We start from the raw sequence: 144,179 nt of genomic DNA, 5'->3' as shown, positions 1-144,179 counted from the left end.
TGAAATATCAATCACATGCCCATCCCCAGAAATATCCATCAGATGTCTATCCCCTGAAATATCCATCAGACGTCCATCCCCTGAAATAGCCACCAGACGTCCATCCCCTCAAATATCCATCAGATGTCTATTACCTGAAATATCCATCACATGTGAATTCCCTGAAATATCCATCACATGTCAATTCCCTGAAACATCCATCACATGTCAATTCCCTGAAATATCCAACCATCAGATATGCCGTGTTCATAACTCCCCACGTATATGAGCTATACTGACAGCGTCCCCTTGGCTGGTCTAGAAGATACATCAATACCTATATGCACAGGTTTAACGGTACCTTCTACCACTATTTGGGTTCATGGTTTCATGCATTCGCCCAATTTCTTCTATTAGAAATACAAAAGTCGCTACTTACTAGGTGAGGTGAGGTGAACATATGTTTAACGTCGCGTCCATGATTATTGCAATTTTATAGGGACGTGCATGCACGTGTGTGTGTGTGTGGCTGCTTGTACTAGTCCGGATTGATGCCGATTTATAGTGCTAGCCCACTGAGATACCATGCCGCAGTTTAACATGAATACCCCACTCAGACACAGTATACTGACTGCGAGCCGACCAGTCCTTGTTTTAGCCCCTTAATGCCGAGCGCCAGACAGGGTAACAACAAGTACCATCTTTAAACGTCTTTTGGTATGACGCGGCCGGGGATCGAACCCCGGACCTTCCTCTCTCCGGGCGGACGCTCTACCACTAGACCACGGAGGCGGTCCGATACTTACTAAGGGACAAGAATACAATCATAGTCCCAAAATTCATTTGTATCGGAAATATGACAACGAATACGCCTGAGAAATTCCTGGACGGGCATTTCGATGTAAAAGTGTGCGGTTACACGTTACTTGATGTAACTGTATTCCTGACTCGGAGGCTCGGGTCAGTATGATTCACATCTCAAAGCATGTTCGAAATGTGACAGGCGGGGGATATACGCACAAATATACAAGCCACTGTCATTGTTCCGGGGAATGCGCGTATGTAAGCCCATGGACTGATAACAGTTTTTTTCACCTTTTAGGACCGAATATTTCATCCAAAATTAAGCCCTTGGCTTAAATACGAAAAGTGTCAAACATACCCAAAGACTCCATGTTATTTGTATTTCAGTGAGTCAACTGTTTTCAAATACAAAAGTACAAATATAAACAACTTAAACACCAAAGCATCATGAAATAATATTGAGGAGAGCAATGTTCTAAATAAGTATGGAAGGCTCTCACAGCCTGTGACATTTCATAAGTGAACGTACAACTATGGATGAATAACTTCTAGTTTATTGCATATACATCTATAGCGACGTTTCCATGTAGATACTTACACCGCTGTCAAGCTGGAGTGGCTATAACAACCAAGTGATCAGAGGTATATATGAATGACATATATTTGTTTCTTGATAAAAACGTAAATAAATCGCCTTTTTAAGACCATGAACTATAATCACATCCAGACAATATATGGATTCGTCATAATTCCTGTATGTTTTTCTTGTCACTCACTTTTTGCAAGGGAGTTAACTGGTGTGGTAAATGTTTAGGCGGAGTGTGTTAACCAGTTTAACTATTACATTGCGCAAACGCCTTCAGCACTAACATCGACACAAACTGACACTGACAGACCGGCTTCGCGTATACCTTCGGTAGTTGTGTATACGATTATGTGTCACAACAACATGTATTCATACCATTTCAAATATCTTTGTTCATATAAATTGAAAATCGTTATATTTCCAAATGCTAAATAAGGTAAACAGATCCTTTGAATATGCCATTGGGTCGGTGACAAGTTTGTTTGATACAGATTTTCAGTTCATGATTTGGAAGCGACAATGAAAGCTCAAGAAAAAGAATCTGATGTTCTGTGAATTTTGTTCACGTTGGTACAGATATGAAACTAACAGTCAAACACTTTGTGGAGACCGCTCTTCGAAGTGTGTGAAACATACAGTAAAATTTCCCCTATGCTTCTAACCCGTGATAGCTCAGTTGGTAGAGCGGAGGACTGTAGAGGCAAGAAGCTGTTATCCTTAGGTCGGTGGTTCAAATCCGCCTCGCGGGAACTTTTTGTCGTTTTTTTTCATGGAGTTTGTGGCATGTGCTATTCGTTTTTCTACATAATTTAATGTCAATGAAATCTGCTGTTAAACATGCATTTACAAACCGTAATTATTCGTATGTCTTTTAGATCTATTGAGTAAACCAATATATCTTGCACACTCAGTTACGTTGTCGTCTCATGTATGCATGCCACGGTCCAATTGTGCTCATCATTTTACCTCATTTTTCATATGGATGTATATCAAGATTTGAAAGAAAAGGGAATTCTTGCTTCATTCAAGTGAGAACTTGATGCACAACGGCGAAGGACTTTGTTCTCCAAAATCTCCCATTTGCTTCACAGTGATTGGCTAATAATAAAGCCATATCGCCCAACTGATGTGGTTATGCCTGACAAACATTACTACAAGAATAACAAGAGTTTGCCACTAACGTGGCTATATCCCCCGCCCCTGTTGCAGAATTTATGACATAATTAAATCTAAACAAACCCTAACCTTTTTTAACCGAGGTGGAACTTGTCATGGAAATTGTAAAAAAAAGAAGAGTTTGGAACTTAAGTCCATCTTGCTGCCATGGAAACGTAAAAAAAATAAAAATTTCTAAAATTTCTAAATAGCAAAAGGCACCAGTTCAGCATGTACCTGACAAACCTGCAAAGTTTGATGAAAAAATATTGAACAGTTTATGAGTTATGCTCCGGAAACGAACCCTACTCTCACAGAACCTAAGTCCATCTTGTTGCCATGGAAATGTAAAAAATAAAAATTTCTATAATTCCTAAATAGCAAAAGGCACCAGTTCAGTATGTGCCTAGTAGACATGAAAAGTTTTGTAAGAAAGTATTTAATGGTTTTTGAGTTACGCTCCGGAAACGAACAGCACCCTTATAGAACCTTAGTCCAACTTGTTGCCATGGAAACGTTTAAAATAAAAATTTATAAAACTCCTAAATAGCAAAAGGCACAAGTTCAGTATGTGTCTGGTAAACATGCAAAGTTTTGTAAGAAAGTATTTAATGGTTTTTGAGTTACGCTCCGGAAACGAACAGCACCCTTATAGAACCTTAGTCCAACTTGTTGCCATGGAAACGTTTAAAATAAAAATTTATAAAACTCCTAAATAGCAAAAGGCACAAGTTCAGTATGTGTCTGGTAAACATGCAAAGTTTTGTAAGAAATTATTCAACGGTTTCTGAGTTATGCTCCGGAAACGATTTCGGGACGCATACACGCACGCACACACGGACGGAACCCATTTCTATATCCCCCGCCAACTTCGTTGGGGCGGAGGATAATAACATCTTCCTGACCATCTCTATGAAACTTTAAGACCAATATGACTAGAAGAGAATCACCTACATTCGTGAGATGGAACTGCGACATGAACAAGAACTTCACAAGCACTGCATGGCACGTAGGTTATTATTTACCAAAAAATGGGATTTTTGCTCAGAAGCAAAAGTTTCCATAGAATTAAGAAATACATTGGTTAGATTATTTCAGAAAGAATGGCATATGTATCAGATCGGCAGTCATTTTCAGCAACAATGGTCACGTGTAGTTTGTAGTGTGTATAAAAATGTACTTTACTATCAATATAAGTTTTCCTAGTGCAAACATTGCAATAAACTGATACTCTTTTTATGACATTCCAGATTTTCTTACCGTCATAACTGACATAATATTGGACATAATATTAATGTTGGTTGGTTGGTTTGTTGTTTAACGCCGCACTCAGCAATATTCCAGCAATATGACAGCGGTCTGTAAATAATCGAGTCTGGACCAGACAATCCAGTGATTGATATCATGAGCATCAATCCACGCATTTGGGATCGATGACATGCATCAACCAAGTCAGCGAGCCTGACCACACGATCCCGTATTTGCCTTTTACGACAAGCATAGTCACCTTTTACGGCAAGCATGGCATAATATTAATGTGATTCATGCAATGATTCATATTCCAAACATGGTTATCTTGTTATATCTGCATCGTGAATGAAGTCATGTACTGTAGGTATGCCGGGGTTTTAACAAGACTTAGTGCTGGATGTAATAGGCACCAGGTGGTCACAATGGTAGGTAACTGTTAACAGTGCCTGGATGGGTGATCAGGTGATCAGAATGGTGGTTAACTGTTAACAGTTCCTGGATGGGTGATCAGAATGGTGGTTAACTGTTAACAGTGCCTGGATGGGTGATCAGAATGGTGGTTAACTGTTAACAGTGCCTGGATGGGTGATCAGAATGGTGGTTAACTGTGAACAGTGCCTGGGTGGGTGATCAGGTGATCAGAATGGTGGTAAACTGTTAACAGTGCCTGGATGGATGATCAGAATGGTGGTTAACTGTGAACAGTGCCTGGATGGGTGATCAGGTGGTCAGAATGGTGGTTAACTGTTAACAGTGCCTGGATGGGTGATCAGAATGGTGGTTAACTGTGAACAGTGCCTGGATGGTTGATCAGAATGGTGGTTAACTGTGAACAGTGCCTGGATGGGTGATCAGGTGGTCAGAATGGTGGTTAACTGTTAACAGTGCCTCCTTGGGTGATCGGGTGGTCACAGTGGTGGTTAACTGTGAACAGTGCCTCATGACAACCTCAAAAAGGACGTTATTGGTTGTTAATTTAAAATATGAATGTGTTCAACTTCAGTCTATTTGAATGCTGATTGGCTTGTCGCCATCTTGTACAAACGCGTCCAAGTGGGATGGCCAGCCTGTATGGACATGACATCTGCTTGTCACCTCATAACTGACCCATTCATATTTTGAGTTACCATGCCACAACATCTGGTGGTAATAAGACAGATCAGAGTATTTCACAGAAAATAACTCTGTCCTTCTGAACCAGTAATGATACATTCATTACATGTGTACACCCCTCAATCTTTGTTCTGTACACGCCGATTCAACTTAAAATACTGTGACACATATAACTCATAATTTGACAAATTTCATAATGACTTTTGAAAGTTTTGTTATGCAGACCCTGTTGGTAAAAAAATACCTTTTCCTTAGTACAGCTTTCCATCTAACCAACATGGCGGGAGGCCACTGTTAATGTGCTTCTCACATTCTGGTGAACTGGAGAAGTGACCCCACTTGTCTTTCGCCCTGCAACATACTGTACTGAGTTGTGTCCCTTAGCTGCCAGGACCTGCTTGTCTGAGCCCCAAATTCACTCTAATAAGGATCTTCTATGTTGGATTTCCAAAACTAACATTCTACATCCACCAAAGTAGTAAGTCACCAAGACAAGAAAACAAATATATGAGATATATGCCATTTACTTTAAGATAACATTTTATAGCGCTGTGCCCTGCAAGTATATAAGTAAAAATGTCTCCAAAATCATTGTCATAGGAATTTCTAACAAGAGTTTGCCACTAATGTGAGTGGCTATATCCCCCGCCCCTGTTGCAGAATTTATGACATAATTAAATCTAAACAAACCCTGACCTTTTTAAACCGAGGTGGAACTTGTCATGGAAATTGTAAAAAAAAAGAAGAGTTTGGAACCTAAGTCCATCTTGTTGCCATGGAAACGTAAAAAATAGAAATTTCTGAAACTTCTTAATAGCAAAAGGCACCAGTTCAGCATGTACCTGACAGACCTGCAAAGTTTGATGAAAAAATATTGAACGGTTTATGAGTTATGCTGCGGAAACGAACCCTACCCTCACAGAACCTAAGTCCATCTTGTTGCCATGGAAACGTAAAAAATAAAAATTTCTAAAATTTCTTAATAGCAAAAGGCACCAGTTCAGCATGTACCTGACAAACCTGCAAAGTTTGATGAAAAAATATTAAATGGTTTATGAGTTATGCTCCAGAAACGAACCCTACCCTCACAGAACCTAAGTCCATCTTGTTGCCATGGAAACGTAAAAAATAGAAATTTCTAAATAGCAAAAGGCACCAGTTCAGCATGTACTTACAGACCTGCAAAGTTTCATGGAAAAATATTGAACAGTTTCTGGGTTATGCTCCGGAAACGAAATGTGATGGACGGAGCTAGTTTCTATATCCCCCTCCAACTTTGATGGGCGGGGGATAATAAGTAGATAAACATGTTCTTAGATTTACAAGTGCTATTTACAAGAGTATCATCACCTTGAAATTTCATTTAGAACACCCAACATAAGAAGAAGATTCCAAACTTCAAATTCCCTGTATTCAATAATCAAAAAGCTGAAATCATGTTTTTCAACATTTAAACACATCCAAGTTATCCGAAATGTTTGGTCATCCACTTTCTACATGAAATGTTAAAGTGATGAGACATCCATGTCACACTGGAATACAATGCTGTCATGATGCAGTGGAAGATGTCATATGGTTCTTGACAACTGAACTCGTATAATTTTCAGAATGTGGAGAAAAACATCAACTAGTATATCAAAGTTGTTCTGATAAGTATTGACCAAATTTTATACATAATTCAAATATCTATTTTGAAAGCCAACTGTCATGTTTCCTAAAATTTAGGACTGTTAAAAAAACACTTCAGAAAAGTATACATATGACTGAAAAGAACAATTCTGAAATCAAAAGATTTTTAAGCCAATACCAGATCACAGCACACATGCTGATATATTTTACAGGAACAAGAATATGGTCAGTTCTCAGTACATTACCTTACATTTCACTTTGAGTGAGTCTAAATAATTTAGGGAACTATAGAAGAAGAAGAAGAAGAAGAAGAAGAAGAAAGTTACTTGCCAAAGAAGACACCCTATGTGCTTCAGTTTGGGGCAGGACCAAAGCCCTAGAATCTCTCAAGCGGCTGAACACTAACTACACTCTGAGACCAATAAACATCATTACAAACATCATCTCAGTCGGTGAATGTCTCCAAGAAATATAACAATGCAGCATTTTTGATGATTGTTCTTTATTGACAAGAAGTTGCTTCATTTATGTTACAGAGATTTTCCTTTGATCAACAACCAGAGCCTTTGCTTTCAGTTCCGATGGCATCCTTGACACCTTCAATTGCCAGACAAAACAGTTAACTTCCTGGTCACTGTTCACACATATCCGGGGAAACAACATTTTGATAAATCATCATGAGTGTATGTGTTGACACAGCATTGGAGAGAAACGTGATCTTGATGCCGAATCTTAAAGAATCAGCTTCAGTAAAACAAGAACTATCCCACATTGTGTTGTTTTTGCTTCCATTAAATATGTCTTCACTATTTTAAAATATGCATAAATAAACAAAACATATTATAAAAACAGCACTTACAAAGCAATGTTCAAGACATAAATACTAACAAGTCTATGTGAATTTAGTTCTTCCACTGCCAAATTTCAAGCTTGATGTCTGTATAGTAAAATCTATTCCACAGTTTTTAAGCTTGCAAACACGACAAATATGTTCCTTAACATTTAGTGATTGACTACATGAATGCAAAATATTATTTTACATCATTCAACATTTAGGACACAAGAATATGAAATTCTTCTGTCGAAAACAATGAAATAAGAGGTTGAAGTTATTTTGTGAATTGACTACAGAGGGATGGGATGAAAAGCTTTGAGGACATACACTGACAATGAAATGAATTTTGTTGTACACAAATAAATTGCTGAGAGAAATCAAACTGTGTATGATACATCCTAACAAGTTTAGTGTTAACTAGACAAACTGTACAATGCCACTGCCACCGCCTCAATGACCAGCAGAACAGTTAGTCAGTTAGTCCGTGGGTATGTCTGTCAAGTTTAGCTGTACAAGTCATCGTCATCCTCCTGCTGAAAGTTGCCCCCATCCTGACCACCTTGACTCGGGCCTTGACTGGGGCCTGTCTGACCTGGGAATCTGAAATAACAAATATCTCACTGGTAAGATTCAGTACACATGACAAATGTCATCAATCAAAGACCAAGAATGGAAGTAATGTTTAAAACTAAAGATGAGGCCATAACAAATTAATGATATGATTTTCCTCCCAGTCTGCTACACATCATATTGTTCTAGTACCTACGGATGACAAATATTGCTACATGATGATATACACCACATAAATAGTCACACTGAATTCATGTTTCATGTGAATCACATCAGCTGATAATCAATACATCAAGAGACACCCTGAACATTTTTTTTAAAAATAATAAATAAAAAAATCAACTGCTTCCCAGCATTTTGAAACATTTAGATCATTAGTTTATTGTGTCCCTAAGAAGGTCTTTAGATTCAAACTTCCAGGATTCAATACTGAACACTGGTGAGTGAATGTGATTTTCTATCGTAAATGTTAAAAAAAAAAAGCCTTTTTCAGACTAGCAGGGCGAGACACAGTCATTGATCCCTTACACTGCTTAGTCGGAGTACTGATCTGGAAGGATTAGCACTTGTCTCTCACATTGGCTGAAATGTCTTATGGTTGGGTTTACTGAATAAAGAATTCAACAGAACTCATGGTTTCTTTCCCTGACCATTGGTCAATAGCGTAATAACCCACACAGGACAATGAGTCAATGACACGCATTCCATCCCATCCATCGAAACATTAATAATTCTTAAACGATCCACATTTTTGTCATGCTAAATCAAACCTAGGGCAGCAGGTTACAAGAACTGCTATCGCTAACATTCACATGTTATCAGTAGCGTGGCACCACATTTGAACTAGCTTCATGCAACGGCTGCCTCAACTGCTCCGAACACAAGAACTTTTAGTGTTGTTTTAAAATAACATGACCTAAAGATGACACTAGATTTCAATCCATTGAAGTATATGACCCTAACTCAAATGTTCATGCATATCAGTATCAAGGTTATCACAAAGTTAACACATGGTTTATTTACTCCAAAGAATCAAGCATTTTGTCTTGTGTTGGATAAATTATAGAAAGATACTGCTATGAATAAATGTTAAAACATTAAAAAAATTCATGAATTGCTCTACCTTCACTCAAGACTTTGGATTTATAAAAATCAACAAATCACTTTACCACACCCGACACGTACATGTTTTAAAACAATTAAAACTACTTTCCAACTGTTTGACCACACACATCTGACATGGAACACAACAGACAATAGGACATCTCCATACAACTGATGATGTAATTGGTAATACACTTCCACATTTCAACTCCATTACAAACATGCATTTTGTAGCAGGAAAAACTTTCAGGAGCGCAGCTGAAGCAACTTTGTTAGAACGTGTCAGTATTTATGAGCAAGACCAGAGCTTGTTAATTACAGATAATTCTCATATTATTCTTGGCATGTCTCATCCTCATTAGAGAAAAGTCGCCCAGTCGTTGCACCATGTACGGATAATTTCAATACCAAAGACTACATGAGCCAAAACAAAAGCATTCTCAATACAACTTTTTTCAGACTCTCTCATCTCCATGAAAGCCACCTATCTATGTCGGTAAGCTTCCCTGCCTGTTGTCATTGCTTTATCAATGAGCTTTGCTATGTGAACAATGTCTAGTAGTAGGGAGAGGTATAAAAGTGACAGAGAGACTGCCACAGTGATGGTCTCCCATCTGTCAGCTATCACCAGTGTGAAAATTGAAATGTGCAGCAGGAATGACATAATAATGTCAGACCGCAATAAGATGCCTCTCCACTGAAATGCTGGCACAAATCACAAGTCTGTGGGTGGTGAGCCGCTTGCTTGCTGGAGGTTACCCCACAGTTAAACACTGCTGCATTACAAACAAACTCTGCCTTTCAGCTTTTTGACACAAGCAAGAGAATAGCAGGCAGATGCCCCCCATCTCAACTAGTTCACCACAAGGAAACAACACTGCATTGTTTCTGGGTATTAAATGTCGTTGTGTTTTCCCGATTCTACATGAAAAGGAGGGACAGAACAGCTTACTTTGATGGTTAGAGGAAAATATGCATCCCAAACGACAAAAACTAATAGAAAAAAAATTGTTTTTTAAGATCACAAACTCTTGTATTGAATGATTGAGATGTATGGCGTAGCTAGATTGGGTCCCACATGTTGGTTTCAGCAGCTTCCTGGCATCTTCATTGTATTTATTTGCTCCTTTTCGAGAAATCTGGCGGAAGTTTATCTCTACAGACAAAGGAAGGAGGGAAGCAGTCGGGGCGGGATGTGGCAGGGAATCGGGTGGCCGGTAACAACAAGTGTATCCTTCGCAGTCAAACTGTTTACAACCCACAATCATGTACCTCTCAAACGTTTGGTTTTGGGCATATGGTTGGAGAAAATGCTGGCTATCAAAGCTCATGTTCTCCTGTGGATCAAAACAAAAGGACTGGTCGACAATAAACATGGCCAGGTGTAGAGTGGCACCCAGTCATTCCCTTCTCCAAACGTAGACTACAGCAATATACAGTCTGTGGTAGGCAAGGAGCCGCATACCTACCACACACACCATGTGAAGTCAGCCAATTGACCCAGCCCTTCAGTGCATTCCATAAACACAGACACATTCTGCACTTGTTATTGCAGTATCTTTAATTCATTAACAATACCCAACACACATCTTCAAAATACTGTAACCCCCAGATAGAAAGCTATCTGAACAAGAGATCAGTCTGTACAGCAACTATTTCATATTTACGTAGCATCTTTTCTACTTGTAATAATTTATCTGCCGGGCAGAGATAAGACTTTGAGACAAAAAGTCTGAAGACAATCATGGCACTGCAGTTTATGTCCGGATCAGGACCACATACCAAAATTCAGTCGTGTTTCACTTGCCTAATATTTGTGTTATGAAGGACTTCAAAGCCGAGTGAAATAAACAAGTGATGTATGAAAATGACAAGTTCAACTCCCCTCATAACAAGCATCAATCTACTCCGGGACATGTCCACATCACAGACAGAGGCAATCACTTGCACTCTGTGAAACACTTCTTCCACATTCATAGTGCTGCTCACCAAGATTTACACAGAGCAGAAGAAAAACGGAAATATGTACGCTCTGTGATGGTGGCGACAAGAGTGTAACTTGACACCTGGGGAGAGAAAGAAGGTGGCGTGTGTTTGTATGAAATGTACAAGGCACATAGTCACAGCTATGTACATGCTCCCAGGCTCTCTTTGATGTTGATACAATGCATCTTGATAGGTGGGGTGGTGATGGACATCTGTTTACAAGATGACATTCACCTGTTCCCTCTACAAATGGTCTACATCTCTCCTGATATCTGCGAGATGTTCTCAAGTCTGGGCTTAAACAGAACTCAAAGGTTTTCGAAGCTACTTACAGATGTAACTGATTTGACAATGATGAAAAAATATTTTCCTTTTAATGAGTCCGTTTTTGGTTGCTGTTTATGAATGGTATCACTTCTATTTACTAGGCTGTATTTCAATTACATAAACTGAAGTCAAGTATCGCTTCTCCAATTACAGATTCAAAGGTAGCGACAAACCAATCTGATTATGAAGACTAAAAATATCATAATTTACAACATATAACCATCCATCCATCATTTGTAGCATAAACACTTGGCATTCATTATTGAACTTGTTTATTGAGGCCATTAGTTGGTTATGTTTAGAGCAGTGTTTGAAAATAACTGCTAGAGTATTTCAAATCTGGAGACCCCTAAAGAGTTGGTCTTGAGTGTTATACTAAACCTTGGAAACTGTAGAGGAAGACTGAAAGTTAATCCTGAATTTAACCAAAGAATCAAATAAACTGAGGGCGGAAAATTATGAAACAGTCCTAATGTTAAACCATGACAAAAACAAAATACTTCACCCCCAAACAGGTACCCGAGACACCACAATTTTATTTTTCCTTGAAAGCGAAATCATTACAGGACACCTAGAATTATCTTCACACATTGCAACCATATGAGGAATCAAACTCAGGTCTTTGGCGAGAAGGCCACTTTAACCACCAAGCAACACCTTAACGCACTGCTCCTACTGCGTAAACAGTGAGCCCGAACGAGTTGTGTTCAACACATTTCTGTTATATCAAGGTGTGTGAAGTTAATGTGGTAGGCTACCTAGGTCCAAAGGGAGGCAAGTCTTAGATGTTTATCACTCTGGTGAAATCCTAGAGCATCGGTATGGAACTGACAAGCCAAAAATCATCACCAAGGACGCTAGTTTAAACAGAGAGCCATGGAGCCTGAGGCAGCAGTGCCAACAGAGCCCTAGAAATGAATACAGAGACTTCAAAAAACACAATTGCATCTTTGTCTAAAGGTGTCAAACATGCAATCAGTGGACGAGTGCATGCTTCCATTGAGAACTCCAATGTAAACTCCATGTGTAGATTAGTCGAGACAGACCAGCAGGTGGAGCCTATTCCTGTCAAGCTATTTTCTGGCAAGGTGTATATTTCCAATTACTGATGAAAAGCTAGCCTATGTAAAGCAGCCAAACTAACCTGGGACCTGGCTGGAGGGTGCCAGTAACACTGATCACACTCCAGGCCTAACACAGTCAGCACAAGATTTACATGTAGAAGTAGCACCATAAATTTACTGTTTTATCAAGTGTTTTAACTGACAAAGACTTAGAAACAACTGTCAATGCACAAGGGCCTATTAAATGCAGCCGACACTGAACCTGTTTACCTAAGATAACTTATACAATACAATAAAGAAACAGATAATTAGTGCTAGGTATTACTGATTAGGCAAATCAAGGTTTCTACAGATATGAAACACCTAAAATTTGAGACCTTTTCAAGGCTGTCAATTGTTATTTGCAAGGCTTTTTTAGCCCTCGTTTGTTAATATTTTTTCTTAAAATCCAGTATAGAATATGTTAGTAGTACTAAAGGACCTAATGAACATCACAAATTTTCCAACCAGATTTATTTTCACAACTAACAAATAAAATTAATTGGCTGTCATGAATTTTAATACTTTTATTGACAAGGTCATGTCAATTAGTAAAAATTGAAGGCTTATCAAGCTATTTTGGAGATTTTAAAGGCTTATGAAGGTAGACACTTAACAATCAAGGTATTTCAAGAGGGATGTTTAGAATTCAAGGTCTTTCAAAGACTGTATGAACCTTGATAATACATAATTAGACTTTATCATTTACAGAACACCACCATTTGATTGTCCCCAAGTACCTACATAGGAGATAATCACTTCATGTGTTCCCTTGTTTCTTTACTTGATGAAATACACCACACACAGTCCTACCAAACATTCATGCTTCATGTGATTCAGCTGTTGACAATTAATGTTCACAGATGTCTTGAACAGTTTGCTTAAAGTAATAATAATGTAGAATCAAAATGTCTTTAGCATCACATTTTTGAAACATTTGCATGAAAATCTAACTGATTTACTGTGACCTCCCAATACACATTAGTAGTATTTATCACATCCTTGTCCAGATTATTAAGCATCCAACCACTCTCATAATCATATGGCATACAGATCCTTACTTGTTTGTAGCTATGTCAACAGGTAGGTTAAAACAAAATATAAAAATTATTCTATCATTAATTAAAATAATAAGAACAAAATTAAGCTGTCCTCAACATACACAAGATAACACTGACCATTTTGTTCACATTGTAGCATACTGTCTTGAATTAACAAAGACCTAGAAACATTTGCATGAAAATCTAACTGATTTACTGTGACCTCCCAATACACAGAAGTAGTATTTATCATATCCTTGTCCAGATTATTCAGCATCCAACCACTCTCATAATCATATGGCATACAGATCCTTACTTGTTTTTAGCTATGTCAACAGGTAGGTTAAAACAAAATATAAAAATTATTCTATCATTAATTAAAATAATAAGAACAAAATTAAGCTGTCCTCAACATACACAAGATAACACTGACCATTTTGTTCACATTGTAGCATACTGTCTTGAATTAACAAAGACCTAGAAATATAATGTCTTTCCCTTACTATAGTCAATACCACATATGTTGTTTTCATTTGAACATAAATCTGTTACAATGGTGAGACATATTACTGAAAGGAGACTAAAAATATAAAGAAGTTAATAGTCAAAGAGATATGACTTATGTTGCTAAAACTATCACAAAAGAGTCCCTTTTTATTTTCTCCCTAAGTGTCTATGGATTGTGGGAAATGGAACCTGTTGCCTTTTTATAGGAGTTCAGGAAAGATCTTGAGGTGTTACATTTAATCAAATATCAGTTATGATATACCTTATACACAAATTTGATTTTAATAAGGTATATAGGTGCATTTTTTGAAGCAATTCAAATCCCTCAAGCCATGAAAATGTCTTGACTAAATAAGATACATTCTGTTAGACACAAACCATAAAGCTATAACCATTCAATGGCTAACATCTCAATTTGAATGTCAACGACTTGTCACATTTATAGATTCATATAATTAACTTTGATATTTGTATTAAGGAGATAAACATTGTGTGTCATTTTCTGAAGTACTCTCTCTCTCTACCAAACTCTCCCAGCTGTGAGGGATGATGTCACTCTGGAATGCTATGACCATGATGACATCACCCTTGAATGTTAAGGTGTCATGACACAATGGATGACATCACATGCTAACTGAACTCGCCTGATTGGTAGAATAAAGTCATTCTGATAAATATTTATGAAACTCAATATTTAATAAAAGTGGTATCCATTTCACGAACACAAAGGCATGAAAGACTGAATCCAATCGCATATAACATTTATCAACCAATCCAGTTGCAGCACAGACTCCCATTCTCTACATTTACACTAATAAACAAATTCCATTCCTCTTTCTTTTCAAGTAGAAAATCAAACAACTCAAAAAGGTACAGTATATTTGAATGCATCATCATTCCATACCACACATGTCCAAACAACAACTCATGTCCAAACAACAACTCTGAGCTCTGGGGCTAAATTAATTCAATCACCCTTCCAAAACCAGTTATCTGTAGTCATCTGTAGTGTATGTAAATAATCTTAATCTTATCTTGTATTAATGGAAGTTTATTTTCAAAAAATTATCTTCTAACATTTCTGCAACACAAATTACTTTATGGAACCTGGTCAAAGGGAGACAACTCTGTAAGTGACATGCCTGCATGACCAATGTACTCCTGACAAGACGTTGCTGCAATACAGGGAGTGAGTGAGTGAGTGAGAATGGTTTAACGCCGCCTTTAGCAACATTACAGCAATATCACGGTGGGGGACACCAGAAATGGGCTACAATACAGGGAATACTAAGTAGCTATCACTGACTTTCAAATTGAAATTTATTGCGATAAGCACCACAAAATATTGCATGCATTCTTTCATCCATAATTCATTATGAACCTGAATTAAAAAACCCTTTTCCTGCATATTATTGAAAATATGCATGATTTTGAAAAACGAAACATATCGGTATTTTCCAAAAGTATTGTGATATGTATTCATTATTATTTCATATCGTGGTATTCTGGTAATATAGCTCTTTTTGCCAGCAAGATATATATTACGTCCTTTTCCTAAGGTTCATGGAAAGTGGGTTAGAAACCTTAAATTATTGACAAAAGTTTGGTGGGTGAGTTTGGTTTAATGCCACCTCTAACAGTATTCCAGTTATACAAGGTGTGTCAGCTTAATGTGGGAGGAAAGCCCAAAGTGTTGCAGGTCTCAGAAGTTTTCAACTTTGGTGAAACTGACGAGCGCATAGTGTTGACAAACCTAGAAACATAAACTAGGTTGAACCAGGATTCAAACCCATGACCATTCAGTGTTAGAAATTGGCACTAGTCCTATAGTCCTTGCCAAACTGCCCAATGGTAAAGGTATCATAAGGACTAGTAGAAATTTGCCCTTTTTAAGGGTTTTGCTTATCATCATAAGGACAAGTGGATGAAAACTGTTAGCTTCTAACCCTGCCATTGATTTCTGGCATGCCAAAGAGATGCAGTTTTGTACAGTGAAATGCAGTGCATAAGAAGACTGGGACATCTGTGCTCTCACAGGATTAATATCTGCTCCTGACTGTGATAAAGTGTGTATCCAATCTGGAATGTTAACACACATCACAATACTTTATTGTTATACGATACTTTATGATGTATGTTTAAATATGGGATGTATACTTTTATCTGTTGATCAGTATACTTTCATCTGTTGATCAGTATACTAGGTACTTGACTTGAGGTAAGGGGCTTTCATTTGAGTGAAATGCTTGTTATGTAATTGAATGTCCAGTTTGTGATCTGATTGATTCAAGTGAGTAGCTTTTGTGTTTCAGTGAAAGTAGGTAGCTTGTCGGCAAAACATTTCAAAACACTTGTGATTATTGTAGAAGGGCAGTGGCGTTTGTAACTTGAAGTGACACAGCCTGGATTGTTGCCTCTTCCTGTTTTATCTAAAATGAGGACCCCATTACCTGTTTGTGAATTTGCACCCATGTCGGGGCTGAGAGAACAGAGATCATGTTGATGCTCGGTTAACAATGTACCACTGTGAAATAACAATGTCCGATGATTATGACTTTGCATATTAATACTACCATAATGCTTTGCCGATAGTATTGCTAGTGTGCCCTTACTTGTTATATTATATCTAACTGCAGTTAGATTGTTGTGTAATCCATTTTAACTGTGCAGCATTAGAAATTGGCACTAGTCCTATAGTCCTTTTTAAGGGTTTTGCTATATGTTATCATTATAAGGACTAGTGGGCTAAAAAGGGTTAGTTTCTCTCGCTGTTGTGTGAGTGGTATTGAGGTTTAAACCCTTTGCTATCACTCATAACATCAGGCACCTTTCATTTTCCTGTAAGACTTAAGATGTTGTTTCAAAGGCAAACATGGCAACGAAAAAGGGAAATGGCACACTTCATGGGTGTGTGCATATTTGTACATTATACTCCCAAACAACAGTAGTGAACAGAGCAAGAAACAGTGCATGCAGTGAAGATGCAGCTCATGGTCAAGTCATTCCCTATGACCACTCAGGTTGATGTTGCAGAACACCCCGAAGTGATACAGGTCCAAGGTTTACCACAAGCATGTTTATAGTGCTGACAAACTGGTGTGGGAATCGAACCAAAGATTAACGGGTCATGTACAACAAATTGCAGCCATTGGTTATGAAATACAAGAGGCTCATCTCTTCCTGTTTGGATCTTGTCAGTCTAATGTTGTTCCCAGGGCGCTTCAAATTCATTATTATGAAGGGGCACCAAAATATTTCAACAAATCTGAAGATGTGAAGATGTAAAGTTGTCTCACCTGAAACCACCTCCAAATCCCCGACTCTGTTGCAATGTTTGTGCGAACATTTCATATTTCCTGATGTCATTGTCACTGACTGATCTCCTGGCAAACTTCATGGACTCTTCAAAGTGAGCTCTTGTGATCTCTGGCACTGGGTCAAACTCCTCAACCTCCTGCAAGGACATATCACAATCAGAAGTAAGAAACATAGGTAGGGAACAAGGAAGTCATTAATAGCTCAAATTAATGAGATTCGACAGGAAATTCAAATTCAAATCTGTCAAAACCCTCACAAAATATTATCACACAGGATATGTCCACACACATACACAACACCAACACCCAAACCACAAACACAGACACACAAAAATGATACATACATCATATTTAAATTGAAATAATTGCAGTACATCATTTATGGAGTGACAGGTGTAACTAAACTGCATAATAAACATATTTAGAGATTTGATGTGACATTAGTACTGTGGCACATATAATTGGAAAGCATAGTCACAGGTACATCCTCGATTTTGAAAAAAATGGATACTAAAATGGTAACAGTCAATATGACCGAATGTTGTTTCACTATGAGTACTAGAGTTCTCTCAGCAGCGTTGTGATCATAACCTACCATATCAGCCTCTGGGTTTGCTGCCCTCTGTCTCTCCATCCTGATCTCAGCCTGGATCGAGTCTCGGATGGCCAGCTTACACGCTCGCTGGCAGATTTCTGTCAAGTCAGCACCACTGAAGCCATGGGTCACCTTAGCTAGGTAATCCAATTCAACATCCTGAACAATGGAAATGTTTTGCTGTTAATATTATGACAAGCAAATGACAGTCAGCATTGGACGACCTATGTGTTGAATTGTGATGGTTTACAAGGGAGACAACTCTCACCCAAATAATTGCATACACTGATTACAAATGTCTGATAATACATGCTTAGGCTTATTCACCAACATCTTAATCAAAGACATTATAACATTCTGCTTTAACTGCTTCGTACAGATTATACTCAGTACTCAATAGGGTGAGACGATATATCAAACTATTGTAACTGTTTGCCAGACGTCAGTACTGTACCGATAGGAATATAAATATACCAAAGTATCGTTGATAGTATGCATTACAATCGATAGTCTCAATAGTTGCAATTTAACTTTCCCTGGATCTGAGTGGCAACAGGGAGAAAAATGTCGGCCTTTGAAATTGTCAGCAATACTTTATTACAATTATCAAAACCTTTGTACCATGCAATAGTGTGGGCTACAATACACACGCAATAGTGAAAATAACCCCAATAGCCAGCACCAGTACTCAACATACAAACAATATATTGTCAATGTGACCTTCCATTAATGACGTCATACATTGCTATGTTACAGAACAAGGTCACAGTGCCAGGAAACTACTCCTATTTGCATTTGCTGCAAACAATCTGGAAAATGTCATTAAATGGGACGTTTTGACTATGAAGAGGATTCAGATAGGCGATAGATTGAGTCAAACTGTCATAAGGACACTACAAGTAGTACAGTGCTTAAATAATCATACCAGCAGACAACTAAAATAGAAACTAGGAAACACAAACCTTTGACACTGGTGATTTTCTGAGATTTGCCTTGAGGATTGAAATCCTTGACTTGTCGTCTGGGAGAGGAATGTAGATGAGCTGATCAAGACGGCCAGGTCGAAGAATGGCAGGATCTATGATGTCAGGTCTGTAGGCAACAGTAAATGGTTATTCTTTTGTCAAATCTGTTATGACCATTTTGAAAATAAAACAAAGAGGTAATTGTGTTTGTATCATTAATGCATAAGACTACATTCACCCTTTAAGGTTAAAATATGCATGCTATCAGTATAAACATGTGAGTGAATTTCTTAATGCTTCAACAGCAATCATGCATCTATCAACAGAAACATTTCATCACTGTCAACTTGTCAAAGTCAAATCTCTCAAAAATAAGAAACTCAACAGTTTAACAAATTGTTTCTTTTCCTCTATTTAATGACCAGCAAGACAACAAAACTGTCTGACTGGAGGTAAGGTAGAGGGGTAGGTTCAGAGATATCCAAACTTTATCTGCACAAGTTGAGTCAACTTTACAGAAGCGTTTCATTATCACTCAGTGATTCACACATCTTACACTTGTGGTCTTTCATCTTCCTGAGGCAAGGGAGTTAACTGACTCTAAAAAGTCCAGTTTCCACCCTTGCTGAAATGGGCTGGAATTGTAGAGTTATATTTTGGCTTGACTAATGAGACTTTGCATAGTCCAATAAAAATCTCATACCAAAATCGACATTCGGTTTATAAACAACATGGCGAGTGCCATGCAGATTTCTGTCGACTGTGGGATTTGCAGAGCATGTGTACTGTCAAGTGGTGGTCGACAGATGTTTTCCATATCTTTTCACGTTTTCAATCAAAGTGCTCAAGTGACTTGATGTACTTCGCGAGGTAGGTCCCATCTTATTAAAATAAAGATCTTGAGTATCTATTAGATCATCTTGTCTGGGCACCATCATTTTGTTTCAAGCAAATGCAAGTGATAAGAGAGATGGACTCTGATTGGTCAATGGGAGGGACATAAAAGGGACATAACTCGTAATTGCCACTGGTTGCATTATGATTGGGCCATGAAATTCCAGCCTAGTTTGGCAAGGGTGGAAACTGGACTTTTACAGTCAGTAAACTCCCTTGCCTGAGGAAGATGGTCTTTTGGCATTAGCAAACATTCACCACAAATAATTGATTGTATTTATTTGTATTTACATATTGACATATTTTGTATTGTGATAAATAGTTAATTGAATTACAAATGGACTTAAGATATGACTCACCTGTTTGTTGCTCCAATGATGAAGACATTTTTTTTTGCACTCATACCATCCATTTCTGTCAGGAGCTGGTTGATAACTCTGTCGGCAGCACCACCTGGGTTACACACACAGTTAGAGTTAGAGCGACTGTCAAATAAGACTATTATGACCAAAAGGGGCAGGGGTACGAGATGATCCTGAAATAGTCTAACCATCATACAATAATGTTCATTACAAAGCCACTGTAAATCCAACCTCATACACAACTATTTTTGCACTCAGTACCTTCAGGACAAACAACCCATGGGTCAGAAGCTATATTACTTACCTCCATCACCAACATTGCCACCTCGAGCCTTGGCTATGGAATCCAACTCATCGAAGAACAGTACACAGGGAGCTGCAGATCTTGCCTACAATATACAACAGACCTTGAGTAAGTTTGGTGTCAATGCCACTTTGAACGGCATTTCAGTCAGATGACGGCATGTCAGCTTGATGTCGGAGAAAAGCCCCAAGTGATGCAGTTATTAAACGTATACCACTTTGTGAAACCCACAGCCATGGGGTGCAGCCAACAAATCTAAAAACATAATCAGCATGAATTTGAGATTCGAACCCATAGTTTCCAGCAAGCCTGAGGGACACAATTATGCACAGATATTTGTTCGTCGGCCAACCGTGACTCCAAGTAGATCATTACGAGTGAATACTTTAATGTTAAAAGGGAGTCAGTGAATGTTGTTTAACAACAGGAATCATCAACACAATCATCAACACATATCACAGAGTAAACATTGATAATTATCAATAATAAAATTGATTTTTTGAAGTTTTCTTATTACAAATAGAATCAATCATGTAAAGATTAGTCATAAAGTCTTAAAACTTATGTGGCTTTTTTTAGGGCAATATGAAACTGACCTTGTCGAAGATGTCTCTGACATTTGCTTCTGACTCTCCAAACCACATAGTGAGCAGCTCAGGTCCCTTGATGGAGATGAAATTGGCTTGACATTCATTGGCGATAGCCTTGGCCAACAGTGTCTTACCACATCCAGGAGGGCCATAGAACAGAACACCCTTGGACGGGGTCATGCCAAACTTGAGGAACTTCTCCGGATGCTCAACAGGGTACTGCAAGTATCAGTCAAATAAAGATGCCTTGTACTTTCAGATACAGAAAATAAAGAGATTTTCAGGGACAGCAAATACAAGAGTACATGTCATAAACACAAGACATTTATATTTTTGCTGCCAGTCTTGTTAGTTGAATATTCTCTCCATACTGGATGAAAACACACTTTAGTGCAAATGTCAGGGCCAATTTTCAGCATCTTTAAATAATATTTCAGTAATATCACACTATGCTAGTGTAATGTGGGAGGAAAGGTCTCAGTGACGCAGGTTGCCGATGTTTACCACTTTGTCGAAATCCATGGGAATGGATATGGTTCAAATAAAGCAAGGATCATAAATGAAACAAATCTGGGATTCAAACCCTGGTTGTTCGGTCCTGGGAGAGCTAAGGAACACAACTCTGTACCTAGAGGCTACCCACCTGTACAAGTTCCTGAAGCTCTCTCTTCACACTCTCCAGACCTCCAATGTCTTCCCAACTGACGTTTGGCACCTCCACTGATGTCTCTCTGAGGGCACTTGGGTTGCTCTTGCTCAAAGCCCACTGGAACAACAAAGTAATGTAGATGTAAATACCACACAAAGGTCGTCTACATTTAACCAAGATGTACTTCACACTACATAACTTCTGAATCTCCTGATTCTGATGGGGACACTAAAAATGCAGTCTGATTTGATCCAACAAAACCACTGGCCCTAATAATCTTGTATTCTTAATATTGTTATGGAGTTTCTCTGTATGTATATAGAATACAAGAACATAATTTTCCTAAATTCACTTATTGGACATATGTCCCTGTGTATTTTCACTGACAATTAACAAATCATTTTATTTTCCTTTCCCAAAACATGGATCTTTCCAACATGAATTCAGGCTCACTGATGAACCTGAAGAACAGACATCCCAACATCATACCCTGAAGTTCTCCATGGTGACTGCAAGGGAATCGAGGACCTCAGCATCAATTGTTTCATCCTCCAGATCAATGAGGTCCATCTTCTCTCGGATTTGCTGAAGGGCAGCCTCGGAACACAGGGCAGCCAGATCAGCTCCAACATGGCCGTGAGTCTCCTGGGCTATCTGATAAATACAGTGGACATGTCAGCACTAAACTCTTAACATTAGGTAATAATTTGTACATAAGTAATCAATCAAATACATGAGAGAGATGGCTTAATTTGTGATATTACATAAGTGTGATTTAGATTTAATAAAAATTATATACACACACAAAGTGTGAAACAATAAAAGCAAAATAAACACAAAGCTTACCATAGTAACTGTACACTTGTCAAAGCCAAATCTAACAGTAAGACACTCAATGGTTTAACAAATTGTTTCTTGTCCTATATCTTTCGGCCAGCAAGACCACATAACATCAAACAGGAGGTAAGGCAGAGGAGTGAGAAAAAACCCATTTTGATTGTTTACTGAAGCAGAACTCTGGAACAGCTGAGGATATGTTCATGTTATTTACCTGTTCAAGATCCACATCGTCTCCAAGCTTCATGTTCTTTGTGTGGATTCTCAAAATCTCAAGACGTCCGGTGGCATCTGGGATTCCAATGTCAACTTCACGATCAAAACGACCTAAAACACAAACATCACATTTTTCAGCAATAATGAAACATATCAGAATAAAACAGTAGTAAAATATCAGTTTCCACTGCATGGTTGTTGTTGAGGTGCACCACTTACCAAATCTTCTAAGAGCAGGATCAATGCTGTTGGGCCTGTTTGTTGCTGCCATGACGATGACATGAGATCGCTGTTTCAGACCATCCATCAATGTCAACAGCTGGGACACAATACGTCTCTCTACCTCACCGTGTGTCTGAATTGAATTGTCAGAAGTTGTCACATCATGTCAATGCTTGGTAGATGAACAAAATACTGGAATAATAATTACAAATACAAGACAAAAAGTGAGCAGGGCTCACAAACCCCCCCCCCCCCCCCCCAACTTTGACTCCTAACATATTTCTAAGTTTAAAATTAGAAAAAGAAATATTTTTCAGAAAATCCCCTATTCAAAAACTTTGCACTGCACATCTCCTTTTGTAATATGGCGATGTTGAAGTTGTTGATTGATATGAAGTGTTTGAAGTTTGAGTTGACAACAGGTATTTCCAATGCCAATATAACAATTATCAAGGGAGACAACTCAAATAATCTTGTAGCAGACCTTGCCATAGCATACTGAGTGAGCATTGTAATACAACATCGATGACCATTCTTTGTCAGTGTTCGTAACTAAGTGGGTCCTAACGTCCTTGAGGTTTGCTCCTTTGGTGGGTGAATCTAGGGACCCCCAAATATTTAACTTTGGACATTGGGGCAATGACAAGGACGACTTGATGTGCATTGTGAGTACTGTTTTGTCAATTTATTGGCATTATGAGGACCCAATTACAGGTGTCTTTAGAAGAGATCTAGATATATGATGTTCTATTTACCTCAAATAAAGAAAACAACAGCAAAACCATACAAACTGTACACAAGACATACCTATAAAAGCCTTCATCATTTTGAACATTAGCAGAATGCCTCCCTTATTACACACATGTATAAAAGACAACCTATGCCAAAACTTACCTTTTCTCTCTTTGGGGCAATGGCGTCAAGTTCATCAATGAAGATTATGGCTGGAGAATTTTTTTCAGCTTCTTCAAAAGCTTTCCTCAAGTTACTTTCAGACTCACCAGCCAGCTTACTCATGATTTCAGGGCCTGTTTAACACAAAACATGAAGAATAGTGTCAAGCATTTGTCAGATGTCAACAAAGATACAAAAGTAATTTGGGGCAAGAATCTGATGACAGAACTTACACAAATTTTAGCAAAACATTATTACCATTAGGTCTATCAGTATCAATGAATGTTTGATATCCTAATATTTAAATATCTTTGATATTTTAATAAATTAACATGCCTCACGGTATCCTTGATTTCTTGACACTTAATTATTATCAGGATCATTTATGAGATTTGATTTATTCAACAAGGTCAACTGACTACATATTGATGTCAAATCACTCACCATTTATGAGGAAAAAGAAGGCTCCTGTTTCATTAGCAACAGCTCTGGCAATGAGTGTTTTACCAGTTCCTGGAGGTCCATACAACAGAATACCTCTGGGTGGCTGCAGATTATAGTGATAATGATCATAAAGCAATGTATACAACATAGTCAAAAATCAGTAATCAGGGTCAAGCTACATTAACTTCATTCCCTGATTCCCTAAGGGGAGCATTCATTATCTTCTTTCATACCACAATCTCAAACTGTGTAATTCAAATAGTCAGCTTGATAAAAACACAGTTACCAAAAGAATGATGCAGGAAATACCACAACCTCAGACAACAGAAAACAACTCTAATCCTTCTGGTGTAGATATTTAACAAGAGTCATCAGGAGATGACATATCCCCCCTCCCCCCTCATCATAGCCCGCTTTTAGTTCAATGCCATTAAGTTCAGTGAAGAAAAAATATTGCTGTTCAGTTTATTTCAATATCAGAGTGAGTGAGTGAGTATGGTTTAACGCCGCTTTTAGCAATATTCCAGCAATATCACGGCGGGGGACACCAGAAATGGGCTTCACACTTCAATATCAGAAGCCACAAAGAGCACCTGTTCACCACTAGAATGATCTGTTTAGCAAGTTTCATCAAGAAATATTCAACAGTTTTGGGGTTCTGCTCAGGGATAGAGCACTAACCCTCATTTTCAGTATAAGTCCAACTTGTCCTCATGAAATAATTATTTTTAAAAAATCCCAAATTATCAAAAGGCACCAGTTCACCACTTAAAAAGTTTCAATAATTGACTTTGTCTTCAAATGACTGTTAATACATCTTCAAGAGTCCCACCTTGTTACACTACAATTCAAGTTTGACCAGAAGGCCTGACAACTCTAACACTCAAGCTGAAATGCAAAACTGTCTGTGATGTTGACAAGTCTGTGAACGTACCTTGACACCAATAGCTTTGAAGAGTTGTGGGTGCCTGAGTGGGAGTTCAACCATCTCCTTGATCTGAGCCAGCTGTTTGCGACAACCTCCAATGTCATCATACCCAACTTCATGGAGAGCCTCTTCCTCTTCCTGCAACATCATCAGCAAATATCAAGAGAATGTAGTCATAGCTTACAAAATGGATTCAGATAGACAATGACATCAAATAATAACCAGTATTTGGGACCCCTATAATCCTTACTATGTGGCATTAGCTTCTGAAAAGGGACTCCTTGAATTACACGCTTCACTGCAAACACTAATAACTGTGACAAGGAGTTCAACAATCACTGACAACAATTCTTCAGTAACAACCTGATATTACTGCATGTCAGCTCAACGTGAAAGTCCTGAGTGATGCCAGCCCAGAAACATTCACCACAGTAACTCCGGTAAGCCCACGAGAATAATGGGCATATTTATAATGACAAACAACGAAATCACAGAGAAAATCAGATATGGGTCATTCTTAAAAAAAAGTCAGAATTCTTGTGAATTCGGTGCTACAAAGTAACAAATAAAGTAAATGTTTATCTGGATATCATATATATAATATAATATGAGTTTAACTTGTAAATAAGGAAAATAGTATCATAAAAAGGGCCAAAACATTGTGCATATGAGTGGCAAGTTGTGAGAAGAAACATCAGTTTCAAAATTTCACCCCACTAAAAATATATCATATATAAAATTGCTGACAAATTGGAATTGAATATCAATTCAATGTTCATTTCTTCTTGTCAAAACTGTTACCATACTAAAACTGTTTATCTGAGCCCTCCCTTTGTACCCATGATCTCTATCGTTCATGTAGCATGCAGATGATACCGTTTGTACTCTCAAAATGTGACCCTTACGTTACCCCCATTTTGACACTATTTATTTTTTTGGAACAGCTTTTATTCATTCATAATGAAGGTCATGATGCACCCTTTATCAGACCATGTGCTCCCAACAAACCGAGAAGAGGGACCTTAGTCATAACTGATTGGACAAAGTTGTTTAAAAATGATTCCACTTTTAAACGTAAAGTCACCTGATGTTGGTTTATTGTTTTGTTTATTTCATGTATTTTTGTTTCCATTTTCACTGTGACAAAGACATCATTTCAAATAAACTTTATTCCTAGTTTGTTTTCATTTTGCTTTGAAGAAGTAACATCAGGGATTTCTCCAGGAGGAACAGGGACATTAAGGTTTTTCAAACAAGACTGCTGGAACTATCATTACTTGACTTGCCTTACTTGAAGATACATACTTTAATGTAGTACTTGTAGTACCAAAGGTGTAGTATCAAGTGCACTTAATTCCTAAGTCATCATGGTTATTTGCATGTTCCTTTGAAACAGTGCCATGGGGTACTTGAGGTACTTCCCAAGCAGTGAAAATATATGTAACAGCATGGACATCAAGATTTTAAAACACTATTTCATTACATCAGCATTTCATCACATATACCAATGTTTGTCTTAGCAACAGGAATGACATTCTAATTATGGTTGGTTGGTTTGTTGTTTGACGCAGCACTCGACAATATTCCAGCTACATGATGACCTATATAGATCTGTATACGGTATTTCGCTGTGTATAAGGCAAGTTTTTCGTACCTAAAATGAGGGGGTTAAGAAGGGGGGTCGTCTTATACACGGAGTCGAAGATCTCAAATTTTTTTCCACTGGCGATATCAACCGGCATCCGATAGCCAGCCCAGCATTTGACAATAAAACTTTGCATTTTGTCCTAAATAACTGTTCCAATAACTATTTCCATACATAAACATGATTTGTATCTCTTTTCCTTGAATAAAGTTTAATAATTTCTGCAAATAAAGTTGAAATGACCCTCGCCTCGATGCAGATTGTCAAACCAGCTGACACGGTAAAACAATCAACATCCGTGAGTAGAGAGCCGGAAGTACTGGTAAGCATTTGCATATTGCACATGTGACCTAACATATGATAACGGGTGAAGCTGAAATCAATTCCCGCTGTTTTTACAGTTGTATTATAACTGTTGGAGACAGTGTGAATAAGTGATTGTGGAATAAACACGCTGAATGTGAAGCAAATATAAGCCTAGTTAGTTACAACATAGTTAATTGGCGATTAAAGTACTCACCATTGTCTCTTATACGTTATTACTTCATAAATGAATTTTATTTTACGGGCAATCATTTTGTCGTACCGTGTAAACACAAAATGGCAACATGTGATGGAGTTACACACACGACCAATCATCGTAGAAAAAACAATGCAAGATAAACATATTTTTATTGCATATATAAGGTTTGTGTGCACACTTGTGATGTGCTTCATTCCAGGTCGCCTTCTACACAGGGAAAAGGATTTTGGGTTGATTTTGAAGGCGTGTACAAGGGGGGTCGTCTTATACGTGGGGGTCGCCTTATACACAGCGATATACGGTACATACATATTAGGACTGTTACGATTCACTCGCATATTCGGTGAATCGAACCATATCCATTCATGAATTGAATTTGTTATTCGTGGCCACTAGAATTGAATATTTATGAATATTTATGAATATGCAAGCATATGCATTTACATAAAAAAAATACCCATAAGAACATATTTTATGCATAGATTTCTTCAAAAGACAACACTCTTATACTATTTAATTTGACAGTATTGTGGTCACTGGTCACCTGGATAAATGCAGCATATAAATGAATAATATATTTAATAATATATTAAAAATTAACAAACCATGTCAAATGATTTACGTTGTTCTTGCCTCACTGAACATGCTGAATATGACAAATGATACATCAACTGATGACTTGTTATTGTATTCGTGAATTAATATTCGTATTTGTTACCCTATATTCATGATACGAATCGTATTCGCCTTGTGTATTCGTTGCAGCCCTAATACATATATATGGTCCAAGATTAGTAATGGATTACAGGAAATGATGTCAGACAATTGATCCCTTAGGAAGGAAAAGGGCACAACTATCAACTTATCTTAAATTTGGCAGGCTTGTATTATTCCAACTAACTTTCAGTGTGTTAGGGCACCCAACTGCCACACCCTCAAATCAACATATTCATCACTCATGACAAAATCCAAACAAAGAGTGTCCTACCTCTCTTTTGACGGGCTCTCCTTCACAGTGGATGACTGTGTCTGGAGCTACAATACAGTAGGGGGATGGGTCTGTCTCAATCACTTTGAACTCAACGGCTCTCATACCGCCTCGGACAAGGAAGATGTCCCCCTTCTTGATGGGCCTGTATGCTTCCAGGAAATAAGGCTTCAGATAAACCTCAAATAGGTTTCTGAAACAAGATGGGACAAGTGTTATAAGATTCAATGGTGATTTAATTACAAAATCTCTTTGGATAAGAAACTTCAAATGCAATCACCAACAATGTCTAGAAAATATTTCAGATAAATAACTTTTCGACTCACTCAATGTGTTCAAAATGTTCAACAAAGATACTGTAGGTTATTTACAGAATAACATGCACAGCTGCTGGGTCGTTGATGGTTTGTCTTATGTCATGTATATTTTAATCAATGGTTCCTATATCAATATCACATATAGATCATAAAGCTGATTCCAAATGTTAAGGAGGGAAAAAGCCAACTCAGAAACACAAGACTTTGAGACCTGATGAGAAACCTAGGATAATTTATTAATAGTAACACTGATGCCTAAGACTTACCCTGTAAGACCTTCTACTGTGTCATCGATGGGTAGAACATGAATACGTTTTCCGTATTTCACATCTGGACATGCTTGGATACTGAATATCAAAGCAAATTATGCAATTATCATGATCACAACAGGTTGAAACTAAAGGCTAAAATAACAATTCATATTGGTCAATATATTTGTGTGTATATATTTGTATTTTAGCTTTTTGTAACAATTTTCTATTTTAGCGTTTGTTTCTGTTGAATAATATTCAACAGAGGTATGTTGGCATTTCAGGATGGCAATATATTTTGTTGTCCAACAAATAGTTTTTATCCCAACATTCAATGTCCAGCCCTCTAGTGACCAATCACATCCCAAGCTATCGTACATTCTATGTCCAAATCAATCACATCCCAAACTATCCTGTGATTGGCCAAATTCAAACTCTACCCTCTTGCACTGACTCCATATTGGAGGACCTATTCTTCTCCAGATCTTCATGGGTCGTCGCTTTAAGTATTGACATATTATGTACATATTATGCATAAGTATTTATTCCTGCTCTTTCTTGTGCAGAACATATATCATGAGCAGTGACGGTTGAAATGTTTCACGTTTCACACCCTTGTGCCACACATAGGGTATGTGTGCATTGTATATAATTTTATTATCTATAATACATGTAGAAGTACATCACATGTGTAACTATTTTATCCAATATGTGTTATAAGCCATTTAGTCATATCTGATAGTATTTATTTGTAAGCAATGTAACAGAAATTATCTACACTGAAACGTCGTTCCAAAATGTAATAAAGAAGTTGTTCATCCATGTATCTTATCCTTACTTAGAAATTGATGCATTGCTTTGATGATGATATGATATGTATTATGTTTTAATGTGCATATCCTATATTATCTATTGTTTATTATTACAGGGTGTCTATCTTGCTCATTTTACAAATAAACAGGAGCCTCACACCCTGTAGCCGTCTTTGGTGTCATCTGTGAATATGTTATGGATAATGCCACAGAAAACCTGGTTACGTTATGACTACACTGTCTCCATCACCAATAAACTGAAAGCCTTGACAGCTGATGGACCTGATCACAGGTGAATGTAAAATTAATTTTCTGAACCAGTGTTTGCTGATCACTCACCTGACAACATCACCAAGCCTCACTCTCAGGTTGTTCCTGACACATCTGTTGATTCTGATCTTGTCATCTCCTACAGTATCATCTGACAGAACAATACACACAGTTTCTCTCCTCCGTTTACCCTTCAAGAGCACTGTGTCACCTCGAAACAACTGTAATTCATCCATCTTTTTCTGGAAACAAAACAACAAAACATATACAGTGATATACTGTAAATCTTGATATTATCGCGAGCGTGAATCAAATGCAAAAAATGCAAGTGATCTTGGCTCGCATTATTAAACATCGCATTTATGTCAACAATAAGACATTTTGGATAGCAGAAATACCAACTTAGACATACACTGAAAACAAACAACTATGTATTCCAGATCACTGTTTATTGAGCAGCACTTGTAACAAGTATTATAAACAATATCATTCAAACACTTATTACATCCTGTGAATTGTCACTGCTGGTCAAGACAAGCCTTCTACTCACTCACGTCATCACTGATCACACCTGCAAGTCCAGACAGACGTCACCCAACACGGTTCCTTTGCTCTTTGCGACTGCATCAAAGGCCGACACAAGCCAGCGCTCACGTATTGTTTTAGTTGAAGTACTCTACTCAGTGCTAATAAGCGGTGCTATTTGGTGTGTATTTGGATTAGTGTAAGGTTGGATTAAGGTGAGGATTCTCCTGTAAACCTGACAGAGGACATTTTGTTTAGATATAAATCCACTGATGCTTGAAAGGAGGGGGTGTCGCATTCATATTGAGTCACATTTTTGGCTAGGGGCCAGTGGTCGCATTCTTTTGGAGACGCATTAATTTCACGTTTTACAGTAGTTGCAAGCAACAATACTGGCTCCATGCTACACTGAAATATATTAGCGGATCCTGGTTTACATTCATGAAAGTCCATTCACAATAGGGCTTGGAGGATACACCAACTGAGATCAGATACTTATCACCATACCTTGCTCACAATCCGATATGTATCACGATACTTGCATGTGTTTTTTATGTGTGGAGTGAAAGCCATTTTTTTCATAGACAGGATGGACAAATACCAGGCACACTAAGGATGGCGCAATGGATGAAAATATTTACATTTTCACTAGTAATTGGTGTTTGGTGTTGCTAAATGAATACATTTAATGTAAGAATTCATCCTCTTTACTTAGTGTGTGATTGTGATAGACACATGTATCGAAAAGTAAAAAATCCCGATCTATCGATGTATCACAATTTGTCACTTTACTTCTACTGACAGAGCTCCAGATAAGCTTTTGGTGTTGTGGGTATTTTACCCATGCATTTTAAAATCATTGGGTATCTGTAATTCTATCTGCGTATTCAAATTTCTGTTACCCACTAGTTTTTACACGTGGGTATTTAAGTTAAATATTTAAAAACACTATTCATCTAGTCCCTGCAAACTGGTGTCGTGTGGGTTCGAGAGCATTATAGGACTCAAAAATACCACGATACTTCCACATGAAAGTGTGATGGCAAATGATCATGATGTGACTGTCATCGTGGAGTTTGGCAAGGTTGACGGAATGCCCGTTTATAATTTCAAAATAAGTTTTGCTAATCGAATACGCAGGGTTACTTCACAATATTTTGATGATACGCACAAATTTTATTTTTGTAGCGTATCTGTAATGTTCGTTGCGTATTTGATATGCTTGGATTATATTTTACTGCGTATTTCTGCATTTCTGATGTGTATTTCACACAGATACGCAGCTTATCTGGAGCTCTGTACTGAGAACTTAAACAATGAAACCGAGTTCTTAATGGTTCGAGGTGATTACCATTAAGGTATTTTCCCCTGTTATGAGGACAGATATGTGCACTACTGTATGTGATTGTAATATTGTCTTTATTAACTACTAATTCGACCCATTCAGCACCCGGGGCGCTTAGAAAAAGACAGAAGGGGTGGGCGCTTATTGGGACCAATTCAGAGTAAAATTGGCGTAAATTCATCAGTAAGCCATACCGTATTTCCTTGAGAATAGTGCGCACTTTTCCAAAAAAAACACAGCTGTGTAGAAGGGAGTGCGCATTATACACGAATTAATGAGTTTTGATGTTTTTTCCCCCATGGAAAGACCTTACTGTGAGCACGTAACACCGGAAATACCATGTCAACAAATCCATACTGAAGTCGCAAATTATTCATGTATTACACTGTCTGGCTATAAAAAGTGTTCTTTGTATATCTGGACTTTTGTTTGTAACTTATTTCATTAATTTTATTCAAAATTCCTTTTAATATTGTTTTAATTAATTTCGGGCGAATCGTGTGTGAAGTGATCGGAAGATCGCACAACTCACCGTTATTAACAGCAACCACGGTCAGATTACCGCTATTGACGCCTTGAAACGAACTTTAGTTGACAGAGAATGGATACATATATCATAAATGCCATACTTTGATTCGTTAAAAGTCATATTTGTTTTTTTTGGACGATTCTATGTCGACATGCCATACTTTGATTTGTTAAAAGTCATATTTGTTTTTGTTGGACGATTCTATGTCGCCACGTAATTTTCGCAATCACGCGATCACGTGCACAGGAGCATTGACGGTGACTGGTCAGACTGGTTCCATGTAAAAAATAATACCAGGCAATAGCGATCAGCTGCTTCGCTTAGTGTTATTATTATTTTAATATGTTTAGTAAAAGCTGCATCTAAATTAACAAGATATTAGAATATATTATTCCTGATAAAAAAAAGTTACGAGAAAAGATACAACTTTTTCCGATCCTTGCATTTAAAATCCTGTGAAGTTATTGGGGGAGGGGAGCTTAATGGGTCGAATATGGTATGTGATATTTCACTGGTACGTTTTGACTGCGAAAAATTGTCTATTTTGGTGCTAGTTCAGTTTGGCATTATTAAAGGAGGTAACTTTATTTGCCCCCTTGGCAATTGGAGCACGTATTACCTGCCACTACAGCCGCCAGTATCAACAGCTATAGCCGAGAACACTGCCTACCTTCAGAAAGCCTAAACACTTTGGTCATGTACTAGTTTATTAAATCAGTATACCTCTACCAAAGCTCACGGCTAGCATCAACAGAAAGACATCAAATTGGGGTTAATTGTAAATTTATGAGGTGCTTCTTTTAGTGTCTTTACTGCATAAATTTGATATACAACTGAAATCAAATATAACCGCCAAGCAGCCTTACTATTAACATGCACCAAAGAACAAAAAATGTGAGACGTTTATATAGAATGAATTCAATGTTTTCTGTGCAGATCCTTTGAAGAAACAAGTTTAAAAGTAAGTTTCTGAAAACATTATAGTGTCATCCAATTCCTTTTTCTTACTGTAAAGTGAAATTTTCAAAACGTGTTAGATCACAGGTTGGAGTATGTAGGAATTTAGGAAATCTCACATGGGGTTTGTGGTTGCACTTCAGTAACGATTTGCATATGTAAATACAAAAAATTGGCAAATCTGATAGTGATCTTCTGAGGAACAATAAGTTAAATATGTTTTAGATGTTGTTATGCATGAATTATTTTTTTTTTTCTCTCCATAGTCTCCGAAGCTATGTGGCTACATTTAAGACGTGATAACCTACAATCATAGTCTTCATACACACAAGGAATTTGGTTTAAATCAGACCAGTGGTAGCCGAGTTACAGGTGTTTGAAAAACAGTGTATTTGAGATCCAGAAGCACTGCACAAATCACCGAAAACAGAGCCAAGAACACTTTTTTACACTAGGTTGATGGCTTAAACACAGCTGAGGTCGTGGGATCATGTAATGATAAGTTAGTCAGGGAGAAGAAAGAGTTCGCTCTTCAACAGGCTGTAGTTCCATTGTCCATTGCTCTACAGTCAAAGGATGAGTGTTCTTAGTTCAGGTATCTGATGCATTGCTGTAACAGTTCCAGGAGTACATTTTGGCAGCCAAATAACGGGAGAAAAGTGCAAAAATGCATGACCAAAACCTTCAATCCAATATGGCGGCCAAACAGTACCTTGTAGCGACACTGTTTTTACAGTAAAAAATTATCGGCATCTGATTGCGCTGCCGCATGCCAAATGTGGAAGTCATTGGACCATCAGTTTGGAAGATAATGCTGCTTTATCAAAATACATTTTGGCACGGGTATCTATTTCACATTGCTGCAGACGTTGCTGTTGTTTTTAGAGTGATTCTGACCACTGGTTGTTGAGGAAGATCTCATACACATGGCAGAAAAATAAAAATAATAATAAATCAAACAATTACAATAAGGCACTTGCCTTTCAGACATGGAGCCCTAATAAGACTTTGTTATTTTTGTGTGTACTTTTTCTTTGCAAGCTAAGACGCGGCTGTACTTACTCTAAATCAAAGTAATAGGTGTTTATGCTTTGCCCATTCCTATTGTATCATACGTATTGGTTAAATTTTGTGAAAATTATGTCCGCCGTCTGTCTAACCGCCAAAACTTGCTTTGTCATTTTCTCAAAAACCATCTGACGTCAATCTTCCCTAGGTCTGTATCTACTAATGCTATGAAAATCAAGTCATTGAGCATCAAGTTTTGTTTCCATGGCAACCTGACAAAATAAAACCAGTTGCATTTATCAATTTTTATGACTGGATCGAAAATGATCCTATACTGGTGTCACATGCAAAATCCTGACACTGTTGGGCCAATACTCCAGGGTTCGAAATTAACGCTCGCCCGTTAGCCCGTGGCTAGAGTATTTCCTACAGGGCTAAGAACATCCGCAGAACACTAGCCCGGGTGGCTAACTAACCTTAAAGCAGTGTTGCCTGAAGAGCGCGTTTTTGCGTCTTGGATGCACAAAAATAAGTTTGAACGCACCTGCGTAACATGTGTGGGTCTCGTGGACGCAGTGACTGGGGCTATATTAATTTCATATCGAATTGACACTGTTATCGTAAATCAAAGACGTACGTCTTTGCGTAAAGGTATTTGTTGCCAAACAAGACAGCGAAGCATGTTGATTAACACTTCCGTTTGCTAAACCAAACCAGTTTCATTATTCTCTCCCTTTTTATGACAAATACCCAAACCGGTTTCTTGACCTATATCTATTGTCGGTTTTGCATGTATTAATTTTCGGTATGGTCCATAGCTTTGCTTCAGCCAATCAGGTGCCACATATTAAGCAAGTCGGTATAGTCGTAATTAATTTAGCTTGCTGATTGGTCGAAAATATCCTGACCTTGTGTCAAACTAAAAATAGCCAGGCACATCAAGGGTATACTTCAGAACGTGGTAACAGCGACCCGCGAAATCGAGCGACCGTGCAGGATGATACGCTATGTAATCGCGGTAGTTAATTTATAATGGATCGTAGTGGGGCACGCTTACAAATTTATTAAATATGTGATTCACAAAATGTTTGTTGTTCATTGGATTGATTGATGCTGATTTTCTTTACCGAGTTCGGTAAACAAAGTACCTGTCATTGGTGAATCTTACCGCAGTAAGTAAGGCTGTGTGGATGATATGGTATATCACTTCCTGTTTTCAATTTTGCATACGACCGAGGTTTGGTCAAGGGACTTCGTTTGAACAAATGGGTTCTTTTTCTAATCAATTTTGAATGGAGGAAGGGGTAATTCCACTTCAAAAACATCCCAGGAACTGTCATAAAAAAAGTTAACGTGTGTACAAGTAGCCGTGACATACCGCAACGAGTCCTGTATTCGACCATGCGATGAAATATATCGTGCTTAGATTTGCATAAGTAAACAGTCGACAGGTTGTGTGGATTACGAGATTTATCAATACCGCGATACTGTATATGATAAAGAATGAATGCGAACACTTGAATGTACAATGATGTAAGCATTGTTTTTATTTAGTTATTCTACAACAGACTTATCAAACTGATAATAATTCAATCTCTTGTGAGTTATATTAAGAATTATTAAGACCTGATTTTATGGAATCGGGAACACTATCTTTCAAGTATGCAAATCACCTATGTCAAGAAAACCTTCTCAGACTTGAGGAGAGGGCTCACAATCTGTTGTCTGCTGCTCTAGTCATTGCAAAGGATGTTGCTCAGTCTGATAACTCTCCATCTGACTGTGAAGAGTGTTGTTAAACTAATGAATTGAAAGAATTTGCGAGAAATACTCAGTGAATCAGTGTTGTTGTTATTTGATGTTTCAGTGGCATTAATTTTAGAAGTTGAATGTGGTTGTGATGAGAACAAAGATGTTTACTGTTCATCTTATTTTGTTTGTATGAGTTCAGTACCTGTCTCAAAAACCTCATGAACTCACAAGAACTTGAACTTTATTAAACTTAATAGTTATGAAGACATGATTTTCAGACTTTGTTATCTGTTGTATAGTCTGGGCTAACTGATCTTCTTCAGGGCTAGTAAAGTTCAGCTGCAGTTAGCCCTGTGGACTGGATCACTTTTTCAGTTAATTTCTAACCCTGTACTCACTGGAGGTATGATAACATGTTTTAAGCTACTTTTCTCAATTAATGCATTCAGACAGTCTTCAATCATTTTGACATTTTGGACATACTTCAAAGAACAAAAAAATGTTCAATATACCAAGAAGCTGCATAGTGCCAATTTGCAACTTTTAGAAAAAGTTTCTGAAGATATGATTTTTTAAAGAAAATTTATGAGAAAATATACATCAAAAGCAAACTCCAATACATCTGTCACTAATCAAGAAATTTCAAAACGGTTAGAAGCTATTGATGTTTGAACTATGGAGACAATATTTGCAAATTTTGAAAGTACTGCAGCTGATAGAAGCAGAAAAAATGACTGCGGTAGATGCATACCCAACAAACACAATAAATCCATGACGAACATGTTCAGTCCAATGTGGCTGCAAAACCACGAGACTTTTGACATGTGATCAAGAACAGAAATGTTCAGTAGCCAATAATTGTTAATGTCTTGTTATTTTAGTTTTTCTTCATCATGTTGATCATCAGACTCCGCTTAACACATCACAATTTATCTCTTACCTGTGAGAGCGAAACAACAGAGTTGTCCTCATTAACTGCCTCTTCAACAAGGAGTCTGTTTGGTCGTTCTTTTCTCTTGAGGATGGCCGTGGCCAAATCATCACTGTAAAAACAGAGTGGTCTTATTAGTATCGCGTCATAAAGGCATACCACAGGGTTTTACCTTGACTTACAAAATTGGGGGTGCAAGGGACCCCCAATAATTAACTTTAAAGGTCCTTGCAGGCAATTTGAGGGTAACGTAAAGTAATGAAATAGTGTAGTGTACTGAACAATTTGATAACTACTTTAGAGCCTGGAATGAATCAATAATCATGGGGACAGTGGTCATGATTGATGGATGAAATGACATACACCTATAACTGCACTTGATGAGGTGTTAGTATTATGAATACAATTGAGGGTCCATTGGGACGCAGTATATCCTTTTCTACCTATCCCATATTTCATTCAGCAGTCTAAGCTCATGAGTTGTAAAAATTGTGTGAATCAAGATATTGCAATTAATGAGCATAACATGAGTTTGATAACATGTGCAACAATTCATGCAGGAAAAAAATCAGGATAATGTTAGCAAACACAAAAACACCATTGCTTGGACCATATATGCTGAGAGACGGTAAGCTTCAGTTTTATAGGTCTAGTGAGGAACAATATTTCAGTGATTGCACAGCATGTCAGCTTGGTGTGGTAGGAATTTAGGTGACATTCATTAGCATGAGTATGATACTGACGAACCAAGGAATGAAATCTGGATGAATCAGGGATTCACTCCCAGGATCATGTATTTCAGTCACACCTAAGTGACGTAAATGCATGTGAGGGAGAATTGGAGTGAATTAGACAGGTACGCACATGCCCCATTGTCTAGATATTGTTCTGTGTTAAGAACTGACTTCAATATATTTTTTGTGCTTATGGAGGTGTGCACACTAGGGCTAGCTAAAAAGACCGATAATTGGAATTATCGTTGACGGAAAGAAATATTCACAATTATCAATATGAAATTGTTGTCATTGATAATAACTGACATAACTTTATGTGGTGAAAAAAGTATAGATTTACCGAAACAGACTTGTAATTGTCAATCATGTTAAGAGTAGAAGACAGAAAAACTGATTTTGTTCTATCTCAAATGTCCACAACGTAATCTTCGTTCACCAGAGTTACTTCTCTGAAATTTATTGATAATTTAATCAATACTTAGTTAGCGATTATCGATCTCTATTACATATACTGATAGCCAGCCCTAGTGCACACCAGTTTTTATGTTAACAATAACACCTTCATAACTCTTAAAATATGTATGTCAAATCTTGGAATCATTTTTCTTGCCTTTAGCTCTAAAATACATTCTGAACGGAGACTAGATCTATGCCAAAATTACGGACAATCAAAATTTCTGCTCGGCCAAAGAGGACCAAATCCAGAAAATCCTTTTTTTTTTTATAATATCAGTGAAAGAAATATGCTGATCCTTTAAACATTTTTAAAAGAAGAAATGGCTTAGTCCCATTAATAAATGTGCTTAGTCCAATCAATTAATCATGTTTTAATGTGCTTATTTGGGACCTTCGGAACTGTGGATTTTTCAACACATTATCAGGTTTTAAATAAGCAATTTCTATTAAAATACCTTGTCTATTAATGATTGTACACAGTATATTAATGTTATATAATAATATAAAAAATCTTGACATCAGTTGACATGCTGGAGGCCTTATTTTATAATCCTTTAAAAAAGAAACTATTACAATTAACACAATTAAGGGAGAGAAATACATGCATCATTCTTACATTTGGTAAAATTCACACCTAAAACATTTCCTATGGTAGTCATAAAACTAAAAACGTATTAGAAATCCATCCTAGTACAAGTGTTTACAACATTATGAACATTGTCTCATACTCGGTCATACCTGTCGGCCATCTTCAATACAATCCCCCTTTCCTCTTTTTAAAATATTTGCCTTAACCTTCCTCTAAGTAGTATCAGTTTTGGACTATGAGCGTCAAGTGCGCTTTTATATACACATAAGAATTATACGTGACTTAGCAAGTTTGAACGTCCTCCATTCTTGGGCCGACACGTTGTTTTGATGACGTCATATCCGTATAAATAATGGTACATATCGTAAGAAATATTCTCATCCTCATTACTCATTGGTAGAAATGATCGGTCCATTGATATATTTGACGCCAAGAATAGAACCAACTATTGGTTGTTGCGTTCAATATACAAATTATATGTCGGGCATCTAATCAGCTGTTTTCCCCTCTTTCGGTTTCATTTGGAAACAAAGGCACCGCATGAACATCCCGAAAATCATGTCAACATTTTGTTTACAATAGTTACACTTTACTAACTTTACCAAACTTTCCATCAGTCTTTCAAAAAGATGAATTTGTAACACCATTATTCTCTTTTACCCTTTTCTTCGACTTAGAAAATTACGCCGGTCGATGACAAAGTGAAATTGAACGAAACATGGGCAACTTCTGTTTGAGTTCAAACACAAAAATGGCACAAATCAAAGGTTTACATCACAGAAATTAACACAGATAAACAAAATACAATTGAGTTTGTACATACTTTCCCCCATCAGCCATTTCTGTCTACTCTTGTCAGAAGGATCGTTTGTATAATCGCTTAGCACGAGACGCAACTTTCAGGCCGATGGCGTCCGTTCACGTGTTTTCTCGAAACTTCGAGACAATTTTAATGATATTTCTTTTTAATATCAGGAATATAAATATGTTTCAAAGACACATTTTAATTGATATAGGGAACGTTTAACAAATTTGCAGCCAGTTTGAATAATACTTCAGATTCACAAATATCTATGACGTCATGACAGTGTGTGTATGATGTTGACAAAATGGCCGGCATCAGAGGTATGACACTTTTCTCTCAAGATAATGTTTAAATATTCCACGGGTTCTTCTTACTACTTTAAAATCTAATTCCAGTGTGACGTAGTGTAAGTAAACTGTGAGATGTCACGAATAACCTATAGATTGAAACATTTCTAGAAATGAACACCGGTCCGTTTTACACCCTGTCATTCTACCCGGGTGTAAACAGTCAAGTACTTGATCACATGACAAAACATTGGAGTTTTACTTTAACAATAGACTTGAAATAGGACCATATGTAAATAATATTTTTAAATGGAATGGTATTTCTATTCAAGTTGCTAATGCAAATGGAGTTATAGGTCAATGTTAAAGTAGTGTTTAGTAATATGACTAGTGACATTTAATGTGACTTTTGGAGATGTCAAAATATTACAAACAGTGTTCAAAACATTCATACCTTTTTTAATCATTAAACTTTCGTTTATCGTCAAGCCTGTCATCATCCCAATTGTCAGTGCTGATGTAATTTAATCACACATACATAGATACCTTGTGCAGCAATGCTACTTGACCTGAAACATTTACAAATCAGAATGGCGATATTGATAACATATAAGGACACCCCCTCAAAAGCAAGAAATTCTAATAACCCTCCGAATACCTTTTACAATTGACAATCAGAGTTGCTGGCTAGTGCCAACTTGCATCATAATAAAAGTGAAAAAAACCTAGCCCATCTTTTAAGTGTATTGGTGCAATTGCACTAGCATCATTGTCACAAGCATCATTGTCAGATATTTTGAGACAATCACAGCTTATTGGCATTTGTTAACAATCTCATTAACAATTAAGATTCTACCAGTTCATCTTGTTTTTTTCAGTTTGTAGTTGTTTGTGTTGGATATATATGTAGATTGATGGTCTTTTACTTTATGATTTGCAATGGTCAAGAATTTCTGAGACTATTAGAAAATGTCACAAACATACATTTCTAATATAATTGATAAACACTGAGTTAGATTCTTGTGTTAGGTTTTGTATGAAGATCCATATAATTCTTAACATTGAATATGTTGAACCAGGAAGTGAATTTGTATGGCTCAAAGGGTCCTCAGTAACATGATTCCCAGAGTCCTAGACTAGAAAAACAGAAGGAACCAGTGACAGTACTTTTTGGGCTGTCACCTTTGTCATAAGGTAGAAGACAACTGTAGCTGATCATATGGTGTTCATACATGTCATATTCAATGTGATCAGTGATGATGAGTGTGGAATACATTAGTGGTGTAGCGATACGCTGCTACAGTATTGTATCGCGATACAAGGCCCATGATACAATACATCGATTTACTACCCCTGTATGGCCATACATGAGATACATTTCATTACAAGTTATATTTGTGTGAAACATGTGAAAAGTAACAGAAACTGTTCAACCACCAGCTTTTGCAGATTCTCAAGTATTTCATGGTTTGACATAAATAGCATAACATTCACAGTACCCTCTTGCCAATATGCTACTGCCCTTAAATATCCCATCTTTGATCTCTGAAATTTAATAAGTCATTCAGGCTTGTTGCTCACCTATAAAATGAAAGAATATCAACTTGTGAAAAAAATGTACTGTGTCAGGATACAAATTGTGTTGCACCCATAATATTGGGATATATATCATATTGCGACCCCGCCTCTAGTAGTCATCATTGTTCATCATGTTCATCGGAAATGGTGCACCTCTGTCCAAGGAGTGAGGCTTATTTGTTGTTAATATTTCTTTTTTCATTTGCTGTTCACTTGGCTGATGCTGTGATTAGCGTAAGTATATTTTTTATAATCTTCATATAAAGCCCCTTGTAGGGATTCTAGATCTGTGTGGACGGACCCCTGTTACTTGGGACTGCATGCTTGTTAAGATCATTAACAATCTGAAATGGGCATTGGGTGGTTTTAATGTGTGACCTGGTTGATTACATGTCATCATACTCTGATGGCTTTATTGCTTATCAACCACTGGATCTAGTCTTGATTATTTACAGTTTGTCTTATGTAGCTGTAATACTTTTGACCATGGTGCAAAGCAATAGTTAATCATGTCTTTGTCATATCATGTGTCTTGATAAAGCTGTAAATGCTTCTGACCGGGATATTAAGCAATAGTTAATTATGTCTTCATCATAGCATGATGGCAACTATGTAGTCCTAAGAGCTTTACATCCAAATACTTGTTGTTGCCCTGCCTGGTGTAAGGCATTTATGGGAGAATCAGTCTCCTGTGTCCAAGAAGTACAAGCAGCCACGCACCCACATGCTTGGAGTCAGTATGCTGGGTCTGAGTGGGGTATCCATATGAAAACTGCAGCATGGTATATCTCAGTTGGTTAGCACTATAAGACCAGCATGACGTTAACCCCATTTCACCTCGGAGTGGTCAGGTAGCTTAGTGGTTAAAGCTTTTGCTTATCACACCGAAGATCCAGGTTTGATTCCAGACATGGGTGCAATGTGTGAAGCCCATTTCTGGTGTCCCCTGCCGTGACATTGCTGGAATATTACTAAGAGTAAAAGCGGCATAAAACCATACCCACTCACTCACCATTTCACCTCAATGACACCATGATGAGGTCTCTGAAGCATTGCAAGAGTTAAAAGTTATGTTAGTCATAAGTCCTGACTCATGAAATACTGCACATAATGAATGTGCAATGCACTCATGATGGTCCGAGTGAGAGTAGGTCTTCAGCAACCCATTCTTGTTGTAAGAGAAGACTAGCAGGATCAGGTGGTCAGACTCGTTGACTTGGTTGATGCATGTCATCGTATCCCAACTGCGTGGCTCAAGTTTATCGGCAGTTCATGTACCTGGTGCATGTATAGTTTTAATAACCATTGGTGATAACAGATATAGGGTCAGTTGGTAACAATATGTGACCATGGTCCCTTTCACAAGCACCCTTAGCTCTACAGTTGTTGTTACCCCCAAACTCTAGATTCAGTGTTTGAATTTAGCAAAAATGTCACAGGGTCCTTTTTGTGATACTAATGACATAAGTAATGTTAAAACTTAAAGATTTAGGGGTTAGTTGATTCAAATATAATAGGTGAACCCCTTAATTTCTGTCACTGTAGACTTACAACAGTCATAGTGGTAAGATTACTTTGTGGAGCAAGGATCTGGTGGATGTCCTCGTACCCCTGTGGTGTAGATTATTGATCTTGCTATCAACCACAGCTCTGTCTAATTCTGACTTGTTTGTTCGCGGTCAGCTGTGAAATAGCTTCTTGTTAGGAAAAGAATTTATGGTGGTCAACTTCTTTATTATTTAACAAATGTTATATTTGGGATAACACTTTCTTAGTAAAGTACAGATTCTCGTACTTTTTTTTTGCACACAAGGTCAGTGATCTAACCGACTCGGCCACGGAGGCTTCTACAAAAATGAAAGTCTGACAACTGGTGGTCTAGATCACATACTTAGGTGATCACGATTAGGTGCCTCACTCTGGCAGTGATGGGATGGGATGGGACTCAAACCAAAAAAAGTACGAGAATCTGTACTTAACTAAGAAAGTGTTATCCCAAATATAACATTTGTTACATTTGACCGCTTTCTAAATTGCATTGTGTATTCATTCTTGATTATATGTTTCTCATAATGAAGAAGTTGACATCAATAAATTCTCTTCCTCATGTGTATCACATCTAAATGCCATTCAAAGACTTGAGCTTCTTAGTAGTAATGCTGGAAGTGTAAAACAACATGCGCTCAGTGTGACCTCTTACTTCCACAGGTTGATTGGGTTGGCATTTACAGCAGCAATTGGGATCACATTCTTACTTCTAGGATGTGCCCTTCCACAATTCAAGTAAGTATTGTGTACCATTCACCTCCATCAAACAGTCATAAGCTAGTTGGTCCATGTGGGGCTTCAGGGGTAGAATAAGTGGTGATAATAAGTCAGACAGTCTGTTTTACTGGCAGAGGGTCAGTTTTGAAAAGCTGCACACCCGATGGTCAGGAGTTAAAGTTGCTAACTTGACAATCCACCAGTTTATTGTTATTTTCTGAGAACTAACATTTTACCGCACTATTCTTATGTTTAACCATTTGTAACTTTTGTTTGTAAGTCTAGAAAATTCTGGACTTGCAACATTTGATCTGGTCAGGTAACTTTGCAATCTTGCCAGTCCAGTTGTCTTACCGACATTTTGTGGAATTTTATGCACTGGTAGAATAAATTTCAGTTTTGCCATTCTTGTCCCTAGACTGCCGAGTGATGATACATGGTTATGATGTGTCACCTGGCTGAATACATTGAGTGTCATCATGCCCTGACAGCACGGAGTGGTGCGCATTCTTGAGCCAGATTCAGTTATTAACAGCCCACCCTGTCATAGCTGGAAAATGACCCTGGCATTAAACTACATTCAACAACCAACTCATGTAATACATGGATTGATGAAAATTCCATGTCATTGAAATCAGATCTTTTACTCCGACATACCTTCACATAAGGTCATGTCAGATGAGCCATGAGTGATCTTTGTCTGCCCAATCTCACTGAATTGCATGGGTTCTTGGGCCAATTAGTTGTCAGCTTTCTAAAACATTAACACTTCATATCTTTACCACTCCGATTAAGAAATTATTCCCTGTTACAAAAGAAAACCCATGCAGGACACAAATATGCCTTCGATGGTACTTCCTTTTTGGTGTAGATGCCACGAAGCTCAGGTATAAATTATCCACAAAAGTATGGCTCATCCTTTGTTATGTACAATCAAGAAAGGTCGTTTAAACTCGTTTTCAAGATACAGGCATCAGATGTGCTGATCTGAATGCTTTGCTCGCTCATACCGAGAAGTTAGAAGCCCTTTACGCTAACCTAAAGGGCAAGTAAAGTGAAAAAAAATGATTGCGATTTTGTTGCAATATCAATTGTCCCAGATATATATAGTCAAATCCCAAGAGAAAAAAACATCACAATATTGGTAGAAAGAATTGAAGTGTCCAAGTGAAAGTACTGAAATCACATGCGAAATCTATTTCGGGGCGTGGACTAAAGCTACGGGCACATTAGTGATTTGTGACAAGTGTTTTCATTGGCTGATATGATGGCTGACTTGTACTTGGCAGCTATACGGATACGTCAGGAAGTGGTCCATCTAAAAGTGTTGCTATTGCTGTTAATTCTACAAAAATAACATTGCATACATTGCTGGGTGTGTGAAATGACCATTGTTCTTGGCATTGTAAGTAATTAAAATAACAATTAATGTCTGTAACAAGCTTCTTATGATGAACTTCCTGTTTGGATACCATAAAGCAGCTTCTTGTGGAGCAACTAGCCAAGGGATAATCCCTTTCGTGTTTGTGTAAGCAATATAAATCTGTACGTCCAGCATTTGTTGTCCCCCGCCGCGCGAAAGCGTGAAGCGGTGGATAAAGTATTCACGACCGTCCGTCCGTACGTCCCGTACGTCCGTACGTACGTCCCACCTGTTTGTTGCCGCGATATCTCAAGAACTAAACACTGGATTGTCTTCATATTTGGAACTATGGTGTATATACAAATTCCGCAGACACCAGTCGGTTTTGGTGACCTTGATCCCATTTTCAAGGTCACAGCAGGCAAATCTGCTTTTGGAGTTGGAAAACGATGTTGCCGCGATATCTCAAGAACTAAACACTGGATTGTCTTCATATTTGGAACTATGGTGTATATACAAAATCCGCAGACACCAGTCGGTTTTGGTGACCTTGACCCCATTTTCAAGGTCACAGCAGGCAAATCTGCTTTTGGAGTTGGAAAACGATGTTGCCGCGATATCTCAAGAACTAAACACTGGATTGTCTTCATATTTGGAACTATGGTGTATATACAGACTCCGCAGACACCAGTCGGTTTTGGTGACCTTGATCCCATTTTCAAGGTCACAGCAGGCAAATCTGCTTTTGGAGTTGGAAAACGATGTTGCCACGATATCTCAAGAACTAAACACTGGATTGTCTTCATATTTGGAACTATGGTGTATATACAGACTCCGCAGACACCAGTCGGTTTTGGTGACCGTGATCCCATTTTCAAGGTCACAGCAGGCAAATCTGCTTTTGGAGTTGGAAAACGGTGTTGCCACGATATCTCAAGAACTAAACACTGGATTGTCTTCATATTTGGAACTATGGTGTATATACAGACTCCGCAGACACCAGTCGGTTTTGGTTACCTTGATCCCATTTTCAAGGTCACAGCAGGCAAATCTGCTTTTGGAGTTGGAAAACAGTGTTGCCGCGATATCTCAAGAACTAAACACTGGATTGTCTTCATATTTGGTACTATGGTGTATATACAGGCGGGGGACATTTCGTCACTTTGTGACAAATACTTGTTTACTTTAAGATATAAAATTGATAAGAGGAATGAGCACTGTCTGTATGTAATAATGTCTTATTTGTCCAATTTCATATTTCACACTGCCATTACATTACACAATTCAAAGTCCATCTAGATGTGAAACAGCATTGTGATAATCGTTTACTGGTTTCTGGTTGGCGAGAAACTGTCCCCTCTCAAGGGCATGGTCTAGGTACAATACTTCCTCTTCTTGGGAGGCATCAAACTACCTGGATTGTGATCGCACTATGACCCTACTCAACCTGCAGTATCTCAATTAATTTGTACATATTTACATGCCACCCCTCGAAATTATTTGCGGCCTCGTCCCACTGCCCAGAGACATAATTGTGCTTATATTGCCATACCTGTGCTCATGGAATTCACCAATGTGGTAAACGTCTAAGACCTGCCTCACATCAAGCTGACAAACTGTGATATAGTTGAGATACTGTTTTACGACGCCGTTAAACCAAACTTATTAACCCATATCATATAATTGTTGCAGCCACTATATTGCAGTCCAATAGTTAATAGCAGTGCAGTCATACTTTGAGATTTTATCCAAACTTTTCACTTTACTTGCCTGTTTTCCACATTGCAGCAACTGGTGGCCTATGTTTGTACTGTTCTTCTACTTCCTGTGCCCGGTGCCGACAGTTATTGCCAGACGATTGGCCAGCAGCTTTGACTCAGCCAGCAGTGCATGTTCGGAGCTGTGTATCTTCCTCACGACGGGCGTCGTGGTGTCCTCCATAGGGCTGCCTGTCATACTGGCACACACTGGGATTGTGAGTGTTGTTCCTTAGCCTTCTTAGGTGCACAAGCTGACCATTTGTCTAAAGTACCATGACCTGCTCAATAGTTGCATCCCTTGGCTGTGACAGGATCAGCTGGTCGTGTGTTGGAATCATAGATTCGTCCATTTACACATGTTCGATGGTTTCACCAAATGGGAAAATGTCTGATCTGCATAACGCTTGGTGTCCTCTCATTATTAGCATGCTGCGATATAACTGATAGACTGTTTGAATCTGTGTTTAACCAAATTCTCCCACTTACAAAATATGATATGATATGTAAAGATAATAAATATGAAGGTGACTTGTTTAGAATTATGATTTGACAATGGTCTGAATATTAAATGTCTTCCAGAAAAAATAAACAAATCTGCTTCACAATGAACTGGAGGCAGACACTAAAGTTTGCTGTGAGTTATGTCCCATGATTGTGTCAGGATCCGTTGATTTTAGGTTAGATCACAGGTTCTCCCTGATTATGATCCCTGCTTGTTGGTTCACCATACTTGTGTATGTACAAACTGTTGCTCTCTTGGCTTTCCTCCACTTCAAGCTGGCATACCTTGATATGACTAAAATACTGTTCAATGCAGCGTAGAAGCCTAGCCAAATTTCTGCAAGGTGCATCTTAAATATAATCCTTTCTTTGTTTCAGATTCAGTGGGGAGCATGTGGCTTGGTGCTGTCTGGGAATGTGATTGTGTTTCTCACAATATTGGGCTACTTTTACGTATTTGCCGGCGATGACTTTGACTACAGCATGTGGTGATATTTCTGCAAAGGGAGATAACCACATTTTGTTAAGTTATAAAACCTCGGTGCATTAATGAACACTTTACATCAGTGCTCAAAGAGACATGAGAAAGGAAAAAGGCCTTTACTACCCGGAATACCTACAAGAGTAGTAGACCATCCCCTTCTTTTGAAGCCAGGGCAGTCTATTCATTATGAAGGGTTGAGGCAGGAATATAAACATCCTTTGTGCAAGTCGAGCTTTGATCATCTAATGTGTAAATATTGATATTCTTAGAGAAGAGATATAGAACTATGTACTTTAGCCGTGATGACAGGTTGGACATATTAGGTTACTTATACGAAGGTAAGGGAGATAACTATTTGTGACAGAAATATTCCTAAATGGACAACTTAAACTTGAACATTCTAATACGACAAGGATGGGTCTATAATAAGTTTTCATATTGCCAGATCAAGTGATGTATAACCTGAATAATGACTTGGTATATAAGTGCTCTATTGCAATCTCCTTAAAGTCAGATCCCATTCACAGCACCAATATTACTTCAATGGTTCCCCCTTTGTTTCGGGAGTAGATGCCATGGGGCTCAGAAACGAGAGGGTATATAAAATGTCCACATATAATTTATTTTATAAATATTTATTAATATAATATATTTATTTAACTTCATTTTCAAAATCTTCACTCACTCGTACTGAGAATTAAGAATCCTTGACAGTGATATGGTGATTAGAAAGGTATCGTATGGGAGTGAAAGATCTGATTTTAATGAGATTGCTCTATTTGATGAGTGGTAATTTGATAAAGAGGTTACTTTAGTTGTGAATATCCTCATGACAGTGGTTGAAGTAGTTAAATCCTTTGAAGTATTGACAAGTGAGGATCTGTGTTTGTGGTTATAACTTGACATAAAAGTGATAATGTGTTCAGTTCATCAATACCTCATGTAGAGAGATTCGTTTCCAATCTATTTGCAAATGGGCAAGAAATGCCTTCAGCAGTGTTTTCATTATTTTCTTTCATGTAAAGACAACAACAATATCCTAATGGCGTATTCTACTCAAAGGAAGTTTAAGAACATCTGATCCTTTCAAATAACTATAGTTATTCTGACCTGCCATGACAGATAAGCTGTAGTAATTTGAAATAAGTGGATTCTCTTTAACTTTCGAGTAGCGAACATGATATGAGCAAGGAAATATGCTGAAGCTTGACTACCCAAGTAAAAGATAAATTGAAAGTCTAATACTTTTCACAACTGATGAAACCTGTTTATTATTTCAGAAAATTATCTTAATGTAATTGAAACCATGTTGCAAAATGTGGACAAATGTCCAAGTGACATTGACGTTATTCATTCAATCATGTAGAAAGGGAAAGGAGGTGTGGTAGAGTAGCCTAGTGGTCCAAGCTGTTGTCTCTCAGGCTGAAGGCCTTGGTTTGATTCCCAATATTGGTACAATGTGTGAAGCCCATTCATGGTGTCCCACTATAAGAGTGCTGGAACATTTCTGATAGAGCTGCCTCACTAACCAGAGAAATTTGTACCACCTTGATTTGGCTCTTGATTTGGTCTTCTTTTGTTTTATTTGTTGCTGTTTCTGTTAAATGTTAACCAGTGGAGCATGCCTTGTATTTTTGAAGTGTACAAAGTCAGCATGGTCCATTTCTCATTTTCATGTTGCAGGTTGATAAACCAGCTAATTGTATTTTATTATTTTTTTATGTCATAGAGAATCATGAATAAATACCAACATAGCTGAATATCAAAGTATTTATTTGCAATTCCTTGTAGGCCTGTAACAGTTCGTCTAAGTATCAATACATTGTCATGTATGAACATATACGGTCATGTATTGATACAAATTGATACTTTTATTTATAAAGAGGATTTAAACAATTTATTGTATGTACCATACTCTAAGACTTGTGTAGCAAATATTGTCTTAATCTGTTTGGATCAGGTGTGTAGTCATTTTCTTTGGTTTCATCCTCGATTATCCTATCTCCTTCTGGGAGATATAGACCCTCGACTTAGAATATCTCCATCACTAACTTACAGGACAGGATTTCTCTTGTCATGAGCTTGAATCAACCAATAAAAATTCCCTTTTGAATGTTAGTTCAGTATAGATCTATAAATTATCAGGGGGTACAGGTGGCCCAGTCGTCTACGGCGCCACAATTCGCTGTGCAGAATTGCATCACTTGGGCATGCCAGAAACTTATGATTGTTGGTTCGATTCCCGGTTCGCCCCGATTATGTTTCTAGGTTTGTCAGCACTATACCCGTGCTAGTAGGTTTCACTGAAGTGGTAAACGTTTGAGACCTGCATCACTTCGGTCTTTCCTCCCACATTAGCTGACATGCCGTGATATAACTGGAATACTGTTAAAAGTGGTGTTAAACTCACTCACTATAAATTATCAAAGATACAGCCTCGTACAAGCAAGCACTGGATAATTTCCTCGAATCAGAATACTACAAGTGGACTTTTAGCTGAAAAAAATAGTTAGCCAAACATCAAGATGGGAAGCGTAGTCCTTACTGCCTCAAGATATTTGTAGTCTGAGAGTTCTGACTGATATCACCTCTTGCTTCTATCGTGGAATAACAGAGTCACATGATTGGGTGCTATTTTTAGCATCATGACTTTTGAACCAGACTCAAAATGAATGGAGATATGATAGTCGAGGATGCTTTGGTTATGCAATATGGCTGTTTAGTATAACCGGTACATGGATTAAGCTTGTGTGTATCTCATGATACTTGGCTGGTGACAGAACATTTCTGTAGGATCTGTTGACCTATCAAGTAACTCTGTAAAATTATTCTGAAATGTTCATATTTTTCTTTAAATAAATGTTTCAATTAAGGATAAGTATTAAACTAATAAGCATCCATGTGCATTTAGAACTTCATTAGGGAGGTATATACTGTTAGATAAGTGTTGGGACATTGTGATTGCCTCTTGATCGAGCAGTTTGATGAGTTATTCTTGGCTGCGTGTTTCCCATGCAGTGTCAAACAATTGATATTATTCATGTTGTTATTTTGGAACTGTGAAAATCACAGCAATAGGCCACAATAAATTAATTATTAGATTTTTCTATTAAGAAAAAGAGACTGAGGGCTTTATCATTTGTAGAACTGGCCAAGGCAAATGTGTACATGAGCAAGACGTGAGGCAGACATTCGAATGGCAAGTGCTGATCAGCAGGGGATGCACAAGGGTCAGATTCACCACCTTGTGTTATAGCCCTGTGCTGAGTGTTGCCTGACCATATTGTCCTAATTACATCAAGTAAACAACAAGGCAACAGTGAATGAGGATGAGATGAAAATCTAATTATTCATTTATTATGGCCACTGAGTGGAAGAAACAATTGTATTCTGTAGGTGTGATGAGATTTCTGTTGTCTTCTTGTCAGTCTGCATGTTTGGATGTCAATGTTACAAAATAGAAGTTTTATATTTAGTGAAATGTCCATCTTTTTACCCAAATATGTGATTGAACATTGAAGCAAAGCCTTAAAGCTGCCACATTTGAGATCTTAAACTCAGAATTGATACCTCTCTACAGATGTTGTGTGATATTGAGATTAGGTATGATAGTTCTCAGGCCTGACCAATTTGTTTTCTTGTAAGAAAGAAAAACAAAAACAACAACAACAAAAACGAAACAAAACAACAAAAACCCAACAAAAAACCAAAAAAACCAAACCCATACTTACCAAATATTTGTTCAAAGTAAGCATGTTTTTAATATTATTTTTATATCATTTTAGGTCAGATGTTTTGATAAAATGGAAATAAAGTGGTCTTGTATTATAAGAAACCATGGAACCAGAATCAGAACTAATTGTGGAGACTTTTGTTCACTGCAGATCTTTAAGGGGAATAGATGAAAAATTGATGATGTGGCATTAAATAATTTCACTCACTAATCTGTAAAGGGTGAATTTCTGTGAGTAAAAGGCAACATTGTCCAATGAACAGTTCTGTATGTTTGTAGAATGGGTTTTGTTTTTTTAACTTGTTAAAACTTTTTGTAAATCCCCTTTGAAGTCATCACTCATCTTATTATAAGTGTGTTATTTTTAAAATGCTAAATACTGACACCCATAAATCATGTTAAATCAGTCCATGCTGTAGTCAGCTTAATAGCTAGTGATAGGAACAGGAGAGAAATAGGGAGAGCTATCCTTTTGTTCCTCTGCCCGCCTGAGAGAACACCATGTGGGCCATCCTCATTAAATACTTGTTTGTATTTAAGCCCTGGGCTTACGTTTGACCCATTCTGATTGAGTAATATGTTATTTAAATCCCTGAGCTTAACAACAACAAAATTATAAGATGTTAAAATTACATGATATAGAATTTCACATTTAAAGTTTGATGAAACAATTGGTAATTTTAATACAAACGCATTGAATTATACCTCCGCAGCCTGTTTGGTTGATTATTATTAACCACCGATACAGCATGTCTTTCAAGTACTTAAATTGTCACAATGAGTTTCCAGTATGTTCTGGGGGCACAAGTGGCCCAGTCGTCTGAGGCGCCGCGATTCGCTGTGCAGAGTTGTGTCTATTGGGCACGCCAGAAACCAATGATTGTGGTTTTGAAACCCGGTTCGCCCCAATTATGTTTCTAGGTTTGTCAGCATCATACCCGTGCTTGTGGGTTTCACTGAAGTGGTAAACATCTGAGACCTGCATCACTTCGGGCTTTCCTCCCACATTAAGCTGACATGCCGTGATATAACTTGAATACTGTTAAAAGCGGTGTTGAACCCAACTCACTCACTCACTCACTCACTCACTCACTCACTCCAGTATGTTCTGCCTGAGTGTGTGTTGTTAATGTTGAATCCTCTGACAGCATTCGTTATTCGCCAATGATTGATATGCTCTTATTAGTAAACATTATCTGGTCACATAAAATTTGATTTGAATTTGAACCCATGAGCTTAATAACATGTTATCTTTACAGTAAAAACGGGGAGGGCTTTGAATAGAACATCCCCTATATTGAAAGTGGATGGAATGATGGGAAGTCTTGACCTCATAGGCGATGGCCAGGAACCGTTATCCCGTGCAATATGAGAATTTGTAAAAGGCTGAGAAACTCGTGGTTTTCACGTAAACTGTGTCAGTTTGGTTTCATTTCAATGATTATTTTGTTTCTTCCATTTTTGGGAAGCGTTTGCAACGTCTGTCTTAAGTGCAATGGTCGATTAAGCGTTTGTAAGCTGCACATATACTCCCCTTTCCATGTTCATGAATAGGTTTGAGTAATTGCCAATATTTCTTGTTCATTTTAACCCCAACTTTATGTCTGATCCCACATCTGGTACATTATTCGAATATTTACTCTTGGAGATGTCAATATGCAAAAACACGGACCCGACGACCCGACCCCTAAGGTGGTCCGGTCCGATGGTCCTTATTTGTGCATATTGACCTCGTCAAGAGTAATCATTAGTTTCTATATACCAAAGTTAAATTTAATGTTTATGAAGCCTTTAAACTGTCCATTAGCTGCAAAACCATGAAATGTTAGTACAAGATGCCATCTTGTTTTCTAGCAGACGAGTCAGTATTCATCACATGACAGGTCAATACTGATCATGTGATGAGTCAATATTCGATGTCACATGATTTAGGGGCCTACATTGAAATGTATTGTTTTTGGCTGTGATATAGATTAACCAATGGAATTGCAAGATTTTCGTTTTAGAGATAACAATACTGATTTAAACCAGTCACGTGTTAAACCCCAGTAGACATCGAAATCAGATCCCTATTCAGGAGGCAACAAAATAGATCAAGGCTGATATAAAGTCTGTTGTGAAGAAAATACTATTTTAAGTTCATCACTTGTTTTACCAATTATGCCCAAAACAATGAGAGGCAGGAGAAAAAAAAAGTAGAAATAAACATATAAATGAAAAATTAGTAATATTGATGACCTTTAGTAGGAAAATGCTCTGAGGAGAACAAACATAGTCGAAACACAGTCCATGTACCTATAAATTTTATTTTTGGACACAATATGTTCATATTGCAGATCTGTGTTACTGAAGCTGCTAAAAAATGTCTTGCTTAGTTAAGACAAGTAATTTAATTGGTCAGGCCTAAAGAAAGAATTCATTATATTGTTTTGTAATCATGTGATCATTTTGATACTTCTTTACATGCCTGTGAATTAAGTGTTAAAACACAACTGATCAAAGTAGAAACTCCCACTGCATGCATTTTCACACTAATGCTGGCTTTCTCAAACAATATCTCAACATTCTTAGCCTGAAAACCAGTTAATTATATTGTTAATTATTAAGACCAGATGCTTCACATTTCTATTATTAATGTTCATATTTGGAGGATGTGGGGGTCAGCACAGTGAACAGGTCTTGTACAATATGCTGTCATATATCATTGCATTGCCATTGACCATATCGTAACAGCTGTAATCCTATTATACCATGTGTGCTTCAGTAGCGTTGCATATTTCTCAGATTATTCCCCAGAGAGCCCATTTGATAGAGTTGCCTCCCTTTGGCATGACAGGATCCTATGATTATAAATAGAATACCAGATTGGTCCAGATTATGATCCTTGGTTTGACAGCACCATATCTGAGTTTCAATGGTAAAGGGCTGACCATGTAATATTGTTGGATGCCTTGCTGTACTCTGTATCCTCTGAGAGGATGAGGATTGAAGGAGCGAAGGTAGATGATGTGGGGGCTGTGTGTACCATGTCTGTATATGTTGCCTGTTTATAGCAATGCCCAGTGAAGTGCTGGGTTTGTTCAGTTGCTCATAGTTGTAATATCCTAGCTGCTGAATTACTTTGTTTAGTGATGTTGATTACTGTGATCTTATACCGACTTACATAGAAATGGGTAAGTAAATGCAAACCGCTACTTCGGAAATCATGTAATCTGGGCAGTTAGTGTTGGAAATGTTTATAAACAGTTAAAAGGACGTTCACACAAAACCATGATTCTTTTAAAAGATTATTTCACTTGGAACAGCCTAGATTAACACCTTTTACTGGCAAGACTAATTTTTTTTGGTCAACAGAATTTTGGGGCACAAATTCTGGTTAGTAGGTTGAAAATATGTAAATGAAATATTCCGGTTTCACTCCTTTACAGACACAGATTTGTCACAATTCGCCATAATCCATGTTGTGTTTTGAAGGTTTTAGGATACATTTTCAACAGAATTTAATTAGAGTATTTTTTAATAATTTATTTATTTTGATAGTGACTTTATGTGAAGTGGGTTATTTAAAAACATTTTACTTATTTCTGGTCAGTGGAATAAGAAACACAATGCTTGTCAAGCTTTCTTTTCGTTTTTTTTGACATTTGATATTATCTGGAGCTGGTGGATTTGCTGTTTTGTTTTGAGTTGGCTGATTCCTAAAAAATACTTCTGTCCAAGCAGAAAACAAAACAAATGTGATTTGGGAAAATCTGACTGAAATTCTAATGATTGCTGGTCCAGGTGTAGAATGGCCGGTGTTCATCTGATAGGCAATTTGTTTCCATGATTTCTACCATGTTCATGGGGAAAACGTTTGACCAACGAAGCTTGATAATGTACTATCCCACCTAGCTCTCATGTTTGGTAAGGTAATATTTGTAGGACTCGGAACAGGCCTGCGATATGGACTATAGACTAGCGCAGTTACAGTTGTCTGCAGTCAAACTGATTTTATTTAACATAACTAATTTGCATAATTTTTTTAAAAGGTCATTTGAAAATGAAAGTGAAATTTGATGCAGATATGAAACTTGGGTCAAACAGTTTTGAAAATATATGACAGCAAGTAAATGATTATATTTGTTAACTGAAATAAGCTTACTTTAATGTTGTAAAAGCTTGTGTAACTGTAACCAGAGATAGGACTATTTCACTACATGCCAGGGCCCCGTTCCACAAAGCGATATTAGGGCTAAGATGATTGTAACTCCCATACTTTAAACATAGGCTTACGATGATCATAGCGCTGAGATCGGCTTGTGGAATGGGGCCTAGGTATTAATGAGCTAGTGAAATATCTTATGTGTTACGGCTAAGTGGTCGTCAGGTGTTAAACAAATGGACACACCCAGCAGAGGTATCAGCTAAAAATAGAAATTATATGTTACTTTACCTCATCAAAAACTGTTTGGGAGTATAAGTTTGTACATGTGTCATGTCACGTCACGTCACGTCATGTCACGTCATGTGAGGCATGCGTCCAACAAAGATCTGATAAATGTGACTGTTATTGGTAGTGTTTCTTGTGTCAGCAAGTGTTGTTTTCATTGGATTGAAGCTTGTTTACTGTTTGTTCCTTGTATGTCTTTACGTTATACAGTATGCCTGCTTCCAAGTAACCATTACTCTTAACATGTCTGTTTCATTCATGTGTCGAACATCAAATGGATGAGGGTTGACTTGATAGAATTAAGTCATGTTGCAGGTTTGAGTTTGAAATTATTTTCTAACACAGTGTTGTGTTATATATAGTGTTATATATATATGACCAGGAAAGAAACGCTAAATATACTTTGGAATGGATTGAAATGAATAGGTCATGTACATAAGGAATAGTGACACAGTGTCAGTCCATTTGGACTTGAATTATGGCTTACTTTCACTTGCAAATTTCTTTGAAACAAATGCAAACATTTCAAAGCTTAAAATAACTGCCCTAAGAATAATAACTGCCCTGGTAAAACCCAAGAGTAATAGTTGCCCTGGTGGAACCAATGAATGGCGAGTGGTCCTGTGCACAGGTCACAAATCAGGTGAAGTTAAGCAATGTCGGTTGCGGAGATTAGTTGGATGGGTGACTACAGTCAGCAGCTTGACTCCTGAGAATTTCTAGGGCTTGCTCCTGCCCCACACTGAAGCACATGTAGCACATGTGAAGTCTCTTTGGGCAAGTAACTTTGTTTGACATGTGCCCCTGTTCACCCAACAGTGAATGGGTATGGGATAGGATGGGATGGCAATGTGGCTGTTAACCTTCTTAAGCCTCACAGGCAACTTTGGTTGTATACTCCCCAGGGAGCTGAGAATTAAGAAATTGCGTGCACTCTGAACCATTGACCTTGTGTAAGGAGTCTAGTGCAATATAAGTACACACATTATTATTGCTATGAAAAATGCCCTTATGGATCCCAAGGAAAAGAGCAGCAGATGTCAACCTCCCCTATAGTGTGGTATCAGCAATGTTTCTGATACATTGTTACCTAGCAACAGTTTCTTTGGAGGAAGTCCCCAGTACCGCGCCATGACTGACTGGATGATGATATCGAACCCTGAGAAGTACCATGAAAGCTACAAAGGAGGAAGCCTGTGTCTAAGTCATTGTCCATCTGTATTCGTGTATTTGCTGACCATGCACAGGATGAGACATGTGTTATCTGGAGCAGAAACCAGTTTGGAATACCAGGGTTGTCAGGACATGACTTAGTTCATGCAAGAAACAACAGGGTTAAGATGGTGGGGAGTATTGTGGCAAGTAGCCATCATACTGGAGTGTTGCCTTGTGTCTTTCTGTCAGATGGCATTATTTTGAAGTTACTTGCCACATTTGTGTTGACCAGTCTCTCTTGGTACTATATCTGTTTCTGTTGTATAAGCTCCTTTTGAAGTCTGCATTAGTTTGTTCTTTCAGCTTTAATGTTGAATTCAGTGGCAGGGAAGGTATCTTGAATTTTTTTCACTGTGTTTTGTTTCCAAGTCAAATGAAGGATATATTAGCTTGAAGAACATGATTAAAGATGGAGGTAAGGGCCACCTGGAAATGTCAGTTTTTAAAATGTGAAATATTGTATGAAAACTAGCAGACATGTTCAAATGTCTCACAACTAGCCCATTTTATTTCTTACACTTTCAGTTTTGGGCTTCTGACAGGCTAGTATGGCGAAAATGAGCAAAAGAGGCCAATATTTCAAACTTCAAATGTAAAGTCTAAGTATAGAAAGTCCGTATGATAAATGTTTTACCATGTGTTTGGAGTCCCAAGACATTATTGAAATAAACAGTGTCTAGTTATTCATATGAAAACATCTAAAAATTTAAACCCCTGGGCCCCCCCAAAAACCTTAAGTGAATCAGTTTCACACATAGTTTATGTTTAGCAGGGAATGTGTACTATTTGTATCATCATCATCATCATCATCATCATCATGGAATTAGGCCTAAACATGACCATTATGATCGTTTTATGTATAAAGCTGCCAAATCCAACTCAATCCAACAATGATCAATGTTTCAGGATTTTCATGGTGTTTGTCTATTTCAGGCATGTTTTCAGTTCCTGCTTATTTGTGAAACTTGACCCCGGATTTTGACTAAATGGTTTAACCAGTGTCCATAACTGTTTGTCTTTGTGCTGTAAATGTACCTCTAATGAAGACAACAATGTCCATATATGTCCATAAAAGACCTTGCTACCTAATAAGGGCAACACATAACCATATAAGGCTCACAGCTGAACACGCATCCATATATGGCATAGGCTGATGACCTATGGGTGCATGTGGTCGGATTGTTTTGGGAAGAAATAAGGCCACACTTTTGTAAGTTTATGTTTCAAAGATTTATTCCAGCTTTTCCACACAAGGTCAGTCGAATCAAAAATATAAACAAATGTCAATCATTTATTTATTTATATGAAAGTCATACTGCTGTAGAGTTAAAACTGCAGGTGGCCTCTTGATGTAGACATGGAATTTATAAATTACATTTTGTATTGATAAGAGCGTCTACATTATTAGCGGGAAACATAATAAAAATAAAACAAATTATGTTAAATTTATTTCTTAGACTGGCTTCTTTTCAGTAGGGGCAGTGGACCTGTGAAACAAAAAATAAAAAATGTGTGGCCTAATGGACATGAAAACTGATTGTCCCATTACTATTAATGTTGGTCTGTGTCAGTAGGTGTTTCATGTTTGATCAGGACTGGTGATGAGGTGTAGGCTGTAAGTGCTATTATCATGAAAACCCCACCCTTGTTAGTGTAAAGGATCTCAGTTTTATCATGTACAGACATAGTGTACTGCATGTATATATGAACTTTATCATGTTTATTTTGTAGTGTGTGACTCTTTTCTAAGCTGGAGCTACTGTCATTGTGAATATGTGGATGTTTCTTTCTGTACAGAATAAAGTCATTGTTTTCAAATATTTCCTGTCTTTAATGCCAGTTGTCACCCTGAGGCGGAATAGGTCCCCAATATTCTTGTTACCCATCAATATCCAGGTTAGAATTGGACTTCAGCAACCCATGCGTATCGTAAGAGGCGACTAATAGGATCGGGTGGTCAGGCTCAGTGACTTGGTTGATGCATATCATCGTATCCCAATTGTGTGGACTGATGCTCATGATGTCAATCACTGGATTGTCTGGTCCTAACTCGATTATTTACAGACCACCGTCATAGGCTTATTGTGTATTTGGATGGGAAGATTGTTGCTCATGCTCTCAACCACTGCCTGGCCAAGGTGTGATATAGCTGGAAATCTGAGGCATAAAGCAACATTCACTTATTACTGATGGTAGCTGTGGAAGAGGCAGGTACTGTGATGGATGAACAAGGGTTCAAACAAAAGAGCGTGAGGCATTTTATTCTTCTTACAGCAAGTTCTCTGTTGTGGATGTCATGGTGGCAGAGTAGGTGGTGTGTTCAATGGTAACACTGTTGATGCAGGTTTGATTTCAACATCAATACAATCTCCCTCACTGTTTGTTGCTGTCCTGACAAAATGCAATCTCATTAAAATCAGATCTTAGTTCTCGCTACCGCTAAACAAAGCTGATTTTAATGAGATTGGACAAAATGGGATGAGAGCATCTTCATCCATGAGTGGTGTAAACTACTATCCTCTGCTGGTATGAGTTCATTGCTCAACTTGAACTGGCCTGCATCAGGCATTCTTTGAGAAAATAATGACGTCAGTATATCCCCAGTGTGAAGCTATGTATCTGTGAATCACAGAATCACAAATCAAATCCTCATATTTGGCATAATGCACCATATAAAAAGTTACATTAGGTCCATTATTACAATTTACAACAGGTCACATATTGAGAATAGTGCCACAATGTTCTCCAAACTATAACATCACTGCATCATAACCTTGTGACCTCATCAATGGAATGTCACTGCATATTTGAATGTGCAACATTTTATCCACTTCTCCAACATGTGCACACTAATATAGAGAAATTATGTTTTCTTATAGATGAACATATTATCCATATGTTGATGAATATTTTAAAAAGTTAAAGTAGTCTTAATAATGTTTTGTGCAAAACTGTTGAGACAGTGAGTGATATCCCAATTTATCATATAATGGGGAGGTTTCTCGGCAGGATAAAGCCATCGGATAAAAACGATATCCGTTGTGGTCATATGCGGATAGAGATGCAAATATCAAAGGTCACGTAGGGACTACTTTCACTGTTTATAAACAAACATGACGTCGCCCTCGTCATTCGGCGATCGAGTCAGAATTAACCATCGGGAATCTGGATAAACTACAGGGATATTTGCCATCATTATCAAAAGAACAGTCTAATATACTGAAAATCACTGTCTAACTGTGCCGTAGCTAAGGCATTTTATAAGTTTTGGCAACTTTGGAGATATAAATTTCGAAACAATTTTGCGAGGGCATGAGGCCTAGCCAAGCGGGATCAGTAGCCATATCTGTGCTTGTAGACCTCTGTGGCTTGAAACCTTCTCCACAAATCAAAATAGTTGGATTTGGCCGAAATGTGTTTGAATTGTTACCTTGTTTCGTTTTGTCGCTGTGTGTACATCTGACTACACTTGTTAACGTTATGACAGGACAGACTGACTGTCAACAACGTCTGACCGTGGCCGTGACGTCTCATAGACTAGGGTTAGAGTAGCTTCCCTTTGATAAAGGGCAGTTACTCTACCGGCTGCGAAAGGCAATTAAAAAAATTGTTGTTTTGCGTAATGTTGCTTCGCCGGTGTAGAAGAAACAAATCTCAGTTGGAACCATATTGGCTACTGTCACTGTCCGACTGACACATCACTTACCCTGTGACGTAATAAATATTAAAGCGCACATTCCAGGAAAACTCGCAATGTTTCGGTAATGTTTGTGAGAGAGGGAAAGCGATTTTGAAGCACAGAATTAAAGAACGACATTATATTATAAAGAGGTTATCATGCTTGTGTGTTTGGGGATGGTAAATATCCTGTATTAGGAATAAACACTATATATTTAGTTCGCCAAGCCTCTCTAAATACAATGTTTATTCCTAATGCAGGATATTTACCATCCCCAAACACACTTGCGTGATAACCTCTATATATCCCTTCAGAAAAAGAGTGAATTTGGCATGTTAGGTAACTAGTTCCCCAAATGCACACTAACCCTTCTTTATTTACTTGGATGTTTAGATCAAATAACAAGGGTTTTAGTATTATGTACCTTAGAAAAAGTTAATAAAGTTAATAATCTTTACTAAAGACCAGCGGACAGCCCCTAGTTCTTGCAATGATGTGTCCTCAAGGAGAAACCCAGTGTGATTACACTGTTCATATATGAAAAAAAAGAATAATTATTGTGATATGGACATTTTTTTTCAGATCAATCAATGTTCAAATGTGCACACCAGAAACCACTGAGACCAGGTTTTCTTGAGACCGTAAATTCATGATGGGAGTAAAACCCCTAACCTCAAATTTTCTTTCCATTTCAAACTGCTGTGCATCTCTGATGACTGAAAATAACCACTACTTCATGACTGGTGTAAAGAACAAAGAAATTTCTGGGCAGAATTTGAATATGATAAAATTCACTTTTTGAACATAAAAATTTAGAAATCCTATCTTGGTCCATATTTATCACAGACACACACTAGTGCACTTTATAACTTCAAAGAAAAAGAGAAACAAATGCTTCTAAAATATCACAACCATGAAAATTTTCCTCCTGACTGAAACGAAGACATTATAGTCTTATGGATACAGGCAACATATATTTAGGTGAAGAACTAGTGGCAGGTTCTCAGGATGCTCATCTTCCCCAGTCTTGTCCTGAGGGAGTTAACTGATCGTAAAAGTCCAGTTTCCACCCTTGCCGACTAGGCTGGAATATCTGGGCTCGATCATGGCACCAACAGTGGCTATAACGAGTTATATCCCTTCTATGTCCCTCCTACTGACCAATCAGATTCTGTCTCTCATATCACTTGCATTTGGTTCAAACAAAATGGTGGCACCCTATCAAGACAATCTGATCAATAATCAAAATCAATCTTGTGATAAAACAGGTCTTCAAAGTGCAACAAATCACGTAGGCACCTTGATTAAAACCTGAAAAGATTTGGAAAATATCTGTTAACGAGTTGACAGAACACATGCTTTGCAAGTCCTGCAATCAACCGAAGTTAGCATGGCAGTTGACGAACTGGATTTCGTTACGCAGTTTTAATTGGACAATGCTCATTAATCTAGCCGAAATATAACTCCAAAAGTTCAGCCTAGTTAGGCAAGGGTGGAAACTGGACTTTTATAGTCAGCTCCCTGGGCGGATGCTCTACCACTGGACCATGGAGGCGGTCTCACTCAGTAGAAGAAGAATAAGGCAATACTTCATGGTTGTGTATGTAAAGCTTTAATACAAAATCAAGTCCATGTTTGTTGTTACCATGACAACAAAAGTTAAGGCAACTATTCCAGGGTATATTGATACAGATGTTTACAACTAATTTACACCTGGAAGAACAAATCCTTACACAAGTACATGTACTATCATTCGTTCATGTTTTATTGCACATAATAAACTATTACAGCAGTGTTGTGGTTATCCATGTTAAGGAAGAGTTTATGGATGTCAACCTCTTTATTATGATAATAATATTTAATTTATGGATGTCATAATCATATCATAATAAAGAAGTTGACATCCATAAATTCTCTTCCTTATGTGTATCACTTATAAATGCCTTTCAAAGACCTCATATCCATGTTGATCAGAAAAACTTAATTATTAATATCTATTTCTCATAGTTGTCATCAGAAATTGTAACGAAAGTAACAAGTTCAAGAACAATACATGTATATTGTTTATCATAAACATATTCTTGTATAAAGTAATATTATTTCCTTCAACCCAATATATCCTTTTCAGCAATGGGACCTCGAGGTCCTACTGGATGTCATTGTCAGTACATCAGTCTTGTAAACACTGCGTTCCTCCATCACCTAAGAACACATATGGGGATGCAGTAGTTAGAGCTGGGACAAGTCCAAATTTACTACCCGGGTACCTGACCCCCTATTACCCGACCTTACCCGGGTACCTGACCCCCTATTACCCGACCCTACCCGGGTACCCACTGGAGGTCTCAAGAGTTCGGTACAAAATGTCCGATTGGGAATTGTTTTACCGCAACCCTGGCAAAAACTATTTCGATACATGTATCAAACAATCAGATTCTGTGTACACTGAAGATGTTTGAAGCTTAATGTTTAATTAACCACTTCCAATTCAAAAGGAATGAGTGCATCGTTAGAGAGAAATGTGGATATTAGCAACTTGTAGTTTAACCACTAAGCTATAGGGATTTTTTGTCAATACACAATATATCACATGACAGTTCTGTGGGTACCTGGGTCCTACTCAGGACCCACCGGACACGAATTCCCAAGTTACCCGTCCCAGCCCTAGTAGTAGTCAATACTAGAGTTTAGTGAGCTAATAAAATGAGGCTGTTAAGAACTCACGGAAGTCTAATGAGCCCACTCCGTACATGAACACTGTGCGAGGCCTACCACTGCCTGACACTGAGGCAATGTGTAGAACAGACACAAGGCTGTGATACATGTTGGACATGCTCTCAAACAAAAGTACACACTGGCTTCCTTCTCAGGGGAGCCAGACCTTGTTTGGTTAAAAGTACTGACAACACCACAACTATGCCTGTATGTATTCATGGGTGATGGAAGGCATAGTGTATACAAACCTGGGAAGTACTTACAATGACTTGAGTACACTGCTGAAGTTCCAATGGAGTCTATCTTTCTGCATAGAAGCCCTTCAACTTGTCTATGAGCAATAAGTCCATGTTTACAGTTATTTGAAACCCCAGGAGGAGCTGTTTCCTATATAAATACAGACTAGCATATCTCTCAGTTTATGCTAATAATTCTGATTGCTTCCAATCTCATTAAAATCTGATCTTAGTTCTCGCTATTGCTAAACAAAGATCTGAGGACATCCCATTAAGGGTCAGAACGACCTTTCATCCAACTAATCAGAGCGTCGCTTACCAGATCATGAAAGTGACAGTGGAAATGAGTTTTCTAATCATGCAACCACGAAATATTTAACAAGGTGTATTCTGAACGACAGTTACGGGTTTTATGATTATATCCATACAATCTAGGCCATATATAAGCCATTCCAGAGTGTTCTTCTTATCAGTTTTAATTTTCTTAATCGAGAATACGTCAAAATATGTTTCGAAGCATAGTCGCCAGTTTGAAACTAGTGTCATAAAGCTCTAGAAAGCTGCCTTCTGATTGGCTAATGTCGATTTCTTGTCAGTCAATCATTGGTCGGTCAAAATTCGCGAAAGGTCGTTCTGACATAACCCATAAAGGGATGTCCTCAGATCTTTGTTTAGCGGTAGCGAGAACTAAGATCTGATTTTAATGAGATTGGATTGCTTCCAATATTTGAAAATAGTCATATCATACCAGTGTTATCAAAATAGTTATTCCCTTAATACTGAGACATCACTATGAAATAAGGTAGTTAAACAAGCTGGAATACCCAACTTGCCACCAGAGGTGTGATGATGATGATGATGATGATGATGATTATGATGATGATACAGACAATGAAACAATATGTATGATGTTAACATTACAATAAAAGCCATGAAAGGCCTCAAAGACAATTGCCAGCCTCCATCTTTACACTCATCCATGGGAGATAATCCTCTGGTTTCACATCTGCAGAGTGACCTCCCTTTTGATTCAAAAGTGTTCTCAACACAGACATTAAAGTTGGATTCAAACATGTCTGTGTGTGTAGGGTCATGGGAGAAAGATGATGGGGGTTAAGACATGGTCTGACAGATGGGCATCAGAAATCCACCATGCACAAAATCAAAATGACATTCATTTCCAGAAAACGACAGAAATACCTCCCTTGGCTGATGTTTCATTTTAACCATAGGGTTGGCAATGTTTAAGTCTTGAGACAAACTAGCATAAGATAAGATAAGATAAAAACAGATAAAACTTTCTTAGCACAAGGGAAATTATTTCCATTATGACATTCTCATCAGCAAATTACATGATGAATCTGACCCTTAAAGTTACTTCATGTTGAATAAATATCCTACCTGCCGTTGAACTTGTGTTACTTTTTCAAGCTGAAATGTGTTTTGTTTTGTTTGTTTGTTTGCTGTCCAACACCTCATCAGCAGCATACCAAGCTATAAGAAGGAGGTCTGTAAATAATGGTGTTTGAACAAAACAATCCAGTGACTGCTCCTGTCAGCAATGATCCACCCTGTTGGGGTATGATGACACACAATCAACTAAGTCACAGAGCATGGCCACCCGATCCATCTAGTCGCCTCCTATGACCAGCATCGGTGGTTGGGGACATACTCTCACCTGGATTCCCCACAGGGTTGGTTGAGAAGTTGGAAACTGGTATAGAGGACTGGCTGAACCTGGTTTGTTCTCGTTTTCAGCATATGCATACCCATATACATATATATGTGTGTATATTTGTCTGAGCAATCCTCATGGTCATAAAGATCAACCAGTAGGATGTCTTTCTTTCTGAAGCAGTATAATATGGATAGTTGTAGAGAGAAACAATGTCATTAAAATCAGATCTTAGTTCTCACTACTGCTAAACAAATATCTGAGGACATCCCATTACAGTCACGTCAGAACAACCATTTGCAAACTTTAACCGACCAAAAAAATGGGTAACAAATAGTGGACATTAGCCAATCAGAAAGCAGCTATTTTGAGCTTTACAGCACAAGTTTCAAAATGGAGACTTCCCCACACTACTATTTGAAAATCTTTTCGACAAGTGTTTTTTTTCAAAATTTGAAAACTAAACAAAATAGAATTCTGGAATGTCTAATAGATGGCTGAGAGTGTATGCCTGTACTTCCTATGGGCTCTTCCGTTTCAAATGTTTATCCATCTGAAGCAAGAGATAGACAATGATTTTGATGGAATGACCTTTTTGAGGTTGCATGATCAGAAAACACATTCAAAATTTCACTTTCCCAATCCAGTAAGAGGCACTCTGATTGGTCTGATGAAAGGTTGTTCTAATGAGACCTGCAATGGGATGTCTTCAGATCATTGTTTAGCAGCAGTGACAACTATCTCTGACTATAATGAGATTGAGAGAGAAACTAAGCGTTGATAGCAGCATTTGTCCATAACAAGTTTATAATACACAAGCACAGTCTACAAACTGTCCTGTTTGTATGTGGCCTGTCAATCTCACAAAAAAACAATGACAGATGAAACATGAAATTTATACCAACACAAGACTGATGGAAGATGAAAGAAGAAACAAACACATGAAATAATATCAATCATTGAATGATCTAAATTCTACATGCTGTATGAGAGTGAAATGAGTTTTACATCACTTTCACTATTATGACAGCCATATAAAGGCAGAGGACACCACGAACAGGCTTCACAGGCTGTACTTGTGTGTAGAATGAAACCCAGGTCCTCGGCATGATGAGCAAACACTTTCACCGCTGGGCTACCACACTGCCCCTATATGTGTTGCAATATTCACACCAGGCAACATTTTTCAAATTTCCCGTTTTTATAAGCTTGCTTTCATCATCATGTGCAGTTCATTCTGTGACCTGTTAATGTTGCCAATTGTGTAAAAACGTGCTGAGTGGGTGATGGTGTGAACTATCTGATCTCATCGAGTGGCTGTATCTTATAGGCTGTATCCGACTGTAGCGGTCGCTGTAGCGGGTGAGCCAGCAGCTGGGCCATGTAGTCGTGCAGCTTTGTGGGGTTCCGTGATATCTCCACGATGTACGATAGCCCCTTACAGTCCAGGTCACACAACGTGTTGAATGTTTCCTGCCAATAAACACATTACATTCAAGTTTTTTTTAACATATTTGGTTCCAAATATTGCAAGTATCAGCAAGCTTCAGTGTTCATCCACAGTATGAATTTGTTGGAAAACTTGCAGAGTGAATAAGATATTGAAAGACCTTCACTAACAGTGGACTACTACATGTAGAAATAGTGAAACAACATATCTAAAATAGATCCTTTCCAACCACCAAAATGTTACATAATTAAAGTTATGTTGCCTGTGTTGCCCACTACCTGTGTTACATAACTTATGTTGCCTGTGTTGCCCACTACCTGTGTCACATAACTTGTGTTGCCTGTGTTGCCCACTACCTGTGTCACATAACATATGTTGCCTGTGTTGCGCACTACTTGTGTTACATAACTTATGTTGCCTGTGTTGCCCACTACCTGTGTTACATAACTTATGTTGCCTGTGTTGCCCACAACTTGTGTTACATAACTTGTGTTACCTGTGTTGCCCACTGCCTGTGTCACATAACTTATGTTGCCTGTGTTGCCCACTACCTGTGTTGCATAACTTATGTTGCCTGTGTTGCCCACTACCTGTGTCACATAACTTATGTTGCCTGTGTTGCCCACTACCTGTGTCACATGACATATTTTGCATGTGTTGCCCACTACCTGTGACACATGACATATGTTGCCTGTGTTGCCCACTACCTGTGTCACATGACATATGTTGCCTGTATTGCCCACTACCTGTGTCACATAACATATGTTGCCTGTGTTGCCCACTACCTATGTCACATGACATATGTTGCCTGTATTGCCCACTACCTGTGACACATGACATATGTTGCCTGTGTTGCCCACTACCTGTGTCACATGACATATGTTGCCTGTATTGCCCACTACCTGTGACACATGACATATGTTGCCTGTGTTGCCCACTACCTATGTCACATGACATATGTTGCCTGTATTGCCCACTACCTGTGACACATGACATATGTTGCCTGTGTTGCCCACTACCTGTGTCACATGACATATGTTGCCTGTATTGCCCACTACCTGTGACACATGACATATGTTGCCTGTGTTGCCCACTACCTATGTCACATGACATATGTTGCCTGTATTGCCCACTACCTGTGACACATGACATATGTTGCCTGTATTGCCCACTACCTGTGTCACATGACATATGTTGCCTGTATTGCCCACTACCTGTGACACATGACATATGTTGCCTGTGTTGCCCACTACCTGTGTCACATGACATATGTTGCCTGTATTGCCCACTACCTGTGACACATGACATATGTTGCCTGTGTTGCCCACTACCTGTGTCACATAACATATGTTACCTGTGTTGCCCACTACCTGTGTCACATGACATATGTTGCCTGTGTTGCCCACTACCTGTGTCACATAACATATGTTGCCTGTGTTGCCCACTACCTGTGTCACATAACTTATGTTGCATGTGTTGCCCACTACCTGTGTCACATAACTTATGTTGCATGTGTTGCCCACTACCTATGTCACATGACATATGTTGCCTGTATTGCCCACTACCTGTGTCACATGACATATGTTGCCTGTGTTGCCCACTACCTATGTCACATAACTTGTGTTGCCTGTGTTGCCCACTACCTGTGACACATAACTTATGTTGCCTGTGTTGCCCACTACCTGTGTCACATAACTTGTGTTACCTGTGTTGCCCACTACCTGTGTCACATAACTTATGTTGCATGTGTTGCCCACTACCTGTGTCACATAACTTGTGTTACCTGTGTTGCCCACTACCTGTGTCACATAACTTATGTTGCCTGTGTTGCCCACTACCTATGTCACATAACTTGTGTTACCTGTGTTGCCCACTACCTGTGTCACATAACTTGTGTTACCTGTGTTGCCCACTACCTGTGTCACATAACTTATGTTGCCTGTGTTGCCCACTACCTGTGTTACATAACTTATGTTGCCAGTGTTGCCCACTACCTATGTCACATAACTTGTGTTACCTGTGTTGCCCACTACCTGTGTCACATGACATATGTTGCATGTGTTGCCCACTACCTGTGTCACATAACTTATGTTGCCTGTGTTGCCCACTACCTATGTCACATAACTTATGTTGCCTGTGTTGCCCGCTACCTGTGTCACATAACTTATGTTGCCTGTGTTGCCCACTACCTGTGTCAAATAACTTGTGTTACCTGTGTTGCCCACTACCTGTGTCACATAACTTATGTTGCCTGTGTTGCCCACTACCTGTGTCACATAACTTATGTTGCCTGTGTTGCCCACTACCTGTGTCACATAACTTAACACTCACCTCACACTTGTTGTCATCGGCCACAGGTTCATGTATGTAGAAGGCGTCAAGGAAGAAATAAGGGGAAGACTCAAGAAACTTTTGGGCCTGAAATACAGATAGCATCATTGAAGACAGGGCTGCTGTATTTCTACTTCCTTCAATGCAATGTTTCAGGCAGGTTACTTGCCCATTTGTCAAAGGTGACGGTCACCATGATACAGGCATCTTGACAGGGTACTAGTAAAGAATAAAAGAATAAGTTAATTCTGTTATCAAAAAAGATTCGAGGCAACAGCTAACAAGAATATACAACTGGGGCTGATACAGAAAGCCTAGACTTACATTTAGTCCCATAAATAAAGTGATCTGAAGATCTCATCTACAAAATAAAATAACAAATCTAAATGGAGCCCAGAACAATGCTTAATTTCAGGAGCTGAGGCAATCTGGACTTGCCAAATTCTTCTAGATTTGAGTGAAGCATTTCTCTAGGATGTGGAAGACTACAGAAACACCATAGGGGAGCCTCATGGTCCATGTGCCACTGTGATTCAGGTGCTACACGACTTAATGCAGTAGCAAACAGCACTCCCCCAATCGTGGTGTAACGAGAATTGGGTGTGAGTTCTGTCAGTGACATACTACCTCTTTATCCGAGAAGCTGAGCTGGCACTGTGACCTGCCGTAGATGAAGATGGCCCGGACAACATGTGATGGAGGGATAACGCTCTGATCTCCCAGAACTACAGGCAACTCAACATTCTCCTTCCTGAAACAAACAGACACTGACAGTCTTTATGGAGACATTTACATATTACTAGCCTGGTCTCAAATTAGAAGACTTAACTTCACTTGGAAGTGGTTTTGCATATATACTGAACAGCATTGAAAACGAACCAGCAATAAATCTTTAAATATTACAAAAAACAACTTGAGCAATGATCAATTTTGATTAGAAAAGACATAGACGGATTATTAAGAAAGACGACAAAGGAAACAGGAATACCACACAGTAATTACAATTACTTCATCAGTGTAAGGAAGACACGTAGGGTTAAAATGAAAAGTCAATATCTGGTATGTCCGCCATTGACAGCAACACAGGCCATGCAACGTCTTCTCATTGATCGAATAAGTCTGTTCTGGGGCATTCCACTCTTGACGTAGTGTATCTTCAAGTTCTCTCAGGTTCTGTACTTGCGGACGACGTCAGAGGCGTTGACCCAGGTAATCCCATAGATGTTCAACTGGCGATAGATCGGGTGACAGGGCTGGCCATGGAAGCAGAGGCACATTATTGTTCGCTAGGTACTGTGTTGAAACACATGCTGTGTGCGCTCTTGCATTATCTTGCTGGAAGGTGTGCATATCCTGGTGCTGATGAAAGAATGGGATGACGTGATTTGCCAATATGTTATTCCTGTAGTAAAGGGCATTAACTCTTCCACGACAAACATGGAGCTCTGTTCGATGGTTATGACTGATGCCGCTCCACACCATGACACTCCCTCCCCCCCCCATCGATCTGTCTGTACAACGCAGTCATTGTGGTAACGTTCTCCACGCAGACGCCACACTCGCAGTCGACCGTCAGCATTCCGTAAATGAAAACGGGACTCATCAAAGAACAGCAGTCCATGCCACTGCCGCAATCTCCAATGACGATGCCTTTTGGCCCAACGCAGACGTTCATTTCGATGTCGATCAGTGAGTATGGGTCCAACATATGGACGTCGAGCACGTAGCCCTGCTGAGCAGAGACATCTACGTACGGTGTCGGCACTGATCAATTCAGTCGGCCTTGTACGGTTACTGCAGTCCTGGTAGCCGGAAGTGTACGATCACGAAGATGCCGACAAACAATATGGCGATCCTGACGTGGATCAAGGCACGTTCATGTTCCTCTGCTGTTAATCTTGGCATTTCTTGTGTCAGTACCCTTTACGTCTGCAGCAACAAGTGATGTGGCTTTTAAAAGTCTGTCTTTTATAGCCCTATTCTGCTCGCTTCCCGTGAAACAAAACACGTTTTCCATGATGTGCACGCAGTTTGTTGCGTTTTGGCGATTTCGCTCACACAAAATTTAGGAATATGTTTTGACGAGCTGTTCTTCTTCATGCTTCGTCCAGAACGTCGTATATTACTCATACACTTATATATTTTCATATGACTTAAGCCCGGATAAAAATACATCCATTTTCATGGTGGTGCGTTTTCAATGCTGTTCAGTATATAATAAATTCATGACAGTCAGACAGACACCTTTTCTGGAAACACAACCATCTTAAATGGGACATACGCATGACATATAGCTTTGAAGCAGCATAAAATATTTTTCTAGATTTGAATTCTGATGCTGGTGAGGTGAGGTGAGGTGAGGTGAGGTGAGGTGAGGTGAGGTGAGGTGAGGTGAAATGGGGTCCAAGATTATTATAGCCCACTGAGATACCATGCCGCAGTTCAACATGAATACCACACTCAGACACAGTATACTGACTCCAAGCCAACCAGTCCTTGTTTTAGCCCCTTAATGCCAACGTCTTTTGGTATGACGTGGCCGGGGATCGAACCCTGCACCTTCTGCTCTCCGGGCGGACGCTCTACAACTAGGCCAGTAGATAATAAGAGTACCTAAATAATAGCATTCAAATATATCGAGCACTCCAACTTACAAAGTGTTATACAGAGAGGACAGGTCGAAGGAGGTACACTCCGATGTCGTGCTGTACTCCTCAAGATGGTGGATGATTTCCCGAGCGCTGTACGTGAAATCACTCACCTGAAACAGATCAACTCAGCATGTCAAGAATGATTAAACTTGTGATAACTAGGGTTAGGACGATACACCAACTGTACGTGCTAACACATATCACGATACATTGCTCACTCATGTGCTCTCATGTGCTCTAACACTGTGATAAGCCATCTTTTTCATAGGCAGGATGGCCAAATACCTAGAACACTAATGATTTACAGTTTGCAGTGTCAAGAATGGTGCAATGGATGAAAATAGTTACGTTTTTAGTACGCAGTTTCACTAGTAATTACTGTTTGTGGTAAAGAATACATTTAAAGTAAGAATTGAAACTTTTTACTTAGTGTGCGATTGTGATCGATACTTGTATTGAGATGTTAAACATTGTGATCCACCGATGCATCGTCCCACTACCAGTGATAACAAAAGTGAAGATAACAAGACAACAGCGTTATCACTATCCCCCGCCATGGGGCACATTAGAATTTTGCTTGCTCACATAGTAGTGAATATAACTATAAAAAAAGAGTCCTATAAAGCCTTAAGAAGAGACAGGCACTGGGGCTGCTTAATGTCATCAGAAAAAATGATTAAATGTGAAATTAAGTGAAAAATATAACTCAGTTTTGATAAGTATCTCCTAGACAAGCTAACTTCAGTAGTTTCTTGTCCCCACTGCAGACACTATGTATGCACCCAGTAAATTAACATGGATCAAGAGCCGTAACTCTGTCAAAAAATAATTTACCAATTTTTTAACTCAGTCTTGACAAGTTTCTCTTAGATAACCATGCAAACTTTCATTCATGTAACCTCAGAACAGAAAACATGTCTCTTTTGCACACAGTATGCACTAAGTGAGTGAGTGAGAATGGTTTTACGCCACTTTTAGCAATATTTCAGCAATATCATGGCGGGGGACACCAGAAATGGGCTTCACTCATTGTACCCATGTCGGGAATCGAACCCGAGTCTTCAGCGTGCACTAAGTGAAATAACATGGATCAAGTGTCATAACTCTGTAAACAAATCATTTACGGCACCAATTTTCGAACTCAGTCTTGACAAGTTTCTCTCAGCTAAGTTTGCAAAGTTTCATTTATAAGGATAGAAATGTATTGCTTTTTTTAAGTGTGCCACCAGTGGCCACATGGCACTTATTAAAACCATACACAAGCTAAATTTGTTTTTCATGATCGAGGGGTATTGAACAAACTTAGTTCAAACATGGATTAACTAAAACTGCTTTGATAATAGATACAAGGCAATTACATACCTTGTCAAATCCATAAACTGAAAAACATTAAACATTTTTATCTTACAGCACAAATATGAACCAATGATACACCATACCCAGCAGGCCTCCTCTTGCATGATGACAAGTGCAAACTGGTGATAGTGATTCAGTTTGGATTTAGTCTGGAGGAACAACCCAAGTGCTCTCTTTATCAACTTCAGTGGTGCAAATTTGTCCCTGAAAACAGATAATGGATCACATGAATGAAAATTGAACATCAAGCCTATGCTTATGGGTTGCACAGTAAGATGTAATCGCTCAATGACAGGATGGTCCTAGTTAAAAAATACACCTTTACAAATGACTCTCTTTTCACCTGTTCCAAGAATATTCATTATAGCCTGTTTGAAATAACAAAAGATTTTCATACATATCTCATTTATTATCTGATTAATGTTTATCAAAGAAATAATCAGATGAGCAATAAATTTAATAAGTCATCACATTATTATCTTGTAATATAAACATGTCTCACCCTGATCTTGATCTGAAGCTTAACTTGTTCATTTCAGATGACATATCAAGACATATAACCTACAATGAAAAGCAAAGGAAATCATCATAACAATATCTACAAAGTTAAGCGACAAGAGAGAGTGAGTGAGTTGGGTTAAAAGCCGCTTTTGATTTCCAGCTTTTGTATATCGTGGCGTGTCAACTTAACGAGGAAGGAAAGCCCAAAGTGATGCAGGTCTCAGACATTGACCACCTTGGTGAAACCCTCAAGCACAGGTATGGTGCTGACAAACCTAGAAACATAATCGAGGCAAACTGGATTCGAACCCATGATCATAGGTTTCTGGCATGCCAAAGGGATGTAACTCTGCACAGTGATTTGCAGTGCCTTAGGTGACTGGGCCACCCATGCCACCTAAAAGGGACTGGACATCAACCGTTCGGAAGCTTTGTTTTTTAAACATTAGCCGATAACCCCCGAGCTTACTCGGCTATGCTCGCTTTTTTCTGCGATTGAATGTTCTGCCCCAATGATCACACAGTGGTTGTAGTCTTATCACGTGACTGGACTTTTCTTTCTTTTTTTTAAACAAATGTACTTATTCTGAAAAAAGAACATACAGGCCGAATGCAAGCTTTATGGTGCATTTTACATATTGTTTTGCATAATTACATATAGACATGCTGCTTCAATTGAGACAGTGAGGTACATGACAACATAGCTTTACACATGAAAGTGACAGCATTGCTATTTCGCCGTATGGCTTCGATGACAGCTTGTAGAAGATAAATACACAAATGGAAACAGTTTTTCATGTTGGACGCAAGGAACAAGGAAAGTGATTGGCTTCATCATATGTTCATATGACTGAGGCATATTTATACTGGAATCTAGGCTTTGATAAACTCTGGCTTCAAATCTAATCAAGCTGGCAATTAGTATGATGTACCTCATCCATACGAAAAACATACAAACTTTCAAAAAACATTACGAAAACCAGTTTACTCTCTGAAGCGCTTGCATTATTGGTTATGCCGTGCAGACTTGGAAATTATTTCATGCATGATTCAAAAACACACAGAACCATTGATGGACTGTCCCTTTAAGCGACACGATGAAATGTTAATGCTGAAAACAAACATCTACATGAACATCACAAATAACTTCATGACAATGCTAAAGTTGTCACTAGGTAGGATAAGTGGTCTAAGTTGCCACAGCTTGCTATACAGAGTTGCATCCCTTTACTGCCAGGATCAGTTGGTTGTTAGTTTGAATCCCAGATTCACCTCATTTATCATCCTTTTAGTATCCTACCATTATTGCTGGCCTCACCTAAAGGGTTTATGTCTAGACCTAGAAATGGTATTGGAGTTTGGGTTTGGCATGTGTTTGGGGGAGTCAGTGAAGAAAAACATGATAGGATCTGAAAAAGGAGGCTGGGTTTCCATGCTCCCAAACTCCGGCTCGCCACTAAATGTACACATGTATAATGTCATTATTGTAATAAATATTCACAGTACTGAATGTTTTTCAAAGGATGAGACAAATACATACTATTTTTTCCGGGCAGTTGACTCGAGGATAGTTTAGATCAGTAATTCCACTAATCTGATCAGCTTCATTAAAATCAGAATCATCTTTCTCAACCGGTTCGGTGTGAGATCTTCGCCTCAGCCCTTGATCTGGAACACTGACAGGGGCTTGTTGAACATTCGGATCATTCTCATTTCCGATCCCCACCTCTTGCAAGACGGAGTCCAATCCATAGAGTGGGTTGGGGCTTGGAGAAATACTCCTGCTTTGCGTCGGTATCGGATCCATTAAAAATCACTAAGGTATAAAGAAAACAGTATTACCTCTGTAACAAGAAGTGTTTTAAATTGTTGAGTCAATAATGTTAACTTCCTTCGACATAGTACTGTCAGTGATTGTCCACTGCTTCTTAAATCTGGAAAACAAACCACTGTAAGTTGTTGAAGCTGTCACTTATTAAAATCACCTACTGAGTTACCTCCCTTGGAATTCTCCTATAGTCTCTAACAGAAATCTATTGATTAAAATCTGCAAAAGGAGCGTGTGTGTTTCAATATAAGTCATTCTAAAATCTTAATAAATATTATTGATACTAAAGTGATCTTTTTGTTTGTATGTATAAAGCGCAAAGGGGTTTCTATACATTCCATTTCGGTTCGAGGTACAAGGCTGTACAAGAAAAATGGTTTCCTGACCTGGCATTCTCTGGTACACACTGTACGCAATTTGCATCTTGTTTTGCGTATGTTTATTTCGAACCCGTCTTTGATCCTCAGTGGTTTACAGTTTCATTTAATATATCTTTTGTGGATTATTTTGCCTTATATGACAGATGCTTTAACAGAATATCTCCTGACTTTCGACAGGTTTATCATTTTCATACATGAGACATCAGTCATTTAGGCCTATGATATTACATAATAGGATAGGTTTTTGACAAGTATGCCATTCGTTTCATATATATATGACCAACCTAAATGATGCATTGATGTTATACATGATTCTGAATTATCTGTTGAAAAGGGTATGCAGCAAATCAAGTAAAATATTGATCTAGTCTATCATTTTGTGTATTTAACCCACATCAGTAACTTGTTATGACGTGCGTGAGTCACTAACATGCTGACATGACACACTATTTCACGTTTTTTTGTATCTCACATGACATGATGATGTGTAGTTTTGTATCATTCATCATTGGTTGGGTCAAACGGTTTTTGAATGGCATATACATATGCTTTTCGACTCAAACCAAGATTGTGAAGAAATTAATATCCAGAAACACTCAACAGAATATGATGACATGACTGAAAGTGTCATTGGTGTTGACAAGAGGCAATATGTTGTACATAAACAGTTTGTGTGTATGAACAAGGGGTCAACTGCTGTGTTTGGGTCCCTGCCTTTGGCAGCCTCCACGAACGTGTGACTGCCTCTGGCAGCATCCTTATATTGCATGCCCAAAGCTGTTAGGATGGAAGCATTTTAATAAAACAATAAATGTGAAATGAGTGTGAAAGGTATTGTCTAAAACTCAGCCCCTATTGGGACCAAGAGTTTTCAGCTCATGTTCTTGTACATTGTGTGGTGCATGAAAAAAGATGATGCCATGTATGAGTACATAATTTTCCATAAAATGATCTGGTAAAACAGTCATTTGTAACTGTGGGATTGGTAAAATCCGACACTTAGTAATGATTTCTAATACTTCCGAATCATTGGAGTATCTTTTATGCATGACAAATGAGAAAGAAATATTGCTACGTAAACTGCATAGAGTGAGTAGTTATTTCTTCAAATTGTTATCTACGTCAAATGGCGGTAGCTTTAGCTTTTGATGGTGATGCATTTCACGGAATAGAAAATTTGGAACAACAGTAGTAGCAATCTTTTTGTTTTGCCACCAGTTTTCAGTTAACATGGAATGACCATGTTAATTTATAAAATGCAATGATGAGAAGACATTCTACCTTGTTTGACATCTATGCCTATGGTCATGTCAAAACAAACTTACAGCAGTGTCCATTGAGTGATTGTATTGAAAGGCGGTTCCACTGCTGACAAGAATGGTAGTTTCATTAGAAACAATTCAATTTGTTCAAATAACCATTTTCCAATTGATCAAAAGTATTGTTTTTAGCACACATAAATTCCGGAGGGCATACTAAACATCTGAGTGCCCAGTGACACAATTGAAAACCAAACCAAACATCTTTGTCACTGCCCCTGATGACCAAATGCTACATGTGTATTATTTGTGAAGTGAACCCAATTATTATGGTCATGTTATAATAATGAGTTTTTCCAAAGGGGTAAACTATGTGGAAGGCCATTTCTTTAAGTTGCATCCACATAACTTCTAGAATATGAGATCTAACACTTAGTTATGTCAGCATTAGAAATTGGCACTGGTCCTACAGTCCTTGCCAAACTGCCCAATATCATAAGGACTAGTACACATTTGCCATATTTAAGGGTTTTGCTATATGTTATCATCATAAGGACTAGTGGATTATGATTTTAGTTTCTACTGCATATGCAGCTATCACACTATTTGTTATTATGTATTTATTTCATCGCAGATAATTATCCTGTCAAGAAGATGTTACCAAGGCAGTAGGTTTAGTGGAAAGGGTTGACCTTGTGTAGGTTTTTTCCCTTACCAATTGGAATATTTCCACATTGCAATTGTCACCCAAGGCAGTTTGGTGGTTCAGTGGGTGAAGTCGCAGCGTCTTGCTGAGCAGGGAGTTCCATCCCTTAGCCATGCCAGGATTCAGTGATTATAGGTTTGAATTCCTCCAAACGTGTCCCAATAATGATCTTTGGCCTGTCAGCACCACAGCCATTTTCATGGGCTTCACCAAAGTGCTAAACTTCTAAGACTTGGGTCACTTAGGAATGATGATAATAATAATAATGCATATATATGTGTTATGCCATATCTACCCGAACACACATGCTCTTGGTGCAACATTATTACCCTGGTCAACAGATCAGTGTGCATTTAAATTTATTTCTCAGCTCCCTGGGGAATATACAGCTTGGACAGTATGCTGACACGCCATGATACTGTTGAAAGTGGCGTTAAACTCACTCACACATTTGTCTTGTTTTGCAGGATAATGGGGAACTAAACAACTACAGCAAACACAAGTAGTCTCCATAGTCGCTGATAATGAACAACGCCGACCAGGAAAACAACAATATCAACAATGATGCCAACAGGAGACGCAACAGTAATGGAGCTGGTGGGCGGGCACAGCCCAACCCCATCCTGCATGTCCGAGACAGGCTGTTCCATGCCTTATTCTACAGAATAGCAATAACATATGCCAGAGCCTTTCCCCGCCCTGTCAGACGGGTGCTAGAGTGCGCCATCTTGCTGAAGGTGAGTATTATTTCAGGACATATAGCACAAACTTTTGGACCAACACCAACAAAGATAGATAGTTTGTAGACACTTACACTGGCATGTGTCTCCTTTACCTACAATGGTGATGATTTTCATTTTCAGAGAGACATATCAGGTTAGATGGTTACAGTCGTTATTTATGGACATGTACTGTAAATTTATAAATCCTGAAAACTCGCGGGCTTGCTACCCAGCCCGCACCCAAGAGGCCAGAACTTACAGGGACAGTATGAGTTTTTCTGTGTTTTTTTAAATCATGAGTGAAATAATTTTCAAGTGTGAGGTCACATGCCTGATTTAATTCTCAAACCCAAAGAATAGAGCTCCGCACAACGAAGCCGAGAGTGCAATTGATGAGCAGAGTAAATTGGCTTCAGTAATGTTTTTATTAGAGTCAAATTGATGACAAAGCTCGTATGTTTTTCTTACAGTAGATTTACAAAATGCTAATTGCCAGCTTGATTAGATTAGAAGCCTGTGTTAACCAAAGCTTAGATTACAATCTGCCTCGGTCAAATGAAGTCAATCACTCTCTTACCCAGGGTTCCTTGCGGCCAGCCGAGTAGCTCTGTGACATCATTACATTTTACACAATCCATTCTTGTGTATTTCACCTGTTTTATTTTAGACAAGTCTACACATTTAGATAAACATAACTTTCATTGAGAAAATATCCTGAACAGTGAAAAACAATTTCCCTTTCTGTATTTTTCCTCCAAGTGCTATCATGGAAGCCCTACAGAGAGCTAGCAATAGACCTGTGAATATCCGGGGTGGAATAGGTCTTCAGCAACCCATGCTTGTCCTAAAAAGCGACTGCTTGTCGTAAAAGGCGACTAACGGGATCAGGTAGTCAGGATCGCTGACTCAGTTGATGCATGTCATTGTATCCCAATTGCGTGGATCAATACTCATGATGTCAAACACTGGATTGTCTGTTCCAGACTTGATTATTTACAGACCACCATCATATAGATGGAATATTGCTGAGTGTGGCGTTGAACAACAAACAAACAAGCTAGCAATATGGTCACTTGGATGTGTAAAGCTAAATTGTCATGGTCCTCTCAGTTGCAGTTGTAGCATAATGTCTGTATAATTATTCAAAACAATATGTATAGCACACCAGAAGGTTTGAATTAGGCCTGTCTCATTATGTTTCTAGGTTTGTGAGCACCTTTCCTGTGTTTTTTGTTGCAGGCGTTGACAGTACTGGGTATTTTGGTGTACATACATGTTGTGTTTGCGAGGACTCCCATCAACTGTCTGCAAAGTGTTCAGAAGTCCTGGCCAAGACATGGCATCCTCAGAGTGGAGATCGTCAAGAATGCCTCGGCGAACTACAGCATCATAAACTCATATGAGAAAGAGTATTCAGATTTTTCCCTCTATTTGGACAACATAGCTGATGGCATAGGCTATCCTGGTGCATTAAATGGGGACGAAAATGCTGAGAATGAAACTGAAATTGCTTCAAATTCGACGGATGAAGCATTGACCCAGGAAGAGGGGAATGAGACGGAAGGGAATGGTACTGTTATTGGGGAGGAGGAGGAGGCGGAGGTACTGGTGCTGGATGAGGTATTGGACAAGGTGGTGGACTACTCTGCAGATCACAACAGCAACAACATACCTGAGGATGCTACAGGGGAACATCTCAAAGACACTTTCAGTGAATTAGAAATGTTGGCCAAGGCTGGTAGGTTGTTTTTCTGGTAGCAATGATTTTTGTCTGATGTATAAATGTGTAGGAATAACACGACAGCCCTGGAAGGGATGACTATGATTCAGCCAAGTTCGGGTAAGAATAGGTCCCCACCAACCTATGCTCGTCATTAAAGGCGTCTATATGGACTGGGTGTCATTGTCAGTGACTGTGTTGATTGCATGTCATTGTACCGTGATGTTGCTCATAATGTCAATCACTGGTTTGTCTGGTCCAGGTTCAATAATTCCAGGGCAATGTCATATAGCTGGAACTTGCTGAGTTCTAGCTTTAACAATATTACAAACAACCAACAACTTGACTTTGCCCATGTTACATCTTGTGCCAATATATCATATTGTGGTGTATCTATATTTCAAAGCCATGTGTAGGTGCAAATCTATTCTTGTGTGTGTTTGGGCGGTCGGGTAGCCTAGTGGTTAAAGCGTTCCCTACATGGGTACAATGTGTGAAGCCCATTTCTGTTATGGGCTGTGATATTGCTGGAATATTGCTAAAAGTGGCGTAGAACCATACTCACTCATGTGTTTGTCTAGTGAAGCACATTGTAACCTGAGAGAATCCGTTTCAGTGTGGCCTGAGGAGAAGTACATTGTGGAGTATGCCCTGGAGTATGGCTTTCTCCGACTGTCGCCCAAGACGAGGCAGCGGCTCAACATCACCGTCATGCTGGTGACTCTCGGTTAGTTCCTGATTCCATTATGAAACCGGTCATGTTTGAGGGAAGATGGCTTCAGTTTTTACTCAGTTACTGAAGTGTTGTAGCTTTTGTGAACATTACCAATGCTGTTGTAAATGTTTGTACAGAAAGGACTAGTGCTCAGTTTACAACTTGTTTGATTCTTTTTATAGTTATGTAATGAAATATCTCCAACTTGGCTGATTCTGTATGTTTGTTAAACATGTTTACTTAATCTGTGAGTGATTCTGTATGTTTGATATGGTGGGTGTGTTAACCAATGTTTGGCAATATTTAGTTCTGTGTGTTTGTTATGTTTTCTGATTCTGAAGGTATAAATACGTATGTTTGTGATTCTGTATGCTTGTCTGATTCTGTATGTTTCTGCTTAGTCTGTCTGTCTTCTGAAGTCTACTTGTATCAGATTGGGTTTGCTTGTGTCTGATTGTGTCTGATAGTGTCTACTTGTCAGATTGTTTGATTGTCTGCTTGTGTTACTGCAGACCCCCTGAAGGACGAGTGTGTTTGATAGTGTCTACTTGTGTCAGATTGTTTGATTGTCTGCTTGTGTTGCTGCAGACCCCCTGAAGGACGAGTGTGTTTGATAGCGTCTACTTGTGTCAGATTGTTTGATTGTCTGCTTGTGTTGCTGCAGACCCCCTGAAGGACGAGTGTGTTTGATAGCGTCTACTTGCGTCAGATTGTTTGATTGTCTGCTTGTGTTGCTGCAGACCCCTGAAGGACGAGTGTGTTTGATTGTGTCTACTTGTGTCAGATTGTTTGATTGTCTGCTTATGTTGCTGCAGACCCCCTGAAGGACGAGTGTGTTTGATAGTGTCTACTTGTGTCAGATTGTTTGATTGTCTGCTTGTGTTGCTGCAGACCCCCTGAAGGACGAGTGTTTTGGGGACAGCTTCAGTCGCTTCCTGCTGGAGGAATTCCTCGGATATGACGACATCCTCATGTCCAGCATCAAGCAGCTGGCCGAGCAGGAGGAAAACAAAGGTACACTGACTCTTGTCTCTAAACAATGATACATGCATGCTGGAGTGATGTAAGTCCAGGCTGGCTTAGATCAAGGGAACAGTAGTGACTCTACATCTTCTTAGGTGATTGGTGGGATAGCCTAGTGGTCTAAGCGCAAGCCCACAACACCTGAAAACCAGGTTCGATTCCCCACAAGATTGCAATGTGCCCATTCTTGTCATCCCAAACTGTGATGTGGCTTGAGTATAGCTAAAATAAATAAAACCACTCTCACTTACTCCCTCAATGACAAGGCATTGGATAATCATATGGCAAGATTGACTTGTAATAACTTTCAGCAGAATTTTAGAAGCTAAAGTATCATTGAAGACAAAAGTAAACTATGGATTTCAACTCCTTGATTCAATCAATGGGATGTTTTGGTACAGATGCTCGATAAAAGACAGCATCTGTACTGGAATGTTGCATTAAATGAATAAGGAATTTGAAATCCACAGTGAAGTCTGTCTTCATGATTGCCTAGATAGAGAACAGAATTGCTGTGTGATGGGGATGTTAACATGACTACTGTTGTCTGCAGGCTTCCTGAGGAATGTTGTGACCGGGGAGCATTACCGGTTTGTCAGCATGTGGATGGCACGGAGCTCCTACATCGCTGCAGCCTTCATCATGCTTGTCTTTGTAAGTATATTAACATGACCACCATAGCATTTGGAAAAATTGTCAGGGAGTGTTAAGGGCAATTTTCTGAACATATTATGTATCATGTTAAACTTTCTTCTTTGAAACTCACCCTGACAGCCTCACAAGTCTTCGTTGATCATCCGTCCATCTGCTCTGAACTCTTCAAAACTATTGGATGTATCAGTACAAGATTTCTGTCACATGTTATACATGCCCCTGGCTACAAGTGGACTTTTCATTTAAAGTGTGTGTGGATAGAATGTTTTAGACAAACTGATACTTATCAGGGATGCAAATTGGCACTAGTCTGCCAGACAGGAGCAGTTTGTTAAATGTTAATGAGGGCTGGTAGAAGCTTTTGCCTTTTTGGCTCAAGTTTGAGATAGGAAATGTTTCAGATTAAGTTGTATTATTCGTCACTCGTCACTAAAGATGAGATTCTGTACCTCTCTACCACTGGAGGTTCTGTACCTCTCTACCACTGGAGGTTCTGTACCTCTCTACCACTGGAGGTTCTGTACCTCTCTACCACTGGAGGCTCTGTACCTCTCTACCACTGGAGGTTCTGTACCTCTCTACCACTGGAGGTTCTGTACCTCTCTACCACTGGAGGTTCTGTACCTCTCTACCACTGGAGGTTCTGTACCTCTCTACCACTGGAGGTTCTGTACCTCTCTACCACTGGAGGTTCTGTACCTCTACCACTGGAGGCTCTGTACCTCTCTACCACTGGAGGTTCTGTACCTCTCTACCACTGGAGGTTCTGTACCTCTCTACCACTGGAGGTTCTGTACCTCTACCACTGGAGGCTCTGTACCTCTCTACCACTGGAGGTTCTGTACCTCTCTACCACTGGAGGTTCTGTACCTCTCTACCACTGGAGGTTCTGTACCTCTCTACCACCGGAGGTTCTGTACTATACCACTGGAGGTTCTGTACCTCTCTACCACTGGAGGTTCTGTACCTCTCTACCACTGGAGGTTCTGTACCTCTACCACTGGAGGCTCTGTACCTCTCTACCACTGGAGGTTCTGTACCTCTCTACAACTGGAGGCTCTGTACCGTTCTACCACTGGAGGTTCTGTACCTCTCTACAACTGGAGGCTCTGTACCTCTCTACCACTGGAGGTTCTGTACCTCTCTACCACTGGAGGTTCTGTACCTCTCTACCACTGGAGGTTCTGTACCTCTATACCACTGGAGGTTCTGTACCTCTACAACTGGAGGCTCTGTACCTCTCTACCACTGGAGGTTCTGTACCTCTCTACCACTGGAGGTTCTGTACCTCTATACCACTGGAGGTTCTGTACCTCTACCACTGGAGGCTCTGTACCTCTCTACCACTGGAGGTTCTGTACCTCTCTACCACTGGAGGTTCTGTACCTCTCTACCACTGGAGGCTCTGTACCTCTCTACCACCGGAGGTTCTGTACCTCTCTACCACTGGAGGTTCTGTACCTCTCTACCACTGGAGGTTCTGGGGCAGAATATGGCCACAGTATGCTGTGAATATTGTCAGAGCCAACTCGGACCAGGTGGTTACAGAAGAGATCTGGCTGATTGTGTGTCATTGTGCACAAACAACCCGAATCAATGTCCATGCTCATGTTATCAACCACTGGTTTACCTGGCCCAGACTTGATTGTTTTAAGGCTGCCTATGATATGGCTGAGATATGGCTTTGGTGTAACACAACATGCATCATTCATTTTTCTTTGTCAGTGAATTTGTTCTTCCTTTCAGACTGTGTCAGTGTCAACACTGTTGAGGTATTCTCACCACCAGATCTTCCTCTTCATAGGTAAGTGAGAAATACATTTGGTAACTTATCCTGCATTATTACCTTAAAGGCACCTGCTCCTGCGCTGTTGGCGCCTCTTGCACATCATTAAATACTTCCTTGTTGCCATTGTCTACAGCTGCTTCATGTCCTCCCTTGGCTTCCCTAGAGGACGCCACTACTTTTTGTCAGACTTCTACACGGGGCGCTATCTCTCCCGTGTCCTCCCGCCTCACTTCCAAATCCGCTCGATCCCGTCACTGCTTTTGTAGTCATTCTCTGCTTCACAGGCAGTATGACTACCTGTCTGATTCTTCGACGAGCTCCATCGGTTTGTCTTTTGAGACTGCTCCTTTGGATCCGGGCACTCACCTGGGGCCTTTGCCAGAAGTACCGTCTCTGTCTCTCTCGTAGCAGACCCACCTTTGACCTCCACACCTCTGGCGGACGCCAACCCTCCTTGTCAAGCTCAGCATCTCTTGTTACTCAAGCAGGCAGTCGAGATTGTTCACAATCCCATTGCGCATCGTTTCTACTTTCCAATGTTCCTGGTGCCAAAGAAGGATTCATCCAACTTCAGAATGATCCACAATCTCACTGTCTTCAACAAGTGTTATCTGAAGCGTCCTCCATACTTTTGTCTGACTACGTTGGAGACTACTCAGGACCAGAATCAATGCCAATGACTCCCTGATCAGTCTCAAAACCAGGACATCCTAACTTCCAGTCACGTGGTAGCTGTGAGTGGTATGAGCCACACCACTAGATGGAACAACTTTTTCTGCAGCCTGGACCTCTCACAGCCCCGTCTATCTGTAAAAAAAACAACCCAGTAGTAAAAGCATTGAGGTAGTAATGCAGGATAAGTATTCAAATGTTAAAAATATTTAGATTTTACTCATATTGTAGGGGCTAAAGTCCCACGGGTGCATCAAGTATTTCATATATTTTCTTGTCAGATTCTGTTTTTCCAAAGTGTCATTTAGCATTGTAAGGAAAAGCCTTATCCCAAGCTTCTAGAATCAGATGCTTATCCCTGTTGTACATTTCAGTTGACCTACTGCAGATGCTGGAGATGAATGTGACAGTTGCCTTCCCAGCTGCTCCCCTGCTCACGGTCATCCTGGCTCTTGTTGGTCAGTATGGAAACTGTGCTCACTACTCGCACTTCCAGTCATCAAACTTCATATCAAATATTCGGAATTTAAAGAATTTTAAACATTGAAGACAACCAGTCCTTGTATTCTCCCTATTTCTTATGTAGAAGAATTAAACATTAAGCATACTCGAAGCCTCACAAAATCAGGGAAATATTAAGTCTCTGTGGATTTTGGAGTATTCACTCAAGTGCTGTTTATTCCTCTCTGTATTAGTGATAAGACTTTGTTGAATATTTTCCCTCGTGTATTGCCAGGAATGGAAGCCATAATGTCCGAGTTCTTCAATGACACAACAACAGCTTTCTACATCATCCTGATAGTGTGGATAGCTGACCAGTATGACGCTATCTGCTGCCACACCAACATCAGCAAGAGACATTGGCTCAGGTAACACCTGCTGTAGTAGACAACTGTGTAGGCTAGGTAGGACCTTCTCTTGGATTACAGAATGGCAAGTCTGGGAAATTGACTTGGCCAGGAGCCAGCAAACCAGTGGTCAACTATGGGAGCATGTGGTCATGCAATGGGGATATAATCTGACTCTAGATCAGCCTTTCTACTACTGTTTACTTAAGCATGGCTTGATTTAAGGAACTGGATTAAACTTGCACTAGGTGTATGTTGACATAAAAACCTAGTTGCACCAGATTAAACCAGCATGAACCCTGGTCCCATAAATTTATCTAAGTTGAAGCATAGGCCTGTCTGTTGCCAGTGTCACATAATTTATTGACGGATGACTGTTAATACCCACAGTTTGATGAGGTCAAGCCCAAGAAAGAATGACAAATTACACATAACACAGGGATTAGTGATGTAGTGTGGTAATTAAATCTTCGAGGTATTGAGTGTGTTCAAAGATCGTTGTTGTGTGGTCCAGTAAGGGTCAGTCAGAAACACATTTACACTTTCTTTGCATGCACTTGGTGCATGTAGACATACATATAAGGTTGCATTGTTCAATAATAGGTTGCATTGGTATATGTTATATATAGCTAAATCGAGCCCTGTTAAGGTACGACAGTCACAAGTTGATGTCATCTTTGCACTGAGATAGCTTCATGGAATTGGTCCTGTCACAACTGGGTGCCGTTGTACAAAACAACCTTATCAATACGACTGTAGTAAGTCTATATCAAGGTATGGGTGTTACAATTGCCTTAGTGCTAAGACTGCGTTGTACAACGACACTCAGGTCTGTTTGTGTTCAGAATTTAAGGCTTTCCCTTTTGCTATTAACCTACGTCAGTTTATTTTCATTGCTTAAAATAGAAATAGAATAGTTCCACGTTTAAATGTTAGGGTGGCAATAATGAAAGTAAAAGTCGTCTGTTGTGGCCCTTGTATTGTCTTGTAGCCAGAGATAACTGCCAGAAAGAGCTACCACATTCTTAATACTTATCTAATGTGTATTTTGTGTTGCAGGTTCTTTTACATGTATCACTTTGCCTTCTATGCCTATCACTACCGGTTCAACGGTCAGTACAGTGGCTTGGCTCTCTTCACCTCTTGGCTGTTCATACAGGTCAGTTGAAACTTGCACATCCAGGAAAGACAGCTGTTCAATGCATTACTGCAGTCATACTCAATGAACCTTGTGCTAGTTTGACCTTCTCAGGAGACATAAAAATGATTGATAAAAAAAGAAGTCAGAAATGTACAATCTGTGGTAAATCTACAGGGAGTTGGTTTGGATGTAGTCAGATTTGAATAGTGCTGCAATGTTAATTACCAGTCACACATTTGATAGCCTTTGCAGGATGTGTTGAAAGATAGATATTTCTTTCATGTGTATAAAAGACAGGGTCGCTACTATAAGGGCTACATGATCCTGTTTTTAGGGGAAAGTAGCCCAATGGTCAATTCTCTGTGTTGTGAGAATCCAGTGATGGTTTTTCAATACTGGTTTCAAGCAGATTATGATCCTTTGTCAGTCACCAGTACTGGTGGGTTTCACAAATAATTAAAAAGTGGTAAACATCTTCAACTTGCATGCTTTCTCCCCATGTATGCATATGTGAAAATTGATGTTCAAACTGGTGTTGAACCCATCTCATTCATTGTCAGCACCATGCATTTGTTTCAAAAAAGTTATAAATGTCTAGGCCCTGCATCACTTTGTTTCCTCTCCTGAGTCCTGATATGCTGTTATATCTAATATTATGTTGCAAATACCATTAAACCCAGTTGACTGACTGCTTGTGTTGTGTTGCCAGCACTCCATGATCTACTTCTTCCACCACTACGAGCTGCCTGCCATCCTCCAGCAGGCTCGCATACAGGAGCTGCTGGCTCAGCCTCACAACCAGGACGCCCACAACAACAACGCCCAGCCCAACGCCACTGCTGCCACAGCCGCAGCCGCTGCCGCTGCCAACATTGATGAGCAGCTTCGCGCCAACCTCGGGCCTGTGGACAATAACGTCGCTGGGATAAACAATGTACAGAATGCAAGTCCCGCCAGTGCTGAGAATGTCACACAGGGTCAGGAAACTGGGCAGGGGTCAGGTCAGGGCTTGGAGCCACAGCTGGAAGGGACTGTGGACAACCCTGATGACCAGAGAAGCATTGAGAGACGTGTGAATGATCTTCTGTCAGCTTTGAATCGACCTTCTACTGATGGTCAAACAACCAATACCAGGGAGTTTTCTGTGGACAGGGTGCGTGTTTACACACCAGGGACGTTCATGAGGAATTTTCTACGCTTTCGGGGCAATTCTGCTCAAAATCCTCCTAATAATCCTATGCCAAGTCCATCTCCAAGACCAGATTCACAAAACCTTTCCAGTAACAACCCCCCTGTTTCTCAACCTGAAGCCAATCCTTCTGGAAACAAACCTAATTCTTTGACTGAAGATGAAATAAGTCTGCATGATAATAAAACACTGAACAGCTCTAGCCATGTGTCTGAACCTTTACCAGCAAGCAGTTCAGACAATCCCTCCACATCAGGGGGCACAGAGCTGACGTCGGGGGGTACATACTCACTGTCAGGGGATACAGAGCCAACATCGGGGGGTACATACACACTGTCAGGGGGTACTGACTCACAGCTGTTTGATCTACCAAGGGGAGATAACTCCATCATGACAGCTCACTCTCCTACCTGTGCAAACCCAGCAATGTCTTCGAGCATGGACTCCCATTCTGATAATTCTCAGACATCAGTGAAAGATGTATATAGTAGACAACCTATACACCATATTGTTGAAAACACTGCCAGTTTAGGGAACTCAGTGCCACGAGATAACTTGTCTGCAAGTTCACCAGACAGGTTGCCTTCAAAGACCAGCGAGGAGACATGTGGACATTCTACACATATATCTGAAGCTTCCAGAGACACCTGATAGTGAGGCAACATGGAGCTTCAGTTGTCTTCAGGAGAAACCTGCATCAAAATTAAAAAACAATGTAAAGGCGATACCTTTTTTTAAGGATTGGTTTACGGAGTCACCAACCCTCAAACAATTAGCATCGGAAAAATCTGTCTAAAAGTAATTTTTCTCTTTTTACCAAATGCAAGCTTATGTGGTCATATTGGTCACCTTAAATTAGTTTGCATGAAAGTTGAATTGCATGACAAACAAACTAGGGCCATGATTGCTTTATGCATGTCGTCCCTGGGTACAAGCTAAACAAACCCTGCATGTGTGGCAGTATTCAGAGACTCTCTTGAAGACTCCAGCCACCCCACCAAAAAACCCAACAAAAACCAACAAAGAATAACCTGTCTTTTGTTGATGTTTATGACAAAGATTTCCACGTGAACATCGTAAACCAAGATATGAAAAAAGTCTGGCCTAATAAGTAGTATCTAATATATTCTCTAATGTGACCGTGTGGCATTCACTTTTCTGTATATTAAAGGTAACTATTTATGGAGAGAAATGTTTATTAAATGAGATGTGTGTAATACATAATGAATACAGTTATTGAATAAGTATATTTGGAATTTATGGTATTTTATAAAGAATAAAATAGCATTCTGGTTGGTCTCATGGTCATATAAGTAAAATGATCTTGTCATGGTTATGGAGATAGATGTGATACTGGGAGATGTTTTGCATGCAGATTTTATTTAAAAGAGTTTGAGCAAATGTTTCATAGAAATGCTATTTATGTATGTATCATTATTAATCCAAGTCTGTTCATAAATCATTTCCATAAGCTTGTGATGTCTAAATGTAGCAGTTATTCTTAGAAAGACACTTTGAGTTGAGTAAGACATAAGATGGACTTTAACTACTGAGATGAGTATGGGTTTCATGGCTGAAGCAGAGGAACAAGCTAGGGCAAGGGCAAGGGCAAGGGCAAGGCCAAGGCCAAGGCCAAGGCCAAGGCCAAGGCCAAGGGCATGACACCAAAGAATCATCATTTCTAGACATTTATGGTAATTAGAAGAAACAATTTCCTTGATGTGTCCAGAAATATATTGATATGTGGGAAGAACTAAGGACACTGCAGAAGTCGCGGCAGGTGAACTTTCCAATCATCCAGTAGGCATTGAGGCTTCCAGATTCTCAGTACTGAGTGAGCAAAGCATTCATACAGGAATATCTGATTAATTTATCTCGAATACAAATATGATCAGGGAGTGCTGAATGCAAAAAAATCAATCAGCGATATTATTTTGTGGATATTTTATATGTCCTGTTTCTGAGCGCCATGTTCTACATCCGAACAGGTGTATTATCAAGGGTATATTTGTGTTCAGGGGCAAGTTTCCTTTGCTGAGATCACAATTTCCTTATTGCGGTGACATGTCATTTATTTATATACATGTCACATTTTATTAGCTCAAGAACCCATGCATTGATCATTAGGATTGGGAGGTGAAAGTTTGATTTCACCTGACATTGGAGTAAATGATCTGATATTAATGAGATTTTTTTTTTAGTAATATTTGTAGTAAAAACATATTTTGGGACACAGGTGGTGGCCGAGCTGTCTGAAATCAACCTCATAGAGCCACATGTTGCTGTACGGGTCAGTATCTCAGTGACCAGGTTCCATATCGTGCTTGAGTAAAACTTGCAAAGACTTACAACTTGCCCCAGTCTGGTTCCTGTTTAATTGTTCTGTGAAACAGCCCAATGTGAAGCAGTCTTTACGTCACTCTTCATACAGGAGTGGTGGCAGTTGTAGCGTGAAATAACTCTGGAGCATAGGTTATACTAGGGCCACACTTTATCATTTTATCTTTCACAGACACAAGGTCGGTTGAAATAAAAATAAATATAAATGTCAATCATTTTTTTATTTTTTTTAAAGTCATTCTGCTGTGGAGTTCAAACTGCAGCTGGATTCTTGAATCACTGATAGTGATGTAGACATGGAGGTCATAAATAACATTTTGTATTGTATAAGATGGTCTATATTACTAACAAGGGACATAATAAAAATAAATATTTTTATGTTTCAGAAATAAATTAGACTGGCTGCTTTTCAGTTGTGGCAGGCCCGGGAAACGAAAAATATAAAATGTATAGCCTAAGAGTATTGTAGAACTTTGTGAAACATTACATTAGCTCTGGTAATCTGAGGACAGAATTATTTATTTCATAAAATTTCACAGGGAACTGTTTGGACAATCATTAATGTCATCCATTATCTTAATTATTGAATTGAATTATTTGACATGTGAACTATGATAATAATATTTTGTAAACAGCTGAAGAAATGTCTAACACTTGACTTGCTCAATTCAATTCCTGTATGTGTTGCAATTACTGAATCAAATACTTCACCCATTAACCTTGGAATGCTTGGCCCACTGTGTTTCATTGTAAATACCTCATAGGAAGCACCTGCTTTTCTGTTTAGAAATGTATGCATATTAGACTTTATATATTCATTTGGGAATATTGCCACAGCATGCAGCTTTCATGAATTATGAAAAGGTTAAATGATAAATGTCTTGAGTTTCTGGCTATATCAGTAATTAATATTGGAAGTATTCCGTTTGGTTATGTAGAGTAGCTTCATGATTGATATTTGTAATTCCAAATTTATTTGAATGAACTTCAGCTTGTTAATAACCTGCTTGCATAAAGAGTTGTTATTGCCAAAGTGTCTTTCATTGTATTGCCATCAGTTCCACCATTTGTTTCATGTGTAGCGATTGTTTCATATACTGCAACATGTATCTGGATGTAAATTTCATTGATCAGGTTTGATTGACATATTGACAGAAACAGGATTTGTACCACTTTGTGAATGTTGATCATCTGTGATTTGTGTGTGTATTATCTTTTGAATCATAATGTTCCATGATGGCGTGCAGCCTTGTGTCTTCTGTATATACTGATTGCTAGCTGCCAGTCCACAGTGGAATATAGTTGTGTTGAATTCAGTGCTCTGTAGTCATGTCTAGTCAAAGAGTCCATTCCAGCCCAGGAATGTCCTGATGGTCAAGGTAGTCCCCACTGGTCAAGGTAGTCCCTACTGGTCAGGGAAGTCCCTACTGGCCAGGGTCGTCTCTACTGGTCAAGGTAGTCCCCACTGGTCAAGGTAGTCCCTACTGGTCAGGGTAGTCCCCACTGGTCAGGGTAGTCCCTACTGGTCAGGGAAGTCCCTACTGGCCAGGGTCGTCTCTACTGGTCAAGGTAGTCCCCACTGGTCAGGGTAGTCCCCACTGGTCAGGGAAGTCCCTACTGGCCAGGGTCGTCTCTACTGGTCAAGGTAGTCCCCACTGGTCAGGGTAGTCCCCACTGGTCAGGGTAGTCCCCACTGGTCAAGGTAGTCCCCACTGGTCAGGGTAGTCCCCACTGGTCAGGGTAGTCCCCACTGGTCAGGGTAGTCCCTACTGGTCAGGGAAGTCCCTACTGGCCAGGGTCGTCTCTACTGGTCAAGGAAGTCCCTACTGGCCAGGGTCGTCTCTACTGGTCAAGGATGTCCCCACTGGTCAAGGAAGTCCCTACTGGCCAGGGTAGTCCCCACTGGTCAAGGCAGACCTTACTGGTCAAGGAATTCCGTCCTACCTGTAATGAAATGTAATACCAGTGAAGAAATTCCATATTTCGTTACTGGTCAAGGAGGTGTTTCCAAATCTCTCCCTCCTCACCTCAACATCATATTTAACTGAAAACTGTTTATTCACTTTCTAGACTTTCAGGTGCCTGGCTTAGCATGGTATGGGTATCTGGTAGCTTTATTGACCTTTCCAATAATTTCTGCAAACCAAGTTGTCTGGAACATATGACATTCTGAACCAGGCAGGCCATACTGAACAGCCATTTAATCCCAACAATGATGAGCATCGGGTATTGTTAACCTCCTCTGCCCTGATTCTGGTAACTGACAGTATTATTGATACACTCTGATCTCATGACATTCAACATTACAATATGTGTCTCATGATGCCAGTCTGATGTACACATAGCCTGTACTGTTTCCACTGTGGACTGGCCGAGTCTTGAGTGCAAGGTCAGGTTGAGGTGTACAAGGTCAGTGATTGTGTCATGCATGTTTAGTTTGTGTTGATGGGTGCTTGCCGAGTTGTTCATTACGATGTACATATGTCATTTCATTGCTACTGATACTAAGCATATGTGTCAAGGAGTTTTCTTATTTGTATTCACTGATCATTAACCAATGTTAATCTTTAATTACTATCAAAAAATCTTTTTCTCTTGATTTTAGGTCAGGAAAACTTTTTGTATCTACACAAGGCATAATTATTATTTCAAAGAGATATAAGTTACTTGGCAACAGGCTACCAAAGAATGTGATCGGTGTCTTTTGATGTGAACAGTCATGTTCAATTGAAATACATTATACTGATGAACGAAATTAACAGAGCAGCTCTCGTGTGATTGTGAAATTGACAAGTCATCCCCTCCGTGCACATGTTGGGTTGCTCTGTGTGCTTGTTGTGTTTAGTTTAACAGGTCATGACAAGCATGGGAATCTTTGCTGGGCTATGCTATACATGTAAATAACTGTCAGGGTGATTTAATGAAATAAACAGTGTATATGAGACAGTCATGTTAGTTCTTGTTGCTTTTGTTCATGACGTACCAGAGAACATTGACTGGGTGTTCAATGAGGAGGACTACATTAGCCTGAAGCTGATCACTGACACAAGCATTGCCTTAAAGAAAACAAAGATACAGGCTAGCACTGAATTGAAGTGGAAGCTGTAGACTAACATTGCCTTAAAAAAAAGGAAGCTGTAGGCAAGCATTGCTTTGAAAAAAGAGCTGTAGGCTAGCTCTGAATTGAAGAAAAGGAAGCTGTAGGCTAGCCCTGAATTGAAGAAGATGATACAGACTAGCATTGCCTTGAAGAAAAGGAAGCTGTAGGCTAGCATTGCCTTTAACATAAGCTGTAGGCTAGCCCTGAATTGAAGAAGCGGACGATACACGCTAGCATTGCGTTGAAGAAAAGGAAGCTGTAGGCTAGCATTGCGTTGAAGAAAAGGAAGCTGTAGGCTAGCATTGCCTTGAAGAAAAGGAAGCTGTAGGCTAGCATTGCCTTGAAGAAAAGGAAGCTGTAGGCTAGCATTGCCTTGAAGAAAAGGAAGCTGACACCATTTCATGAGAAAGCTTATGTGTAAATTGTTTATATATATATATGTTTGTGTTAATTGCTTAATTATCCTAAAGTGTAGATATTTATCCATTGCCTATTTGCTTGGTACAACGCGCAGAGAGTGCATATATTAGCATATAAAACAATTATATATTTCAACTGATATACAGATTATTTTCACAAGTTTGGCCAATAACAACGAACATACGGCTAGCATTGCCTGTAGGAAGAAAGGGGTGGCATTTCTTGACTTGGAGTTATGGCCAAGTCTATACTACAACTCTGCAGCGGTCTCACTACCTCATGCATGTAAGAGTTGATTACTCTGAGCGATTGAGTGGTCAGGCTGTGACATGGCTTGCCATAATCAGCTGGATCATTAATGTTGTTTGATTGTTCACAAGCTGCCATGATATAGGGGATATGTTACTGACACTCAATTTCATGCAGTGGAGTGCACCTGAAGTATTAACAACAAACATGGTTTCATTTCATACATTTTATTTTGCAATGTTTTGTTTGCTGAACAATATTTGAAACTGTATAAATAGATAACATATTGTAACAAAATAATATTTTAGTACCAATATATAGCTTAATTTGTGACAGAAAGTTGCTGATTAGGTGATACGCAATACACCATGATACACCCTTTGAACAGAAATAAGAACATTGTACAAAACTGCAGTAGATTCTTGCTTTTAAAGACTTTTCTCAATATTTCATTCACCTGACACCATTTCATGAGAAAGCTTATGTGTAAATTGTTATATATATATATATGTTTGTGTTAATTGCTTAATTATCCTAAAGTGTAGATATTTATCCATTGCCTATTTGCTTGGTACAACGCGCAGAGAGTGCATATATTAGCATATAAAACAATTATATATTTCAACTGATATACAGATTATTTTCACAAGTTTGGCCAATAACAACGAACATACATGTCAAAATCAAAGCATGTTTGCACGAGATGAATGAAATGTATTCTGCAGAAACTTTAAATTGTATCAGAGACTATCCTCTTGATCTGTCGACAGCATCCAGCATGTTTGTATCCATGTATTTCTTATCATTATGCTGAATGTCACTAATTTATCTGGATCTAATTTAGTTCCAAAGATTTTAAATGCCTAGATGACATCAGATCTATTATATGGTCTCTGATGACATAACTGTTCAATTCATATATTAAAAAATGATCAAATATAGTAACAGAATATTAGCAAAACAGACATATTCCAAGCAAACCTTAATAGTCCATTATTAAAATTTTAAACATGCATGAATACTTTAAGGAATCAATAAAGGCAGATCTTGAAAGGAATTGACTTCCCATAACCCTGCTTGACTATTGTGTCAACTTATGACTGTATATATTAGGTGACTATACACATCATGCAGTACACACATCCGACTCTACGAGCACCCGGTCCTGCATGCTGATGATCATGGGTAGGCTGTACATGCACACACCATTGCAACATTCCATGACTAGGAATACCAGTAGTATGAATAACGGATCAGTTTGTAGTTAATTAATGAACAGACTGGCGCGTCACTTCTCCAGTCCACTGACCTGTCTGGTCAACTCCAAGAGCCGACAACACGTCAGCCTTCAGTTGTTCCTTAAAACATGAAGGAAGGGAAGTATCTGTTAAATACTTAACCCCTTCAAATTATTCCCAGTAAGGGTTTGTGACTGCTGTCCGCAGTGAAACTAACAGGGTAACATACCACTCAATCAACATCAACTTGAAAAGTACACTTTCATTTTTCTGCATAATTTGAAGCCATTTTATTTGTCTCATTGTCCGACAGAGCTGGTTGCCCTAGGTTGCCCTATGCTTGCATCATGCACACCGCCCCAGGTTGAGGATGGGTAGAGAGGATGCTTGCCCCACTTTAGTATAACCCAAGACTGGCCCTATATGACCAAGTTGTGGAAACAGTAGTAAGGTCATGTTCTAAATGTCAATGTACTTAGACCAACACAGTTTTCTTGCTTGAATTATAGATTTTGAAGTTCAGTGAAGTAGGGGATAAACAAAATGTATAGAAAAGTTATATTTAGCTTTTTTAACAAAATACATTTTTATGAAATAGCATTTTAAAATTTTAGCTTTTAACTGTTCCAAACATTGACATATTTATCTTTAAAACAAGAAATATTATTGGTTTGGCAGAATTGAAAACAAATAGAATTACATGACTGTTGTAATAATTGTTTTATGTGTATTAAGTTCAATTCAGGCTGCAGGGTTTGAGGTACATGACTCCTACAGTAATGCTGTCACTCACTCATGCTATCTACGCACGTCACTATCAGATGAAATGTACATGTATACCTCCCTAGCTATGTCACTCACTCTGCATCTGGCCTGACTACTGGGAATACATATTGCTTTGTACACCAAACTAATGATTAGATACATTCCACACAAAGTGCATGCACTCTAAGACAGAACCATATCTCAACAGCATGTATTATTGAAAATCATGATTCAATGGTTGAGAAAAATTAACCAACTTTGACAAAATGTTTGATAATACATCACAGACCTCTGCTACAAATTCTAAGTGATTAAAAGAATACAATTTAAGCACAAGCTTAATAAACATCACATATATGCATTACACAGACTGAATGTTGGATCAGTAATGTTATCAAATCAACTTGCAGCTCATGTGTTGTTGATTGGACCAAACTGGTAGATTTCAGACCAGCTGGATGATACTGTCCCTGACCAATCAGCATTCAGAACATACACGGCTTACCTCATGGGTCACTGCTAGATAATGCATTATGATGCATGTCTTAAGCTTACAACAGGTCTAGGCACAAGTGATGACTTCATTCCCCAGGCTCAGATTGGCCTCATATGTAGACCCACATCCATGTAGAATCACAAACTATGCTATATAACATCCTGGCTCTTAAATACTTCGTCTACATTACCAGAACATGTTCCTTTGGCATGGCTTTAGGGGAAGAAATGAACTTTTCAAGGCAAATGACAGTTTGTAGTTTGACGTTGGTCATTATCCGGTCATTATGATATGGAATGTATTGACACCAACTCACAGACGTCCATTACCGGCTGTCAGTAGACTTATCAGATGACTTGTCTGAGAATCGATCAGAATTTTTATCGGAATGTTTTTCCTTTTTAGAGAAGAGTCCCTTCTTGAATATCGAGGAGGACTTCTCCCGGCTTACTTGAATTCCACCATTTGATTCCATCGGGCTCCTAGAGTACTGAATTAGATAGTTGTAAACATTTGGGAGTGAGCGATCATCGCTTTTATCTCGCCGAGCATACAATGACAGCATGTAGTTCCCGCTGCGAGTCAGAGTGATGTTGAAGCGCATGATGGTCGGACGGTCGTCAAGCCGGGCCATCTGGACGTAATCTCGGTTATCCTCGTCAGGTTCCCGAAGGAACTGAAAGGAAAGGTTGATACTTTGTGGAACCTCCAGCTCAATATGACACAGATTGGAATCAGAGATACGGATCTTAGGGTCCTTGTGTGATACCAGTTTCAGCCCAAACTCCTCAAAGGAACTTGTAGGTCCCCATTTATTCTTAGACGAAGAAGTTTTGGGAATTTCCAGTGGGGTGTCGACCTTGGTGCAATTAATGAGATACTTGCAAGCATGGGATAAGGTGTTGGAATCAGACACCCCTTTCGGACGAGCATAAAGATCAATGCCATACTGTCCTGTCTGTGGAAGGGTGATGGTTATTGTCAAGATTTTGGCATCGGCAGAAAGATGCACAAAGGGATCGAGAATTTGATCTTCGACTTGATTCATTCGCAATTTGGCCACAAACTGTAGGGGTCTGGGAATATTGAACTTCACACTGAATTTTTCTTCAACCGTGAGTATTCCTGCTTTGGAAGTTTCCAAATTGTCACTAGACTCACCACCTTCGAAAGGCACAGCTGTAAGTCCAAAGTGTCGGAGGGCCTTCTTGGGCCCCCATTCCCCAGCGGCACAGTTGGGAAGGGGATGCATCTTCCCAGACATCGTTGTGCACAGGATCTTAAACTTACACGCACACTTCAGTCGGAATGGAGCAAAATTTGCATTGTTTTCCTCAACACACCGATTGGTCTCATCGATCTTGTTCGCAAAAATCTCAAAGAAATATTCAGCAGTCGTAGGCACATGGACACTGAAGGTGACAGTGTTGTCCACCATGGTCTGGAAGACAAACCTCTCCAGGCTAGCTCCGCGGTAAGACAGCTCATGTTTGCGCTCCTTATCAGCGAATCGGAGCTGATAGAAAAACACAAGATCATTTTCCAGCTCCTCAGGGATCTTGATGCTGATCTTCACACCACCTTTGTCGTCTGTCTCTAACACTGCCACCCTGCTTTGATCAAACCTCATCCCGTAGTGGAAGAAAACGGATCGGACGAATGGCAAGGCTTCGAACTCCGGGAGAGTGATAGGGATCACAAGGAGCTGCCATTTCTGCTCATACGGCCAGAACTCTTGGATAAACTCATCGGGGTCGGTGAGGAAGTAGTGCTCGTCGTACTGGTAGCGGATCTGATCTCGCTTCTTGGGCTTCTCCTTGTCCTTGTCCTTGTTCAACACCAGGTGTCTGAAGGGAGGAGAAGAGCAGTAAGAAACAGGGACAAATATTTCAACATCAAATAGAAACAGGCCTTATGTCCATCTTTTGTCAACTATAAATACAGCAAACTATGTTGATAACGGACACGCTTTTATATAACAAACACGCTTTGATATAACGAACATACGCATGTTACTGCTTTTGGTCCTGTTCATTTGCTGTATATATGCATATAACAAACTACGGTTATAACGAACTAAAATTAGTGGTCCCTTTGAGTTCATTATGATTATAGATTACTGTATCATCAAATAAAATATGAGACGGAAAATCATTTGTAGGGACAATTTAGTAATCTTGTAATCATTTGTCATTTACCAAATTTGGTCATTTGTTCAAATTATTTTGACATTTTAAGAAAGAGAACATGCTTCAGAAATAGCTGAATAGAGTGTAACCTTGTTGCTTCAGAAATTACTGTTCCCAGGGAAATACATCTGATTGTCAGCTTATTTATCAGGCCTTGATGATGATGTCTCTTCCACTCATACATGAACCTAATCCAAAAGTGATTTTCTATAAGGATCTTTGGACTAAGGTGACTGTTATTGTTTAATGTTACCTTTGCAAAATACCAGTGTACTTTGTGACCCTTGATTGTTGTTGAACGTATGACCTAGGTAATGACTGAAGTAGTTTCAGTGTGAAGACAGGATTGACAGGCATTTCAACTTCTACTTTTTTTCAATATGATGCTTCGGTACCGATATAAGTACCTTGATAAAGAATTAGTATCTGTACTGAATAGTGGCATTTTTAGAAGAACAAAGAAGTTAAAATCCATGTCTTCATTGATACTGCGGTATAATGCCACATAAAGATATCTGGTGTTCCTCTACCTGGCCCCCCAGTTGCACTGGATCAGCCTCCAGTCCCCGTCAATCAGCACGGCATTCCAGGTGTTCTGGAAGGTGTCGGGAGTGATCTGCATGCCTGGCTCGTACCCCACACTCTTGGAGTGGCCCTTGATCTCCACACAGTGCAGGCCGCAGTAGCTGCAACACATCACAACACAGACCGCGTCACAGCAATGTAGCTCGTTATCATCGTATATAATTATGTGAGGCAAGTACATATCAAAGAGAAATAGAAATTTCCATATATTTTCTCCTCATCCTACCGACCCTACATCCTTTGAATTTGTAATTTAATTTAAAAAACATGTAGTTTTATTTTTATTTTGACCACTTGACAAAGGTGTTGAGAAAAAACCATGTAACCCAATGAATAAAAAAGAAAGGCCCCATGTGCCAAACCACTGTCGCAAGGCAGGCAGTGGTTATAACATGTCCTACCTGCACAGTCTCATGAACAGCACGTGGTAGGTTTCTGTGCCGAACTTAATGCCCCTCAGTAGTCCCATAGGCGTGTCCTCCTCGATCGTCTCGTCAAACTCCATCACATTGAGGTCCTTCACTGTGATCCAGCGGTAGATGGCTCTGACAGACAACAAGCACATGTCTCAACCACATGCATGTGGTGAACCACAGAGATACACCATGCAACATGTATAGAGTGGGTCAGTTATTAGCACTGAACCAGGAATATCTTAGCTGGGACAAGAAGAATGGGTTTCAGTCAGTGTAACCTTATGGGGATTTGAGCCTGGGCCTCCGTCTTGATGTTTGTTTGTTTGTTTGTTGTTTAACACTGCACTTAGCAATATTCCAGCTTGATGACAGTGGTCTGTAAATAATGTTGTCTGGACCAGACAATCCAGTGATTGACATCATGAGCATCGATCCATGCAACTGGGATACGATGACATACATCAACCAGGTCAGCAAGCCTGACCACCCGATCCCATTAGTTGCCTCTTACAACAAGCATAGTCGCCTTTTACTGCAAGATGCCTTTCTTCTTTAACCTTCCTAAATGTCCTTTATTTCTACAGCAACCTTCCAAGTAAGTGAAATTGCCCAAGTAGCATGTAATCACTTATATCATACAAATTTATTATTCAGTTTTGAAATAATTGCCAATGTTCATCAGACTCCCCCAAATTGTGTTTCCTTGTTCAAGACTTTCCCCTGAACCTGCCATGAACTTTGTGATCCCCTCCCTGTTATTTTCGACAACTACTGACCACACAACATCAAACTACAAATAGCCGTGTGTCTTGTAGCTGTAGCTCACCTGGCTTTCTCCAGGTCCGACATCAGGTTTTCTGTCAGCTCCTTGACCAGGTCAGTGTAGGTCAGCTGCTCACCTTCGGCCACCTGCAGGGAGGAAGTGGTACATGGTAGATGTATCGTGGTACATGATTCAGGAGCTGCAAGATAGTATTCCCTGTGTGTGGCTGCGTGTACTAGTCCAGACTAATTCCAATTTTATAGTGCTAGCCTGAGATGCCATGCTGCAGTTTAACATGAATACCCCACTCAGACACAGTATACTGACACTGAGCTGACCAGTCCTTGTTTTAGCCCCTTAATGCCGCACGCTAGGCAGGGTAACAACAAGTATGATCTGTAAATGTTTTTTTGTATGACACGACCGGGGATCAACAGTGTTCCCGCTGGCTTTTGAAACTGCCAGTCTTTGTGGACTGGCAACTCTAAAAATTACCAGTCCCCCAAAATTTTGGCCAGTACCAACTTTCAACAAATAAAAGTATGCATGAAAATTATTAGGTTTTATTTCCTTCAACATCATGTTCATTGCAAAGTAGGAAGTAACTTAGTTAGATCTATACATCATTCACACAAACTTCAGTCACAATTGAAGCATTCCAGCATTCATTGAAACAGCCATCTGCATAATGCTACCCCTGCGTCACAGGGCCATATGACACAGTTGAACCAATCAACTCAACTCGAAAGGGTGCACGGGAATCACGCACGTTGAGACGCCCAACACTAACACTGTATTCGTGTGTGCGTGATTCCCGTGTTTCAATGAATGCTCGTTCCACCCGTGACGAACAGGTCTGGTTGTTGATGAAATATAGTGATCGCTAAATAGACAGATTTTTTATTCATGCACCGATTGTCTTTAAATGTAATATCCAGTTATGTATGACTGTTTAATAACCTCATACTAACTTTGACTGGAGTAGGTCCGATAGTTTTTCAGATATTGTAGTAAACGTCGGTACCTTAAATTACCTTCCAGACTATACCTAGAGACAACAAATCACTGTGTTCCCTGCTTCTTGATGAAGTACACCACATACCTAGTCCTACGAGACATGCATGCTTCATGGGAGTCCGATCCATTGACAGTTAATGGACAGAGATGCCTTCAATAGTTTGTTTTTAAAAATAAAATACACTGCCTAATATGTTTTAAACATTTGAATGAAATTCTAATAATTTATTCATTATAGCACTTATATAGATCTATATATATCAGAAACCACAAATCACAACATTAAAACTGATATGCTGCAGATCTTATCAATCTCCATATTAGAAAAATGCACCACACAACAGTCAAGATAAGCATAATTACACCTAGTAATTAGAAATTTCACATATGAAATTTTCTCAATTGTTCTGTTTCCTTAGTGATCATCATTTGTATCAACAAGAAAATCAACAAAGTCAACTACATCTCAAGCATGGAAACTCATTGTGTTACCCCATCCGCCCTTGTCATCTAACCAAGAACAATCATTAATTATCTCCACAGAAAGCCAAGTTTGTTGAGGTGTGACAGAATGTGCTGATTTAGCATTATTTAAGTCGCCCATGGCAAATCAGTGGTTTAATTCCCCAGACAGTCTGTGATGAAAGACTACAAGATGTGCAGTGGTGTTTAACCAAACTAACCCAGCCGTACAGAGACCTGCTGAGATTGGGGAGTGTGCAGGCTATGTTTAGAACTCCTCTAGAATGGTGCTGTTGTGACATGGTTCTGCTCTGGTTAATTCTATTCCTGGCGACAGGCGTTATCAACACTGATTGTGTATGTGATGCTAGTCTGTGGTGTACACTATTCATAAGCTAATGCTTTTTTAACAGTTGAATTATTTGTTAAGGGGAAAAGCATATTACTTTTGATGCTACAGTGAAGACTCCCAACTAATGACTCACTATACACTTACTAGAGCTATATGATGATGATGATGATGATGATGATAAAGTGTAGCCTTTGTTTATCACATAGTAAAACAGGGCAACAGTAATGAGTGACAGGGTGTTTGTATGTGAATGAAATCCCCATCTTCAACAAAAACATAATTCAAATTACCTACAAATATTGTGTCTCTCCTTAATACTCAGTGTAATCGTGCAATCACCTTTACAGGGATCATGTCAATAACTCGAGAGTGACAACAGGGTTTCACCATAAATGTCATTGTATAATCAATATTACAAACAGCTAAATGGTCGTCAGTGTTAATTACACTGTCAGACAATCAATGATTTATTGGCAAAGATCATTATCGAGTTATTGATCGGATGCCGACTGATCAGTTGTCTTGACAGGTGTGTTCCTGACCACTGCAGGCAATAGACACTGGTGGCCAAGTACAACCGTGTGACCAGTATGTGACAATAGGGTTGATGGATGTGTCACTCTGGTCCTAACCCCTGCCCTGTCGGGGGTGCCCAGATACTGGGCAGTACACTGAACCTACTGCTTCAGTGTTTTTTAGTTCTGCTTTATTCTATTTTAGAATCATGGATTTACTCTGTTAAATGTTTCAACTATATCCATGCAGTTGCATTTTGTTTCAGCTCATTACACCAAGGAAAGTCTTAGTCAGAACCCTGAGGTTTCCACGTGTCATTGCCTCCCACATGTTATCACAATCACCCCCATGTTCTCGAGGTCGCCCCCATGTTGTCATGATCACCAACATGTTGTCATGATCACCCGATGTTGTCATGATCACCCCCATGTTGTCATGATCACCCCCATGTTGTCATGATCACCCCCATGTTGTCATGATCACCCACATTATGATCACCCCCATGTTGTCATGATCACCCACATTATGATCACCCCCACGTTGTCATGATCACCCGCATTATGATCACCCCCATGTTGTCATGATCACCCATATGTTGTCATGATCACCCCCATGTTGTCATGATCACAACATTATGATCACCCCCATGTTGTCATGATCACCCCCATGTTGTCATGATCACCCCATGTTGTCATGATCACCCCATGTCATGATCACCAACATTATGATCACCTCCATGTTGTCATGATCAACCCCATGTTGTCATGATTACCCACATTATGATCATCCTCATGTTGTCATGATCACCCACATTATGATCACCCCATGTTGTCATGATCACCCCATGTTGTCATGCTCACCCCTGTGTTGTCATGATCACCCCCATGTTGTCATGATCACCCCCATGTTGTCATGATCACCCCCATGTTGTCATGATCACCCCCATGTTGTCATGATCACCCCCATGTTGTCATGATCACCCCCATGTCATGATCATCCCCATGTTGTCATGATCACCCCCATGTTGTCATGGTCATCCCCATGTTGTCATGATCACCCATATGTTGTCATGATCACCCCCATGTTGTCATGATCACAACATTATGATCACCCCCATGTTGTCATGATCACCCCCATGTTGTCATGATCACCCCATGTTGTCATGATCACCCCATGTCATGATCACCAACATTATGATCACCTCCACGTTGTCATGATCAACCCCATGTTGTCATGATCACCCACATTATGATCACCCACATGTTGTCATGATCACCCACATTATGATCACCCCATGTTGTCATGATCACCCCAAATTGTCATGATCACCCCTGTGTTGTCATGATCACCAACATGTTGTCATGATCACCCCCATGTTGTCATGATCACCCCCATGTTGTCATGATCACCCCCATGTCATGATCATCCCCATGTTGTCATGATCACCCCCATGTTGTCATGATCATCCCCATGTTGTCATGATCACCCCCATGTTGTCATGATCACCCACATGTTGTCATGATCACCCCTGTGTTGTCATGATCACCCCCGTGTTGTCATGATCACCCCATGTTGTCATGATCACCCCCATGTTGTCATGATCACCCACATGTTGTAATGATCACCCCCTGTTGTCATGATCACCCACATTATGATCACCCCCATGTTGTCATGATCACATTATGATCACCCTAATGTTGTCATGATCACCCCATGTTGTCATGATCATCAACCATGTTGTCATGATCACCCCATGTTGTCATGATCACCCACATGTTGTCATGATCACCCACATGTCATGATCACAAACATTATGATCACCCCCATGTTGTCATGATCACCCACATTATGATCACCCCATGTTGTCATGATCACCCCATGTTGTCATGATCACCCCTGTGTTGTCATGATCACCAACATGTTGTCATGATCACCCACATGATGTCATGATCACCCCCAGGTTGTCATGATCACCCACATTATGATCACCCCCATGTTGTCATGATCACCCCCATGTTGTCATGATCATCCCCATGTTGTCATGATCACCCACATGTTGTCATGATCATCTGTGTTGTCATGATCACCCCTGTGTTGTCATGATCACCCCCATGTTGTCATGATCACTCCCATGTTCTCATGTTCACCCCCATGTTCTCATGATCACCCCTGTGTTGTCATGATCACCAACATGTTGTCATGATCACCCCCATGTTGTCATGATTACCCCCATGTTGTCATGATCACCCCATGTTGTCATGATCACCCCATGTTGTCATGATCACCCCTGTGTTGTCATGATCACCAACATGTTGTCATGATCACCAACATGTTGTCATGATCACCCCCATGTTGTCATGATCACCAACATGTTGTCATGATCACCCCCATGTTGTCATGATCACCCCCATCTTGTCATGATCACCCACATTAGGATCATCCTCATGTTATCTTGATCACGCATATGTTGTCATGATCACCCCCATGTTGTCATGATCACCAACATTATGATCATCCCCATGTTGTCGCGATCACCCCCATGTTGTCATGATCACCCCCATGTTGTCATGATCACCCCCATGTTGTCATTATCACCCCCATGTTTTCATGATCACCCACATGTTGTCATGATCACCCACATGTCATGATCACCAACATTATGATCACCCACATGTTGTCATGATCAACCCAATGTTGTCATGATCACCCCCATACTGTCATGATCACCCCCATGTTGTCATGATCACCCCCATGTTGTCATGATCACCCCCATGTTGTCATGATCACTCCATGTTGTCATGATCACCCACATGTTGTCATGATCACCCACATGTTGTCATGATCACCCCCATGTTTTCATGATCACCCCCATGTTGTCATGATCACTCCATGTTGTCATGATCACCCACATGTTGTCATGATCACCCACATGTTGTCATGATCACCAGACCATACTCAGCTAAATGTTGTCAAGGCCAACCCCATGTTGTCACCTGCATGTAGTAATGGTAACCTACAACACTTGATGGTCAATTTGACACCTGCTGTACATCGTAACCTAATTATTTAACCTAATTATATTTGTGCCATGGGGGTGAGAGGTTCAGCTCACCTCAATCACTTGTTCATCAATGTCGCTGAAGACGCTAACGTCACTGTAGAGGTCCCTCTTCCGACAGCGCGGTGGTTTGGGTGAGGGTGGTTCGAAGACTGTGGGAGTCTGCAGCACCTCCATGATCTCCTCCACTGGGGGCTCGGACACCTGCCCTGCCGACTCTTCAGTCTGTAAACAGCAACATGATCATGAGCTGCACGACTGCTGGACTCCAGACTTTGTACAGGAAGGATGGTAAAACAACCATAGAGGGTATTTAGTGGGTTTTATATGATTGGGGTCCATATGTGTTTTCCAAAAAGCTGGGGTTGCAACTGTCATGGTAATTTTGTTGTTGGCTCCATTCCTCATAGTGTTAATGGAAATGGAGATCAATAGGAGAATGAAAGAAACACTCCGACTTTTCTCAGAACAACTTCACTCATTTCATTCTTTCATATCAACTTACAACATATAATTAAAAAACAAAGTAATAAAAAGGTTGAACTGGAACATAATCCCTGTCATTTCTGCCGCGACTACTAACAGACTCCCATGAAGGTCCCCCTCCCTCACCTGAAGGATCTGCAGGTCATTCTGCCGCGACTACTCACAGACTCCCATGAAGGTCCCCCTCCCTCACCTGAAGGATCTGCAGGTCATTCTGCCGCGACTACTCACAGACTCCCATGAAGGTCCCCCTCCCTCACCTGAAGGATCACCAGGTCATTCTGCCGCGACTACTCACAGACTCCCATGAAGGTCCCCCTCCCTCACCTGAAGGATCTGCAGGTCATTCTGCCGCGACTACTCACAGACTCCCATGAAGGTCCCCCTCCCTCACCTGAAGGATCACCAGGTCATTCTGCCGCGACTACTCACAGACTCCCATGAAGGTCCCCCTCCCTCACCTGAAGGATCACCAGGTCATTCTGCCGCGACTACTCACAGACTCCCATGAAGGACCCCCTCCCTCACCTGAAGGATCACCAGGTCATTCTGCCGCGACTACTCACAGACTCCCATGAAGGTCCCCCTCCCTCACCTGAAGGATCTCCAGGTCATTCTGCCGCGACTACTCACAGACTCCCATGAAGGTCGCCCTCCCTCACCTGAAGGATCACCAGGTCATTCTGCCGCGACTACTCACAGACTCCCATGAAGGACCCCCTCCCTCACCTGAAGGACCTCCAGGTCATTCTGCCGCGACTACTCACAGACTCCCATGAAGGTCCCCCTCCCTCACCTGAAGGATCTCCAGGTCATTCTGCCGCGACTACTCACAGACTCCCATGAAGGTCCCCCTCCCTCACCTGAAGGATCTCCAGGTCATTCTGCCGCGACTACTCACAGACTCCCATGAAGGTCCCCCTCCCTCACCTGAAGGATCTCCAGGTCATTCTGCAGCTCCACCACCAGCTCCTGCTTCATCTCCTCCTGCTTGGCTGCCAGAAGACTCAGCATCTGTACGCTCTGTCGTTTGACCAGGTCAGAGGTCGTACTCTGTTCCTTCTCCCTCAGCCTCAAGGTCATCGTCTTCTTCTTCTTCTCCCTCTTCATTGTCATAGTCTTCTGAAGGACGTTCTTCTCATTCTCGAACTGGACTGTCATTAGCTGTGACAAACAGATTTCATATAGGTTGTGTATATATCTTGAGATCAAAATCTGCATCAGTGAACAGTGGAGACATCAGATATATCATGACAGGTGTAAAAAAATTTAAACAGATTCCTAATTTTAGGGTGATCAAGTTGTGGTTTAACACTGATTTCAGCAGTATTTTAGTTCTATCATCCTGAGAGGCAAGCCTGAAGTGATGCAGGTCTTTGACATTTCCAACTTTGGTGATCACGAGTTTGGCTCTGATCCTGACTAATCAAGGATCATAATCAGGGTGATCCTTGATTCATACCAACAAGCAAAGGATCCTGACATGACTAAGGGACACAACTCTGAATTGCAGCACCCTAGACAACTGGGTCACTGGTACCCACTCACACTGTAGGAGGCATCCCTCTATAGCCAGGTACTGCCAATACCACACTGGCATATTTGGATAATGTCTGGACTTCTTTACATGATAGTAATTACACTACTGTAACAGTGTTTGTTTTATTCACAAGTTCCTTCATATTAATACAGTACACATAAAACATATACCACATGCTTTCATCTTGCTAAGGATTGCTATGAGGTATAAATTATTTAAACACATTATCCTGAAAAACCAAATAACCCTCCAGAACTATTAGCCATACGCAAGCACATTAAATGAAGTCATCCTTGACTGGAAGAGCTGGACAAGCAGCCCATGAGTCATGTGAGCAGGGCTCAAACTCCAACAAATAAATAATAGCCAGACACTGACACCCATGCTCAATGTGCTTCTACATCTAAATCCCTGTTTACACCAAGCTGGGATGACTCATTACCCTAACTGTCTGAAGGGAGTGATTACCTTAAGAATTACTCAATCCTTTTCAAAGTAAAAAGGTAAGAAAAATATTTTGCTATATTTATGGACCATAGAAATATATTACCAGATGAAAATATAATTTCCCTCTGACAAGCAGAGCTTGAAGTCCATAATGTCATTACCATACACATCAAAGGTCTGATCAAAATGATCTTTTGAATTTGCAAAAGGGAGATCACTCTGAAATAATTCTTCCAAAGTTGTCTCCCTTTGGCAAGCTGAGTGACAAAACTCTAAAGATCTGAATTTTCAAGCTTAAGAAACTATGTGAGACCCTTGCATAATAATCTTCATAATCCCAGCAAACCAAACATTAGTCTTGTTAACGCAAACATGTTGGTGAGGACCTGTCTGCACAAGTTTATCGTCTGTTCAAGACACATGTGTGCATCTTGAAGATTTGTGATAATCTATTTTAAACTTAAAATACTTGACATGTTTCCATTTCCAGCCAAACTGAGGTCAACATAGTCAGCAAGATGTATGTATAGAGGTACAGATCCCTTCTGTTACAATCATATGCATGCATATATTAAGGATCTGATTACAGAGATGTAACCTAAGAAGCTGATAGGTTGTAGAAATGCTTTAGTGTATAACTACAGAACCAATCATGAATAACAGACACAAAGCTCTCCCATTATCTGGCACTGAGACTTTCAGTTTCAAGTGCATTACATCTAATTACCTTCCCTATTTCCTAGGAGTAGTGTTAGTAATGGAGGGGGGTCTATGGGGTTTGGTGGTACAGTACTCTATTCAAGAGTGTGTGAGTGTGTATGGTTTTACGCCGCATTTAGCAATATCCCAGCAATATCACGGCGGGGGACACCTGAAATGGGCTTCACACATTGTACCCATGTCGGGAATCGAACCCGGGTCTTCGGCGGGACAAGCGAACGCTTTAACCACTAGGCTACCCGACCGCCCCTCTCTATTCAAGAAACACCCAACAACATTTGTCAACATTATGAATAGGACATATTAATCCTTAATTTCAAGCTCTGTTTTTAAACATCAGCATGCAAATCATAGATCTTTATAGACATCCTGTGTGTTGTCATTGTTTGAATAATGAAGGATCAGCAAATTGTTGGAAACTTATATTCACATGATGTGTTTCACATCTAAATGATTTATTGCAGCTAAGGCCTAAGGGTAGACAGTCAACATGATTTACGAATCATATTTCTCCTGCTGCAAACTTGATATTGCCCTTTGATCATTGTAATATGAATTATTGGCTACTGTAGCCCACTCCTGGCATGAGTAGGTGCTGCGCTATTTGAGAGTCAGGTGTTATCAAGAACACACTTAACCTGGTAGCTGGAAGACTCCTCAAATACACCATGCTCTGGACAGATGGGGAGTCACATGCACTTGCACGTGCCCGCAAGGAGTCATTAACATGACATGGTGGATAACTAAATGTTTTCTACACATTTTTTCATGAAGTTTGCAGTCACATTATGACAAGGTTTTCACGTGTAACTATTGAAGGGTAACACAAAGAAGGGCAGACTGGAGAGTTGGAGACTTCGTGCCATCAGCCAGCAGTGAAATACTCCTTCCCCTTTTTCTCACCTTCTTCTCATTATCCTTCATCTTCTTCCTCTTCCCCTCCATCTGCTTGTCAAACTTTTCCGTCAGCTCCTTAAGGCGTACCTCCCATTCCTTGTTTATCTCCTCGGAGATCTTCTCTGATTCCTGTTTCCGCACGGAATGGAAGCTGCGGAACATCTCATCCTCCTCCTTCCGCAGCTTCGCCTCCAGCTCCTTCTGGGCATTGAACACCTGCTCCCGCCGCTTGGCCTGGAACAAGAACAGGAGCATTAGGAACAGAGAACGGAAAAATGAGGACCAGCAACAATAAGAACAGAACAGCTGCTCCTGCCACTTGGCCTGGACCCAGTACAGGAAGTGAAAACGGTTGCTTTAATATTTGGGGTATTGTAAAGTAAAGTCAGTGAGAAGTGTGAAACTCCACATTTATCTATCTAGCCATAGGATAAAAACTCCACATTTATCTATCTAGCCATAGGATAAAAACTCCACATTTATGTATCTAGCCATGGGATAAAACTCCACATTTACCTGGTCAAGGGAACCAAACCCATCAGTTGTCTCTTGACTATGCCTTAAAACATAATATTATGGAGTATTAACCACACAAACAACATTTTCCCATTACCTTTGTCTGATAACAACTTCAATAAATTACTGGTGAGACATGTACTTAGTGTGTTCCTCCCTTGTAATGGGTCAATAAAATCCCAACATAGCCCCAAACACATTATCTTGCAGGTGACTGTCATCATGACGGATAGGGTTTAGTAACATGGCACAAGCATGCTGGGAGGGAATTACCTCATGTACGCTTTCACCATGGAAACTGATCCAACAAGATAGCACTTAACATGACGTTTGTGTCAGCCAGAAAGACAGGCCCATGGGCTTATCGGCAACTACTGACTACTATATTCCCAGCACACTGGCTCAACAACACTATTTATCATAAAGCAGAATAATGTCTTCCTGTGGGAGACAAAGGGGTCGCACCTCTATCAGCTGGTGTTTGTTACATCACACACAGGGCCTGTGTTTGCATGGGGAGCATGATTCAACAGATGTAACAGTCCACATGATGTACAGTCAGCATGGATGCATTGTTCCAGGACATTCATCATGTTGGTTTTAAGTAGAGGACAGGCTACATCATAAACACCACTGGCAGGGACTACTCATGACAGGTTGTTCAGAAAACTTGAGGTCAGACAGAACAGGTCAACTCTTACACCAAACAAAATAATACTGGTCACTTTCAAAAGTATAGTCCACATCATGGGCTACAACCATCACAGGACAATACTGTTTCCTCAGACAAGGGAAAAATACTGTTTCCACAGACAAGACAATAATACTGTTTCCTCAGAGAAGACAATAATACTGTTTCCTCAGACAAGACAATACTGTTTCCTCAGACAAGACAATACTGTTTCCTCAGAGAAGACAATAATACTGTTTCCTCAGACAAGACAATTTTGTTTCCTCAGACAAAATAATACTGTTTCCTCTGACAAGGCAATAATACTGTTTCCTCAGACAAGACCATTATACTGTTTCCTCAGACAAGACAATACTGTTTCCTCAGACAAGACAATAATACTGTTTCCTCAGACAAGACAATACTGTTTCCTCTGACAAGACAATAATACTGTTTCCTCAGACAAGGCAATACTGTTTCCTCTGACAAGGCAAAAATACTGTTTCCTCAGACAAGACCATTATACTGTTTCCTCAGACAAGACAAAAATACTGTTTCCTCAGACAAGACAATACTGTTTCCTCTGACAAGACAATAATACTGTTTCCTCAGACAAGACAATACTGTTTCCTCTGACAAGACCATTATACTGTTTCCTCAGACAAGACAATACTGTTTCCTCTGACAAGGCAATAATACTGTTTCCTCTGACAAGGCAATAATACTGTTTCCTCAGACAAGACCATTATACTGTTTCCTCAGACAAGACAATAATACTGTTTCCTCAGACAAGACAATAATACTGTTTCCTCAGACAAGACAATACTGTTTCCTCAGACAAGACAATACTGTTTCCTCTGACAAGGCAATAATACTGTTTCCTCAGGCAAGACAATACTGTTTCCTCAGACAAGACAATAATACTGTTTCCTCAGACAAGGCAATACTGTTTCCTCTGACAAGGCAAAAATACTGTTTCCCCAGGCGAGACAATACTGTTTCCTCAGACAAGGCAATACTGTTTCCTTAGACAAGACAATAAAACTGTTTCCTCAGACAAGACAATAATACTGTTTTCTCCCAAAAGACAATAATACTGTTTCCTCACAAAAGACAATTCCTTTAGCTTTTTCTACAAGCAGATTATACTTCAAAAACTAAATCGTCCACAAACACGCGAGAATTATTTGTGATTAACCTTTTTGACAAATATTCAGTTAAATCATTGAAAGTGTCTTGAATGTGATGTGTGCAGAAACGTAGATTGCCGCACACCAAAGATCCTGACAGAGCAGGAATGGAATTGGAACCATGATCAGCAGGTTATGGGGTCCTCTCAGTCCACTGGGCACCCCTCCCCCATCTGTAGGAAGATGTCCTATAGGTCAAGGTACCCCTACAATACCCCCACCAATAAGACAGCCCTATGATTGTAAGCCCTGCTCATCAGCAAAAGTTATCATTGCAGATGTGTGCAAAGCAAAGGCATTGAAGCCAAGTTGTTTGATCAAATATGTGTTAAGCTACAAGTGAAAGGCAAACATATATTCAGTGACCCACCAGGTAGTAATATAATCTGGCCAACAGGGAAACCAGTTTGTAGGTAATAAACACTAGATGTTTCCTGGACCGAGGGCAGGGTATCTTTTTTTTAATCAGGGCAGAAATACCCTCAACGCAAATGCATACCTCCTCAAGGATTATGCAAACAATGACAAACAGTTGTTAGGCCATATTTGGTAACCTTTGCACAAGTGATTTGGCGGAAAAATACCACAATGATTGGAAAAAACTTGTCATCCAATAAATATAATTTTTACTACACTAAATATACACAACCAATGAAAAATCCCACACGTTCACGCAAGGTAAAATACTTTTTATCATATTACTCTGAATTGTTTGTACCTTCAATGGTAGGCCCATATTTACACACCCAACAAGGGAATGTTGAACAAAGACCTACACAAAAGAAGCGTCTACTGGAGAATGTACTTCTGAAATCAGATACGGAAGAATGGATATAACATTTTTTGCCACTGAGATCTGCATAAAATTTCCACAGTCACGATTTATCCGAAGATGCTGAGGAGTTGGTAGAGATTGCCAGCGCTTCCTATTGTGGTTGTCACAGTCTAGTAATTGTGGCCGTGTATGTCGCCTGCTCGCCAGGTCGTCACACACTCGACGTATCAAATTTGTATGTATGTATAAGCTAAACCTACATACGCCTAAAATAAAATGTGCAGATATATCGCACTATTTCGCAGGCACTATACATCAGTATTCCAGCTGAATGACGGCGGTCTGTAAATAAGAGAGTCTGGACCAGACCACCCAGTGATAGATATCATGATCATCGATCCACGAAATTGGGATATGATGATATGCATCAACTATGTCAGCGATGCTTAATCACCCGACACCATTAGTTACCTCTTACAACAAGCATAGTTGCCTCACTTGTAAGTAACAGTACACGCTCTGTAATGTTTTAAAAACACTTCAACAAGGTACCTCGCCAAGTGAGCCTTCTACGCGCCAGTTTCATGTTGACAATACACTTTCCGATTTAAATCCTCCAAATAACTATTAGTTCTGAAACCGGAGACTATACAAACAGATCCACTACACACTCAACACTACCAGTATCAAATTCACGGCTCTATAAACATATGAACTAAAGATCTTCGTCTTTCCTGAATAAACCTTGCGAGTAATAGATGACGGAGGTCTATGAGAACCGTTGAAAATATACGTATCGAACACAGAATAACAGAAATGGACGTCTTACACACTTAATAAATATACAAAATTGAATTCTCAAGATATGAGTTCAACAAATTTTGAACAAAGCATGTTGGAAGTTTAGCATATTTAGAAAATACAATTTTGCATGATGAAAAGTCGCTTAGAACCTTACATTTTCAAATTCAACTTCGTATCTCAAACCTTCAATTTTCTAACTTTTATTTTTCAAGATATATACTTCTTTCAAGGTCTGCCTCCCCCAGCAGTCGATGGAGATGTGTTGACTTCCTTGCGTCATCTGTCGTGACCAGCCTCTCAGACGTACACAATACACCTATTATGGTATATCCCATCTTGCCCGCAATCGTTCCACTCAATCAAACACAGGTATCCCATCGTGAAAGCAGTATAATGTATGTTAATACAGCCTCACGCTCTCGTGACTCAGGAGTATGTCGGGACACTGGGCATTACCACAGGGTTTCCTATGATTCAAACATCCCTCGTTACAACATGTGGAAACCGCCTGAGAGTGGCTGTAGTCACGATTCGTGGTTGTGTTTGTGTGCTGGACCGGCCAAACAAACCCCGACATACAGCTAATAGACATAGCAAACTCGCCTCTTGTCAAAATACGTACTGCTCTGATCAACCGGCCGTGACCTTGCCAGCTCCGTTTCAAAGGCAATAATGTCGGCGTGGTAAATCAACTCAAACCAAATCAACCCGCCCCCAAAATGCATGCGTCATATTTTTTTAACGAAGTCCACCGAGATTTGTATGTCGACCACCCTATATAATAGATAAACGTGACACCCCTATTTCATAGAGTAGACTAACCCGTCTAATCGATGTTACCTTCTTGCGCCACGCGAGCCAAACAAAGGTGTTTTAATTGTCCGGAAAACAATCTCACCCGTCTTAAAAGTTATCTAAATTAAAATGACATGTAGTAGTTCTCTATGCCTCAAGGATAAATCAGACATCTCATAGCATGTTTTATAGTATTACCGAAAGTACACCCAGATTGTTTGCACGACTACATAAACACCTTACAACCAGCACGACCTCGGATCCCACCTTGTTGGTGTTATATGTATGAATAGTGATTTGCATACATTGCTTGTTACCTTTGGTCATATCTCAAGTAAAACTGAAATCGGATCTACCCATCCGTCTATGGCTTCCAGAGTGAGTGAGTGAGTGAGTGAGTGAGTTGTGTTTAACGCCGCTTTTAACATTATTCCAGTTATATCACTGCGTGTCAGCTTAATGTGTGAGAAAGCCCGGGGTGATGCAGGTCCCAGACGTTTACCACTTCGGTGAAACACACGAGCTCGGGTATGGTGCTGACAAACCTGGAAACATAATCGGGGCCAACCGGGATTCGACCCCATGACCATAGGTTCCTGGCGCGCCCAAAGGACACAACCCATACCCCCTGTGGCTTCCAGAAATCAGCCCGGGATTTCAAGCCAACTGAAATGAGAATCGGACGGTATCCAAGCGTTTCCGCTGAGCGCATCACGCATCCAGCCCACGTGGATCGTTGCTCCAGCTCTCGACCACAGCATGGTCTGTCTGGCCCTAGTTTGCTACCGGCCTGTGACTATTTCGTGGCTATTCCGGGGCAGAATAAGTTCCCAGTGAGTGAGTATGATCTTTCACGGCTTTTAGCAATATTCCAGCAACATCACGACGGGAAACACCAGAAATGGGCTTCACACATCCTACACATGTGGGGGATCGAGCACGGGTATGGTGCTGACAAACGTAGAAATATAATCGGGGCGAACCGGGATTCGAACCCACAATCATAGGTTTCTGGCGCGCCCAAGGGAACAACTCTGCACAGCGAATCGCGGCGCCTAAGACGACTGGGCCACCCCTGCCCCCCATGCGGCTGTGAAGCCCTTGTCGGAGAGACGTGTTATAAACCTCAACCCTGGCTTATAAACAGACTATTCAAGCCTGTTCTGCGCAGCTATAGGTCTGTGGTCTTAATTTCTGGTCCGTGGAGGTCAGCCCCCATCTCGCTCCAAAACATTCAGCTGCGATCTAAATGAAAGCTGTGCACCTCATAACCGAAAGCGAGAAACATTTGACATCTATCTTTAATTTCATTATACATTCCCCACTACTGACGAGATGAAAGGTTTACTCTGTGGATTTAGTACACCCATCAAGTTAAATGTTCCATGGGGGAGAGCTTTTGTTCAGTATGGACCGTACATGCTGAATTAAACAGACCTACCACCCTGTTGCACAGATGGCTATCTGACTAAGACGTGAACAGTCACCTTCATAGATCAGAGGTTTCCAGGGACCAACAACATTCCGGTGACTCAGAACACTGGCTATTAATTAATTATAGCCGGCTAATCATAACCCACGGCGCTTGTAATTCCTCCGGCGCATATAACGACTTCGACAACGTTGTTAATAAGGCAGCTATGAACGATGCATGAGATTGTAATCAGCTCACTATGTTAGCATACACGGGTAGACAGGAATCTTACATGGCGATAACATATTTCTTAAACAAAAGCGTATTGTCAGAAATGTGTATATTATATTGTACGCCCACAACTAAAATATATGTTCTTCGGGATCTCCTAACGTTTTCCTGTTTTAGCTGATTCGCTGATTATAAAGAGTTTCTTTTCGTCCATGTACTTTTAAACATTGCCATATAAGGGTACAGCAACAACAAGCGCCTAAGGTTCCGAAAGCCCTAAAATTTGAACCCAGTAAGATCTTATCATTTGTGTGCAATTAGCTTATGATGTATTAACACTTGTATTTCAAGAAACTATTTTCTTCCTTATCACAATGTGTAAAGGGAAAAACAAATAATCAAAGGTGGTTGCCAGAATGATATATTTTCTAAAAAAAATTACAGAGTGAGATGCTTGTTCAAGAGGCATTTTCGTGTCATGTTTCCTCGTACACATCACAGTCGGGCATGTCGCTATATGATGGAGTGACAACATCTCTGCAGGGTCGGATTGTGCCTACAACCACCACTGTTAGTGACGATCAACGCAGCCAGGGTACGATGTCACACTCACTCATCATCAGGTCCGTCATGACACGTAGAGATGCAAGCTGCGGCCTTCCCGACGTCTTCACTAGAGGGTGAAGGGTTGGCATATGTTCGGCACACCTTTCTGAGCTCTTATTATGTCTTCAAATATTCACAGTTGATGTCGAGCAACACCTCTGCTATCTGTTTCAGATGATATCGTGTACAGAAGACCATGTCTATATGTATTCGCCAGCTGAGCGTGTATGGCAATACAACCAAAGGATAAATGTCATAATGCCCTGGAAGCGATCCTGGGATTAACTAATCGACCATGGATTAATCCTTCCGCCAGTCTCCCACGAAGTAGAATGCCGCTCAACAGTCAATAGTAGGTACTTGCGAATGGTGACCGTGTATGCTCAAACACTAAAGAATCTCAATCTTTTTCCAGATTTTATAATCCTGCAAAGTTGTCTTCCCCGGGTTGTCTTGTCATGTGGCATTAGTAGTAGTGAATTCAATGAACCGCGCGAATATAGGTGTCTTTCGATTTACCGTACAAAACGTAATCGATGTCCTTTGAAGACACGTGTATGCACAATACATGTTGCTCCTTTTATGACAACTTGACAGGTGTCAGGGTATTTCTGCTTCATTAAGACCCACGACACAGCTGCGGTTAACAGTTGTGGACTGAACAACACCCTCATTGATGGACTGAACAACACCCTCATTGAAACCAACATCTTTCTGGAGGCAATAATGTACAATGCAAGGCCACGTTCCATCCTGAAACTACGTGCTAAATCTATGTTAAGGTATGCGAGTTATAACATTCTTAGCTCTATGATTACATTGTGAGACGAGCCCAAGAACGATATCCGATATTACAGTAGGCCGTCATATAGCTGGAATACTGCTGAGTGTGGCGTTAAACAACAAACAAACAAACAAATAAACAAACAAAACAAACAATGAGTGCGAGGTTTCGATTAAAGAAGAGCCATTGTTGTGTTACCTATTTATTAATTTGCTTTTGTTTATCAGAGTTGATAGGGGTTTATTAAGCCACTTTCAACTCTGAACGTTCAAAAACTGTCACAAACGGTTGTTACTTGGCTGAAATCAGGCTACATTCTGACTGTGATCCTGGCACATACCACAGAAGCTATACAGATAGTAGTATTAGTACTCAAGCTTATACATTTATGACACTTCTGCCATTCACACACATCACAATCGGCACTGCATATGAATATGTCGTCTCACAGCGAGTCAAGGAGACACACAGAACAACCGGACCGCTGACACCGCCAGATGTCTTCATACTGCCCTGTCACAGTTGGCATCCAATTGAGGAGTGCCCCCGGCTGAATATACAGTTTTACAACCAGTTATTGAGCATAGAGCGGCGCCATTCTCTTAAACGAGGTCGTAAAGTTGGAGTAGCGTTCAAGACCCAGGTTAACTAAAGAACAAGGGCAGCATCGAGAAAAACGAAGTTTGAGTGATTGCGTAGGGTCTTACGTCATCCAGAGACCATTTACCGATATATGGTCTCTACGTCATCTTACAGCAGTAACAGTATCATGCCATTACTGCTTTCACGCACTGTATCCCATTGCGAATTGAACAGCGAACCTCATATAAGTGATGTTTTTCTTCTGAGATTTGGTTTTAATTAGTGAACTTTCACCATGTATTAAATCAATTCTACAGATGATATTCTACGTGCGCAAACACGCAGATGCATACGCATCAGATGCCCCGCAGACAGAAGAAGACTCAGAAATGGCAAATCTAAGGAACATACACTTATACTATTTTACTGCCGCACAAACTTGGGACACACATCCCGTGTTAGTAGTCGTTCCGCGTACAAAAGGAAGACCTCATTCCTAGGAACAGGGGGACTGCGGTGCATGCTCATAGTGTATTCGTCTTTGTGCCACGTCGGCTGGCCACGAGCAAACCTTCCATACCTAAGACAGGTTTACAGCAGGTCTGTCTTAACTTTTGTCTTAACCCTGCTGTTGCTATCGAGTGCATTGATTATGTGTTCAGCAGTAAAACCCAATACCTTGGACCGCAACCTAAATAACTAGGCTAATAAAGTTCCAAGAGGGATTGGTTTTATTACGTAAATGGAATGTTTAAAGTCAATTTTGATTTAACACCGACATTACGGTTTATTTGTTTACTAATCCCGCTGGCGGCCTTCACGGACGCAGGTTTATGATATCTTTGAGGGTTGAATACTCGTTACCAGAGAGCCAAGCTGATTTTAGTTACATTTCAAGTAGCAACGTCTCCCTCAAAAGTTTGACCGTGCTTGGCGGTTGATCACTGACAAAAAGCAAGTGAGCGACTGCCAGTGATAAAGCGACCTACGCACTACGATTTCCCAAAGTCTGTGTTAAAGAATGGGACTGATGAATGTCGCGAAAATCGTTATATGAAACGGGGCTTATGCAATAAAATGCTGATCACTCAAATCTATGCAGTTTTAATTGGTTCATTAGACTAACATTAGGGACTGGATACGTATTAGAGTTCATTTAACTTTAAATATTCACCAAATACCACTTAAAACAGCCTTCTCGTGGTACTGCCAGCACACCATGTGCACCGACAGGTTGGCCGCACACACGAGCACGTTACGTTATGAATACATACGTACATCATGAACAGAGAATAAAATAGTCGGGTCGTAGATCAATAACTAATACATGGTTATTAATACGTATCTGTTGGATGTTTTTTGATAGGGCGTTTACATTAGGTTTATTACATTGGTATTTTTGTTGAATGTTGGAGCATAGACAGTGTGCTGATCAATATCTACCTTTGCATTGATGTTGAATTGTCGCATACCGCCGTGAACGTATGAGTGTGTTGCCATTGATTTTGTGCGCCATCTGTCCGTTATGACAGTCACTATGATACTACTATTTTCAACACTGTGAAACAGTTGAGTTGAACGATTACCGATGTTCATAGTCAAATACGGACCATGTGTTTTTCTTATTGTAATTTGTGTTTTTTGTATGTTTACATGATGATAATTGTTTACGCCACCGTCAGTAGAACTGTGGGTATATCGGCCTGAACTAATTAGTCACGGCCAAGCAGCCAGGGATTGACGGCATGTATGGCGAGCTACGCCGTCGGGGTACGAAATCACACTATCAGCCAGGTCCACACTGTGACTCACAGACACGTAAAGTCGGCTGTTATAACGCTTCGGTCCTGGGGACACATTCTGCACCCGGGGATCATTTTTTATACTATGCCCTAAAACAGTCGGGATCTTTAAAGGAACAGCAGGTTTCCTTCGAAGTAACATACGACTTGAAGGATTACCATCGCCGTACACGCAATACTTGACAATGTCTTGAAAGAGACAGACCATTCGATCGTTTTCGACCAATAACTCTTTTTTCTTGTTTTGTTTGTTGTTTACCGTTGCACTAAGCAACATAACAGCTATGTGACGGCGGTCTGTAAATAGTCGAGTCTGGACCAGACAATCCAGTGATTGATATCATTAGCATCGATCCAATCAATTTTGAAACGATTTCATGCATCAACCAAGTCAGCGAGCCTGATCACCCGATCCCGTTATTCGCCTCTTACGACAAGCATAGTCGTCTTTTACGACAAGTATGGGTTGCTGAAGACCTATTCTAACACGGCTCTTCACGGGTAGTCGACCATTGAACAGTGTTCGTTTTACTAAAACCTGAGATACAATATGTTTTAGACCAAGCTGCCCCAGTCCCTAACGAAGACCATGTGTGTGTACTACATATCCCCCTTCACTTCACACCGTTCACTGACCATTGTCCAGGTGTTGGGTAAGCAACTCGTGGTGTCCGATGTTCTATGTAAATGTCACGTGTATATCAAGGTCAGTCGTAACGGGTATCTATGTGACGTGTATCAAGGCAAGGTCACTGGGGCGGCTTTCAAGGCATGGACTAGAGGCCGAAAAGGCAGTGTTTAAAACCGTTCTCGGTCCTCTAGCAGTTGACTATCATTATTTAGGGTCAAAACTCTGTAACCTTGAAGAATCAGTATATAGACAGTTTTGCGTCTATTTGATTTGTGAAACGTGGGAAGTATTTGAGAAGTACTAATGAACCAACAGTGGTTCAGGCAAACAAACTAAGGTTATCACGTCGTAGGTCATGGCTTGATTCCCCACAATGGTTAAATGTGAGAAGCCAATTCTTGGTGTGATGTGGCTGGAATATTGCTGGAAGCGATGCGAACATACACGAATGGCAGTCGAATTTCATAATCTAATAACAGCGATATTTATCTGCACATGCTATCACAGGTTTCGGTCTGGGCCAACTGAAGATCGGATGGTTTGAGTTTGTGACCTGGTTTGTGTGTCATTCTACCCTGACTTCAACAAACGATACCCTATATAATAAAAAAAGATACAAGGGATATTGAATATTCAAATTGTTTCATTGATTGCATGACAGGTAACAAGTGGTCACTTGCTTGTTACAGGTGTTAGAATCTACACTGAAACGTAGCTTAGCCTGTAATAGAAAAGTTGCATATTCATACGACCTTACCCTTGTAAGTCCCTTCAAATACAAAATGGCTTTATGTGGGAATTGGGCTCAATATTTCAGAAATATCCCGGCGTGTCAATTTAACGTGGGAGAAAAGCGATTCAGATTAAGGGTATGACAGGACAAAAGATATTATTCAGGGAATATCTAGGTTTCAAATCCTCGGTCATCAGATGCTGGCCCTCTTCCGACACAATTTGTCTTCAACACAAATCACATCTCCAATTGTCATTGTAAGATGACGGATTTTGTTAAGTCGTCATCAATTGAGAAGGAAGCGTCAATAAGTGACTCAATTTGTTCACAACATACTTACCCTGTCATCAAAAGCGGCACTTCCGGTTCTAAACACTTGACTTCCGGTTCTCCGACACAAAGGGATTTTCAAAAAGAGTCGTCTTAAGTTTTCGATGTGGATCAGTTTTATTTCTAAATTTTGATACGGCGAAGGACCTTAAATATCGATAACTGCCGTTCACATGAACCTGTCAATCGACTGCGGTAAGCTGTAAATCAGGCTTACTGACCCCGCTGGCACTCACGAGCAACAAGGCCAGTGTTGGTTGATTCTCGCACAGATTGAAGTAGAAACCCCTTCATCAAACGGAGCAACGCAGCAGAATTGTGTTAACAAGTTGATATAAATACCCATTAACAAAATATGTTATCTTTTCTCCATGTGTCAATTTCCAAACATGCACTTGCAAATTTATAATAATGTTTAGTAGAGTGATTCAAGTTATGATGTTTACAAGTAAATTCACTCCAAATATATACAAGGCGTTAAAAAGACAGGTTGCTTTCTTGATAAGTCATTATTTGTGTAAGCGCTTAAAAAGTCAATCGTCTGTATATCGGATGTGATGTTACTCATGATTAGGGCTCGAAGGTAGACTGAAAGGCCCGAAATCTGGATATAATTGTTTCAAGCACGATGCCCCTTAGAACTCGCATGGGAATTCCAACGTGTACACGGTGTTGACAGCTGGATATGTACATGGGACTCTGCACAAACTGGAAAACGTGGAACCAGCCAATCAGAGAGCTTGCATTATTTCGAAATTCTAATGACACCACAATCGAAACTCGAAGTTAAAAATGTTTGAGAACTATCTCCTGTCCGAGAGATCCCCCGAGGCAGTGTTGTGCAGTACAAAATGTGTTGGTTTTCCCAACTTCCAAGAAATACCTGGGAAGTCAGGGGGGAAAAATGTGTGAAATCACCACCAAATGATTGTTTGGGCGGTCAGCTGGGAACACAGCTCGCTTTCTGTAAATAATCGTCATCGATTCCGAAGTTTGCGCGTGTAGTAGACTCAACAAAGTTCAACACCAAACTTCGCAACCAGTGTGCTCTGATATGAAAGCGATTGGTCTACGATGACATATGGTTGACATTCAATAAATACACCCCCAACGATAAAACTATAAACATTTAGTTCAATTTAAGAATTTCGATGCTTTCATCGCCCCAACAACATATATAGTTGTCAACTTATAGTATCCACATGTCAACAAATCCACTTAACGTCTTGGTGTTTTCAAATCGTGTGCACTTTCAGAGCGTAAATAATATTAACAGTTGCATCACCATGGTGATCGAAATGAATTCAACGGCCAGGGTCAAATATTTTTCTTCTAAACACTTGTTTACTAACACATTAAATATCTGGCTAGCTATACACAAAGAAAATAGATGTGTTTACATGTTGAAAGTATTAATTACCTGTCAGCTTCAAACAAGTGTCTTTGGACGTTGGAACCCCTCGGGATGTTGTCATGGAAGGGAAGGGTTGGGAATAGTATATATCTTTGTGTCAGCTGGGCTAGTCTACAGACAAACTGAAATGGGAGCCTTTTTTGAGTGATGTGTGTCAATTGCAGACATATATCTCCGTTATTTGGCAGGTTCCGTTTGAATGCGACTTCTTTGACGTGCAGGTGACTATGATACATACACTGAGACCAAGCTAAACTGGATCAGTGATGTCTGGGAGAGATCACTATTAATGGATGACGATGGTGTTGAGGGTGGGTCCGAGAAGTGTCGTTACAGCCCCTTTTATCAGACTGTTACAGATGGCTTTTGTTGGAGACATGTCTTTGATCGTATGTGGGTCAATCTGTTCAACGTTGGATCTGAACTCATTAATAACTAATTTCAAATGGAAAGAGTTTCTTTGTCTCGTTTATTTCAACAAACATATGCATTGGTATCCCATGTTTCCAACATGAATGAGTGTGTTCCTATATTTTGAGACGGTCCCCATCAGAGTCAACATGATTCACTCTTGTCACACTTGATGATAGTCTCTGACGGACAGGTGTTGTCACAGGTAGCCAGCACGCAACTAACATGCAACATACAACCTACAGAAGGCATTACACGGGACCTGGGCTCAACAAAAGGAGATAGGCGCATTTATGGCGAACCGGACTAACAACTTGTCTAGATTTTGCTTTAATGTCACGTCTAGCTCTTGTGACAGATTATCGAAATAGTCAAGGACATACAGTGTGACCTAGAAACCTGTTATTACGAAAGAATGAATGACTTTTAATAAATTATGTCGGCGGAGGGGGGGTAGAGAAGTGCTAATCGATAACAATCCTGGATTCCACACATTCTACTTATGTGAGGACCAGAAACCAGGACCCGGTGTTCGGTGTTCGGCACGACGGGCAGTTGCTACCCAGGCAACCTATTCCCTAACATACCTTGAGATGGACAATCGACTGCTGGTTGACGGGACCAGGCTCGATGAATCTCAGACTGTCGTGATAAAGTATTAATTCATTCTCTCTTACCAAAAGGGAGTGCCAACAAGGGACCTGTACTCTCCCATGCGTAAAATATCCATCTCCGGCATCAATCGTACATAATAAGTCCTAAACACGGTGACGGTGTATGAGTTTATTTCTCTTAGATTCCACGCATATTCTCTTTAACGTTAGCTATATAAAGGTTTCAACAATAATCGCCACAAATGGGATTCGTTCAAATATCAAATTTCGATTCATTGTCTGTATTTGTCAACGTTTCCATAACTGCAACCAATATTACTATTTAACCTTGAATGAGTGAGTGAGTTATAATTTCACTATGAATGAATGTTGTTTTGATAGGTTTTGCTGCCATGAATGACCTCATACTACCATTGTCTACGCTCCAGTGAAAATACCCTAAAGAGAGTTTACACGTCTATAAAAGTTTACCAACATTCACTGTTTAAACAGAACACATCAAAAAGCCGAATCGTTGCCAATGTTTAATCAGTTTGCCAAGGATTACTCTGAACGTGGTTACCGCCCTTGTTAAAACTTCTCGTTGTCGCCATCTTGGATCACATGTGACTTTGATATGTCTTTCTGTGACCTTTGAACATTATTCCGCGCTTTATGGCTGATATTAAATTAGCTGAATTTAAATAGCTTGACGCTTTTTAATTTATATAGGTAATTGTAACACAATGTAATCATAATAACATAGTTTCCAATATTGAAAACAAACAACCCTGAAACAGAAAGTTTTGTTGATTGACGTATGGATGAAGACTCTCGACCTCACAGGGTCACGGTTTGGAACTCGCTGAAAGCGGCCATGTTTGTTTGGACCGACCTTCACCATAGCCAAGAGGTATTTTGACTTATGGAAGTGACACTTGAAACGAGAAAGCCAGTGAGGTTGCCATTGAAATGTAAATTTAATGCAACAGATCACACGTAAGATTCCTCCCGGAATTCAAGGAAAGAAAGATTGTTTGCCGACGCAATTTAATGGGGCACTAGGTACAGGTTTCCTACGCCATCTAAACCCGTGTTATTTCACGTAGGAGGTACCGACATCTTTGTGTTTGGATTCGTAACAAGAATATTCCCCACCTGCGTGCGCACCGTTGTGTCGATGGGTGTTCTTACACAACGTCTGTACAATCATGTATGCACTGGTATAATGCCCCCGCAAAGTAAATGTTCATTTGTTAAAATTTATATTTAACTTATGAAGAAAACAGTTGTGTAAACAGACAACTGGAAATACGTTTAGTTCTGTTAGGCAAGGATATAGTATTGCGTGTGTTCAAGTGTCACGTATACGTCGTGCGGTGATGTTCAACGCCAGTTTCATATGTCAGTACATGCACTTGAAAAGTAGACTAGCGCTGTATGATAAAACCACGTATTATGTTTATAGACAAATAATTACACACCAAGGGTTAAGACTAGAAACCTGTTTGCTGTGTGGGATTCCCCCTGACAGTGCGTAGATGTCAAGGCGGGAAATCCTACTATATATTATGGAATCGAACCTAGGAATACTATGTGACAATGGCACGAAATAACCATGGTCACTACTGTGGTTCACATGAAAAGTAACCTGATTGAATAGAGGCTAATGAGTAGCATACCGTCAGTATAGTATTGTACAACGATTAATTAATGGTTATTAAAGAAGGAGTTCCACTCAGGGTTTATAGATATACCATCACGTCTAACACAGTGTAATCACATTTATATCAGATCTGTTATGTTCAGAGGCTGAACACCCAATACCGCAACATATAAGTCGTCATGTATCCTGCTCTGACAATCCACATATGAAGACGTATTCAATATCTGAGAATTTTATCTTGAGTAAATGAGTGCGACAGAAAGAGTCTACATACTTTACACTTTCTTTGGCAGATATATACCTCACACTAGATCTCTGCGATCAAAATATTTATTTAAATATTTATCCGGATGAGTAATTTTGTTGAATCAGGAATGGCGTCATCAGAAGGTCAATACCATATTTCCACAACTTTCACATTCAACCCATAATCCTCCTCGGGATATTTGTGCCACAAATCCTAGGGATGGGGCGAGATCCAGCTGGGTGGCTTATTCGGTTGGAAAACCACGGTGCGTGGAAAGCTGGTTAACGTAACCCACACAAGTGACGGTTTGTTTTGAGAAACGGAGGTTGTGTGGCCTCTGGGCTTCTGATTTTATCCTGTGTACGCTGTAGTTCATTGATGGAGAAATCTGTTTAAGTTGAGGAATGTCAATGGACATATTTCAGTCAAAGCCGTAGGTTACCGGAAAGTGTCGCTTCAGACTGTGTTGAGAGGCGGAGTTTTCAGAAGTTCGAGAACATCAATAAAAAAAACCAGCACGTTTTTTACGCCGCTGTCGGGAGTCGAACCCGCTTCTTCGGCGCGACGATCGACCGCTTTAACCACTAGGCTACCCCCCACCCCCCCCCCCCCCCCACCCCCCCCCCCCCCCCCCCCCCCACCCCCACCCCACGTGAACGAGTTCTACAAGTTGTACCATGTGCAACTAGGGACTCGATCCCTGTTGTTCGGCGCGATGAACCAACGCTGTAACCACCAGCCATGGGCCACCCAACCGCTCCTTATGGCTCTTGAGTGCTTCCTGCATACTTATCGATATAGTCTGTAGCCAACTGTATTTAGAATGCCAACTGAATGTAATCTAAAATAAACTACCTGAAACCGAATGGACATATTTAGAACCGGGATACACAACCATGACATGTCCATGGTAACCAAGAGTTATATCTTTATTTCCAAGATACGACGGAGGACAGGTATACGGTTCGCTGTACAGAACTTTAGGCAGACCAGCTCCCTCTGACGTCAGAGTGGCCCCTTATCTCGAGTGTATGGACAAACAAGTCTTCGAGGCCCCAACCAGGCAGGGCGAGACAGCGAATATCAAGCAGCCATCTGTTACAGATCGTTTCTGTCATGTCATCAAGTAGTCAGTGTGTTGTTGAAAGCCGCACTCATTAACTTTAAGCCATATGACGTCATCAAGTAGATGATAATGAACATCGAAGCTGATGATACAATATAATACAATGTCATATTGTATAGGCATAGTCAAATAGTCCCTGACTCCGTAATTGTAATCCCCGGAGATTGGCTATAATTACCACTGTTCATGTAGGTAACGAATTGCGGACATGACATGATTGAGGGTACCCCGGAATGATATAGCCTGATTGCCACCCCTTTGCCCCTGTGCGAGTGGCTGAGTGAGTGAGTGTTACGTTGCATCGAACAGTATTCCAGTCATATTATCTTGACGTGGGAGCAAGCCGACGCGGTCTAACACCATTGATTCTGATAAACGTTCACATAGAAGACAAGAGCTAGTTTCAGCTATAGCAATCATACGCTACCCCAAATACAGAAGAAATGTATAATCAACACGGGTTCTGTAAAACTCATAAACGACAAGCTTTCCACCCAGTAAATTGATTTTAACTAGACATTCTTTGATGGGGAGTAAGTCGGAGTAGACTCCTCTGTTCGCTGGATTTCCATCATTTCACGAGGGCTGATACTGAATTGTAAGACCTCTGATAGTGATTCACTTCCTTGAAGGGGAATACAGAATGGGAATATCTCCACTGGACCGCCAGTAAAACGTCCAGCTAAGGCATGTTGTGCGGAGGCAAATCAATTGATAATGGAAGGCAATTGTTTATTTTGCTTGTTATAGGCGAACATTAGTCAGATAAAAAAAACACCCAACAGACGCACGAACATATTTTATAGGTGTTAAAGCGAGCACCCGTTGACAAAACTATGATTATTCCACAACTACATTCCCCAACGTATTGACACATGCTCGTCTCAGTCAGTCATCCCCATCGGAAACCTCACGCTTACAACCAGAAACTCTTCAAAAGCTGACGGTGAGCCACGAAATACTGCCTCCACTTATTCAGGAGCGTGACATTGTCCTATTGACTCAAAGTATTAGTGGAATGTATAATGAAACGTCATCTAACAGACGCGGGCAGGGCAGCGCGACCAGCTAAAAACAGGCTACAGTACTGTAACTACCCTGGTGCCGACTTGTACCGCGCCACAACGGTATTGCGCAATGACTTCTCCCTTATCCCCGTAGGTAATCCGCCAGGTAAGAGACTGATTGCATGGAGTGGTCACGTTGGCTGGACAGTAATCTGTCAGCTGTCGCGGAACACCTGTCCAGACATGTCGTCACATGTCGCATAATGAACGAACCATGTCGCATGATGAACGACCCATGTCGTACCTTAATGGGCGATTGTATACGTCATCACGTGGCATAATGAACTGACATGTATGTAATGGATGATCGCTCTGTATAACAGTGACTATGTGCAGGTACATGTTCTACAACGTATGGAGATAGTAAGACCAAGTTATAACAATGTGTGGATGTGTTCGACAGGTCTACATGGAGCCAGAAGCATATCAGTGATGGTAACACTGTGTTCCACTAACGATGAACTCGGACTTGGATACGGTCAAACAGCATGTGTTATAAGTCGGTTGATGCAATGTCTTAGGTACTCAAAGCACCGTAATGTTTAAGCTCCAGACTAAGGAGGTTTATATGTATCAGCTGCAGACTTGCGCAATCTAATACCATGCACTGTTAATATTTAACGATACTTGAACACAAATATCACCCGTCAGTGTGGGCTAATACGTGTAGCAGATTATTGTTAAAGCCTGATTCAAGAGTTCAACCTTATGTCATGGGACACGACTTCTTATGCAAGTTTAGATGCATGACGTGGTCAGTAGACGGGATTCAGAGTCTTGAATAAAATACTTCAATTATTACCCATCAGTACAACAACCGAATATTATGATATAATACTATTAGGGGCCAACCAAAATGAAACAACCAGGACTAACTGACACTTAGTCAAGAGTTGGGCTATGTCTAAGTACTACACGTGTAATTCAAATACGGACATCTTTGAACTCCCACCCGGGATTATCCAGTGTATTATATCACGATTCAATTATGGACCCCTGGGCCCATTCGCTACGCAAGCTTCGTTTTGAAACCGATTCGAATTAAACGACGATAAAATAGCCTTAGAATCAACTTACACTCAAGTGCGTGTCCTGTAATTCTATCCACATCAACAACAGGAGACTATGATGATGCATGTCAGTGGCGAGTGAAAGGGGGCATGTGTTCATTTGGTTTGACCATTTGATGTGGATGTTAACGCTTTTAGTGTGTACTTTTCTACTTGATAAATTCTTTCTTCGCCGTACCCTTGCACGGGACAAAACCAACACACCCGCAAGAGTCAAAGCGAAAGCGTTCTTTATATTCATTAGAAGGCATCTAGACCGAACCATGTGGTAATCTATTACTGATAACCGCCGGCGCTGTGACACCAACTTTTGATTTACACATCTTTATGCTGTCAACGTTTCACTGGACAGATATTTCATGATTCTGGAAATGGTTTTGTAGCTTTAATTCAATGTTTGTTAAGAGACTTCAGCACTGCTTTCCCCATACCCATGGGCTTCACAAATTCAATTGGTACCCGCTATGGTTCACGAGGCCGTTTTCACTTGCAGTCGAATACCTATCTCTGCTGAGGATTTAAGAGATCTCGCGTGTCCACATATTTGTAGGTCGTGGACAGTTCCCAAGTATGTAAGATTCAATCAAATATACCTCTGCTTCAGTAATCGCCTTACTGGTATCCAGATTGGCGCATATCGAATAACATTGACCCCAGATACCAAACCCAAAGGGACAATACAGACAGGTCTTATCTGGCCACAGCAAGAGACCTCGCCAAGAACTGATCAAACACCTGGCTTGAAGCAGCTCACGGTCAGATTTCTCATACCTTACGGTTGGAGGCTCCGAGTGTAAAGACTACAGGGTTTTTATAGAGGCGCATTAAACAATAACAAAGAATGAGGAAACACGGACGTGTATTCTGATGATCAGATGCATTCCTGGAAATAAGGCTTGTGAAAGAATAACATTGGTCATCCGAAAATATATTTTGAAACAGAAATCTCACATTTGGAAAAATTCCGATTTCTTCATTATATTGTGTAGGCTTTCCAACGTTGTGAAAAGATGTTTTCCTTCAACCTTAAGCATTCCTTTATAGCATTAGAACAAATCGTTTGACAAACATTAAACGTTTCAGGTCAATCATTGTTTTAGACAGCTACTGATTCGTTTTGAATGAGCTGCTTTTGTGTAAAATGGTTACAAACTGACAAATGTGTCCATCTTCCACCTCCTTCAGAACTCGAATGCCTGGGACATCGCCACCACCTGCCCACAGACCCAGGGGTCACCGGACGTGCTGGGGTCCCTGGTCAGTGGTTGGAGGTTGGAGGTGCATCACGTCCTATGGCCGGCATGTCACTGGGAATCCGACCAGTGGACACGGGTCATACACTGGACATGTTATCTTGACCACAATGGAGGACTGGTGTGGTCGTCGTTGATGCGTGGACAAGAGCCAATGGTTCCGAAGAACAAATTTTACATTGCAAAGAATCTTAAGACAAACCCAAATCGAAATATTAACTAAAAGCGCAATTATTGTCAGAAACGAGACGTTATATTACAAGTGAATTTGGAAGGGTAAATAGACAACCCTTCGTTTGTGAATACTGGACAAAAACACAACAAGACCATGCCTGTCTTATGTCCCCTTAGTTGTACAGAGTCTATAGACCCGTGAAGAGTCAGGCTCGCTGACTTGGTTGATGCATGTCATCATATCCCAATTGCGTAGATCGATGCTCATCATATCAATCACTGGATTGTCTGGTCCAGACCCGAATATTTACAGACCGCATCATATAGCTGGAATATTGCTGAGTGGAAACAAACAAACAAAAAACTTCTTTGTATAAGGAACATTCCCTACTAGTCCAATACACTCTTAAAAGTTTGTTCCAAAGGAGCCAGGCAGGTAGACAACAAAACCTTCAATGCTGCACGGTGATGTTCCGATTCCGGGACACATCTGGCAACAAATCCTAATTCTAAACTTGAGAAATTAAAGCTGTGGCAAACAGATGCTAGAGAAGACATAACCAGCTGATGGCCAGTTGACAACGGGCTCCGCGCCATCAATGACGGAAACTCCACAACATTGCTTAAATCCCCTTATCCATCTCGGGGCATATTTAAGACATTAAGTATAGGCCAAACTGGCGCTGTCATTTAGACAAAAGATGCTAATCTCAACACGACGGAAAGGGACAGCTCAAAAGATACTTTAGCCAATGTCAACATACATATGGACGAGACGTGACCCTGTGGGGAGATGTCGAAGGTATCAGGTCTTCAGACATGCGTAATATTGGCGTGAATCCGTGAGATGACTACTGTATATCAGGCGGTGGCAAACTGGGCGCCCGTCTATTGACAAAACATGACACTTTTATTGATCTGTGAAATGAGGCTATTGGGACATAACCTGTCTTCAGACACAAGTAGTAGACATACAAGCCGTAGGTAAAACAGTCTACTGACTGCAAGAGAAGCTGATGTTTGAGGCCCAACAAATACAACCACCAACTGTATAAAGGCAGAAAAAATAGATATTTCGTAAAAACCCTTAAACTTTTGAAAATGTTTTACACAGAAGCAATAAGTTATAGGCTGACATAAGTTAACAAAGGGAAGTTTTGAATAATACATGTTTGAATTCGAGAGACGTCCCAATTCAGTATTTATCTTGCATACTTTTATACATCTACTTTCCAATACATTGTATATTAGATCATTAACAGTAATATGGAATACATTTTCATTAAACGAGATAAAACGTCTGAAAGTGATTGTGTGTCGCTATGTAAGGCCCAACATGCTTTTAAACGTGCCGTTTAAAACATTTTTTCAGTTTTGTTTAGGGTCACCGTGTGTCGTTTTCACCCAAAATATATTTAGACACAATATACCCCCATTTTGTATCTATGTCATTGAAATCTTCGGAATCATTTGTTGCAGAACTCCCCAAGACCCCAATCACTAAGCACCAAACCAATATGCACTCAACAAACAGTCATGGTGATCACCTGGATCATTTACAGACCTGTCCACCTTCTAGCCTCTGATGTTTGCCGACAACAGGTGAGAAAGAGTTTGGTATTGTGTTTACCTCATCTGGTGGCATTGTTTAGCGCAGACAAAGAATGGAAATACCTCACTATTTTGCTTCTGACCCAAACCTAAGACCTCGGGGAATTTTTTCCTTGGGTTCATGTATTGAACACTCATTATGTCAAGAAGATGAGGGGGTGTCAGCCAAGGTTGACTCCTATGTCCGTACTGATTAACTGTTGTTTCGGATAAACTTTAAGAAGGCAGCTAATGCATGTTTCAGACACTGGGAAGACGTTCTTATGTAAAAGCTTTCTTACAAAATGGCGGGTGAGCTTCCGGCAAAGTTGACAAAGGCATAGTTTGGTTTGTCGATTTGAGGAGGGGGGAAACAGAGGGGGGGGACTCCCGGCATGTAAGGAATGCCAAGGACAGGGGTTATGGCAAATTAGCAAGCGCTAATTGCGTGATGGAACATACTGCATACAGCCAGGGACATGCAACGTGACTTGAGCGCTTTACTCAACGTGATGGCTGCTGCAGGTGCTATTTTCACGCACTCTGGAGGTGCATGTAACTTGGCGAGGCGCTGATGGAATATTTATGCAATGCGTTGGAAGGGTCGTCGACTCATTGTAGGTGTTTGTGACATTACCAAAGAAGTCTAATACAGCATTCAACCAGCTGAAGTGTGGGTGGAGTTGGAATTGGTGGACCCGAGGTTTTCTTTCTTGGAGTGAATTAAAGCAATATTACCTAACCCTAATGTATGTCATTTTGTATAACCTCTTGTAGATATTTCTCCCAGTCTCTCCGTAAAATGCTTACTTTATGGAGCATGATAATGGCACGAATACACTATTTTAACAGTCACTTTTCATTTTCGAACATTACATCACCAATCAATCTGAGAGAATTCTCAAATGTACAATGACATTCACTGCCGAATCCCCCCGGCCAGCCTGTACCTCCTCGTCACCTACGATGGATCTATGTGGACGTCTTCATGGAGAGTTGTCAATATATCCCATCTGATGAAGCCCCAACTGTAATATCCAACTGTATAATCTATATATGTTCGTGGATTCTTGTCATCTGTAGAGGCTTAAGCTACTGGATTCAATATCTGTTGGCACAAGATGTTACAACCATGACGTTTTTGTCCCCGCCATTTGCGTATGTTCGAGTGTTTAACAAACATAGGAGAAATCCAAACGTATTATCATTCATATCTATATTCTAGTCATAATCATTTGTTTGATGAATCGACTTACGGTTAGCTTTGTAAACAACATTAACATATGTTGTTAGTTCAAAGTGTTGGGGCAGTGTTATATCTGACGCTACTAAACTTGCTTACGTTCAGAGTTTCTTTATAATGTAAGACCAGAATTAGGTTTTGTGGAAAGTGTCCTTATGCAACACAGAACACACGTAAGACATGGCATATGAACCGTTACACATGAACTGTGCTTCTGTTTTTTTCTCTTATAACACCGAAATATTCCAGTAATATGACGGCGGCCTGTAAATATTCGAGTCTAGACCATAATTCAGTGATCGCTATTGAGAGCAACGGCCAAGACTGTCAGGGTACGATAACTGCTGTCAACCAAGTCACCTCATACGACCAGCATGGGTTATGACCGATATCCCCATAGGGTGCAATACTTTTGACTCTTTATTTTTTTATTCGATTGGCGACATTATTCATAGTGCCACGATGACTCTCCGACGTTAGAAGAAGACATCTGGATATTAATTTTATTTTTAAATACGGTAGAAAACAGCCACTGCTCTTCAAGTGAATTTAGTGCAGAATTAAAAAATGGTCTCATTTCATAGCATCCAGTCACCCTCCATAATCTATGCACAGCTGTACAGCTGCTCTCAATTGCCCAATGATGCTAGTGAACATAATCCGTATGAAGTGATGCAACTCCCGTCATCGTAGGCAAAAGGATCGGATGGGTACACAACGTAGATACAGGGCGAAACATCAACATATCACAATGTTACATCAGCTATTTATCAGTTGCCTTGTCTGAGATGAGACAAATGTTCCTTAAGTTTGAACTGATGATTCGTTCTTCTTTGGGTAGCACGGTCATATTTCGCGTGATTGATGTTCTTGGAAAAGATCACAGTACCACGTAGTTATGGACACACGACGTCCTCTGACCTATATGCAGTATGTGTCTGCCGATGTTTCTTCTTCTCAAAACAAGGGCTGTAACGAAACACGTGTATTCTTATCACGATAGTGTTTGTTTAATGTTTTTACGCCGCACTCAGAAATATTCCAGCTATATGACGGCGGACTGTAAATAAAAAATTAAGTAGCCACATTCCATCATTAAAGGGAAAAACGTAAGAGCATAAAACGATACGGGTCTCATATCGCGAGTAGCGATACTTCGATGAATCGTTACATAACTTCTGATAAAGTTCAGTCATAATTTTGGTTCACTACTCACGAGAAAACCGTGGTATATTTTACATCACGTCTTTATTGCCGACGTGAACTACTTCCAGCTGCGCACCAACTTGTGAAACTGCCAGTCATGTCTTAGTTTGCATACGTCACGCTACTTGAAATAGCAGGTGAATGCCAAATGCGACCCCTACAACAGAAGGGCGTGGACACCCTACACTATTTGCAAAAAATAAATCATATACGTCGACTGATGAGTGTCATTGAAATGAAATACTTATACGCTTATATAAACGTCGACACTCTGTATCGTAATCAATACCATATGCAGTCACCTAGAAATGGCAGTTATTGATTCTGACGGGAGTTTTAGTATTTGAAATATGCGCTACTTTCATATGTTTGGCCAGTAGGTAGAAACTCGGTCAGGGGAGTAGGTGCAAAATATACATGGAAACCAAATGCGTGGTGACAATATATATTCCTGTATTTCGCAATTTCTGAACGCTGCTAGTACCTTAACGACTGAGTGTTTGACACAGTGGTCCGAGATATTGCAGCTTACATGACCGTGATCTGAAGTGAGTGGAAATTTGACGTCGCATCGGCATTATTTCAGCCATACAGCGGTCGTGATCTGTAAGTAATCGAGACATTACCAAAGTAAAAATAAACACATCCAAAAAACTATTCTAGATGTCAAATGTTATTGTAATTTTAAAGCAACGTCAATACATGAGCATACAGAGTAACAAGTCAGTCAAGTCAGAAGACAATACTGTGTCCAGGAATATGGGACTATTTCTGAAACGTTACAACATTATTAAACGTAGCGGGAACCATTTTATGACTTAATTTAGTCACCCTGTTTTCGACCCGGAAGTTTTATTGATACAGTCTTGTTCAGATAAGGAAGTGCCCGCTTGCTGAAAGTCAACACTCACTGTGCAAGAGGAAAGGTGGTATATCAAATAGCAATCTAAACCTGGGGATATTCTAAATTTGTTCTGGGTGCAGTTGGTTTCCCTATAAGTAAGTCCGTAGTTTATTGCCAATTTATGGATACTGTCTAAATTGTTTACACGGAAATATTACCGTTGCAGGGTGGTGGATGAAATATATATTTAACCATGTTTTAATGTGTATCCAAGGTCTTTGTAGTAGAGGTATCCTTACTTATAAAGAACACTGTGCAATAATTAATTTACCTTTAATGCAACATAAAATCATTCCTTTTAGCCTTTGTCGTGTTAAACGAAAAGACAAAAGTTCACTAAATGTACAAAAGATAATGAAGGCATCTAAAATGTACTATGTATGTATATAGTTTCTGTTTCTCAAGTCAATAAGAGCGATATACGTTTCATCCTAAGTCCTGCCATATATATATCTTGAGTTACACACGCTGATATGTTCAATATTGACACACCGCGAGACTAACGGCGGAATTAGGGCATGTTGACACAATTTCGTCTCCATAACATCAGAGTCAGAGCACACATCTGTCAGAGCCCATATCAGAGTCAGAGTACACATCAGTCAGCGCACGCATCAGAGTCAGAGTCCACATCAGTCAGAGCACACATCAGTCAGCGCACGCATCAGAGTCAGAGTCCACATCAGTCAGAGCACATGAAGCAGAACCTATCCAAGGCAGAGTTGTGTGAAATGTGCCAACTCCGGGTATGGTCCCATACCTGACATACGTGCAGTTTATCCGTAACAATCTAACGTACTTTTCCCAGCGGACTGAAAACCATCTTGGTACATGTCGTCTATTTGAGCCCGTGTAGCGCTCATCAAACACAATTACAAAATCATCAATCACAAAATAAGATCTCTCTAGCAACTTGGATGGTTCACCAAACGCCTGAACCTCTGGGTTATTCCACTGCTATGTCGCGGAAATCAACAACTGCGCAATTTATCGATGTCAACCTGATGACAAACATTTCATGTTGACCGCAGTTGATACATGTATAGAACATGTAGGTCATTAAACCCCACGTGTATGTGAACGCCCCATTTACTCGTGGTAACCCTCTGCATCCAATCCATGTGTAATGCATGAAGAAGCCAGTCAGTCATGAACAGGCGAGCAGGCCCGACAGGCAGGCAATGACTACACATAGTACTACCCTACACCAATCAACTGGAGATTCCCTTCTCCTGTGTCACCACGTGTGAATGATGTATAAGTATGAAATATAACAAATAGCTTAGATCTGTTGTGTTCATCGCCAATGTTAATCAATCTAAATCATACAATTCGCTAACTACGCACATAAAAGTCCCGTTTGAACTGCCTCGTACTGATCAGATGTATATGTATGGTTGACAAAAATATGTCAGCAAGCAAGTGGCGTATTAAATCCACGCTCCACAACTACCACGATTCGTCTTGTTGGGGCACTACTCTCCTGTCTATATGCAACCACCCCAGGAGGGAAATAAATCACTTGTAACCTGTTAATGTATTGAGAAATGTTATCTAAGATTCCCTTTACTTCAGTGGAACAGCTAATGACGCCACTGCGCTACGTCAATAGATTGATGATGATTGTTGTTTAACGCCGCACTCAGCACTATTCCCGCTATATGACGGCGGTCTAAACCAGACAATCCAGTGATTGTGCATCGATCCACGCAATTGGGATACGATGACATGCATGAACCAAGTCAGCGAGCCTGACCACTCAATCCCGATAGTCGCCGCCTACGACAAGCATAGTCGCCTTTACGGCAAGCCTGGGTTGCTGAAGACCTATTCTATTCCGGGTCTTCACGTCAATAGGCATCGTTACAAGGACATGCTACTTCAAACGCCCTACGTCCCTGGATACATTCGGCTGTTATCATTGATAAGTTGGGGTGTAAAGTATATCCTTGCTCCAACCCAATAACACAAAAAGCACCTGTTTAACTTCAAGATGTAAACCCAAATAAACAATAATAATAATACCAATACAACAATAACAACAACAATAATAATAACGCGCCAAATTCCATTCACCAAGTGAATGTTTATAGTGCTACATTATTACTCCGGTCAATGGGTCAGTCTACAGATTTTCATTCTTAGATCCCTGGGAAGTATACAGCCAAGGTTGCATGTGCGTCGCTAGAAGGTTTACAGTCACGTTCCCATCTCGCCCTGTCGGGTACCCATTCACTGCTTGGTAGACAGTGGCATATTTCGAACAACGGCATTTCTGTAAGGAGACACGGCTTCAGTGTGGGACAGGACCGAAGTCTTAGAAACTCTCAGGAGTCAAGCTGCCGAACACAGTCACCCATCCAACTACTCTCCGCGACCAACGTTGCCTAACTTCACCTGATTTGTGACATATGCGTTGCACACAGGACCACGTGACACCTATGAACTGAAATCTTCATGTACATAGTAACGCACATGGTATACTCGTGTCTGTGGCATGTTATACACGTATGTTAACAGTTGACTTCACACTTGTAACAAACCCCATATACGTGGGAGAGGACAAGTCAAACCGGTCAGTTGTGGACCAGAGTATAAGACTGTAATAACGCACACCATCCTTTACCCATTCAGCCTGAAACTATAGTAACCGGCCCTCCAACACGCAGAGGAAATTTCAACCGCCTAAATTGCGTCGTTGTATAACCCCTGAAGTAGATAGATACACGAGTCCTCAACACAAATTGTGATCATCATTTAAAAAGGGGGGAAGGAGAGAGAGAGAGGATGCTCACGGAACACTTTTATGGACGCACAGAAGGTTGTATTGATCTGTAACACTACCACCACGTCAATCTGAATTCTCCCCAAATGGGCTTCACACATTGTACCCATTGTTCATTGTCGGGAATCGAATCCGGGTCTTCGGCGTGACGAGCGAACGCTTTAACCACTAGGCTACCCGACCGCCCTCAGCGGTAGATAATTAGGCACGATGACTAACGATCAGCCAGATTACATTTTGTATGTAACATCTTCATTTCCGTCTCTTACAACTACCATGGGATCCTAGGAACCTATTCTGCCCAGGAATCTACACATTCATTGAAACAACTCAAACGTCATTGCGACATATCATACAGTTATAAGAAATGCAACGAAACTCGGTAATATTTCAACATCACTTACACACGAGACATTCGAATTGAACACATGACTATCAGGGCTATATTTATCGCTATCTAACACTTCAAAACTACCACCACTACAGTGAAGATGGAGGGAGAACTGTATTTTCACACATTCCTAAACACATGCCTTGTTCTACTGCATTCCTACGAAGAGAAGGTCCATGGTGACACAACCGCGATTCATGTTAAAATATATCCCCGTAAACACATGTACATTTCACTCGGGATTCAATTCATTGTATACGAACATCTCTGTCAGTTTCAATCGCTGCTTAATGGTGTTTATGAAGGTAACGCGATGTTTATATATATCTCTGTAAATGTACCCAGTTCGTGGCCTCCTTCGCAGAAAGACATACCTCAAGCGGGTTTTTTTAAGAATTGTGAAACTAGCAAACAGTTTCAGACCCTGGTTGGAAGCAACTTAACAATCGCAGGCAATATTACTTCATCCATAATACAATCTACAACATAAACAATTTTCCCAATTGCCTCAGGGCCCACCATTTAATACTATATCAGCGGGGTATCTCCTTGCTAGGGTGTTTCAACCCCTGGCTCGGGGGTATAAAATCTCAAGGTAGAGGGTGTCAAATCTCAAGGTAGAGGGTGTCAAATCTCAAGGTAGAGGGTGTCAAATCTCAAGGTAGAGGGTGTCAGATCTCAAGGCATTGGGTATCACTCACGGTGGTCGCTTGTCTCTTAAAATTGTAGTAGATTGGACAGAATACTAAGAGAGAGGGTGTGTATCACTGGGATATATACAAGTGGGGTAGACAGCACACGCTACTAATTTAAAGGGTGTATAGCAATTTAGATTGGATTCTTCATATATTCGGTGGCACCCACTAGAAGAATGATCATCTACACAATTCACATGGATTTTTACCAGTCTGTTGATCATTCAAATTAAATCATGTTGTGCAATGCGTCGATATATAGCGTACCGGGTCGCCTTGCAGCAGTTTTTATTGATACATCTCTATAGAAAACATGTACCTGCCACACAATACTTTTATTGCATGACTTCACGTCAAGTGCATAAGGCGAGTCGAAATTGAAAGGCATTTTCAAACCCCTCATCCATTTTAAATCGATCATGCGTGTACGGTATTGCGACAAGGAGCATCGTATGTCATTCAGAAAAACCCGGAGGCTGCTTTCAATAATGACATAACATCCTGAGGAAGGCATTTTGGTTGGGATGCCTTGTTAGGCGTGAAACCATTAAGACCGGGATTCTCAGCGCAACTGAGGTATGCGAGAGAAAAAACACGAAATATCAGTCATGCAATGGGATATATACTACATGCGCGTTCTCCTTTCAATACTTTTGACTTGCAACAGAGGGGAATACATGAACCATGAAAAAGAAAGGAGTTTTGATGTGGGCTCCTTCAAATGATTAAAATAATGACACAAAAAAGTCTGTTAACCATATTATTGATTGATAAATCATCCCCTTCAGAGAAATATGCTGTGCCCTGTGCTGTGACGAGAACACGTATTACAAACTGAGCTACGAACCTAACTGTAGTGTTTCTAGAAGCTGGAAAGCACATGAAAGTTTAATTATAACCCTGCGAAGCGACCTGGTTAGAACACCACTTTCTACTCTGCATCCATTGGAAACAAACATCAGGGTGAGTGAGGTTTCACTCAGCGTTTACCAATATTCGAGACATATCACAGCAGGTCTTACCATAGATGGGCATCACAACATTTACATGAAGCAAACAGGTGGGATATGGAGAGATTAAGTACTATCAATGCATGGATTTCCCGCTAGGCTGAAAAGAGAAGGGTCAGTGTGTATCCTTGCTGTACGACAGCAGGAATTACAAGTCATGCCAGCCCTAAAATATAACACCGAGGAGTTGTATAAACATAAAGCAAGAATATTAAGAGGCATTTAAGTTACAAGATATGTATTATATAAACCCTTACAGGGAATAATAGTGCACTGATCGACATTACGGAGGAATGCATAATGTTTGATGAAGTTCGATTTATATGCCAACTGTTGCCATATTAAACACATAACGACCTGACTGTAAATGTAACAAGTGTTGAAAATAAGGAAATGTTTAGTCCTAACCATGACTTCAGTAAGAAAAGAACGACTGTCTCCTCTACTTAGGACTAACGTTCGTGTCAAGTATTAACCTCGCTAAGCACACAGCTATGGAAATGTGGCCTTGATACAATTCATGAAAAGAAACGATTTAGTATTACCCAGTGAATGTTCGTGCACTGACCACGGGTTTAAGCAACGGAAACGATTATTGCGAATTACCGTAAACCTTTCAGTGGTTGTATTAAAGTACGGACTGCACTTGGGGTGGGAAATGCTGATTGATTTGAGTTGTATCAGGCCAACTGCAGTTAATAATTGATATAAGGAAATACTCCAGCCATCTGTTGCCGGGCGTTGTAAGAGTTCAGATAATCCAACGTAGTCACAGCCCTCTTCAGTATCCTGCTTCATCTACAGAGAACAGCGAATGATGTCCACTATTTCTTTGACCAAGGCCTAAACTTATCACGATGCGTTGTGTGTACGTGTATATTGATAAGAATCCTTTGTGTGGTAATGTCATGCGTTGTGATGTAAACTTAATATATGTCTAAAATACTTGCATAATGATAGGACGCTTCGCTTAAGGTTATATTTTCAAAACTTTACTTTTCTCGGACTCATACCGTCAATAGTGCGAACGAGTTGATATATGCTGGCAAAATCAAACATCACTTTACTTTATGAGGGCATAGATAAGAGCAATTGCCTCGTCGCCAATAATCAAGATAAATGTGGGTTTGAGAAAGGCTTACGGTTGTCACTGAACCGTGTCTGGATTGTCCGGGTGCAGTCTTCCCATTTTAATGGATAGAAAAAAGTGTTATTAATTTACAAGGGTAGCAGATTTTCTGCCAGAATTTCTGTCCCACGTTAGACACACATACTATTTATTTTCAAAGTCAGACATGCCTGAAAGAACATACACCATAATAACAACGCCTCAGGGTTGTTACAAATTGGTTTCGAGATATTTATCCGGTGTATAATCAGTGAAGCAACAGGGATAAACACGGTTTTCCCTTGACAGAATTATACCCCGGATGAAACAGATATTTAACCAACACATAGGAATTAAAAATCATGTTTAAAATTATCCTCACCAATTTAAAAGCATTGTATGATCAGCTGAAAGAATTTCTCTCAAGGATTTTTCGGGTCAAATACACATTTCGTCTTTCATTGGGACGACGGTCTAGAGGGAAAAAGGGGGAGGTAAATTTGGCAAATATACCGAGGGCGGGGAGAGTCAATATAACGTTGTCGTGCAGAAATTGATAATTCCCATTTGCCGTAAATAGAGAAGTTGGCTTTAGTTTCAAGGTAATATTCAACGATTGACATGAAAAACTTACGATATGTGGTGGGAAGTGGTGTTTATCCAACTTTCTCTGATATCGTTTTTGTAGAACTTGAGCATCCATGGCATCTTTTATTCCCCACGCATTGATATCTAGACTTGTGGCAGGCACATTTCCCTCTTGACCGTACTGGCTGGTTTTGGGGGCTTTCAAGGCCCTTTGAATCATCAACGCGTCTGCCCCTACTTGAGGGATGTTGTCTGGTATCCTTTTTTCTGAAGTTTTAGAATCTGCATTTCTCTTGAAATTTTGCTGAACAGACATCGCGCTTTTAATTCCAAGCGCTTCCTTGTCAATTTTGGCTCCACCGATTCTCGGTACATGACTGTTACAGTATATTTCCCTGTCGTCTGCATCAACTTGATTTGACCAGTAGTTTTTCAAAGTAAGAAACTGCCCACATGTCACACATTTAAAACACGTTTTGTGAAACACGACGTCGTGAACGGGCCCGAGACGTTCTTGTTGATAAACAGTCGATTTACAACGTTGACATTTTTGTTGATCGATTCCAGGCCGAAGGAAGAGAGAAGACAGTCTCCGGTACCCTCTCTCAATCGACGCCTCGTCTCCCTGCATAGCCATGTTGGACGACGTCTAAACAGCAGACGACACTCAGTAATAGAATAATCACAAACAACTTTCACTCCGAACCTGAAAAATAAATAACACGCGTCACAACTCATTCACCTGGATCATAATACAATATATTCGCTAAAAATAACCTCAAGCCGGGCAGACGACTGGTTCTGAACTTACCTGGCCCAGGTGTATTATATGCGCGGCATGATGAGCAGTTTCCTAAGTAACTGGTCCGAGCAATGTCAAACCAGACATTTTGTGGTAAAGATCTCAATAGACAAGGCTGTCTTTGTCCAAGACTGACAATCTTACATCCCACGAGGGTCGCTTGCGACCGTTTGGCTAATATCTCGTGGAGGACAAACGATGGACGAGTCTACTCTTGACAGCAGGGGGTGTAGGAATATTAGAGCAGCCAACCATAACCCGCCTTACCTGTAGATTGACTGTTTGCCGTGTTGGAGAAAGATCAATTTCTTCTCGGGGGGCAAACAACGCAATGCATTTGCAATGTTGGCTATTCCCCTGGGTCATATTTCGTTGAGATATGTTCAGTGCTGTTTGACGGACTCAATAGACACATT

At 39.9% G+C, this 144,179-nt stretch overlaps 6 protein-coding genes, 1 long non-coding RNA gene and 1 other non-coding gene across 12 annotated transcripts in view; 3 read left to right on the top strand and 5 right to left on the bottom strand.

Annotated features, from left to right (window-relative positions):
- The window catches only part of LOC125381925 (exported protein YdbA-like), a 1,146-nt gene extending 1,080 nt beyond the window's left edge, over positions 1-66 (bottom strand). The window contains exon 1 of the mRNA XM_048399288.1: positions 1-66. This exon is cut by the window's left edge and continues 1,080 nt beyond it. Within this exon, the coding sequence (XP_048255245.1) occupies positions 1-66 (66 nt within the window).
- A 1,964-nt stretch (positions 67-2,030) lies between these two features.
- Trnay-gua lies at positions 2,031-2,118 on the top strand. Its single transcript is given in 2 exon segments — positions 2,031-2,067; positions 2,083-2,118. It is a non-coding gene; the product is annotated as a tRNA-Tyr (tRNA).
- Positions 2,119-7,002: 4,884 nt separating this feature from the next.
- On the bottom strand, positions 7,003-39,787 carry LOC124113093 (transitional endoplasmic reticulum ATPase). 2 transcript variants are annotated; one of them, XM_046473349.2, is made up of 19 exons: positions 39,662-39,787; positions 37,069-37,171; positions 30,082-30,254; positions 28,946-29,026; positions 28,363-28,555; positions 25,213-25,344; positions 24,279-24,381; positions 23,835-23,968; positions 22,938-23,073; positions 22,717-22,829; positions 22,155-22,319; positions 21,660-21,782; positions 21,023-21,235; positions 20,427-20,511; positions 20,120-20,213; positions 18,864-18,993; positions 17,902-18,060; positions 17,286-17,443; positions 7,003-7,952 (listed from the first exon to the last, which is right to left on the bottom strand). In XM_046473349.2, exons 1-19 carry the CDS (start codon positions 39,676-39,678, stop codon positions 7,856-7,858), a joined length of 2,409 nt encoding a protein of 802 aa, XP_046329305.1. In that variant the 5' UTR covers positions 39,679-39,787; the 3' UTR covers positions 7,003-7,855. The 2 variants fall into 2 exon arrangements, with proteins under 2 accessions (XP_046329305.1, XP_046329306.1); XM_046473350.2 differs by lacking the exon at positions 39,662-39,787 and adding an exon at positions 38,988-39,136.
- A 156-nt stretch (positions 39,788-39,943) lies between these two features.
- On the top strand, positions 39,944-50,150 carry LOC124113092 (leptin receptor gene-related protein-like; the record flags this gene model as incomplete). Its single annotated transcript, XM_046473348.2, has 4 exons — positions 39,944-39,963; positions 43,717-43,791; positions 46,925-47,111; positions 47,776-50,150. Coding segments are annotated over 4 exons (396 nt in total), but the record flags the coding sequence as incomplete, so codon positions are not given.
- Positions 50,151-62,536: 12,386 nt separating this feature from the next.
- LOC124113091 lies at positions 62,537-64,216 on the bottom strand. The gene is made up of 2 exons (XR_006857721.2): positions 63,919-64,216; positions 62,537-63,142 (listed from the first exon to the last, which is right to left on the bottom strand). It is a non-coding gene; the product is annotated as an uncharacterized LOC124113091 (long non-coding RNA).
- Positions 64,217-64,484: 268 nt separating this feature from the next.
- On the bottom strand, positions 64,485-75,835 carry LOC124113090 (BRISC and BRCA1-A complex member 1-like). Its single transcript, XM_046473347.2, has 7 exons — positions 75,396-75,835; positions 73,857-73,915; positions 73,438-73,558; positions 72,002-72,108; positions 69,975-70,098; positions 69,348-69,434; positions 64,485-67,039 (listed from the first exon to the last, which is right to left on the bottom strand). The coding sequence occupies exons 1-7, from the start codon at positions 75,660-75,662 to the stop codon at positions 66,863-66,865; spliced, it is 942 nt and encodes a 313-aa protein (XP_046329303.2). The 5' UTR covers positions 75,663-75,835; the 3' UTR covers positions 64,485-66,862.
- A 193-nt stretch (positions 75,836-76,028) lies between these two features.
- Positions 76,029-93,791, top strand: LOC124113089 (membralin-like). Of its 4 annotated transcripts, XR_007222247.1 has the most exons (12): positions 76,029-76,091; positions 78,496-78,765; positions 79,990-80,488; positions 81,087-81,197; positions 82,077-82,199; positions 82,762-82,862; positions 84,609-84,666; positions 85,698-85,781; positions 86,060-86,192; positions 87,231-87,330; positions 88,022-92,353; positions 92,658-93,791. XR_007222247.1 is itself a non-coding variant. In XM_046473343.2 (11 exons), exons 2-11 carry the CDS (start codon positions 78,553-78,555, stop codon positions 89,150-89,152), a joined length of 2,553 nt encoding a protein of 850 aa, XP_046329299.1. In that variant the 5' UTR covers positions 76,029-76,091; positions 78,496-78,552; the 3' UTR covers positions 89,153-93,791. The 4 variants fall into 4 exon arrangements, 3 of the variants coding, with proteins under 3 accessions (XP_046329299.1, XP_046329300.1, XP_046329301.1); XM_046473343.2 differs by having other exon boundaries at positions 88,022-93,791; XM_046473344.2 differs by having other exon boundaries at positions 76,039-76,116; positions 88,022-93,791.
- A 1,030-nt stretch (positions 93,792-94,821) lies between these two features.
- On the bottom strand, positions 94,822-143,973 carry LOC124113088 (hillarin-like). Its single transcript, XM_046473342.2, has 9 exons — positions 143,773-143,973; positions 143,008-143,667; positions 110,564-110,791; positions 107,884-108,117; positions 106,522-106,692; positions 101,126-101,208; positions 100,285-100,428; positions 99,829-99,984; positions 94,822-98,956 (listed from the first exon to the last, which is right to left on the bottom strand). Exons 2-9 carry the CDS (start codon positions 143,596-143,598, stop codon positions 97,435-97,437), a joined length of 3,129 nt encoding a protein of 1,042 aa, XP_046329298.1. The 5' UTR covers positions 143,599-143,667; positions 143,773-143,973; the 3' UTR covers positions 94,822-97,434.
- Between the last annotated feature and the right edge of the window lie 206 nt (positions 143,974-144,179).

This window comes from Haliotis rufescens, unplaced genomic scaffold (assembly GCF_023055435.1).
Source record: "Haliotis rufescens isolate VD_foot unplaced genomic scaffold, xgHalRufe1.0.p SCAF_2, whole genome shotgun sequence".
NCBI lineage: Eukaryota > Metazoa > Mollusca > Gastropoda > Lepetellida > Haliotidae > Haliotis > Haliotis rufescens.
The sequence above is the reverse complement of the archived record's forward strand: the minus strand, read 5'-3'. Positions and strand labels throughout refer to the sequence as shown.

Coding starts and splice junctions, on each gene's coding strand:
- LOC124113088 (XM_046473342.2), bottom strand. CDS start 143,598: ATGGCTATGCAGGGAGACGAGGCGTCGATTGAGAGAGGGTACCGGAGA. Junction 99,985..100,284: donor CTGTTCATGAGACTGTGCAG/GTAGGACATGTT, acceptor GATGTGTTGCAG/CTACTGCGGCCTGCACTGTG. Junction 98,957..99,828: donor CAGTGCAACTGGGGGGCCAG/GTAGAGGAACAC, acceptor TCCTCCCTTCAG/ACACCTGGTGTTGAACAAGG.
- LOC124113090 (XM_046473347.2), bottom strand. CDS start 75,662: ATGGATCCGATACCGACGCAAAGCAGGAGTATTTCTCCAAGCCCCAAC. Junction 70,099..72,001: donor TCCTCTCTGTATAACACTTT/GTAAGTTGGAGT, acceptor TGTTTGTTTCAG/GAAGGAGAATGTTGAGTTGC. Junction 67,040..69,347: donor CCGATGACAACAAGTGTGAG/GTGAGTGTTAAG, acceptor GTTTATTGGCAG/GAAACATTCAACACGTTGTG.
- LOC124113093 (XM_046473349.2), bottom strand. Junction 22,320..22,716: donor ACGATGTGGATCTTGAACAG/GTAAATAACATG, acceptor TGTATTTATCAG/ATAGCCCAGGAGACTCACGG. Junction 7,953..17,285: donor GGATTTGGAGGTGGTTTCAG/GTGAGACAACTT, acceptor TTGTTATTTCAG/ATTCCCAGGTCAGACAGGCC.
- LOC124113089 (XM_046473343.2), top strand. CDS start 78,553: ATGAACAACGCCGACCAGGAAAACAACAATATCAACAATGATGCCAAC. Junction 80,489..81,086: donor AGAAATGTTGGCCAAGGCTG/GTAGGTTGTTTT, acceptor AATCCGTTTCAG/TGTGGCCTGAGGAGAAGTAC. Junction 82,200..82,761: donor CGAGCAGGAGGAAAACAAAG/GTACACTGACTC, acceptor TGTTGTCTGCAG/GCTTCCTGAGGAATGTTGTG.